Here is a 144179-nt window from a genome sequence, read left to right as displayed (position 1 = left end):
CATTCTAAGTGAAAGAGTAGGAGGCAATGAGGGTGGGCCACGTGGCTCCTGGATGAAAGTTGTTTTCCATCTGGGCCTCTAGAAGGGAGAACTTAGAGATGGTGAAATCCTAGGTTAAGAAGGAACTTTTAGAAACAGCTTAAATCACCCCAGACAGACGCCACAACATCCTAATTTAAAACATTTCTTGAGAAACTGCCTTAATTATTGTTTGTAAATGCTCCCTTTTGCCTGACTTTTAGTCAGTGTGCTGCTACTAGCTCTTACTTTTTGGTTTGCAAGTGATGCTGGTCGCAATGAGTGGGCAGTCTTAAGTGAGGCACTATGGGGTATACAAGGGAGGAAAAAATAGATCTCACTTCCAAGATCTGGTGGCCCTCTCTAATAATGCTTTATAGAGAACCTGAATGCCATTTGTTTAGCTCAGAACTCCTGAGGGCATGACATAACATAGGTGGCTGTCCTAGACAGGTCAGGCTAAGAAATGTTAGCAAGGAAGCTCCATGAGTTATGTGACACTTGCCCAAAAAATGTCCAGAACCATATTTGCCCTCATTGTTTCTGAGCAATCTCACAGAAATCCTTGTCAGAGCCCTTTCTAATTTCCTGGGTGCTTTAGAGATTCATGGCACAACTAAAGCAAAACCGAACCAGGAACCAGCTTCTCTCTCCAGCTTACCTGCAGGGAAGTTATTTCCAGTTCTTGGCATCTACCTTGGGGCTCATTCTCTACCAATGCTCTGAATCTTTGAGAAAAAATTCATTCCTGTTTGATTGATAGGTCATGTGTTTCCACTTAGCATGTGACAGTTAACCTATTATATATATACTATATTATTGGCGGTGGGAGCTGTGTGGATTGGGATGTGTTAGTGACATTTTAGAGAAGAAGTGACAGAGGGATTTGATTGTCTAGTAGCATCCAAGCTAGGACACAGTGTGAAAAAATAGAGTGCAAATATATAGACACACACAGACATGCTTCCATAAGTTTCTTGGCTCTTCTAACCTCCCCTCCTGAGTCCACCTCCCCCGCTACATAAACAACTACAGCAGTAAAACTTGGACTCCTAGATGTACCCAAACAAGAACTATAAGGCGGGGCCAGGCACAATGGCTTACCCCTGTAATCCCAGCACTTTGGGATGCCGAGGCAGGTGGATCACTTGAGGTCAGGAGTTCGATACCTGGCCTGGCCCACATGGTGAAACCCCATCTCTACTAAAAATACAAAAACATTTAGCTGGGCATGGTGGTGTGCACCTGTAATCCCAGCCACTCAGGAGGCTGAGGCAGGATAATTGCTTGAACCCAGGAGGCAGAGGTTGCAGTGAGCCGAGATCACACCACTGCACTCCAGCCTGGGTGACAGAGTCAGACTCCATCTCAGAAAAAAACAAAAAAAAAAAAGAAAAGAAAAAAAATAACTATAAGGCTCAAATCTGGCATTAGCAAACATCAGGATGGAAGAAGTTAGATTCTTCTTAACTCCTCCTTCTCCAACAGATATTCCTCCAGCAAGTTAACCAACCCTCGATAAAAATGGGGAGGGAAGTTACATTCCTCCTCTTAATGTCTTTCTGCCTGCCCTTTATCCAACTTGCTTGGCCTCACTGCCTAACCCTTCTAAAGCACTCACCTATCCTCCACTGCCTTATCTCTGGTGGATTCTTCAGGGGCTGGCCTTTCCTATAGTTCACATGTCCAGCATAACTGTGCAGATCAGAGTGGCAACCTGGATGGAAAAGGTCAGCAAAAGATGAGAGGACCATTTGTGCTACTGTGCCTTGTCCAAACTCTTCTCTGTGGTCAGTCACCTGCAAGGCCTTAATTGAGTCAGGCACTATAAAATATGCAAAAACGAAGAGATAGATTCTGATCTCAAGAGTCTTGCAATATAGCTGAGAAGGAAGAAGGTAACACACCCACTGAAGACTGAAGAATTGGATATAATAGTGGAAAGATGTACTCAATGGTGAGTAATCAATTCTTTTGTTGTTGTTGTTGTTGTTGTTGTTGTTGAGACGGAGTCTCGCTCTGTCGCCCAGGCTGGAGTGCAGTGGTACGATCTCTGCTCACTGCGAGCTCCGCCTCCCGGGTTCACGCCATTCTCCTGCCTCAGCCTCCTGAGTAGCTGGGACTACAGGCGCCCGCTGCCATGCCCGGCTAATTTTTTGTATTTTTAGTACAGACGGGGTTTCACCATGTTAGCCAGGATGGTCTCGATCTCCTGACCTTGTGATCCTCCTGCCTCGGCCTCCCAAAGTGCTGGGATTACAGGTGTGAGCCACCACACCCGGCAAGTAATCATATTCTTGTTGAAAGAGCTGAGAGGCCATGAGGGTTTCCTGTGAGCCAGAGTAGTCTGGAAACTTTATATAGGAGGTAGGAGTTGATCTAGTGTCCAGTGGGTCTCACTATAGAACCTCATACTGGGATGGGCTTGCAATCAGCTCTGCCTGAGTTTGTTGAGGCTTGGAAATGGGACAGAGGTGAAGCCTGGGGAAGCTACAACCTAATACTCTTTTAACTACAGTCCTCCTATGGTTCCATTCCCCAGTTTGGCCTTCTGTACCTCTACCTACCCCTCCACGCGTCATCTTGAGTTTTGAATTTTCACCAAGCAGCAGCTGGAAGCCAGGCATTGGCTGCTGGAACAATATTGACTGCATTTCAAGTTACTTTCAGACCTTCACAAGGGGAAATTTGCTTTTCTCTTGCACATTCTAATTAAGACCATGTGCTCTGGGACCCATGGAAACATAGTTCTCTAATAGTTCATCTTGGGGATTCAATAACACACACAAACTCGAGTTGCTGTGAAAGGCATGCTGGCTGCTTGAACTCAAAAGCAATGATCCTGAGTTCCCAAGGGGATTGCTTGTCCTCAAAAGAGAGAAGCTGTTGGGCCTCTGGAAATGGAATAGAATTCTGACATTTTTCTCATTCCTTCCTCCACTGAGAAACATAAGAGCTTCTTGTATCAAGAGGAAACTAGCACGGGAAGTGTGACTCACTTTACAAAGCCTTTGAAGCAGGCATTTCTGCAAACTACTGCTGGCCTGGAGAAAAAAAAAAAACCCACTGTGGTGGGAAGCCAGGGACCTGCGTTCTAGCTCCAGTAGGGCCATTAACTTCTTTTGTGATCTGGGAGCAGGCTATTACTCTTCCTGCTTCTCCCTTGCACTCATCCTAGCTTTCAATTTTTAAAATGACAGTATGGGGTCTCCTTGAGGGCTTTGGCAACTCTGAAATTCTGTGGTTCAAAGTCTAGCTATTAAAATGGAAGCCAACACTTGAGAGAAAAAAGCCTGTGGTAGAACTCACCCTAGGGATAATGTCATGCACAGGAGTGGCAGATATTGCCTCTCTTGGGTGACTTGAGGTATTCTGGCCTTGCCTTAAAATATCTCCTCCCTGATGTGGCAAGCTCTTCTGCTTGTCTGGTTTCCTTTTTTTTTTTTTTCTCTTTTTTTTGGATTCATCACAGCCCTGATGCCCTCTTCTAAAATGTATATGGTCTTTGTAACCTCTTAACATGAATGCACTAACTGGACACTCTTCTCCTTAACTGGGGAATAGGGAGATAAAGGGAAGGTGGTGATAGCAATTGAGGAGGCAGATATGAAAAAGTGGTTGCCAAAGACACATGTTTCCATGCCTTCACAAGTTTGCTCAGGCACAGCCCTGACTCTCCTACAATATTATTGTTTCCAGGGTGGGTAGAGAAGCAGAGAGTTCTTGTTTCATCCTTATAATCTATTTGGAAAGTCAGTTTTCAGAGGTGTTGGCCTATCCCCAGTTGGATTTGTCTGGAAAGAAGTACCAAGTCACAGGACATTTCTACTGACATCAAGCAATGATATAATTGTGTCCTCTGTGCGGGATATAGCAAAACCTTTAGAGATGAATAACCCATAGTCCTCTGCTCATGTATTTCCATTATTTAGGTTCCTTTGTCATCATAAAGCTTCCCTGTTAGCTGAAGTTTTTAATGCTGTGATTTGCATAAGACATAGTGTTTAATCTTAGTTCACCCCTTACATAGTCTTGTGACCTTGTATAGTAGTCATTTAATGCTTACACTAGGTTATTAACCACACAAGAAAACTGGTCTTCATGGCTCACAGTCATACTTGGAAGGGAGAAGAAGAGAGGGGAAGAAAGGGGAAAGTAGGGTGGGGAAAGGAATGAAGAAGAGAGGAAGTGGTTTTGTTTTCTTTTAAAAAAATTAAAGACTCTATTACTGAGCTGGATCACCCACCTTATTCTATAGACTTGGCTCCGAATGACTTTTGGCTGTTTGCTAAAATCAAATCCATCCTCAAAGGACAAAGACTTATCACCACTGTGGTTATTCAAAAGGATGTGCCCCAGGCTCTGAACTCAATTACTAAAGAGGAGTTCCAAAAAATATTTTGAGCAATGGCAACATCATTGCAATAAATGTACAGGGATTTAGCCTCCCAAGGTACTAGTCTGAAGGGGACACCACTCTTTAGGATGTGCACATCCTAATATGATTGCAAAAAAGCAGCAGTCACATTACATTATAGTCACTCTTCATATTACTGCCCATTTCCTCTCCTTTCATTCTCACTTGGGATTGGCAACAGCTGGTTGCCAAGTTTTGTAGGGAGCAGCTGAAAGCCATGTGGAATTTTACCCTGGCTTGTTCTGTACCTATGGCTGTTAGTTTTCCTTCACTGTACATGCAATAAAACAGTATCATAGGAAACAGGCACTTGCATAATGCTTTATGTTTTTCCAGGCAGTTTCACAGATGGTAAGATTTCAAGACAGAATATACAGATGGTAATCTCCTGGAGGGAAGGAACCTCTTATTTGTTTTTGAATACCCACACCCCAGAATAATGTCTTGCCCATAACACATAAATGTTCATGGAATGAGATAGCCATCCTCTCATTTTGTCCTGGAAACATTCTCATAAAGAAGGCAGGCTAGGTATTTTCAAATAATTATTCCTATTGTACAAGGACCCAGAACAGAAAGAGTACAAAGTGTACGAGTGGAAGCAGTCCACTGTAATGCTTAGGATGGTGGGCTTTGGAAACAATTCTGGATTCTAATTTGGACTTTGCCACTGATTAGCCATTTACTTTGAGTCAATGACTAAACTTTAGTTTTCTCAACTAGAAAACAGTATCCTCCTCAAGTGAGGATAATAGTAGTCCCTACCTCCCAGGGTTGTGAGGATGAAATGTGAACATCTATGTAAGGCACTGAGCATTGGGCTGACACAGTAGTCAGTGGTGGCTACTTTTACTTAGTAAATTGTTTAGTTTAAACAACTAGCTGATGGCAGAGCCCAAGCTGGATTCCAGAGCTGTCTAACTTAGTGTCAAGTTCTTTGCATAAGACAGGGTATAAAAATGAGTTTGAGATAAAGTGATGTAGACCCTATAGGCTTGGATAACAGATGAAGAATGGAAGCTCCTGGATGTCCTTTGTGCTTCTTACACAAGGGATTTTCTGAAAAGGATGTTCAAGAACATATGATCTAATCCCTGTATCTTTCAGAAATATTATCCCAGGCTTGAAGGGAGTCCTTTTGTGACACAGTCATCCTATCCATGGAAGTCAGACCCTCTGTCAGCCCCTAACCTCCCTGAGAAGTGAGGTAGCATATATATATATATATATGTGAATATATATACATATATATGTATACACTGTACACACACACACACACACACACACACACACACACACTCATTTAAGTAGCTGAAACAAAAGCCAAAAAGAACAGAGTGGCCACTGACTACAAGATAAAAACTGACGCAGCATCTCCTTGCATTCCAACTTCCAGTCCCGTAGAATGGAGCTAAACAGAGGCTTACATTGGCCTGTTTCCTGATTTCAGGAACATAAATCCAATCAACTGAAATGCCTTGTGTTTATACTGGCTACCCAAGGCCCCTCACGACTTTACACAGGAAATCATTAAAATTCCTTATATTCTCCCCAGGCAAAGGCATACACAGTCAAGCATCTCCTTCTTTCTATCCAGAGGAGGTCTAGGTATCTAGAAGCTTGAAATCCAGGAAAGACACCGTCTTTTTGTTTGGAAACCTACAGATTATTCCATCTGGGAGTTTTGAGTGACAGTTTTAGTGAAATGCCCAAGGATTCTTGGTAGACTCAGAAGTGGTCACCTATTTCTGCCATTGTACCTGAGAAATCCCATATTCTTCCCTCCCAGGGCCTACTTAACCTGATTACTCTTTTCTTCCCTCCTGTAATCACACCTGAAAAAACAGCATGCCTACTCAGGGTGAGAAATACAGCCCTAGAGAGTCACAAACCCTTCAATCTTCAGTGATTAGGAGACCAAAGGACCAGATCTCTACTTCCATTTGGCCCTTTGAAAGTAAAAGCTTGAAACATCCTGTTTTGCCACATTTGTTTCTTTACCATACAGCTGGAGCTGCTCCAGTGGGCAGAAGGATGAGTTCAAAAATACCCATCTTAAACTTTACATGTGGCTTGTCATCAACTTACAAGGAGAACTGAAGCTAAAGCTTAGCATTCTTGTCATTCCTTCTTTTCTAATTAACAACATATGATCTCCACTTTCTTTCCTCAGTTTCTTCTCAAGAGCTCCCTGCTTTTCACAGTGCTAAAAGCCCAAAGATACTTGAAATTCAAGCCAGCACAAGCCCATGGCTTACCCAGGTCTTATCTTCTTCCCTCAGTGGAATCCCAATCACTTATTTCTATGTGCCAAGCTGCTTCCTGCTCAACAACTATCCAGTTTCATCCTAAAGAGACGAGGCACTTGTGGTTCTGTGCCTTCTTGGGTCTGACAGATGCTCCCTTATGCTGAGTACAGAAAGCAAGCAAGGAAGGAAGCAAGCTCTGAGCCAGCCCTTCCCAGAGTTGGAAGTTTTGACCTCATCAGCCCAAACTTAACATTTTCTGGCTCTCTCCCAAATCTTCCAGTGCTTCCACTTACTCCCTCCTTGTTCTAGCTGTATGTTTTTAAAGAGCATTTCCCCCAATACCCTAAAAGAGAGGAAGTAATGACTTAATCCAAAATAATGGATCCTGATGGTATAATTCAATGGTGAGCTCTTTGGGAATTTAAGGCTCTTCCTCATGACCCACAGAACACATGGCCAGGGTGACTAACTCCAAATTTTCTATATGAGACCAACATTTCCTCAGGCTCCCATTTTATACTCACAGAGTCTCCTAAACTCCAACTTGGTTAATAGTTTCTGTGCTTGGCTTAAGACCTCCCACAGAGCCAATGCCTGGCAAGGGGCTTAGTAACAGTTATTCTTAGGTCATACTAAGATCTGTTCTTAATGGATGCACAAATAAAAACATGGGCAGAAATATGACCTGAAGGGTCCCTGACTTTGAGACCACCCTTGGAGCTCACAGGAAGCCCCCTGCTTCTATATACACACATTTATGACAAAGAGCCTCCCCTATCACATAGAAGGCCCATATGGGAAATATCCTTCCTCCTCCTAAATGGGCCAACTGCCTCTATTAAGTAGGGTAGTGTAACTAGGTTTTGTACCTTGTGACATATATCATGGTGTCCTAGGTTAAAAAGTGACACTCACAATGGTGTCACAGCTGCAGGGTGCTAGTGGCTAAAGAGACATGTACAACCAGTTTTAACCCCATCAGTAGAGCAGTAGAGAAAAAAAATACAGCACAGAATGACACAGAAAAGGAAAGGAGAAAGTGTTTCAATGTATTCCATAGGGCCTAAACAGTCATGCCTAGAAACCATGAGTGGAGGCCCATTTCTACACCATGTCTAAATGGTGTCTGCACTGAAGCCTTTATTTGCAATGCCTCATACTCTAACTGGCAATGGACTGCTAAAATTTTTGCTCATGGAAAACCATATTATTTTTTTTTCCTGGTGGCTATAGTCAACTATATTGATGGCACTTTTCTTCTACGGGGATTGAGATGGGAATCATGTTGAGAACAGCAATTCTCATTGTGTTGATGGGTAGATTTGAGACAGAACTCCCCAGAGCTGAAGGCCTCTGTCTTCCTCTTGTGCTGTCATTGGGAACACTGGTCTGGGGCCCTTACTCCCTAGTGGTCACATGAACCATGAAGTCTGCAATTTGGTTCCTATAGCCAAACTCATTGTCCTACCAGTAAATGAACTTAACAATATGGTCATGGAGATCAATGCTAGCCCAAGCATCAAAGATGGAGGAATGGGTGTCACTGTTAAAGTCACAGGAGATAACTTGGTCTTTAGCGTAGGCCAGGGTGTCCTCTAAGGGGCCTTCCAATGCCTGACTCAACACTTTATTGATGTCACTATACTTGTATACTTTCTCCAGGATGCAGGTCAGGTCCATGACAGACATGTTGGAGATACAGAAAACCATACCAATGAGCTTCCCATTCAGCACAGGAATGACCTTCCCCACAGCCTTGGTGGTGTCAGTGTTTGCAGCAATGATAATCTGGACAGCACCAACTGTGGTATGACTAACATACCACAGTTTCCTATTAAGAAACCATCTGGATTTTTCATGATGGAAGTGATGGTGTGAACTGTGATAATGAGTATCTCCATGATCCAAAGTTGTCATGGATGGATAACCTTGATTAGGGGGCCAGAGAGTTTGCAGTACAAGAGGAGAAGTGGTCATACTTCTCATGGTTAACTTCCATCACAAACGTTGGGCCATCTGCAGAATAGGAAGAGATAATGTGCCTCCATCTCTAACATGAACTCTAGCCTTCTCCAAGAGAAGAAAGAGACTAGTGGGCTACATAACATATTAGATGCTAGCATTATCTTACTTGATATTGGCAATATGTCACTCCTAGAAAGTGGAAATGGGTTTCCTAATATAGACAAGTTTCCATTTCTTAGCCTCGACAATAATGTTGAACTTTTCATGGGAGGAATCATATATGTAGATGACATAGTTGAGGTAGTCTTCAGCAGTGAAACACAATTGACTCATACCATTTTTTTAAGATGGGATATGGCTCTGTGGCCCAGGCTGGAGTGCAGTGGTGCGATCATAGCTCACTGTAGCCTCAAACTCCTGGGCTCAAGTGATCCTCCCACCTCAGCTTCCCAAGTAGCTTGGATTACAGGCATGTGCCACCAGGTCTAGCTAATTTAAATTTTAATTGTTTTAGAGAGGGTCTCACTATGTTGCCCAGGCTGGTCTTGAACTCCTGGGCTTAAGCAATCCTCTTGCCTCAGCATCCCAAATTGCTGGGATTACAGGCACAAGCCCACCATGCCCGCCTAACTCATACCATTTTTAATGGCCAGATAGGTTGAGCTATGAGACTTCATTACTCCCCAGCAGTCTTCAAATTGTATTCATTAAACAAAGTTGTATTTCAAGCTATCATATCTCTACTTCTGTGTCCAAGCTGCTTGGCCTAGAAAAAAGATAATCATACAACCACACTGGAGTTCTTACAAAAGCTTAGTTTTCAGCAAGCAGAACCACAACACTACCCAGAAATACCTCTGTATTGCCTCAGTCAGTAACATTCCCCATTCTTTTAATGCCTATTCCAAAATTTATAACCTGTCTTTTCAGACTCCTTCTCCACCTCATCTACTCCTTACTCTTACAGCAAGTTGCCTTAATTTTTCTATCATCAAGTAAATAGAGGCCATATGGGAGGGGGGCACCTCAAAATTTCTACCTTGACCTGGTGAAAAATATACTTACGCCTATACCTACCATTGTCTTCTTCCCTTCTACTTGTTCTCTAGAACTCCCCACTTCATATATACTTTGAGAGATCTTTCTTCACTAATTTTCCTTTTGCTCAACTCTGACTTTAATCTTTTCCAATATTCTAGTTGGGTTCCCTCTCAGAATTTAAAAATCATCAAGTGTTATTCCAATAATAACAAATAAACAAACAAACAAAAAAACTCCTCAAGAAACAACTCCTTCAACTATCATTCTATCCATTTCACTGTCTCACTGCAGTGAGAACTCACTCCTGTAACCTATTACAACCTGTTGCAATCTGGCTGAACATACTTTAAGATTACCTCTTAATAATTGTGAAATTGAATGTACATATCTCAATTATTACCTAATTTTATTTTCTGTGTCATTTGCTACTATTGGTCACTGCCTTCTACTTAAAATTTTTTACTTTTTTGACTTCCATGGCAGTATTCTTTCCTGTTTCCCCCACCCCCATCTTTCAGATTGCACTTTTTCAATCTTCTCTGCAGGCTCCTTATCCTCTATCAAACCATTGAATGTCATTGTTTCCCTGGGTTCTATTCTTAGCACTTTTCTTTTTTTTTTTAATTTTTAATTCTTGTGGGTACATAGTAGTTGTATATATTTACGGGGTACATGAGATATTTTGATACAGGAACACAATGCATAATCACATCAGGATAAATGAGACATCCATTACCTAAAGCATTTATTATTTCTTTGTGTTGCAAACAATCCAATTATACTCTTTTAGTTATATTTAAATGTACAATTAAATTGTTATTGACAATAGCCACCCTGTTGTGCTATCAAATACCAGATCTTATTCACTCTATTTTTTGCACCCAGTAACCATCTCCACTTCCCTTCCCAACTCCCAACCCTGCCATTACCCTTCTCAGCCTCTTATAATCATCCTATTCTCTATCTGTATGCCATCAACTATTTTAATTTTTAGCTCCTACAAACTAGTGAGAACATGCAAAATTCGTCATTCTGTGCCTGGATTATTTAACTTAACATAACGATCTCCAGTTCCATCACCACTAATGTGAATGACAGAATCTCATTACTTTTGATGGCTGAATAGTACTCCATTGTGTGCATGTACCTCATTTTCTTTATCCATTCATCTGTTGATGGACACTTAGGTTACTTCCAAATCTTAGCTATTATAAACAGTGCTGCAACAAACATTGGACTGCAGATATCTCTTCAATATATTGATTTATTTTATTTTGAGAGTATGCCCAGCAGTGGGATTTCTGGATCATATGGTAGCTCAAGTTTTAGGTTTTTTTGAGGAAGTTCCAAACTGTTCTCCATAGTGGTTGTACTAATTTACATTCCCATCAATAGTGTATGAGGGTTCCCTTTTCTCCACGTGTTCTCCAGCATTTGTCATTGCCTGTCATTTGCATAAAAGCCATTTTCACTGGAGTGAGATAATCTCTTATTGTAGTTTTGATTTGCATTTCTCTGATGATCAATGAGCACTTTTTCAGCACCTCCCAGGGGGAGGGGCAGGCTGCCGTTTTTGCTGTGTTGAAGCCTTAGCTGTTATTGCCTTCAGACTTTACAGAGTCTGTGGCAAATGGGGGCTGGAGTGCACCCCCAGAATAGCACAGCTGTTCTACAAAAAAGTGGCCCAACTGCTTTTTTTTGCAGTTCTCTGATCCTGTTCTTCCTCATTGAGCAGGGCCTCCCAACCTGGGTCTCCAGCCTCCTCCTGCTGGTGTGTTCAGGCTGGCAACATGTACTGGAAATTCTGAGGTGACTGGGGTCTAGAGCAGGTGCCCAGCATACTGCAGCTTATAGAAAAGTGTTCAGACTCTTTGTTAAATGGGTACCTGATCCTGTATCTCCTCAATGGATGAGTCATCCTTGCTTGGGTCTCCAGCAATACCCCACCAGCCACAAGCCAGGGATATCAAGCTAGTAGCAGTTCTGTAACTGTCTGCAATAGAGCTTACAGTTGGAGAAGTGTGTTGCTATCTTTTCTGTCTTGCAGCCCTCACGCTTGATGTCTCCAGGCCCTGGAGAGTCCACAGGGACCAGGGGCTCGTCCAGACACCCCAAATAGAACATCTACCTCATGGAAAAGTGGCCATGTTGTTCTCCACACAGGTCCCAGTTCTCACTTCTTCTCACTGGGCAGGGTTGCCTGACCTGGGACTCCAGCACAACCCCCCTGCCCTTGCTTGACCACTTCAATCAGAGGTAGCCCAGCAGTTCTCCATGGATGAAATCCCAGAGTCAACCTGTAATCCCTCTGTGATGGCAGTTGCAATGGTACCACCATAACAGTCCTCACACTGGGGAGGGAACAAAGTGCCCCATCACTGTGGTGGCACTTCCAGCACACTGTAGCCACCAAACAGAGAGGAGTCCAGCCCTTCTTCTCTGAGAATTCCCACCCTCACTCCTCACCAGGCTGGGACACTGGCTTATGATCATAGAACAATCTCCTCCACCCACAGCTAAGCATACCCACTGGTAGTGGCCTGGAGTCTCACTGGGGAGAGGCTCACAGAGATATGTAACAGCCCCTCTGCCACTGCCACAGCAGTGATTCTATTTCTGCTGTCCCTCGTTGGGGGAAGAAACAAAGAACCTGTGAGCTACACTCAAGATTACAGCATGCCATAGTCGCCATATGGAAAGGAGACCAATCCCTCCTCCCAGTGAGCCCTTCACTCCCTGCTTCCCAACAAGTGGAACCCCCAGTTCACACCAGCAGTGCAGCCACCCTATCCTACTGATTGAACACTCCCAGTAACATCAGCTCTGTGTTTCTTGGAGGTGGATGCCCCCAGGGGCAACAGAAAGCCCCTCTGCCACTGTCTCTGCAGTGGTACTATCTCTGCTACCTTTGGGTTAACAAAGGAGCAAACCCCCTAAGTGCTTTATCCACACCTCCAACAACTTGCAGTTGACTCAAGGAGAGGAGGCCAGTTTGTCTCCCATTGGTCCCACCCACCCCTCCATCACCAGGCAGGGAGCCCCCCAGCTTGGGCCCACAGCACAGTTCCCCCATCCCAGGTTGATTGCACTGAGTGGTTACTGACTGCTTCCCTCTGGGGTAGACCCTCCAGGAAACAAGTAAAAGACCCTGGTCCACAACCACTGTGAAGGTCCCTTCTTCTGCTGCCTCCAAGTTGAGGAGGGAATATAAACTTTGAGATTACCCCAGAGCAGCAGTCAGGAGCCTGGTACTTCCAAGCTGTAATATAGAGGCAGCACTCAGGAGCCTGGTACTTCCAAGCTGTAATATAGAGGCAGCACTCAAATAGGAGAGGAGCCCACACTTTCAGAGTATTAAGAGGGAGCACAGCTGCAAACATGAGGAAATATTTGGGAGTCACATAACTGAGCAAGAGCTTACTTACTGAACACTATACCTAGTGCTACCTACCGCATCACACCCCAAAGCTTCAACAGCAAAAATATATTCTCCTGTGAAACCAAAGACAAGAAGTGAGCCACAAATAACGACCCTGTACAAAGCCTTGACTCTGTGAAAACGTGCAAAGAAGAAGTCTTTTGATTGTACTCAATCTACACTGCAGTTAAAGGAGCACCCACACAGAGAGATGAGAAAGAACCAATGCAATAACTCCAGCAACTCAAATGGCCAGAGAGACTTATGTCTTCCAAATGATCAAACTAGTTCTCCAACAAGGTTTCTTAACCTAACTGAGTTGGCTGAAATGACACAGAATTCAGAATATGGATAGAAATGAAAATCATCAAGATTCAGGAGAATGGCAAAACCCAATCCAAGGAAACTAAGAATCACAATAAAATGATACAAGAGCTGAAGGACAAAATAGAGAAAAAAAAAAAAAAGAACCTAATGGATCTGACAGAGCTGAAAAACACCCTAAGATAATTTCACAATGCAATTTCAAGTATTAACAGCAGAATAGACCAAGCTGAGGAAAGAATCTCAGAACTTGAAGACTAGCTCTCTCAAATAAGACAGTCAGACAAAAATAAAGTAAAAAGAATAAAAATGAATGAAGAAAATCTGAGAAATATGAAATTATGTAAAGAGGCCAAATCTACCAATCATTGGCATCACTGAAAGAGAAGGGGAGAAAAGAAACAACTTGGTAAACATATTTCAGTATATTGTCCATGAAAATATTTCCAACCTCACTAGAGAGGCCAACAGTCAAATTTAGGAAATACAGAGAACCCCTGAAAGATTCTACACAAGAAGATTATCCCGAAGATACATAACCATCAGATTCTCCAAGGTTGAAGTAAAAGAAAATATATTAAAGGCATCCAAAGTAAAAGGCCAGGCCAACTGTGAAGGGAAGCCTATCAGAGTAACAGTGGATCTTTCAGCAGAAACCCTACAAGCCAGAAGAGATTGGTGGCCTATATTCAACATTCTTAAAGAAAAGAAATTTCAAATAAGAATTTCATATCCAGCCAAACTAAGCTTCATAAGCAAAGGAGAAATAAGATCCTTGTCAGACCAGCAAATGCTGAGGGAATTCATTACCACCAGACCTACCTTACCAAAAGTTTTTGAAGGAAGCATTAAATATGGAAAGGGAGGACCATTATCAGCCAACTCAAAAACACCCTAAAGTACATAGACTAGTGACACTATAAAGCAACCACAGAAACAAGTCTGTGTAACAGCTAGCTAATGTCATGATGGCAGGATAAAATAGACTTATATCAATACTAATTTCAAACGTAAACAGGCTAAATGCCCCAATTAAAAGGCACAGAGTGGCAAGGTGGATAAAGAACCAAGACCCATTGGTATGCTGTCATCAAGAGACCCATCTCACATGCAATGACACCAATGGCTCAAAACAATGAGAGGAAGAAAAATCCACCAAGCAAATGGAAAACAGAAAAAAGCAGAGGTTGTAATCCTAATTTCAGATAAAACATACTTTAAACCAACAAAGGTACAAAAAGACAATGAAGGGCATTACACAAAGGGCTCAGCTCAACAAAAAGAACTAACAATGCTAAATATATAGGCACTCAAAACAGGAGAACCCAGATTTATTAAACAAGTTTTTAGAGACCACCAAAAAGACTTAGACAGAAAAAACAAGGCTTGCAATCCTAATTTCAGTCAAAACAGACTTTAGAGGGAGGTTCCAAGATGGCCGAATAGGAACAGCTCCAGTCTACAGCTCCCAGTATGAGTGATGGAGAAGATGGGTGATTTCTGCATTTCCAACTGAGGTACCAGGTTCATCTCACTGGGGCTTGTCAGACAGTGGGTGCAGGACAGTGGGTGCAGCCCACCGAGTGACAGCCGAAGCACAGCGAGGCATCGCCTCACCCGGGGAGCACAAGGGGTCAGGGAATTCCCTTTCCTAGGCAAGGGAAGCAGTGACAGATGGCACCTGGAAAACTGGGTCACTCCCGCCCTAATACTGGGCTTTTCCAATGGTCTTAGCAAACGGCACAGCAGGAGATTATATCCCGTACATGGCTCGGAGGGTCCCACATCCACGGAGCCTCACTCATTGCTAGCACAGCAGTCTAAGATCAAACAGCAAGGTGGCAGTGAGGCTGGGGGAGGAGTGCCTGCCATTGCTGAGGCTTGAGTAGGCAAACAAAGCGGCCAGGAAGCTCAAACTGGGTGGAGCCCACTGCAGCTCAAGGAGGCCTGCCTGCCTCCATAGGACTCCACCTCTGGGGGCAGGGCATAGCTGAACAAAAGGCAGCAGAAACCTCTGCAGACTTAAATGTCCCTGTCTGACAGCTTTGAAGAGAGTAGTAGTTCTCCCAGCATTGAGTTTGAGATCTGAGAACGGACAGACTGCCTCCTCAAGTGGGTCCCTGAACCCTGAGTAGCCTAACTGGGAGGCAGCCCCTGTAGGGGCCGACTGACACCTCACACTGCTGGGTGCCCCCCTGAGATGAAGCTTCCAGAGGAACAATCAGGCAGCAACATTTGCTGTTCTGCAATAGTTGCTGTTCTGCAGCCTCTGCTGGTGATACCCAGGGAAACAGGGTCTGGAGTGGACCTCCAGCAAACTCCAACAGACCTACAGCTGAGGGTCCTGACCGTTAGAAGGAAAACTAACAAACAGAAAGGACAACCACACCAAAACCCCATCTGTACATCACCATCATCAAAAAACCAAAGGTAGATAAAACCACAAAGATGGGGAGAAACCAGAGCAGAAAAGCTGAAAATTCTAAAAATCAGAGAGCCTCTTCTCCTCCGAAGGAATGCAGCTCCTTGCCAGCAATGGAATAAAGCTGGATGGAGAATGACTTTGACGAGTTGACAGAAGAAGGCTTCAGACGATCAAACTTCTCTGAGCTAAAGGAGGATGTTCAAACCCATCACAAAGAAACTAAAAACCTTGAAAAAAGATGAGATGAATGGCTAACTAGAATAACAAGTGTAGAGAAGTCCTTAAATGACCTGATGGAGCTGAAAACCATGGCATGAGAACTACATGACACATGCACAAGCTTCAGTAGCTGATTTGATCAACTGGAAGAAAGGGTATCAGTGATTGAAGATCAAATGAATGAAATGAAGTGAGAAGAAAAGTTTAGAGAAAAAAGAGTAAAAAGAAATGAACAAAGCCTCCAAGAAACATGGGACCATGTGAAAAGACCAAATCTACATCTGATTGGTGCACCTGACAGTGAAGGGGAGAATGGAACCAAGTAGGAAAATACTTTTCAGGATATTATCCAAGAGAACTTCCCTAATCTACCAAGGCAGGCCAACATTCAAATTCAGGAAATACAGAGAATGCCACAAAGATACTCCTTGAGAAGAGCAACTGCAAGACACATAATTGTCAGATTCACCAAAGTTGAAATGAAGGAAAAAATATTAAGGGCAGCAAGACAGAAAGGTCGGGTTACCCACACAGGGAAGCCCATCAGACTAACAGCGGATCTCTTGGCAGAAACTCTACAAGCCAGAAGGCAGTGGGGGACAATATTCAACATTCTTAAAGAAAAGAATTTTCAACACAGAATTTCATATCCAGCCAAACTAAACTTAATAAATGAAGGAGAAATAAAATCCTTCACAGACAGGTAAATGCTGATAGATTTTGTCACCACCAGGCCTGCCCTAAAAGAGCTCCTGAAGGAAGCCTGAAACATGGAAAGGAGAAACCGGTACCAGCCACTGCAAAAATATGACAAATTGTAAAGACCATCAATGCTAGGAAGAAACTGCATCAACTAATGAGCAAAATAAACAGCTAACATCATAACGACAGGATCAAATTCACAAATAACAACATTAATCTTAAATGTAAATGGCTAAATGCTCCAATTAAAAGACACAGACTGGCAAATTGGATAAGCAGTCAAGACCCATCAGTATGCTGTATTCAGGAGACCCATCTCACATGCAGAGACACACATAGGCTCAAAATAAGGGGACAGATGAAGATCTACCAAGCAAATGGAAAACAAAAAAAGCAGGGGTTGCAATCCTAGTCTCTGATAAAACAGGCTTTAAACCAACAAAGATCAAAAGAGACAAAGAAGGCCATTACATAATGGTAAAGGGATCAATTCAACAAGAAGAGCTAACTATCCTAAATATATATGCACCCAACACAGGAGCACCCAGATTCATAAAGCAAGTCCTTAGAGACCTACAAAGAGACTTAGACTCCCACACAATAATAATGGGAGACTTTAACACCCCACTGTCAACATTAGACAGATCAACAAGACAGAAAGTTAAAAAGGATATCCAGGAATTGAACTCAGCTCTACACCATGCAGACCTAATAGACATCTACAAAACTCTCCAACCCATATCAACAGAATATACATTCTTCACAGCACCACATTGCACTTATTCCAAAATTGACCACATAGTTGGAAGTAAAGCACTCCTCAGCAAATGTAAAAGAACAGAAATTATAACAAACTGTCTTTCAGAATCACAGTGCAATCAAATTAGAACTCAGGATTAAGAAACTCACTCAAAACCACTCAACTACATGGAAACTGAACAACCTGTTCCTGAATGACTACTGGGTACATAATGAAATGAAGGCAGAAATAAAGATGTTCTTTGAAACCAATGAGAACAAAGACACAACATACCAGAATCTCTGGGACACATTTAAAGCAGTGTGTAGAGGGAAATTTATAGCACTAAATGCCCACAAGAGAAAGCAGGAAAGATCTAAAATTGACACCCTAATATCACAATTAAAAGAACTAGAGAAGCAAGAGCAAATGAATTCAAAAGCCAGCAGAAGGCAAGAAATAACTAAGATCAGAGCAGAACTGAAGGACATAGAGACACAAAAAAACCCTTCAAAAAATCAATGAATCCAGGAGCCGGATTTTTGAAAAGATAAAAAACAAACAACCCCATCAAAAAGTGGGCGAAGGACATGAACAGACACTTCTCAAAAGAAGACATTTATGTAGCCAAAAAACACATGAAAAAATGCTCATCATCACTGGCCATCAGAGAAATGCAAATCAAAACCACTATGAGATATCATCTCACACCAGTTAGAATGGCAATCATTAAAAAGTCAGGAAACAACAGGTGCTGGAGAGGATGTGGAGAAATAGGAACACTTTTACACTGTTGGTGGGACTGTAAACTAGTTCAACCATTGTGGAAGTCAGTGTGGCGATTCCTCAGGGATCTAGAGCTAGAAATACCATTTGACCCAGCCATCCCATTACTGGGTATATACCCAAATGACTATAAATCATGCTGCTATAAAGACACATGCACACGTATGTTTATTGCGGCATTATTCACAATAGCAAAGACTTGGAACCAACCCAAATGTCCAACAATGATAGACTGGATTAAGAAAATGTGGCACATATACACCATGGAATACTATGCAGCCATAAAAAATGATGACTTCATGTCCTTTGTAGGGACATGGATGAAACTGGAAACCATCATTCTCAGTAAACTATCGCAAGAACAAAAAACCAAACACCGCATATTCTCACTCATAGGTGGGAATTGAACAATGAGATCACATGGACACAGGAAGGGGAATATCACACTCTGGGGACTGTGGTGGGGAGGGGGGAGGGGGGAGGGATAGCAGTGGGAGGTATACCTAATGCTAGATGACGAGTTAGTGGGTGCAGCGCACCAGCATGGCACATGTATACATATGTAACTAACCTGCACAATGTGCACATGTACCCTAAAACTTAAAGTATAAAAAAAAAAAATTGATAGACTGCTAGCAAGACTAATAAAGAAGAAAAGAGAGAAGAATCAAGTAGACGCAACAAAAAATGGTAAAGGGGTTATCACCACCAATCACACAGAAATACAAACTACCATCAGACAGTAGTATAAACACCTCTACATGAATAAACTAGAAAATCTAGAAGAAATGGATAAATTCCTGGACACATACACCCTTCCAACACTAAACCAGGAAGAAGTTGAATCCCTGAATACACCAATAACAGGCTCTGAAATTGAGGCAACAATTCATAGCCTACCAACCAAAAAAAGTCCAGAACCAGACGGATTCACAGCTGAATTCTACCAGAGGTACAATGAGGAGCTGGTACCATTCCTTCTGAAACTATTCCAATCAATAGAAAAAGAGGGAATCCTCCCTAACTCATTTTATGAGGCCCCCATCATCCTGATACCAAAGCCTGGCAGAGACAAAACAACGAAAAAGAGAATTTTAGACCAATATCCCTGATGAACATCAATGCAAAAATCTTCAATACAATACTGGCAAACTGAATCCAGCAGCACATCAAAAAGCTTATCCACCATGATCAAGTGGGCTTCATCCCTGGGATGCAAGGCTGGTTCAACATATGCAAATCAATAAATGTAATCCAGCATATAAACAGAACCAAAGACAAAAACCACATGATTTTCTCAATAGATGCAGAAAAGACCTTTGACAAAATTCAACAACCCTTCATGCTAAAAACTCTCAAATTAGGTATTGATGGGATATATCTCAAAATAATAAGAGCTATTTATGAAAAACCCACAGCCAATATCATACTGAATGGGCAAAAACTGGAAGCATTGGCTTTGAAAACTGGCACAAGACAGGGATGCCCTCTCACCACTCCTATTCAACATAGTGTTGGAAGTTCTGCCCTGGGCAATCAGGCAGGAGAAAGAAGAAAGGATATTCAATTAGGAAAAGAGGAAGTCAAATTGTCCCTGTTTGCAGATGACATGATTGTATATTTAGAAAACCCCATCGTCTCAGCCCAAAATCTCCTTAAGCTGATAAGCAACTTCAGCAAAGTCTCAGGATACAAAATCAATGTGCAAAAATCACAAGCGTTCCTATACACCAATAACAAACAAATGGAGAGCCAAATCATGAGTGAACTTCCATTCACAATTGCTTCAAAGAGAATAAAATACCTAGGAATCCAACTTACAAGTGATGTGAAGGACCTCTTCAAGGAGAACTACAAACCACTGCTCAACAAAATAAAAGAGGACACAAACCAATGGAAGAACATTCCATGCTCATGGATAGGAAGAATCAATATCGTGAAAATGGCCATACTGCCGAAGGTAATTTATAGATTCAATGCCATCCCCATCAAGCTACCAATGACTTTCTTCACAGAATTGGAAAAAAACTACTTTGAAGTTCATATGGAACCAAAAAATAGCCTGCATTGCCAAGACAATCCTAAGCCAAAAGAACAAAGCTGGAGGCATCATACTACCTGAATTCAAACTATACTACAAGGCTACGGTAACCAAAACAGCATGGTACTGGTACCAAAAGAGAGATATAGATCAATGGAACACAACAGAGCCCTCAGAAATAATACCACACATCTACAACCATCTGATCTTTGACAAACCTGACCAAAACAAGAAATGGGAAAGTATTCTCTATTTAATAAGTGGTGCTGGGAAAACTGTCTAGCCATATGTAGAAAGCTGAAATTGGATCCCTTTCTTACATCTTATACAAAAATTAATTCAAGATGGATTAAAGACTTAAATGTTAGGCCTAAAACCATAAAAACCCTAGAAGAAAACCTAGGCCTTACCATTCAGGACATAGGCATGGGCAAGGACCTCATGTCTAAAACACCAAAAGCAATGGCAAAAAAAGCCAAAATTGACAAATGGGATCTAATTAAATTAAGGAGCTTCTGCACAGCAAAAGAAACTACCATCAGAGTGAACAGGCAGCCTACAGAATGGGAGAAAATTTTTGCAATCTACTCATCTGACAAAGGGCTAATATCCAGAATCTACAAAGACCTTAAACAAATTTCAAAGAAAAAAATCAAACGGCCCCATCAAAAAGTGGGCAAAGGTTATGAACAGACACTTCTCAAAAGAAGACATTTATGCAGCCAACAGACCCATGAAAAAATGCTCAACATCACTGGCCAACAGAGAAATGCAAATAAAAACCACAATAAGATACCATCTGACACCAGTTAGAATGGTGATCATTAAAAAGTCAGGAAACAACAGGTGCTGGAGAGGATGTGGAGAAATAGGAATACTTTTACATGTTGGTGGGACTGTAAACTAGTTCAACCATTGTGGAAGACAGTGTGGCAATTCCTCAAGGATTTAGAACTAGAAATACCATTTGACCCAGCCATCTCATTACTGGGTATATACCCAAAGGATTATAAATCATGCTGCTATAAAGACAGATGTACACATATGTTTATTGCAGCACTATACACAATAGCAAAGACTTGGACCCAACCCAAATGCCCATCAATGATAGAGTGGATTAAGAAAATGTGGCACATATACACCATGGAATACTATGCAGCCATAAAAAATGATGAGTTCATGTCCTTCGTAGGGACATGGATGAAGCTGGAAACCATCATTCTCAGCAAACTATCACAAGGACAGAAAACCAAACACCACATGTTTTCACCCATAGGTGGGAATTGAACAATGCGAACACTTGGACACAGGAAGGGAACATCACACACGGGTACCTGTCATGGGGTTGGGGAAGGGGAGAGGGATAGCATTAGGAGATATACCTAATGTAAATGATGAGGTAACAGGTGCAGCACACCAGTGTGGCACATGTATACATATGTAAGTAACTTGCACGTTGTGCACATACACCCTAGAACTTAAAGTATAATAATAAAAGAAGAAAGAAAAAGAACAAGAACAAGAAAAAAACAGACTTTAAACTAACAAATACTTAAAAAGACAAAGAAGGGCATTACATAATGTTAAATGGTTCAACTAAACAAGACCTACCTATTCTAAATAAATGAGCCCAACACAGGAGTGCCAAGATTTATAAAGTTCTTAGAGACTTCAAAGAGACTTAGATTCTCACACAATAATAGTGGGAGACTTCAACACCACACTGACAGTATCAGACAGATCATCAAGACAAAACATTAACAAAGATACTCAGGACCTCAACTCAGCACTGGATCAAATGGACCTGATATCTACAGAGCTCTTCACCCCAAAACAATAGAATAGACATTTTTTCTCATCACAATATGGCACATACTTCAAAATTGACCACATAATTGGACATAAAACAATCTTCAGCAAATACAAAAGAACCAAAATAATACCAACCACTGTCTTGGACCACAGCACAATAAATAGAGAAATCCAGACCAAGAATATGACTCAAAACTCTGCAATCTCATGAAAATTAAATAACCTACTCCTGAATGACTTTTGGGTAAATAATGAAATTAAGGTAGAAATGAAGAAGTTCTTTGAAACTAATGAGAACAAAGATAAAACATACCATAATTTCTGGGTCACAGCTAAGGTAGTGTTAAGAGGGAAATTTATAATACAAAATGCCTACATCAAAAAGTATGAAAGATCTCCATTTAAAAACCTAACATCACAACTTAAAAAACTAAGGAACCAAAAGCAATTATCTCAACTAAAAGAACTAGAGCATGAAGAGAAAACCAACCCCAAAGCTAGTAGAAGACCAGAAATAACCAAAATCAAAATCAGAGCTGAACTGAAGGACATTTGAGCTCAAGCATTCAAAAGAAAAACCATTCAAAAAATTAATAACTGAAGGAGTTGTATTTTTTGAAAAAAAATTAATAAAATATAGACCACTAGCTAGAAAAATAAAGAAGAAAAGAGAGAAGATTCAAACAATCCAAATTAGCCGTGACAAAGGAGATGTTACTACCAACCCTATAGAAATATAAATAACCATCAGAGAATATACATATACATTTTTTGAGACAGAGTCTTGCTCTGTTGCCCAGGCTGGAGTGCAGTGGTGCAATCTTGGCTCACTGCAAGCTCCATCTCTTGGGTTCATGCCATTCTCCTGCCTCAGTCTCCTGAGTAGCTGGGACTACAGGCACCTGCCACCATGCCAGGCTAATTTTTTTGTATTTTTAGTAGAGACAGGGTTTCACTGTGTTAGCCAGGATGGTCTGGATCTCCCGACCTCATGATCCACCCGCCTCAACCTCCCAAAGTGCTGGGATTACAGGTGTGAGCCACCATCAGAGAATATTAAAACACTGCTTTGCACACAAACTAGGAAACCTAAAAAAAAATGGATAAATTCCTGTACACATATACTGAACCAGAGATAATTTCAATACCTGAACAGACTAATAATAATCTCCAAAATTGAATGTGTAAAAATAGCCTACCAAACCAAACCAAACAAAACAAAAAAGCCCAGGATCGGATTCACGGTCTAATGCTATCAGATGTACAAAGAAGAGCTAGTCCCATTCCTACTGAAATTATTCCAAAAAAAATTGACTAGGAAGGACTCCTCCCTAACTCATTATATGAGACCAGCATCATCCTGATTCCAAAACCTGGCAGAGGCACAACAGAAAAAGAAACTTCAGGCCGGTATCCTTGATGCACATTTATGCAAAAATCCCCAACAAAACACTGGCAAACCAAACCCAGCAGCAAATAAAAAAGCTTATCCACCACAAACAAGTAGGCTTCATCTCTGGAATGCAAAGTTGTTTCAACATATGCAAATCAATAAATATGACTTATTACATAAAAAGAGCTAAAGACAAAACCACATGATTATCTCAATAAATGTAGAAAATGCCTTCAATAAAATACAACAGCCTTTCATTTTAAATTTAAAATTCTCAATAATCTAGGTATTGAAGGAACATACCTCAAAATAATAAGAGCCGTCTATGAAAAATCCACAACCCACATCACACTGAATGGGAAAAAGCTGGAAGCATTCCCTTTGAAAACCAACACAAGAAAAGTATGTGCTCTCTACCACTCCTATTCAGCATAGTATTAGAAGTCCTGGCCAGAGTAATCGGGCAAAAGAAAGAAATAAAGGGCATTCAAATAGGAAGAGAGGAAGTCAGACTATTGCTGCCTACAGATAACATGATTATATAGCTGAAAAATCCCATGGTCTTAGCTCAAATGATCCTTAAGCTGATAAACATCTTCAATGAAATCTCAGAATACAAAATCAATGTACCAAAATCACTAGCATTCCTATACACCAACAGTCAAGCTGACAGCCAAATCAGGAATGCAATTCCGTCCACAATTGCCACAAAAAGGGTAAAATACATAGAAATATAGCTAACTAGGAAGGTGAAATATCTCTGCAATGAGAGCTACAATACATTGTTCAAAGAAATCAGAGATGACAAAAACAAATAGAAAAACATTCCATGCTCATGGATAGAAAGACTCAATCTGCTTACAATGGCCATACTTCCCAAAGCAATTTATAGGTTCAATGCTATTCCTATGAAATTACCAATGACATTCTTCACACAAGTAGAAAAAATATTTAAAAACTCATACATAACCCCCATCAGTATTTTGTTGCCGTCTATCTCAATTCTTAGGTCTAGTAGCAATTGTTTTATAAATTTGGAAGCTCCAGTGTGAGGTGCATATGTATTTAGAATTGTGATATTTTCCTGTTGGACTAGTCCTTTTATCATTGTGTAATATCCCACTTTGTATTTTTAAACTGCTGTTGCTTTAAAGTTTTTTTTTTGTCTGATATAAGAATAGCTACTCCTGCTTGCTTTTGGTGTCCATTTGCATGGAATATCTTTTTCCATCCTTTAGCCTTAAGTTTATGTGAGTCCTTATGTGTTAGGTGAGTCTCCTGAAGGCCAAAGAAACTTGATTGGTGAATTCTTCTCCTTTTTGCCATTCTGTATCTTTTTTTTTTTTTTTTTGAGATGGAGTCTTGCACTTTTGCCCAGGCTAGAGTGCAGTGGTGTGATCTCAGCTCACTGCAAGCTCCGCCTTCTGGGTTCACACCATTCTCCTCCCGAGTAGCTGGGACTGCAGGCGTCCACCACCACACCTGGCTAATTTTTTGTATTTTTAGTAGAGACAGGGTTTCACCATGTTAGCCAGGATGGTCTTGATCTCCTGACCTCGTGATCTGCCTGCCTCCACCTCCTAAAGTGCTGGGATTACAGCCATTCTGTATCTTTTAAGTGGTGCATTTAGGCCATTTACATTCAATGTTAGTATTGAGATGTGAGTTGCTATACTATTTTTCAAGCTATTTGTTGCCCGAATACTTTGGGTATTTTTCATTGTGTTATTGTCATATAGGTTCTGTGAGATTTATGTTTTAAGAAGCTTCTATTTTGGTGCATGTTGAGAATTTGTTTCAAGATTTAGAGGTCCATTTTAGCAGTTCTTGTAGTGCTGGCTTGGTAGTGGCAAATTCTCTTAACATTTGTTCATCTGGAAGAGACTGTATTTTTTTTGCTGGATACAAAATTCTTTGCTGATAATTGTTTTGTTTAAGGAGGCCAAAAATAGGACCCCAAATTCTTCTAGCTTGTAAGGATTCTGCTGAGAACTCTTCTGTTAATCTGATACATTTTCCTTTATAGGTTACCTGATACTTTGCCTCACAGCTCTTTAGATTCTTTCCTTCATCTTGACTTTAGATAACCTGATGACAGGGTGCCTAGGCAATGATCTTTTTGCAACGAATTTCCCAGGTGTTCTTTGAGCTTCTTGTATTTGGATGTCTTAATCTCTAGCAAGGCCAGGGAAGTTTTCCTCAATTATTCCCTCAAAAATGTTTTCCAAATGTTTTGATTTCTCTTCTTTCTTGGGAATACCAATTATTATTAGATTTGGATGTTTAACATAGTCCCAAACTTCTTAGGGGCTTTGTTTATTTATTTTTTTTTACTCTTTTTTCTTTGTCCTTGACAAGTTGGGCTAATTTGAAAGCCTTGTCTTTGGGCCCTGATGTTCTTTCTTCTGCTTGTTTGATTCTGTTGCTGAGACTTTCCAGTGCATTTTGCATTTCTCTAAGTGTGTCCTTGATTTTCAGAAGTTGTGATTGCTTTTTATTTATATTATCTATTTCACCGAACAATTTTCCTTTCATATCCTGTATCATATTTTTTATTTCCTTAAGTTGAACTTCCCCTTTTTCTGGTGACTTATTGATTAGCTTAATAATTGACCCTCTGAATTCCTTTTCTGGCAATTCAGAGATTTTGTCTTTGTTTGGATCCATTGCTGATGAGCTGGTATGATCTTTTGGGGATGTTAAAGTGGTGCTAAAAGGAAAGTTCATGGCATTAAATGCCTATATTAAAAAGTCTGAAAGAGCACAAATAGAAAATCTAAGGTCACACCCCATGGAACTGAAGAAACAATAACAAACCAAACCCAAACCCAGAAGAATAAAAGAAATAATGAAAATCAGAGCAAAACTAAGTGAAATTGAAACAACAATAACAACAACAAAAATACAAAAGATTAATGAAACAAAAAGGTGGTTCTTTGAAAAGATAAATAAAATTGATAGACCATTGGCAAGATTAACCAAGAAAAAAGAGAATATCCAAATAAGCTCAATCAGAAATAAACAGGAGATATTACAACTCATACCACAGAAATACAAAGGATTATTCAAGGCTATTATGAGCAAGTTTATGCACATAAACTAGAAAACCTAGAGGAGATGGATAAATTCCTGGAAAGATACAACCCTCTTAGATTAAACCAGGAAGATATGGAATCTCTTAACAGACCAATAATAAGCAGTGAGATTGAAATGGTAATAAAAAATTGCCAACAAAAAAAAGTCCAGGACCAGGCAGATTCACAGCTGAATTCTGTCAGATGTTCAAAGAAGAATTAGTACCAATCCTATTGACACTATTCCACAGGATTGAGAAAGAGGGAATTCTCCCTAAATTCATTCTATGAAGCCAGTATCACCCTAATACCAAAACCAGGGAAGGACATAAGAAAAAAAGAAAACTACAGGCCAATATCCCTGATGAACACAGATGCAAAAATCCTCAACAAAATACTAGGTAATTGAATTCAACAGCATATCAAAAAGATAATTCACCATGATCAAGTGGGTTTCATACCAGAGATGTGGGGATGGTTTAAAATACGTAAGTCAATAAATGTGATACATCACATAAACAGAATTAAAAACAAAAATTTCATGATCATTTCAATAGACACAGAAAAAGCATTTGACAAAATTCAGCATCCTGTTATGTTTAAAACCCTCAGCAAAATCAGCATAGAAGGGACATAACTTGAGGTAATAAAAACCATCTATGACTAACACACAGCTAACATTATACTGAATAGGGAAAGGTTAAAAGCATTCCCCCTGAGAACTGGAACAAGAGAAGGATGCCCACTTTCACCACTTCTATTTAAAATAGTACTGAAATTCCTAGCCAGAGTAATCAGACAAGAAAAAGAAATCAAGGGCATCCAAATTGGTAAAGAGGAAGTCAAACTGTCACCATTTGCTGATGATATAATCGTATACATAGCATAACCTAAAGACTCATCCAAAAAGCTCATAGAACTGGTAAATGAATTCGGCAAGTTTCAGGATAGAAAATTAACACACACAAATCAGTAGCTGTGCTATACACCGACAATGACCTAGCTGAGAATCAAATCAAGAACTCTACTCCTTTTACAATTGAACAATGAGAACACATGGACACAGGAAGGGGAACATCACACTCCGGGGACTGTTGTGGGGTGGGGGGAGGGGGGAGGGATAGCATTAGGAGATATACCTAATGCTAAATGACGAGTTAATGGGTGCAGCACATCATCATGGCACATGTATACATATGTAACAAACCTGCACATTGTGCACATGTACCCTAAAACTTAAAGTATAATAAAACACACACACACACACACACACACACACACACACACACACAATAAAAACAAAAACAAAAACAAAACAAAAAAAGTTAGGAACCTACCTAATTAAGGAGGTGAAAAACTTCTACAAGGACAACTACAAAACACTGCTGAAGGAAATCTTAGACAACACAAACAGATGGAAACACATCCCATACTCATGGATGGGTAGAATCAATATTGTGAAAATGGCCATACTGCCAAAAGCAATCTACAAATTCAACACAATTCCCATCAAAATACCACCATCATTATTCACAGAATTAGAAAAAAAAATTCTAAAATTAATATGGAACCAAAAAAGTGTCCACATAGTCAAAGCAAGACTAAGCAAAAAGAAAAAATCTGGAGGCATCACATTACCCACTTCAAATTACACTATAAAGCCATAGTCACCAAAACAGCATGGTACTGGTATAAAAATAGACACATAGACCAATGGAACATAATAGAGACCCAGGAATAAAGCCAAACACTTACAGCCAACTGATCCTCAACAGAGTGACAAAAACATAAAGTGGGGAAAGAACACCTTGTTCAACAAATGGTGCTGAGATAATTGGCAAGCCACATGTAGAATAATAAAACTGGATCCTCATCTCTCACCTTATACAAAAAATCAACTCAAGATGAACCAAAGACTTAAATGTAAGACCTGAAACCATAACGATTCTAGAAGATAACATCAAAAAAAACCCTTCTAGACATAGGCTGAGGAAAAAACTTCATGACCAAGAACCCAAAAGCAAATGCAACAAAAACAAAGATAAATAGATGGGACTTAATTAAACTGAAAAGCTTCTGCACAGCAAAAGAATTAATCAGTAGAGTTAACAGACAATCCACAGAGTGGGAGAAAATCTTCACAATCTACATCTCCAACAAAGGATATCCAGAATATACAAAGAACTGAAACAAATCAGTAAGAAAAAAACAACCCCATAAAAAGGACATGAATAGACAATTCTCAAAAAAAGATACACAAATGGCCAACAGGCATATGGAAAAATGCTCAACATCACTAAGTATCTGAGAAATGCAAATCAAAACCACAATGTGATACCACCTCACTTTTTCAAGAATGACCATAATCAAATAATCAAAAAATAATAGATGTTGGTGTGGATGTGGTGAAAGGGGAACACTTTTACACTGTTGGCAGGAATGTAAACTATGAAAAACAGTGTGTAGATTCCTTAAAGAACAAAAAGTAGTCTACCATTTGATTCAGCAATCCCACTACTATGTATCTACCCAGAGGAAAATAAGTCATTGTATGAAAAAGATACTTGTACACACATGTTTATAGCAGTACAATTTGCAATTGCTAAAATATGAAACAAGCCCAAAAGCCCATCAATCAATGAGTGGACAATATATATACCATGGAATACTACTCTGCCATAAAAAGGAACAACATAATGACATTCACAGCAACCTGGATGGAATTGGAGACTATTATTCTAAGTGAAGTAACCCAGGAGTAAAAAACAAACATTGTATGTTCTCACTCATATGTGGGAGATAAGCTATGAGGATGCAAAGGCATAAGAATGATGCACTGGACTTTGGAAACTTGGGAGAAATGATTGGGGGTGAAGGATAAAAGACTACACACTGGGTACAATGTACATTGCTCGGGTAATGGGTACATCAATAATTTCAGAGATCACCATTAAAGAACTTACTAATGTAACTAAACACCACCTGTTTCTCCAAAAGCCTATTAAAATAAAAAAATTAAAAATTAAAAAAAATTAATACGAAACCAAAACAGAGCCCCAAATAGCCAAGGCAATCCTAAGCAAAAAGACCAAAGCTGGAGGCATCACACTACCTGACTTCAAACTATACTACAGGGATCAGTAAAAAAAACAGCATGGTACTGGTACAAAAGCAGGCACATAGACCAATGGGACAAAATACATAGCCCAGAAATAAGGCCACACACCAACAACCATCTGATATTCAACAAAGGTGGCAAAAACAAACAATGTAGAAAGGACTCCCTATTCATTAAATGGTGCTGGGATAACTGGCTAGCCATATGCAGAAGATTGAAACCAGACCCCATATACACCATATACAAAGATCAGCTCAAGATGGATTAAAGACTTAATTGTAAAACCCAAACCATGAAAATCCTGGAAGACAACTAGATAATATCATTCTTGACATAGGAATGGGCAAAGATTTCATGATAAAGAAGATAAAAGCAATTGCAACAAAAGGAAAAATTGACAAATGGGTTCTAATTAAACTAAAGAGCTTCTGTGCAGCAAAATAAGCTATCAACAGAGTAAACAGATAACCTACTGGATGGGAGAAAATTTTTGCAAACTCTTCGTCCAGCAAAGGTCTAATATCCAGCATCTATAAGGAACTTGAACAAATTTACAGGAAAAAAGTAACCCCATTGGAAAGTGGGCAAAGACATGAACAGACACGTTTCAAAAGAAGACATACGTGCAGCCAACAATCATATGATAAAAAAAGTTCAACATCACTAATCATTAAAAAAATGCAAATCTAAAACACAATGAGATACCATCTCACATCAATCAGAATGGCTACTACAAAAAAGTCAAAAATAACAGATGCTGGTGAGGTTGCAGAGAAAAGGAAATGCTTATACACTGGTAGTGGTAGCATAAATTAGTTCAGTGATTGTGGAAAGCAGTGTGGTGTTTCCTCAAAAACCTAAAAATAGAACTACCATTTGACCAAGGAGCCCCATCACTAGGTATATACTTAAAGGAATATAAATCATTCTATCATGAAAACACATGCATGTGTATCTTCATTGCATCACTGTTCATAATAGCAAAGACATGAAATCAACCTAAATGGCATCGATGGCTAGACTGGATAAAGAAAATATGGTATATATACACCATGGGATACTATGCAGTCATAGAAAAGAACGACATCATATCCTTTGTAGAAACATGGATGGAGCTGGAGGCCACTATCCTTCACCAACTAATACAGGAACAGAAAAGCATATTCTGCATGTTGTCTCTTAGAAGTGGGAGCTATATAACAAAAACACATGAAAACAAAGAGGAGAACAATAGACACTGGGGCCTCTCTGAGGGTGGGGATAGGACAGAGAGGATTACAAAAATAACTACTGGGGACTAGGCTTAACACCTGGGTGACAAAATATTCTATACAACAAACCCCTGTGACATGAGTTTACCTATATGACAAACCTGCACATGTACCACTGAACTTAAAATTATTTTAAAACCCAATTTCTTGTTTTACAGATCCTTTGTATTGTTTTCTTCATTTCAATTTCATTTATTTTTACTCTGGTCTTTATAATTTCTTTTTTTCTACTGATTTTGGTTTTAGTTTTTTTTTTTGATGGAGTCTGACTCTGTCACCTAGGCTGGAGTGCAGTGGCGCGATCTCAGCTCACTGCAAGCTCCGCCTCCCGAGTTCACGCCATTCTCCTGCCTCAGCCTCCTGAGTAGCTGGGACTACAGGTGCCCGCCACCAAGCCTGGCTAATTTTTTGTATTTTTAGTAGAGACACGGTTTCACTGTGGTCTCGATCTCCTGACCTCGTGATCCGCTCGCCTTGGCCTCCCACAGTGCTGGGATTACAGGCATGAGCCACCACGCCTGGCCCACAATTTTTCTTAAAGGTCATGGAATTTCATATCTCCAAACCTTGAAAGACATTGTTCCCTCTGCCTAGAATATTGTGTCCCATGTTTCACACAACTTTTACTTAGTTTTCCCTGAGATCAAACCTCTACTTCCCCTGGGCAGAACTACTTATCCTCTAGCACAATGATGCACACATAGTAGACACTCTGTAGATGTTACATGTTTGTTGAATATGTAAATAAAGTAATTGCCAGTTAGTAGCATCTACTAATTAATTCACGTATAAGCTGATTCCAAAGTGAGAATTAGCTGGACTCTGCCCTCATTTGGAATCACTGCATTAAGAGAAAGAGAGAAAGTAAACAGTTGAAACTAAAAGTTTTCACAAGAAAAGAGCCATAAGTGGGAGTGCATTTAGAAGTGCCGAATCAAGAACTTTGTGAAGCATACACAAGTATCAATAGCTGAATTGATCAAGTGGAAGAAAGGATATCACATATTGAAGATCAACTTAATGAAATAAAGCATGAAGACAAGATTAGAGAAAAAAGAATGAAAAGGAATGAACGAAGACTCCAAGAAATATGGAACTATGTGAATAGACCAAACGTACACTGGATTGGTGTACCTGAAAGTGACAGGGAGAATGGAAACAAGTTGGAAAACACTCTGCAGGATATTATCCAGGAGAACTTCCCCACCTAGCAAGACAGGCCAACATTCAAATTCAGGAAATACAGAGAACACCACAAAGATAATCCTCAAGAAGACCAACCCCAAGACACATAATCGTCAGATTCACTAAGGTTGAAATGAAGGAAAAAATGTTATGGGCAGCAAGAGAGAAAGGTCGGGTTACCCACAAAGGGAAACCCATCAGACTAACAGCGGATCTCTTGGCAGAAACCCTACAAGCCAGAAGAGAGTGAGGGCGGATATTCAACATTCTTAAAAGAATTTTCAACTCAGAATTTCATATCCAGCCAAAGTGAGCTTCACAAGTGAAGGAGAAATAAAATCCTTCACAGACAAGCAAATGCTGAGAGATTTTGTCACCACTAGGCCTGCCTTACAAGAGCTCCTGAAGGAAGCACGAAACATGGAAAGAAACAAATGGTACCAGCCACTGTAAAAACATACCAAATTGTAAAGACCATCAAAACTATGAAGAAACTGAATCAACTAATGGGCAAATTAACCAGCTAGCATCATAATGACAGGATAAAATTCACACATAACAATATTAACCTTAAATGTAAACGGGCTACATGAACCAATTAAAAGACACAGACTGGCAAATTGGATAAAGAGTCAAGACCCATCAGTATGCTGTATTCAGGAAAGCCACCTCACATGCACAGACACACATAGGCTCAAAATAAAGGGATGGAGGAATATTTACTAAGCAAATGGAAAGCAAAAACAAAACAAACAAACAAACAAAAAAGCAGGGGTTGCAAGCCTAGTCTCTGATAAAACAGACTTTAAACCAACAAAGATCAAATGAGACAAAGAAGTGCATTACATATTGGTAAAGGGATCAATGCAACAAGAAGAACTAACTATCCTAAATATATATATGCACCTAATAAAGGAGCACCCAGATTCATTAAGCAAGTTCTTAGAGACCTACAAAAGAGACTTAGACTCCCATACAATAATAGTGGGAGACTTTAACACCCCACTGTAAATATTAGACAGATCAATGAGACAGAAAATTAACAAGGATATTCAGGACTTGATCTCAGCTCTGGACCAAGCAGACCTAATAGACACCTACAGAACTCTCTACCACAAATCAACAGAATATACATTTTTCTCAGCACCACATCGCACTTATTCTAAAACTGACCATACAATTGGAAGTGAAACACTCCTCAGCAAATGCAAAAGAACAAAATCATAAGAAACAGTCTCTCAGACCATACTGTAATCAAATTAGAACTTAGGATTAGGAAACTCACTCAAAACTGCACAACTACTTGGAAACTGAACAACCTGCTCCCGAATGATGACTGGGTAAATAACGAAATTAAGGCAGAAATAAATAAGTTCTTTGAAATCTGTGAGAACAGACACAACATACCAGAATCTCTGGGACACAGCTAAAGTAGTGTTTAGGGGGAAATTTATAGCACTAAATGCCCACAAGAGAAAGCAGGAAAGATCTAAAATCGACACCCTAATATCACAATTAAAAGAACTAGAGAAGCTAGGAGAAGACAAGAAATAACTAAGATCAGAGCAGAACTGAAGGAGATAGAGACACGAAAATCCCTTAAAAAAAAACCAATGAATCCAGGAGCTTATTTTTCAAAAATATCAACAAAATAGATAGATTACTAGCCAGACTAATAGAGAAGAAAATAGAGAAGAATCAAATAGATGCAATAAAAAATGATAAAGAAGATATCACCACTGATCCCACAGAAATACAAACTACCATCAGAGAATACTATAAACACCTCTATGCAAATAAACTAGAAAATCTAGAAGAAATAAACACATTCCTAGACACATACACCCTTCCAATTCTAAACCAGAAAGAAGTCGATTCCCTGAATAGACCAGTAACAAGTTCTGGAATTGAGGCAGTAATTAATAGCCTATGAACAAAAAAAAGTCCAGGACCAGACGGATTCACAGCCAAATTCTATCAGAGGTACAAAGAGGAGCTGGTACCATTCCTTCTGAAACTATTCCAAACAATAGAAAAAGAGGGAATCCTCCCTAACTTATTTTATGAGACCAGCATCATCTTGATATCAAAACCTGGCAGAGACACAACAACAACAAAAAAAGAAAATTTCAGGCCAATATCCCTGATGAGCATCGATGCAAAAACCCTCAATAAGATACTCAAAAATCCTCAATAAAATACTGGAAAACCAAATCCAGCAGTACATCAAAAAGTTTATCCACCACCATCAAGTTGGGTTCATCCCTGGGATGCAAAGCTGGTTCAACATATGCAAATCAATAAATGTAATCCATCACATAAACAGAACCAATGACAAAGACCACATGATTATCTCAATAGATGCAGAAATGGCCTTTGACAAAATTCAACACCCCTTCATGCTAAAAGTACTCAATAAACTAGGTATTGATGGAATGTATCTCAAAATAATAAGAATTATTTATTACAAACCCACAGCCAATATCATACTGAATGGGCAAAAACTTGAAGCATTTCCTTTGAAAACCAGCACAAGACAAGGATGCCCTCTCTCACTACTCCTATTCAACATGGTATTGGAAGTTCTGACCAGGGTAATCAGGCAAGAGAAAGAAGTAAAGCATATTCAAATAGGAAGAGAGGAAGTCAAATTGTCTCTGTTTGAAGTTGACATGATTGTATCTTTAGAAAGCTCCATCATCTCAGCCACAAATCTCCTTAAGCTGATAAGCAACTTCAGCAAAGTCTCAGGATACAAAATGAATGTGCAAAGATCACAAGCATTCCTATACAGCAATAATAGACAAACAGAGAGCCAAATAATGAGTGAACTCCCATTCACAATTACTACAAACAGAATAAAATACCTAGGAATACAAGTTACAAGGGATGTGAAGGAACTCTTCAAGGAGAATTACAAACCACTGCTCAACAAAATGAAAGAGGACACAAACAAATGGAAGAACATTCCATGCTCATGGATAGGAAGAATTAATATCGTGAAAAAAGCCATACTGCCCAAGGTAATTTATAGATTCAATGCTATCCCCATCAAGCGACCATTAACTTTCTTCACAGAATTGGAAAAAACAACTTTAAATTTCATACGGAACCAAAAAAGAGCCCACATTGCCAAGACAATCCTAAGCAAAAAGAACAAAGCTGGAGGCATCATGCTACCTGACTTCAAACTATACTACAAGGCTACAGTAACCAAAACAGCATAGTAATGGTACCAAAACAGATATATAGATCAATGGAACAGAACAGAGGCCTCAGAAATAACCCCACACATCTACAACCATCTGGTCTTTGACAAACCTGACAAAAACAAGCAATGGGGGAAAGGATTCCCTATTTAAAAAATAGCGTTGGGAAAAATGGCTAGCCATATGCAGAAAACTGAAACTGAATCTGTTCCTTACACCTTATACAAAAATTAACTGAAGATGGATTAAAGACTTAAATGTAAGACCTAAAACTATACAAAGCCTAGAAGAAAACTTAGGCAATATCATTCAGTACATAGGCTTTGGCAAAGACTTCATGACTGAAACATCAAAAGTAATGGCAACAAAAGCCAAAATTGACAAACGGGATCTCTTTAAACTAAAGAGCTTCTGCACAGTGAAAGAAACTATCATTAGAGTGAACAGGCAACCTACAGAATGGGAAAAAAATTTTTGCAATCTATCCTTCTGGCAAATGGCTAATATGCAGGGTCTACAAAGAACTTCAACAAATTTACAAGAAAAAAACAAACAACCCCATCAAAAAGTGGGTGAAGGATATGAACAGACACTTCTCAAAACAAGACATTTATGTGGCCAACAAACATATGAAAAAAAACTCATCATCACTAGTCATTAGAGAAATACAAATCCAACCACAATGAGATACCATCTCACGCCAGTTAGAATGGCAATCATTAAAATTCAGGAAACAACAGATGCTGGAGAGGAAGTGGAGAAATAGGAATGCTTTTACACTGCTGGTGGGAGTGTAAATTAGTTCAACCATTGTGGAAGACAGTGTGGTGATTCCTCAAGGATCTAGAATCAGAAACACCATTTGACCCAGCAATCCCATTATTGGGTATATACCCAAAGGATTATAAATCATTCTACTTTAAAGACACATGCATATGTATGTTTATTGCAGCACTGTTCACAATAGCAAAGACTTGGAACCAACCCAAATGCCCATCAATAATAGGCTGGATAAAGAAAGTGTGGCACATATACACCATGGAATACTATGCAGGCATTAAAAAGGATGAGTTCTTGTCCTTTGCAGGGACATGGATGAAGCTGGAAACCATCATTCTCAGAAAACCAACACAAGAACAGAAAACCAAACATCGCATGTTCTCACTCATAAATGAGAGTTGAACAATGAGAATACATGGACACAGCGAGGGCAACATCACACACCCGGGCCTGTCAGGGGATGTGGGGCTAGGGGAGGGATAGCATTAGGAGAAATACCTAATGTAAATGATGAAATGATGGGTGCAGCAACCAACCATTGGCATGTGTATACCTATGTAACAAACCTGCACATTCTGTACATGTATCCCAGAACTTAAACTATAATAAAATAAACATTTAAAAAAAGAAGTGCTGAATCATAAGACATGAGGGGCAATGGGTACTCAACAGAAAGAAGAGATTAGAAATAGGAGATAAGAAAAGCTAAAGGGGAAAGTGTGCTATCCTTATAACCTGTCCATAGCTAGTAGTTTTGGATGGATTTTTCTCCTACATCCCTTTCCCTTACAACCATTCCAGTGGGCCTGAATTAGAGGGACTTCTACATTACCTTCTATTTTATTATTAACTAGTTTTTAAAATTAAAAAAGCAATAAAATACAAGTTATGATTTTAAAAATCAACTAAAAATGAGACCGTAAAAAGAATAAAAGGTCAAAGAACTTCCCAATCCATACACCAAATCTCAGGCCCTCTCTCCCAGAGGTGACTACTATTAATATTTCCTTCTGTCTATGTATGTATTTGCCTCTTGGTCTATAAAAATAAAATCATACCTTACATATTGTGATAGTTAATTTTCTGTGTCAACTTGAATGGCCACTAGATGCCCAGATATTTGGTCAAACATTATTCTGGGTTTATCCGTAAGGGTGTTTTGGATGAGATTAACCTTTGAATTGGTAGGCTGAGTAAAGTGGATTGCTCTCCCTAATGTGATAGTCCTCATCCAGTCAGTTGAAGGCCCAGAAACAACAAGAAGATTGACCTTTTTCTGTGGTTTGAATGTTTGTGTCCCCTTCAAAATTTATGTTGAAACTTAATTAATTCCCAATTCAATAAAGGTGGAGCATTAAGAGGTGGAGACTTCAGGAGGTGATTAGTCCATGAGGTCTCTGCCCTTGTAAATGGATTAACATCTTATAAAAGAACTTGAAGTGGCAAATTTACCCCTTCCACTTTTTCTGCCATGTGAGGACAGAGCATTCAAACCCTCCAGAAGATGCAGCAATAAGGTGCCCTCTTGAAAGCAGAGAGTGGCTCTCACCAGACACCAAACCTGCTGGCACCTTGATCTTGGGCTTCAGAGCCTCCAGAACTGTGAGAAATAAATTTCTGCTTCATCCATGTCCCTACAAAGGACATGAACTCATCATGAAGCTGGAAACCATCATTCTCAGCAAATTATCGCAAGGACAAAAAACCAAACACCGCACGTTCTCACTCATAGGTGGGAACTGAACAATAACACATGGACACAGGAAGGGGAACATCACACACCGGGGCCTGTTGTGGGGTGGGGGTAGAGGGGAGGGATAGCATTAGGAGATATACCTAATGTTAAATGACGAGTTAATGGGTGCAGCACACCAACATGGCACATGTATACATATGTAACTAACCTGCACGTTGTGCACATGTACCCTAAAACTTAAAGTATAATAAAAAAAATGAAAAAAAACAAATAAAGGATGGTAGGGAAGTCATTAAATGCACCTCTATCAGAGGCTAACACTGGAGAAGGTGGTAGTAACTTGAAAAGATATGCATGCTCTACTGGCCTTTTTGCTTTAGGTCTGACAAAGGTGGCAGTCCTTAAAGTAAAGGAAAAATTATTTTGCCAGGCCCAATATTAGAAACGTTAACAACTGCCTTACACCTACAGCCTATCAGTTACCTAATCTGTTCTTTCAAAGCATCTTTTGCATCTGTCCCTTCAACTCCATAGCCTCTTCTATCAGCTTTGTCTAAGCACAAGTTTTACATTATTCATAATTAATAGTTCTATTTGAGATTCCCAAGTAATCTCAGACATTCTGCCCTGAATGGGCAGGTATACACTGCATTCTGTTTTAAAAATAAGATGTTGGAATGCTCATTTTATTTTTCTCACAGACATGTGGCTCTACTTTCCCCAGAAAAAGAGAAAGTCAACTGTCTCTGAAGTGATCCATGCATGTAACAGATCACTTGGTTTCCTGTGGTGCAGATCGAGGCAGAGAGATTACGACATGGTGATTCAGTGTATGACCAGGAAGCCACCCTTGTTGATAGGGTCAGTCATCCCCCTTATTCCTAGGACTCCAGCTATCAGAGAGCACATCCCTAACTGAATTAGTCAACAAAGGACTTGGAAACAGTTTCTGCAGCATCGTGTCTTCTGTCCAGGCTTAGCTATATTACAGTGCCTAAATTTAGTTAAACAACATGCAAATATTTATAGAGTACCTAGGGACAAAGCAGTATGCTAGGTACAATAGAGAGGTACACACACTGCATAAGACATAGTTTCCATCCTGAATCAGCTAATAGTCTATTGAAGAGGCAGAACTTATATGAGGCTGGTTTAGCAGATTTCATAGAATTGTGAGGATTTGGCATAAAAAGGAGTCGGATAGGTGAAGGCAAAGGCATTTTGGTCAGTTCAAAATTTTATTGCTTTTCATCTGAGGCCTTCATAAGACTTAAAGAACAAAGTAGATATAATATGCTCTTAAAAATAAACTATGATGATCGAAACAGAAATTAGAAGACTTTTTTAAGTTTAGAAAAAATTTTCCAATTGTTTTAATAAAAGAAATTGTCAGACTAATAATATGGTTGGATTAATAATAGTGTCTAAATAGCTTTTGATCTGATTTTTTACTGATTGGCAGAAATAGTCTAGAGGTTATGAACCTGTCTGAGTCAAAACTAAGCCATTTTACATCTTCTAGCGTTGTTCGGCAGTCACCACTAGTTAAAAATGATCACCCAACTCCCATCAAAATTACTAGTGTGCTTGCAGGCAACTATAAGCTGTATGCTCAAAGAAGTGATGAAAAATTGTTTAGCTCAGAAGCAGGTGCACTAGACTAAAGGAGCAGAATGAAATTTTTCATCTTTCATGGCAATGGGTATAATTTGGGAGTAGGATGTTACAAAGGTGCGCTGATGTCCATGAAAGGCAAGATTGACCAGGATAATGAGTTTATACTCTCCCTCCTGATATCTACCTGGCCCTCTCCCTCACTCCACTAAGGTCTCAGTTTAGATGCCACCTCTTTAGAGAGGCTATCCTTAACTCTCTCTGTAGAAAGTCACACTCTCTATCACTATTCTCCCATCCTGCTTTATAACTATTTAAATATATGCTTAGTATTGATAGAGGCAGAAGGCAGGAAAATTCTAGGCAGACAGGGGTGGGTCCCCAGCAAAACTTCACCTTTGAGCCTAAAAACCTGAAACCCACAGCCGAAAGTGAGAACATCTATCCCTGTTTGCCTGATATCTCCCGATTGGTTCTTTCTGAATAATGTCTTTTTACCAATTGAATATTGCCTTTTCCAAAACTACCTATGGACTACCCCATCCCCCATCCTGTTCCTATAAAGACCACAGACTCAGTAAAAAGAGGGTGAGAAAAAGCTTGACTGGAGAGAGGTAACTTGACTTCAGAGGGATGGCTGGACTTTGGAGGAGAGATGTCTTAACTTCGAAGAAGAGATGCCCGGAGATGGCTGAACTTCAGGGAAGATTATCTGCCTGTCCCAACCCTTCTCTGGCTCCCCTCTCCACTGAGAGCCATTTCAATTGCTAAATAAAATTCTCCACCTCCACCATCCATCAAATGTCTGTGTGACCTCATTCTTCTTGGACACCAGACAAGAGCTTGGGACCCACCAAGGGTGGGTACCCTAAAAAGTCTGTCACACTGGCCCTTTGCCCTCACTGGTGGAGGGCAGCCATCCCATGTGACCAGGTAAGGGGCTCATTGAGCTGATAACACACCACTCTTCATGAATGTCAGAGCTAAGAGAACATTGTAACACATCATCTGAGGCTTCAGGGATCACTGGCACCTCTGCCTGGGCACTGCCATGTGGCCCACAAGGAGCCAGCTTCTGCTGGCACCCGAAGCAGCCAGCCATATCCCTCACTCATTTGAATATGCCTAGTCTGGCCACAGGGCCTGCATGGAGCCTACTCCTGCAGGTGCTAAAAGCGGCCAGTTGGCTTGATCCTACACACACTTATTCAAGTGCTCCCTCCCACAAGAGGTTGAGGATGGCAGGCTGAGTAAACAGGGAACCCCCATTGCAAGTCCGATGAACGAGTCAAGAAAACTCCTGCATTATCTGGGGACTCATCTGGGATTCGTCAGAAGGGTCAGTAAATGTGGATCTGTCTCTTCACTTTTTTTCCCAAGACTTCTTGTCCTCAGACTTTCCTCCGAAGGCAGATGATGCACCAAACCTGAGTGTCCAGTTAAAGGCAAATAGCAGTGCTACAGAGGACAGAATGTGACTCTGCCACTTCTCTTTCTTTTGAGTGAAAGGAATGTTAGCTTTGTTTCCCTTCACGGAGGTCTAGCCATTGGGTGGGACTGGGATAATGTCCTGGGGCAACAGAAGGTATCTCACTGAGACCACTCCTCAGTGTTTCTGGAAGGCCCCTAAACTGGTTCCATCCATGACTGCCTGTAATTGTGTTGGCCAAGACCCCCAGACTTTTCTATGGTGTCTTTTCTTCCTTCTTTCATGGTTTGAAATGGCTCTTATCTCTAATTTTATCATGTTAAGGGTGTTGCTGCAAACTGCAGAAATGTTACTAGGTAAAATAAGCATTTGGCCCAGCCATCAGATATGCAATTCAGAACAATGCAATTTCTGTCTATTCTTAGTGGTCCCACCCCCACCTCAACAGCTCCAGGTGTGTGCAAGGGATGGACACGCATACGACGGCTCCCCCTACCCCCGGCTGGGGCACATGGCCATGTCCACTGCATGTGCAAGCTGCACCCAGCAATCATGCAGGGCACGGATGAGCTGTGGCTGCCACCCAGGTCCCAGGATGGTCTTGGGGGACAGGTCTTTCCCCTGTTAAAGGAACCCATTTGCATAGAACAAGAGTTTTCTCTCCAGGCACCTCTTTCTCTCCTGCACTTAAGCTGCTTTTTTCCTTTTCTCCACCGTGTCAGGAGGTCATAGCCCTGCAAATACAGTGACCTTTTCTATATGACTGGGTTTCTTTCTTCCTACCTTAACACTCTGCTTATGATAGGGAAGCAATGAGTGGCCTCACTGGTGGCTGGCTGCAAATTTGATGAAGGCCATCTGGGACTTAATCTCAATGAATCCATGCATCCCTCTGAGACAACTTTTGTCCCAAACTCAATTCCAAGCTTTGGGTTGAAGCCCTAGAAATAAAAACTAGATCTGAGGGATCCAAAAGCATGCAAAAATGGAAAGTAGGGGCACAGTGTAGGTGGGCCAATTAAGCCCCTGTTTCATGGATAGAGGTCATGCTAGTATCCATGGCATAAATTAAGCCCAGGGAACTCAAAGATTACCGACAGTGGGGGTGATAGACTGTGTAGGTAAATGTGAATAACTCTTGCCTTTTAGGCCCCACTGCTTCATGGGTGCAGGTTGCACTGGCACACATGGATGGTGTCCGACCTAGGCCACTGGGACTCAGGGATGAAAAGATGGAAGAAAAAAGTAGACACCCTTTTCTCCCTCACACACCGAGTTTCCACTGAAAGAGAGAAAAGAATTAAGGGACACCATTTCTCTCTCTTTTTCAAATGGCTAACCAATCATCTTCAGTCTACACTCCTCTGGAGTGTATCCTGAACTACTAGGACTGCTTTGACCCTCAGACTCTGGAGAAAAAATGCCTCATAGTCTTTTGCACAAAGGTTTGGCCAAATTATGATTTGCAGGAAGGACTGGATGGCCTCAAGAAGGAACCATTCATTTCTATACCATCCTGCAGCTGGATCTTTTCTGTAAACATGAGGGCAGATGGTCTGAGACTCCATATGTGCAGGCTTTCTTTACCTTGCAGGTAATCCAGACCTTTGCTGACAGTGTAAGATTGATCCAGCCCTCCTCTTTGCCATCTCATGAGATGCTACAAGGGGGAAATCTCAGGCAACTAGAGAAACAAACCCAAGAGGCACCTCCTGCAGGGGAGCCAGCTCCCTCTGGCCCTGCTTCTCCAGGTCCACCCCATCCTCCCCATCCAATTTATCTCTCTCACTTGCCCCCTCCTAGAAATCCTCACTCCAAACAGATCCCAGTCCCACCACTGCCCCTATAGCAGATGCCTAGTGAATATGGCCCCAGTAAGGTCCAGGTCCCCCTTCTCTCTACAGGACTTAAGGCAAATTAAGGGGGAGCTTAGCAAGTTTTCAGATGAACCTGACAGGTATATAGAGGCTTTCCAGAACTTATCCCAAGTATTTGAACTCTCTTGGAAAGATGTTATGTTACTTTTGAATCAAACTCTGACTAACATTGAGAAGCAGGCTGCTCTGCATGTGGCAGAGAGATTTGGGGATAAGCTTTGTATTTCATATAGTATCAGGGAAGAGGATGAGCCTTATTCAATTGGAAGAGAAGCAGTACCATTGGATGACCCTAAATGGGATCCCAGTGATGAACTTGGAGAATAGAAGAGAAAACACTTTCAGGTGTGCATGCTGGAGGGCTTACGTAGGACTAGAACTAAGCCTCTCAACTATTCCAAACTACCCTTGATAGAACAGGGATTTGAAGAGAATCCTGCTGCCTTCTTGGAAAGGCTTATAGGGACCTTGGTAAGCACACCTCTCTTTCTCCTGATTCAGTCGAGGGACAACTTATCCTAAAGGATAAATTTTTTACTCAGGCAGCTCCTGATACAAGGAGGAAGCTGCAGAAACAGGCCATGGGACCAGACAGTAGAGAGGACCTCCTGAAAGTGGCCATCTTGGTCTTTTACAATAGGGATAGGGAGGAGGCCTGGGACAGAGGAAAGAGACACAAGAAAAAGACAGAGGCTTTAATGGACACCTCTTAGGCCCAAAAACTCCAGAATCCCTGGGATACATCTGCTAACTGCTACAAATGTGGCAAGTCAGGGCATTTTAATAAGGATTTTCCCGACAGCATGAGGAAGCCACCATGACCCTGTCCAATCTGCAATGGGGACCACTGGAGGGCAGATTGTCCCCAGAGATGCAGGTCACCAGGTCCAGAGCCAATCTCCAAAATGGTCCATCAAGACTGATGATTCCTGGGGGCTCCTCTTTCCGGTTCCAGTGGTCCAAACCACCATTACCACACAGGAGCCCCAGGTATTTCTGGAAATTGAAGGGAGGAAAGTGGAACTCCTTCTGGACACTGGGGTGGGTCTCTTAGTTATCCTCTCCAATCTGGCCGCTCCCTCCTCTCTTACCACAATCATGAGGGGCATCTCAGGAAGGTCTTTAACTCAATATTTTTCCCAACCCTTTAGTTGTAGTTGGGGAGACCTCTTCTTCACCTATGCCTTTCTAATTATGCCTGAAAACACAATTCCTCTGTTGGGTAGGGATATTCTGACAGAGACCACCATCTTGATGGCACCAGGACAAACTCTTTGTCTACCCCTAGTGGAGACCAATATTAACCAAGAAATTTGGGCAATTCAAGGGAAAATTGGCTGAGCCATAATCGCTATACCAGTTTGGATCCACCTTAAGGATCTCACCTCCTTTCCTAACCAGAGACAATATCCCCAGAAGCCAGAATTTAGGAAAGGACTAGAAGCCATCACTGATCATTTGAAGATGCAGGGGCTCTTCAAACCCTGCAATAGCCCTTTTAATACTCCAATATTGGGGGTACAAAACCCAACAGGGAATGGAGACTAGTTCATGACCTCCACCTCATTAATGAAACTGTGGTTCCAATACACCCAGTGGTTTCCAATCTCTATACCCTGCTAGCTCCAGTACCTGAGGAAACTAAGTGGTTCACAGTCCTGGACCTAAAGGATGCCTTTTTCTGCATACCATTACACCCCAACTCCCAGTATTTGTTTGCATTTGAGGATCCCTCTAACCAAGCCACACAGCTAACTCGGATGGTGTTACCTCAGGGATTCTGGGACAGAATCCTGTTTGGGCAGGCATTGTCCAAAGACCTCTTTGAACTCCTTTATCCTAAGGTTTAAGTTTTACAACATGTAGATGACATTCTCCTCTGCACCCCAACTGAGGAAATCTCTCGGAAGGGCAGTAAGGCTCTTAATTTTCTAGCTAACAGAGGACATAAGGTTTCAAAATCTAAAGCTCAGCTCTGTCAGACTTCAGTTAAGTACCTAGATTTGGTCTTGTCATAGGGGGCCAGGGCATTGGGCAAAGAAATGATTAAGCTCATCTCCTTCTTTCCCCTCACCAAAACCCTCAAGCAACTGAGGGAACACTTGGGCATTACAGGATCCTGCACTCTATTCAATACAGGTGACCTAGTGCTGGTAAAGTACTTCCTTCCCTTTCTCCCTCTACAAGCATGGATTGGGAGGGACCTTGCACTGTACTTATTTCTACTCCTACAGCAGTAAAGGTCACTGGAATAGATTCCTGAATTCATTATAATTCATTATACTCGAGTATAGGCCTGGGAAGCTGATGGAGTTACCTCTGTCCACCCAGTGGAGCACTCAAAGTACAAGTGTGAAGAAATCAGGGACCTCAAGCTAAAAATTACAAAAGATAATTGTTAATAATTGACTTTCCATGGATATCCTCTGTATAGTATTGCCTATGCTTGCTGTTCTTACCTTTGTTCTGTTCTATACCATAGGGCACATTTACCAAAGACCCCTTAATCCTGAATGCCCATGGAAATATCTACTCCCCTAAACAGTTATCCTCTCTTAAACTGTAACTACTCCCATACAAGGTTTAATTTCTTTCACCAGGGTGAAACAGCTCAGGGCACAATATTGTTTTCAGAATGATTAGTATATTTCACTTCTTATTTCTGTAATCTTTGGCACTAGATTCATTTCTTTTAACTTCTCTTTGTATAATATGCATATTTGACCCATGCATACTTAACCTGGTAAAACTTGTTTCTCCTCACCTAGAGGCTATCAAACTCCAAGTGATCATGCAACTGGAGCCTCAGATGATGGCTCCCTTTTACTGGGAACTCTTAGGTAGACCTCTGAGGGAAATCTGACTGCCATTTTCCCCAAAACAACGTCCCCTGTCAGTACAAAGTTACTAAGATCGGACATCATTTGTATTCTAACAGCAGTTAGATGTGCCTCTTCAGAGGGGGAAATGATAAAGGCAGGAGGCAGAGAAATTCTAGGCAGATAGCGGCAGGTCCCTGGCAACACCCCATATTCAAGCTGAAAAGCCTGAAGCCATGGCCCAAAGTAAGAACAAGCATCCCTGTTTGCCTGCTCTCCCGATTGGTTCTTTCTGAATAATGTCTTTTTACCAATTGAATATTGCCTTATCCAAAACTACCTATGGCCCACCCCACCCCGCATCCTGTCCCTATAAATATCCCAGACTCAGTTGGTAGAAGGGGAGAAGTGGTTTGACTGGAGAGAGGTGACTTGACTTCAGAGAGATGGCTGGACTTCAGAGGCGAGACAGTTTAACTTCGAAAAACAGACAGCTGAACTTCAGGGAAGATTATCTGCCTGTTCCTACACCTCTTCAGGTCCCTTCTCCCCTGAGAGCCATTTCCATTGCTAAGTGAAATTCTCCCCCTCCACCATCCTTCAAGTGTCTGTGTGACCTCATTCTTCCTAGATGCCAGACAAGAGCTTGGGACCCACTGAGTGCAGGTACCCCAAAAAGGCCATCACACTGGCCCTTTGCCCTCACTGGTGGAGGACAGCTGTCCACGTGATGAGGCAAGGGGCCCACTGAGCTAATAACACACTGCTGTCTACAGACAGCAGAGCTAAGAGAGTACTGTCACACACCCTCTGGGGCTTCAGGAGTCACAGGCACCCCCACCTGGGCATCACCATAAGGCCCACAGAGAGCTTGCATAAAAATCACCTATTGCTGTTGTTAAACTGTGTCTCCCTTACAAATCAGTAGGTGTGGGTTGGGGCTTGAGAATCTGCTCTTCGATGAAGTTCCAAGGTGATGGCCATGTTGAACTTTGAGTAGCAAGGGGCTAGATCAGTTATTCTTAACTGGAGTCAATTTTGCCTTGCAGCTAGGGTTCACACATAAAATATACCTGCTAAATCTGTCAATACTATCCCAGGGGACATTGGCAATGTCTGGAGAAAACTGGTGTAGGTGCAACTGGCATCTAGTGAGCAAAAAAGCCACAGATACTGCCAAACATCATACAATGCACAGAACAGCCCCCCAACAACAAGGAATAATCTGGCCCAAAATATCAATAGTGCCAAGTTTGAGAAGCTCTGTACCAGATGATCTAATTTAAAGTCTCTTCAACCTGTTACACTGCTTTATATTATTCTGGAATATAATTATAATAAAATCATATATTTTGAGCAATGATCAATAGTCACTAAATTAGAATTTTCTTTCACAGCCAAAATTATTTGACAAAATAGGAACTTTTCTAACAAACCTTTCAAGATTTTATTAAATTCTATTTCTCCATAAATAACAATTGAGCACTGAGTATAAAAGAAATATTGAATGTCAGAGCCCAAAGGGCCTCCCGTAATCAATTTAATCCAACTCTTTCAACCCACAGATAGAGAAATTGAGGCCTACAAAGGGGCAGTTTCCAGCCCAAGCTGTGTTGTTTCGAGGAAATTTTCCACATATGTGAGGCTTTTAGGGTAATTCGTTCTTTATAAAATGTCAATAGTACTATCTGCTTCTAATTGGCATTCATTCTCAAAATAAACTGGATATGGAGAATCATTCTTCCCTCATTTGAAGATCACCCCAGCTGGACTCTATTTCGATCCACATATTCAGGGTAATTTTCCAAAAATCTAAAGTTATCTCATTCACTGAATACACTCATTCTGATAGGACAGGCTTTAGAAGAATTTACTTTGGCTTATAGTAATGATAACTAGTATTTATTAAGGCTTTACAATGTGCCAGACGTGGGCTAATTAATCCTCTCAACCCTATTTCAAAGATGAGGAGCAGAAAGGTTAAGTCATCTGTCTAAGGTCACACAGCTAGTAAGTGGTGGAATCAGGACATTAGCCCAGAGGTTTTATTCTAGGACCCAGTCTATTAGCCACCAATCCAGACTGCCTCTAGGAGCTTGCTTGTAGTTATGCTAAGAACTGGGAACTCTTCAAGGGTAGGGGAAGGGACTATGCCATTTGCCTTTGTAGCCCCAGAGCCTAGCACACTAACTGGCGCATAGTTGGAATCATTATTTGTAGGCTGCATGAGTGAACTAATGAATGCTAGGATTTGGTACTCTTGGCAAAGACAATGACAGACAGACAGGTAAAATGTTTTCCTGCCTACTTCCCTTTCCACAAGCATTAAAATTAGTTTGCACAAGCCCTGACTGTCCACTCTGTAGTGTGAATAATTAGAATGTTTTTTCTTTCTGAGGCAAATGGTGTTCATGCTGGAGAGGTATACTGAGAACAGCCACGTCTCTGAGGAAATATTCATGTGACTTGTGTAAAGAGTCAGCATATGGGAATTCTCCAAAGCAAGGCCTTGAGTTCAGCCTGAATTCTGCACCTGGAAGGCTGCTGCCTCTGACTCCCACTGCCTTTGTTTCTCTTTCTAGGCTGGCAAACTTGCTTTTGGCAGCTGCCAAGCTCAGATTGAGCAGATGAGCTTATGAACATGGCTAAGGAGAGGCCCTTCTTCAAGGAGGGGATGTAAGAAGAGGCTAGTCAGAACTCAGCTCAGGTGTCCCTCCCTCCCTTTATGGAGGCAGGCTGGTCTTGTAGAAAGAGTATGAATTTTGAAATAGAATTACAAATCCAACAGACCCGATGTCTCATTCTAGTTGTGCTGCTTCCTACCTGAATAACTTAATTTCTGTGAGGCTCAATTTCCCTGTAGTGCATGCAATTTTTGGGAAGACTCAAAGTTAACTTTCCTATCACATAAAAGGCCTTTAAGAAATGTTACTTAAAGTATAATAAAAAAAAAGAAATTTCCAAAACAAAAAATGTTATTTCTCTCTCATCCAGCAGATTTAGATCTCCCGTTTGCCCTGAGCCTTGTAGAAACACAATGATACCCCAGGTTGCAGGCCATCTATAGCTTGTCAGCTCATAGCAGTCTATTATCCTTTATTCCCTTTCCTCTTCCCTCCCAGCAGCAGAACTACAAAGTGATATCATAAGTTGACCCTGTGATGTTGAAACCAGGAAAGTCCTCAAGATTCAAGGAAGCCCAAGGAAGGCATGGTCAGTTACCTGCTGAATCATATCATATTGAGTTTGTATAAAAAATTGTGTGAGGGAAAGGGTTACAGTAAAAGGGTTACAGTGAGCCTAAATACCCCTAGAAGAACTTTCTGCAGACAGGCTGGTATTCTGTACAAAGGGATTTGCTGTCTCTAGGTGACTACATAGCACGGCAACTGGAAAATGGTTGAAGAGTGAAGAGAAAGTCTTCAGTAATAGAGTTCTGCAACTCAGAGATAAAATCTATTCAATGTACTCAGTCATTTTCGAGCCCATATTGTTTCAGAGGTCAGAATAAGTCCCACCAGGAGGTAAAAGCTTGTTGATTATGGATACAGTAAAGGCACCCCAGCCATGATTTACTCCCTACACATCATAGAATTTGCCTGGTTCACAGATGCTCTTGGGTCAAGTATTTGCTATCAATAATTCTTAAAAGCCAAGATTTCTAGACTGTTTGTGAATTAAATTTGTAAATACTTCTGTGATCTGGATGAACAGTTGTAGATTTTGGGCTGCAGTGTGAAAGTTAGGACGAGTAACTAGAAGATCAGGTCTTCTCGACTTCACAAGGACATACCCCATCTCTACATGGATATTTACAAGAGAAACTCTTAAGGAATATTTGACTTGTGCTTCACAGTAATGTATCGGTCCTGAGCTTTTGGGCCACATCTGCCATTAATCAGCTTTGAGACTTCAGAGCATTCACTTCTCTGGGTCTCAGTTTCCAAAGTTGTTAACGAAGGGGACTGAACTAGAAGATAATCTTCTAGTGCTCAGATTTGGCAATTCTATGATAGTACCACAGAGAGAACTGTATCCTGACCTTATTCTAGGAGGGCAAGCTGGGGCCTTGCCTTCTATTTTGGAATCTAACATAGGCAAAATACCAACAGATACCTTTCTCTTGTTACAGTACTATCAAGATGTGATTAACCACCTTTAAAGGAAGCACTGTGGAAGAGAGAGAGGCAAAGAGCAAAGCCTGCGCTCTGAGACCACACCATGTGTTTTGTATTTGTCTAGATTTACATGTGGCCTAAAGCCTGTTTGTTCTATGCCTGTATTGTTTCAACTTCCATCCCTTTCACTGGTTCTATAAGTTGGCTTTAACCCAATCCTCTCTGTTTAGTCATTAAAGTTCAAATTGGTTCCTGGCTTTGTGTACAATCCCCTTCTTTCTTTGATAATGGAAGAAATCTCACTCCCTGAAATGATGATCAAAAACTTGAAAGCAGGCTAGTTCTGCTCCTTTCATTGAATTCAGTTTCTTCCAATTTTAGCTTGTTTTGGATTTGCTCTTTAGAGCAACGTCTAGCATCTTGGGCCTCAAATTCTTCTTTGATGGGGTGAGACCTCTTAGGTGTGGAAAGGCTGGGTAATCTAGTGCCCTTTGCAGATATGTTGTTAGCACTGCCACAGCCAACAACCCTGAAGCGAAAAATGGAACCAAAACTGTCCAGTCCTAATTCAGTGAACTCTTCAGCTAGTTAAAAGCTCTCAATGTTTGCCAAGGGCCAAAAGGTTCTCACCTCACCTAACCATATGAAGGAGCTGTATCTGACACAATGGCAGTTTATTCTGCCCAGGGATGTGCTGGTAAATGTTCAATGACTAGCCCTGTGATGTGGGGAGGGAAGCCTTGATTTGAAACATTTGCCAATTTCCATAGTGAAAATATCTCCACCATAATTAACTTCAAGCTAGTAGCATGTCACTAAATATGGAGTTGGAAAGAGATGAACACAATCAGCCCTTAGGAGCTGATGCAAGTGAACACCAACACAGCACCCACTTCATCTATACAGCAGATCACATAGCTCAAAGCTTTGAGACCCAAGGCCTCTTGGGCTGGAAAGGACTGGGGAGGAGAGAAAGAGTAATGCTTATATACTGTCCTGCCTCTCTAACCTGCTCCTTGGGAAGGAGGTATCAGACAGTAGTATAAAAGAGATAGCAGGGGCCACTGCAGAGAGTTTTAAGTGTCCTACCTCAATTGCATCCCTGTAGTCTTGTCAGATGTTCATCTGGCGATTTGGAACAACAGCAGAGTTCATATCCTGCCTGAATGACAGAGAAAGCTGTTTTAGGGCCTGCATGGCTCTCTTCATATGGAAGGAAGAAAGGAACATTAAATCCGTGTTTGTTCTTCAGCCAACTGTTCTTTGCCTACAAAATGTACAAGGTACAATCCTCCTCCACTTTGGGCACAATTTCCTGGACAATTCACCTTGTAAACACTGTTTCTGGCTGCCCTTTCTTTTGCCTTGGACAATACAGAGAAAGGCATTTATGGCAGGTAGAGGCCATTGATTGGAGAATGCAGATATTTGGCATTACTGTTGGCATCTAAATGGCAAATTCAAGAAACTAATGTTAAGGGTGCAGGAACTTTTGATTGAAACAATAGATTATGGTTGTAGCATTAGAGTTGAGTGTAAAATGCCACATACTTATTAATCCCCAGGAGGAAAACTAAACCATGTTATGTTCTTCTCAGCATGTTTTAATTTTTTTCCTGTACAATTTAGCTTAGGATAAGTTTCATTCTTGAGTCATCAAAAACCCTTTAAGGAGGCCCTCCTCCTGTTTAATTATTTAGAAAGAAACTTGCAACATACTCTGATAAATATTAATACTCATTTCTTGGTATCTAAAGAGCTCAGAAACCTGTGCTTTAACAGAACTGCTGAAAATGTAATTTTATCACAGGGACTAACTACCAAATTTATGGTTACACAATTAACGTGACTCCCTTATTTGGTTACCCCAAACATGAGTTGATCATTAGTGGATATTTTGAGATTTATTCAGCTGAGTGTCTACCCAACTGATTGCTTAGTGAAGGACCCACAATTGGTGTTACATTACAACCCACAATTGTTGTAACAGCTAACATTTATTGAATGTTTGCTATGTGCCAAGATTTGCTCTAAGAGTTCTATATGTAGTATCACATATAATCTTTCCAGAAACAATCTGAAAGAAGTACTATTACTATTTATTACTATTCTGCTTTATTAATGAAGAAACTGAGGCACAGAGAAGTGAAGGTTGTTACCTAAAGTCATGCAGCTGGTAAGTGGTATAGCCAGGACTCAAACTTTAACAGTCAAGTTCAAGAGTCCTTGCATTTAGCCACTATGCTAAAGGAATCTTACCATAGGCACAAAGTTCAATTAAAAACAAAACAAAACAAAAACCCTCCTAGGCTTGAAATCAAGAAAGCTTAGTCTGATTCTGGCTCTGCCATTGTCTTGCAAAACTTAGGGAAATTCCCTCTATTTCTTCATGACTATATTATAGAAATGTCAAGAGAATATAATTTTAAATTGTGAAAGAGCAATGGGCTTTTCAAAAGAAAGGTATTATAGGGATCTGAGGTGTTATCGTTTCTCATTGTCTTTCAAAGATCCCACAGAAAAGATTGGCTTTTGCTGGCTGCGTGTTTTGCAGTTTAACCCCCATTGTTCTTCTTTCAGTCTCTTCAGGAGAAAAATCCTTAGAAGTTAGACTTGAAAAATGTCCAGCAGAGCAGTCAACCTCTTGCTTGCTCAGGCAGGATTGCTCCCCATGACACACCCCATGTGTTTTTGTTTAGTGTTTCCAATCTTCAGAGTATGTGCCTTCCTCTGAATGTTTTGTTGGAAATGTTCTGCAAACATTTTCTTTCTTCTGTAAGGTCTATATGTTACATTGAGTTGTAATCTTCTAATTCCTAGCCAGATAAAATTGTGAAACACTAAGGAATTGTTTTTTGAATCCCATGTCTGTTCTGTAGCCTCATCACCATTATTACAAGGTGCTAAAATTTGTATGTACCACAAAGAAGAAAAAAGTCTTAGTTCCCAGGAAACACTATAATTTTGGTTGTGCCAGAGGAAGGTGGAAAGCCCCTAGTAACTGGAACTGTATGTGGTTATGATTGTACAAACTAGGGGGCCATGGCAGGAAATCCATACTCTGGCAAAAATATCAATGCTAATAGGAGTCTTGGCCCAGGAAGAAAGTCACCATTATCCATTTCCTCATTTCTCTTCCCCACCTTGTCTCCTTCTCTGCTGGTAAGCTTCAAGACTCCGCAAATGATCTGATGTAGGGTGACCAGGTAAGTTATCACCCAAATTAGGACACTCTTTAAGGTACTCTTAACAACTAAATCAAGACAATAGGAGTAAGCTGGACTGTCTCAGGCAAACTGAGGGAGCTGGACTGTCTCAGGCAAACTGAGGGGGCTGGGTTCCCTATTCTAGAGATAGCTTCAGCTCTCCAATACTTGAGAGTGTAAATTCACATTAGAGGACTCTACTCTAGGCCTACATTTGACATCACAGGAGTGCCCCACAGTTGCCCAGGATAGCACAGTGAAATGACAGCTTTCTGAGCACTGCAATTCACCAGGGTATCAGCTGTGGTTTTTGTGTGAATATCTGTGCAGCATCTTTTTGAACGATTGCAAAAAAAGAAGAACAATTAGCACATTTATTAATTAGAGCCTAGTTTTAAATTCTGGTGTGAAGGGTAATCTTTTGTTAACTTGAATGAGATCCTAAGCCTACCCTAAGCTTTAATTATAGTGTTATTATTTAAAAATATTGGCTGGCCCTGCTCCAAGATACAAGAGTATCTTGGATTTAAATACTGTAGAGATAATTTAAACACATTTTAATTTACCAATGGGTACTAATCACTCAATGGAATTTTAGACTGTTTAGTTCAAACAAATGATTAAGATGACAACAGACCCTCAATTATGTTAATCACATTTTAAAATTCTCATGGTTAAGGAGCATGAGTACCTATAAATGGGTATGCATCTGTTTATGGATGTTTCTAAAGTGTCATGTCTTTGAACTGTCATGACAGTCTATAACATATGGCTACTGGAGAGTTGCAACTTTTCAGGGAGACTGGCCTGGTTTTGGACTTCTGCTCTGCTATGAGCCATACTAATTTCATGTCTCTTGGCAAGTTAGAATCTTCTCTAAGTTTTAGTTTCCCATTTTTAAAATGAGATTAATGATATCTCCCGCAGAGCAGAATTTTTGAGAATTAATGAGCCAGGATATGTGAAGTGCTGGACACACAGTAGACCCCTGATAAATAGTAGCTACTATCATTTACATAGCCATCTTGTTTATAACTGTGTTTTCTTGTGTGTACCACCATGTTTATATTTTCCAGGCATCCATATTTGACTTTGTATATATGTACCTATATGGGTATATACATATGTGTTTTGGTATTTGGCAATGTGTACCTGTGTGTGTGTCTGTGTGAGTGCAGAAGCCATGGTATGCAACTACATCCATGCATATATTGAGTGAGGGTGCATACGGGGAAGAGGTATGTTACATCTGCATGAATGCATTTCACTGCACTTTCTGCACTTCATGATCTCAAACTGTGCTGTGAAGACCACCTTAAGCATGACTCCTCCATTTCTAACAATACCTTAAACTTTTTGGCCTTGATTTCATCCTTAGGAGGCCTAGGTAGTAGGGATGGTTTCTTTCTTTTATGAATTTGTGTGTATGTATGTTTTGGAACCAACAGGTCACAATTAGCTACTTCCTTTCTCCTCCTTCCTTTTTTCCCCTTGCCCTCAAGTAACTTCTCCTCCCTACCCTTCCCTTCATTGTCTACAACCTTACTGACTTTTCACCCTAGTAACAGTGAGGGGAAGAACATCTGAAAGAGTTGGACAGCAATCCTTGGCTCTGAAACAAATTGTAAGCCCATTCAATGTGAACTCAAATTTGTGTCCCTGTGTGTTAGACAAGCGGATTTGCATGTAAGAGGAAGAACATACAGGTTAGAAAATCACCATAGCCAAATGTAGAGGTAGATCCTCACCTTTGTGGTATGATTTTAGAATAACCAGAAAGGCTTCTTCAACTGAGGTTTGTTCTCATGCGGGCCTGCTGTAGCACCTGAATGTCCACCATTAGGTCCTTTGTATGGCAGAGACTATTCCCTGTGATGCAGACACAGCTGCGATGGCCAGCTTCAGGGTACCCTTGTTACATTAAAGAGTGCCAAGGCTCTGATCCATTAATTAAACCAACATTCTCAACTATTGAAGAGTCATGGGAACCTCTAGGAATATTCTGCTGAGGCTTGAGTTTTCACTTAAGAGAGGGAAGCACTAGGGACAAATAATTTGGTTGGGACAAACCCCACTGGTTCCTTAATTTCCCCTTTCTGCTTTTCCCTGATCTATGAAGCATGAACCACATGAAGGTCCTAGGTTGCTGATGGGGTTCAGGCACAAAAATGCCCTCCCTTTCCTCCTTACTCCTCTCCAGCTTGTTACACGAGGCCCTCCTCATTCCTGCTAGGAATAAACCAGATCAGATAGACCAATGTGAAACTATTTTGGATAACCTTTCCCAGGAATGTTGGCACTTTAAAAGAAGGGCTGGGGACAGCTTTGTGCAATCCTCCCCATGCTTAAGCAGTGTTTCCACACTCTCAAATTAACCTTATCTCTGTCCCTTACTCAAAACAGTCTCTAATTTCTTCCACAGTGAAACCCATCTATTTGTTAGAGAGGAAGAATTCTGATTAAACTAACTTGACTTAAGGTGTGGATGGCAACTGGCTTAATATATTTATTTTCCAAATTTTGAAGGGAAACTTGTTAAAAATAATAATAATTAAAAAAAAACCCTCGTGGGAGGAGGCACAGCATGATGGCAGAATAGAAGACTCCACCAATCATTGCCACTTCAAGGATACCAATTTAACACTATCTAAACAGAAAAAGCACCTTCATAAGAGCAAAAAATCATGTGAGCACTCCTAGTACCTGGCTTTGACATATCACTGAAAGAGGTACTGAAGAGATAGAAAATACAGTATTAAATTGCTGGTGCTACCCTCCCCTACCCCTGGCAGTGGCCTTGTGGTATGGAGAGCACCTCTCTGGAGGGAGAGCAATACAATTGTGAAGCAGTTAACTCAGTGCTCTCCTGTTAGAGCAGAAAGGAAAACTGGACTAAACTCAGCTAATGCCCACCCACGGAGGGATCATTTAAACCAGACCAAGTGAGGGGGGAATCGCTGATCCCAGAGTCAGAAACTGAGTTCCTGCAAACCTCACCACTGTGGGCTAAAGTGCTCTGTGCTCTAAATAAACTTGGAAGGTATACTAGGTCATAAAGACTGCAACTCATAGGTGAGTACTAGTGCTGAACTGGGCCCAGAGGCAGTGGACTGCAGGACATGAGATACTGAGAAAAACGCTGGAGCAGTCAAGGGAGTACTGGCATCACTCCTCCCCTAACCCCAGGCTGCACAGCTAATGGTGCCAAAAGAGACCCCTGTTTTCCACTTGAAGAGAGGAGAGGGAAGAGTAGGGAGGACTTTTTCGTGCATCTTGAATACCAGCTCAGCCACAGCAGAATAGGGCAATGGTCAAAGTCATGAAACTCCCTGTTCAAGCCCTAGCTCATGAACAACATTTCTAGACACACCCTGGGCTAGAAGGAAACCTGCTGCCTTGAAGGGAAGGACCAAGTCCTGGTAGCATTGATGACCTGTTAACTGAAGAGCCCTTGGGCCCTGAATAATTAGCAGCAATACCCAGGTACTACATCAGGAGACTTGGGTGAGCCTCTTAAACTTGCTGGCTTCAGGTGAAACTCAGCACATTACGAGCTGTGGTGACTATGGGGTGCACCTCCTTCTGCTTGAGAAAAGCAAAGGGAAAAGTAAAAGGAACTTTCTCTTGCACCTCAGGTAGCAAAACAGCCTCAGGAGGGTAGAACACCTAGCGGGCTCTTGGGGCACCTGATTCCAGGACTTGACTCTTGGATGGGAACTCTGGACCTGCTCTGGGCCAGAAGGAAGCCCACTGTCATGAAGAGTGAACCCCAGGCCAGGCAGCATTCACCGAAACTTAAATAAGAGCACTTGGGCCTTCAGGGAACATCAGTAGTAGTCTGGAAGTACTCCTTGTAGCCTTTGGTGGTGGTGGCTACAGGGTGAAGCCCTTCTGCCTTTGGAGAGGGGAAGGAAGAGTGGCAAGGATTGTGTCTTGTGGTTTGAGTGCCAGCTCAGCCACGCTACAGTAGAACACCAGGTAGACTTCTAAGGTTTTTGACTCTAGTCCTTGACTCCTACATGGCACCTCTGGATGCATCCAGGGCATAAGAGACCTCACTGACCTGAAGGGAAGGACACAGGTCTGGCAGGCTTCAACATCTGGTGATTGTAAAGCCCCAGGGCTTTGAATGAGCATAGGCAGTAGTCAGGGAGTGGTTACAGCAGGCCTTGGGTGAGACCCAGTGCTATGTTGGCTTCAGATCTGCCCCTGCTTGGTCATAGCAGTGGGGGCAACAGGGGAGCTTGTGTCACCCCACTCCAGCTTTAGGGGGTTCAGAACAGAGAGAGATACCCCGTATGTTTGGGAGAAAATAAAGAAAGAGAACAAGAGTCTCTGCTTGGTAATCCGGAGGATTCTCCTGGATCTTATCCAAGATCATCAACGTGGTTTATGAGTCTGCAAAAACCACAGCGTTACTGGGCTTAGGGTTCCTCCCAAAGCAGATACAGCTTAGATCCCAACACCCAAGACCTTTTAAATATCTGGAAAGCCCTCCCTAGAAGAACAGGTACAAACATGCCCAGACAGTGAAGAATATAATAAATATCTAACTCTTCAATGACCAGACACTGAAGAACCCCTAATAGCATCAACACCATCCAGGAGAGCATGACCTCACCAAATGAACTAAATAAGGCACCAGGGGCTAATCCTGGAGAAACTGAGATATGTGACATTTTAGACAGAGAATTCAGCAAAGCTGTGTTGAGGAAACTCAAATTCAAAATAACACAGAGAAGGAAATTAGATTTCTATCCAATAAATTTAACACAGAGATTGAAATACTTAAAAAGAACCTAGTAGAAATTCTGGGGCAGAAAAATTAACTGGCATACTGAAGAATGCATCAGAGTCCTTTAATAACATAATTGATCAAGCAAAATAAATTATGTTTTTCATATTTTTTAAATTATATTTTAAGTTCTAGGGTACATGTGCACAACGTGCAGGTTTGTTACACATGTATACATGTGCCATGCTGGTGTGCTGCACCCATTAACTCGTCATTTACATTAGGTATATCTCCTAAAGCTATCCCCCCCTCCCCCAACCCCACAACAGGCCCCGGTGTGTGATGTTCCCCTTCCTGTGTCCAAGTGTTCTCATTGTTCAATTCCCACCTATGAGTGAGAACATGCGGTGTTTGGTTTTTTGTCCTTGCGATAGTTTGCTGAGAATGATGGTTTCCAGCTTCATCCATGTCCCTACAAAGGACATGAACTCATCCTTTTTTATGGCTGCATAGTATTCCATGGTGTATATGTGCCACATTTTCTTAATCCAGTCTATCATTGTTGGGCATTTGGGTTGGTTCCAAGTCTTTGCTATTGTGAGTAGTGCCGCAATAAACATACATGTGTATGTGTCTTTATAGCAGCATGATTTATAGTCCTTTGGGTATATACTCAGTAATGGGATGGCTTTAAGTGAGCTTGACCATGGGCTATTGTGGTCTTATGACCACAATACACAGTCATAAGAGATAACAGAAAAAATAATTTTAAAAATAGAAATAATCAAAAAAAGAATAAAAAACAATGAAGCATACTTACAGGATATAAAAATAGCCTCAAAAGAGAAATTATAAGAGTTATTGACCTTAAAGAGGAGACAGAAAAAGAAATATGGGTAGAAAGTTTATTCAAATGGATAACAGGGAACTTCCCAAACCTGGAGTAAGATATCAATATCCAAGTGCAAGAAGGTTATAGAAACAAGCAGATTTACACACAGAACATTGCCTCAAGACATTTAATAATGAAACTCACAAAGGTCAAGAATAAACAAAGGATCCTAAAAGCAGCAAGAAAATAGAAAAAAAAACATACAATGGAGCTCCAATATGTCTGGCAGCAGAGTTTTCAGTGAAAACTTTACAGGCCAGGAGAGAGTAGCATGACGTATTTAAAATGCTGTAGGAAATAAATTATTTTACCCTAGAATAGTAAATCGGCAAAATATCCTTCAAACATAAAGAAGACATAAAGATTTTCCCACAAAAACAAAAGCTGAAACATTCCATCAACACCAGACCTGTCCTACAAGAAATGCTAAAGGGTGTACTTCATTCAGAAAGAAAAGGAAATTCATGAGCAATAAGTAATCACCTGAAGATGCAAAACTCACTGGTAATAATAATTACACAGAAAAACACAGAATAAGATAACACTGTAACTGTGGTGTGTAAACTATTCTTATCCTAAGTAGAAAGAATAAATGATGAACCAATCAAAAATAACAACAACAACAACAACTTTTCAAGACATAGAGAGTACAATAAGATGTAAATAGAAACAACAAAAAGTTAACAAAAAGGGGGGATGAAGGTAAGGTGTAGAGTCTTTATTAGTTGTCTCTGTTTGTTTGCTTATGAAAACAGTGTTGCTATAAGTGTAAAATAATGAGTTATAAGGTATAACTGCAAGCCTCATGGTCACCTCAAACAAAAAACACAGAACGGATACACAAAATATAAAAATCAAGCATCTAAATTATGACACCACAGAAAATAACCTTCATTGAAGGAAGACAGGAAGGAAAGAAAGGAGGAGAAGACCACAAAACAACAAAAAACCAATAACAAAATGGCATGAGTAAGTCCTTACTTATCATCAAGAATAATATTGAATGTAAATGGACTAAACTCTCTAATCAAAAGCCGGAGAGTGGCTGAACGGATTGAAAAAACAAGACCCAATGAGTTGTTGTCTACAAGAAATACACTTAACATATAAACACAAACACAGACTGAATATTAAAGGATGGAAAAAGATATTCCATGCCAATGGAAACAAAAAAGAGCAGGAGTAGCTATACTTGTATCAGACAAAATAGATTTTGAGGCAAAAACTTTAAGAGGAGACAAAGAAGGTCACTATATATAAAGGGATTGATCCAGAAAGAGAATATAACAATTTAAAGTATACTTAAAGATATATAAAGCAAATATTATTAGAGCTAAAGAGAGAGATAGGCCCCAATACAATAATAGATGGAGACATCAACACTCCACCTTCAGCATTGGACAGATCATCCAGACAGAAAATCAACAAAGAAACACTGGACTTAATCTGCACTATAGAACAAAGGAATCTAATAGATATTTACAGAACATTTCATCCAAAAGCTAGAAAACACACATTCTTTTCCTCAGCACATGCATCATTCTCAAGGATAGACCATATGTTAGCTAACAAAGCAAGTCTTAAAACATTCAAAAAATTGAAATAATATCCAGCATCTTCTCTGACCACAAGGGAATAAAACTAGAAATTAATAAGAAGAGGAATTTTGTAAACTATACAAACACATAGAAATTAAACAATATGTTCCTGAATGACCAGTGGGTCAGTGAAGAAATTAAGAAGGAAATTGAAAAATTGAAACTAATGATAATGGAAACACAACATACCAAAACCTAGTACAGCAAAAGCAATGCTAAGAGCAAAGTTTATAGCTGTAAGTACCTACATCAAAAAAAAAAAAAAAAGAAAAAAACTTCAAGTAAATCATCTAATGATGGACCTTGAAGAACTAGAAAAGCAAGAGCAAGTCAAGCCCAAAATTAGTAGAAGAAAAGAAACAATAAAAATCAGAGCAGCAATAAATGAAGTTGAAATGAAGAAAATAATACAAAAGATCAATGAAACAAAAGTTTTTTTTTAAGTTAAACAAAATTGAAAAACCTTTAGCTAGACTAAGAAGAGAGAAGATACAAATACATAAAATCAGAAATGAAAAAGGAGACATTACGACTGACCACAGAATTTAAAGGGATTATTAGAGATCACTATGAGCAACTACATATCAATAAATTGGAAAACCTAGAAGAAATGGACAAATTCCTAGACACATACAAGTTACGAAGATTGAACCACGAAGAAATCCAAAACCTGAGCAGACCAATACCAAGTAATAAGAATGGAACTGTAATAAAAGTTGTCCTGCAAAGACTAGCCCAGGACCCTATGGCTTCACTGCTGAATTCTATCAAACATTTTAAAAAGAATTAATACCAATTATACTCAAACTCCTTCAAAAAATAGAGGTGGAGAGAATACCTCCAAAGCCATTCTATGAGGCCAGTATTAACCTGATAACAAAACCAGACAAAGACACATTAAAAAAAGAAAATTACAAGCCAATATCTCTGAACAACATTGATGCCAAAAATTTCAACAAAATCCTAACAAATCAAATTTAACAGCACATTATAAAGATCATTTGCCATGAGCAAATGGGATTTACCCTGGGATTCAAGGATGGTTCAACATATGCAAATCAATCAATGTGATATGTCTTCTCAACAGAATTAAAGATAAAACCATATGATCATTTCAATTGATGCTGAAAAAGCATTTGATAAAATTTAACATCCCTTTATGATAAAAACATTCAAAATTCTGAATATACAAGGAACATTCCTAAATATAATAAAAACATATATGACGGACCCACAGTTGCTATCATACTGAATGCAGAAATACTGAAACCTTTCCTCTAAGATAAGAAACATAACAAGGATGCCACTTTCACTGCTGTTATTAAACATAATACTGGAAGTCCTAGGGAGAGCAATCAGACAAGAGAAAGAATAAAGGACATTCAAATTAAAATGGAAGAAGGCAAATTATCCCTGTTTGCACATGAAATGATCTTATATTTTGAAAAACCTAAAGACTCCACTAAAATAATATTAGAACTGATAAATTATGTATAGTTTCAGAATACAAAATCAGTATACAAAAATCAGGAGCTAACAGTGAACAATCTGAAAAAAAATTTTTAAAAGTAATCCAATTTATATTAGCAACACATAGAATTAAATATCTAGGAATTAATTTAACCAAAGAAAGGAAAGATCTCTATAATGAAAACTATAAAACATTGAAGAAAGAAATTGAAGAGGACATCAATAAATGAAAAGGGATTCCATGTTCATGGATTGGAAGAACCAATATTGTTAAAATGTTTGTACTACCCAAAGCAACCTACATGTTCGATGAAATCTCTAGCAAAACACCAATGATATTCTTCACAGAAATAGAAAAAAATTCTAAAATTTTTATAGAACAACAAAAGATCCAGAATAGCCAAAGCTACCCTAAGCAAAAATAACAAAACTGCAGAAATCATATTATCTGACTTCAGGTTACACTACAGAGCTATAGTAACCAAAACAGCATGGTGCTGGCATAAAAACAGACCCATACTTTAATGGAACAGAATAGAGAACCTAGAAAAAAATTCACACACTTACAGTGAACTCGTTTTTGACAAAGGTGCTGAGAACATACACTGGGTAGGGAAGAGTCTTTTCAGTAAATCATGGTGGGAAAACTGGATATCCATATGCAGAAGAATGAACCTATAGCCCTATCTCTCACCATATACAAAAATTAAATAAAAAATGGATTAAAGACTTAAATCTAAGGCCACAAACTAGAAAACTGCTACAAGAAAACATTGGGGCAAATCTCTAGGACATTGGTCTGGGCAAAAATTTCTTGAGTAATGCCCCACAAGTGCAGGTGACCAAAGCAAAAATAGACAAATGGGATCATATCAAGTTAAAAAGCCCCTGCATAGTGAAAGAAACAATCAACAAAGTGAAGAGACAATCCATAGCGTGGTAGAAAATATTTGCAAACTACCCATCTGGCAAAGGATTAGTAATCAGATTGTATAAGGAGGTCAAACATCTCCATAGGAAAAAAATTAATCAAATTTTAAACTGGGCAAAAGATATGAATAGACATTTCTCAAAAGAAGATGTGAAAATGGCTAACAAGCATATGAAAATGTGTTCGACATCATTGATCATCAGAGAAATACAAATCAAAACTACAATGAGATATTATCTCACCCCAGTAAAATTGCTTATATCCAGAAGACAGGCAATAACAAAGGCTGGTGAGGATGTGGAGAAAAGGGAACGCTCATATACTGTGGGTGGGAATGTAAATTATTACAGCCACTATGGAGAACAGTTTTGACTTTCCTCAAAAAAACTGAAAACAGAGCTACCATATGATCCAGCAATCCCTCTGCTGGGTATATACCCAAAAGAAGGGAAATCAGTTTATCAAAGAGATATCTACACTCTTACTTTTGTTGCAGTGGTGTTCCCAATAGTTAAGCTTTTGAAACAACCTAAGTGTCCATCAGCATAAATGGGTAAAGAAAATGTGATATATATATACAACGGAGTACTATGCAGCCATAAAAAGAATGAGATCCTGTCATTTGCAAGAACATGGAAGGAACTGGAGATTGTTTTGCTAAATGAAATATGCCAGGCAGAGAAAGAAAAACATCCCATATTCTCACTTATTTGTGGGTTCTAAAAATCAAAACAATTGAACCCATGGACATACAGAGTAGAAACATGGTTACCAGAGGCTGGGAAAGGTAGCCAAGTGATGTCCAGGATGTGGAGATGGTTAATGGGTAAAAAAACACTAGTCAGAAAGAATGAGTAAGACCTGCTATTTAATAGCACAACAGGGTGACTATAGTCAATAATAACTTATTTGCACATTTTAAAATAACTAAAAGAGTGTAATTGGATTGTTTGTAACACAAAGGATAAATGCTTGAGGGGATGGATACCCCATTCTCCATGATATGATAATTTCACATTGCATGCCTGATCAAAATATTTCATATACCCCATAAATATATATATAATATATATATATGTATTATATATATGTACCTACTATGTACCCACAAAAATTAAAAATAACATTTTAAAAATAAATAACCCCCAAATGATAAAATTTTAGCAGAAACTTGAGGCCCATAGGACTTTTTAGGCCTCTCAAGGTACAGCATACAGGTAAGTGACGTTTTCTTCTAAATGATCATAAATGCTAAAATACACCAAATTCTTCTGGTGCACGCTTTGTTTTTCAGCAAGCCTCACTGCCGTAGTTAATGGTGCAGGACGACATAGGCTGTCCCTGAACAGAAAGGTCTTCTAAGTTCCATAGAAGTGTATGGATCATGCTGGAGGCATGCTTGAATGGGATTGCAGGAAATCACCCCTATTCTATCCATAGCAACCAAGCTGAACTCTGAAACTGCCATAGCAGAATTCTAACTTAAGCCCCACAGACCCCCATGTGATCGTTGAAGCCATTTCCACAAATGATAAGAACTTCTGCCCCTTCTCTTTCTTCCTCTTTTCCTCCTACTTCTACTTCAGAAAGGTGCTAAGGAACTATTTCCACATGGTGATCTACATTGGAAGCCATATCACCACAGGATATGGCTTCTGAGAGATGACTCTAAGGTGGAAAACTCTGAGGAGCATGTATTCATATGAGTGAATTATGTACCTGGGTGAATACACTGAAACAAAATGTGAGAGGTTATTCTTAGTACATCATAGTATACAATACTAATAGTAGTTAGCATTTACTGAGCACTTGCTATGTTCTTGGAACTGTATTATGTGCTTTGCAGGCACTATACCTTCCACTCTTTGGAAGTATTGCTGGATTATGATTAAAAAATAGAGAGCCTAGATTCACATTCTAGTGCTACCACTTACAAGCTGTTTGACTTTGGGTAAGTTACTCAACATCTTTTTGCTTAGGGAGTCCTATAAGCTGAATATAATAACAGTACCTGTCTCATAGGTTGGTGGAGACAATTATACAAGCTAATCCATTTAAAGGGCTAAAACAATGCCTGATTCCAACTAATTAGTTAATAAATGTTATCTGTTGTTCACGATTCTGTCACTACTCTGTGAGGTAGATACTGTTACTACCTTCATTTTGAAGATTATGAAACTGAGTCTCAGAGGAGTTAATTGATTTGACCAAGATCAAACAGATAGTAAGTGGTAGAACTAATGCTCAAACTCAGGTCCATGTGACTCCAGTACTCTCATTGAACTAATTTGCTACTCTCTAATGTATATGACAGAGAAAAGAAACAGTAATCAATACGTGAACCCTAGCCACACTAATTACTGTTAGGTGTAACGCCACTTGTTATTGTCTGGTGTAATGTCTTAGTAATTTTTACCACACTATTCTACCTTCATTGAGGTCATTTGTAAATATCAGTAAATGTTACCACACTCTAATTTATACATATGCACTTAATTTAGCATTTGTATTCATAATAGAGGTCTAGGGTTTGCCAACTTTTATACCCTAATACCTGTAACTGAAACCTAGGATTTTTCTTATGCTACTAAATTAATACATCATACAATAACATTATGTGTAGAATTCTGAGTCTTGGGTTTACAAACTATTCCTTTAGCAGCAGACATTATGCTCTGTTTAATTTGTGATGGAAACAAATTATATCTGCCAATGTAAAGAAAGGGTAAATGTACTTTAGTAGGGGTTAGGTAGTGAGGACTAAATACATGATCAGGAAGCGAAGAATAGCTGTGGGTGTTCCATGTCCAGGCTGAGCCAAAAATAATGTGTCAGTTGGCCAATCAATCTTAGAATACTGGAGGATTGATAGAATTCCAGAAGCTGTTTAAATGATGGGAAAGACCATTTGGCTGCCTGAAGAAAAAGCATTCCAGGCAGAATATACTGTTTTGGAAAAATTTCAGAAGTCGAAGTGTGATGTGCCTGCAGGGAATCTAAAGCAGGTGTGTCTTCACACATGAGGTGTAAACATAAAGTGATTAATATGACTTGTTTTCATATAAACATATCAGAACTTTATTTCCCAATAAGTGTTCTCTTAGAAGCAGACTTAGGTTCCTAATATTCTCCTTTGAAACATAGCTTTGAACATTCTCTCTGGCCTGGCCTTCAGACACAAATGTGCAAACTATGTGCATTAATTTAAGACAGAAAGTGGAACGAACTAGCGGGGATGTAGCAAAGGCCTGAAGCCTGGAATAAGACTCACAGCTTCTTTGCTGTCACCTCTGAGGATTGCCTGGGAAGCTACAGAGGTTCTCTCTATACCAATAAGGTAAATGAAGCCATCTTACTTGATTAAAGGTGGTGAGACTTACATGGCCCTGGGATCTCCCAGGTCTAACTCCCTCTTTTCCATGTTTAACTTGAGTTGTTGGTGAACCATCCTGCCAGAGTTAGTTTGCATATGGAGAAATAAATGGAGTTAGATAAAAAGCATTTACACTTTCTACCATTAATGAAATAGACTCCATATGACCAGATGAATTCAATCTAGGTCTTAATGGATACACAGAAAAAGCAAGAGACCTGTCAGAGGGGGTGTGATACAAAACTGAATAGATAGATGTTCTTGGGTGGTCCAACATGTCTGAGGCAAACTGGGTCAGAACTGTTATCTTGGAAGCCCATTCAAATAGCTTGGTAAGGTATATGGGGTCTGTTCTATCAGAAGCTTCAGAGAGATTAACAGGTATAAAAATACACAACTGTAATTCAGATTTAACAATAAAAAAGTGTATGGGAAAATTACACATAGTCTGGGATGGAGCATTGGTAAGGGATCGGGGGTACTCAAATGATGTAGGACAGGATCCAGGATGCTGGGGCTTGTGAATTTATACTTTGTGAGTATAAACAATGTTGCTACAGGAACTTAAAAGGATAAAAAAAGATGAGTTAAGGGTGCCAATGAATCAGTTGTTAATGTTAGTTAAAAATTAAGGAGGAAGAATGACATATATTTATTAAGGACTCAATAAATATGCTAAGTTCTTCAAATATATTGCTTCAAAACAAGTCTATGAGTTAAAGGTTATTGTATCCATTTTAATGATGTAGAAACCAAAGATCAGAGAGGTAAAGTAAATTGCCCAAAGATACAGAGTGGTAATTGGCAAATCCAGGTTTGAAGATAGAGCTCATTGACTCCAAAGTTCACGCTCTTTTTTAGTATATTTAGTGACTCTTTAAGGATGAGTGCATTTGGGTGTGCACACAGAGAAGAAAGAGCTAGAAGAAAATGGTGTTGAAAAAGGCTAACAGTCTGAATAATTAAGACTTAAGAATGTGAGCAGCAATGAGATCCCAGGTTGGTGCTGCTAATAACAGGGAACATGGGGGGAATAATTAAGTAATATTTTGAACAGTGATTGCAAACTGGTGGCTGGTTGGTCAGATCCAGCTGGCACACATTTTGGTTGGCCTGTATAGTATTTTTTAAAATATCAAGTTAATTGCCAGTATTTTAAAAGATAATTTTTCACATAAAAAAGTCTGGTTTCAGCTTCTCCCCCTACCAAAATACAATATGGCAACATGGGACCTGCAATCTTGTATGGCAAAATCAGCTGAAGCCAAGTTGCTCCATACACTGGGTATTTGCTTTCCAGTTTCCCAGAGTCTCCAGTACATCCTACACTTGGGCAGCTTCACTCATCAGGCTACCTGACTAGCCCCTATAAACATTGTCGTTTGTGACTGATAGTTTAGATGATTACAGTGAATGGCTCTTTGTTTTCTTTGAAGAAGATGCCACCTTCTTGGGGAGACGGCAGAGAAAGTAGGGAAAGACATTTTTTATAAGGCAACTCAAAGTGCTGAAATGTCTATGTGGCTCATTTGACTGATATTTGAAAGGAGTTGCAACCATTGTGATGTCAGCCATGAGCCTAGCTGAAGGTTGGCATGTTCTTTGATTGTTGAGTCATTTGGGTACTGGAGTGGGGGGTACTGTATTTTTTTCTTGTTTGTTTGTAATTTAGGGTTAAATTGTAACCAGCTTTTAGTTACTAAGTAGAGAAGACAGTGAAGACATCCAGTGTCTTAGATAAGGTAAACCTCAAGGTACCAACAGTAGGGCCTGTCACCCATTGCAAAGAATCTGTTGTAGTTAGAGGTGTTACTGTGTCCTCAAAGGGAGTAAGTAGCCTAGCGGTAATAAAAGTATTAGAAGGAAGGTTGCCAAACTATGTTAGGTGTTGGGAGGTAACGTGGAAAATAAAGCAGTGATCCAGCAGGAAGCTTGTTAATTTTTTTTAAAAAAGTGAATTTACTGAGGAACTTGTATCTAGAACTATTACAACTCAATAATAAAAAGAAAAATAACCCAATTTACAAATGGGTAAATAATTTGAATAGACATTTCTCCAAAAAAGATACACAAATGGCTAATAAACACATAGAAAGACACTCAACATTGTTAGTCATCAGGGAAATGGTAATCAAAATCAGAATGAGATACAACACACTCAAGGCTATAGGATGGCTATAAGAAAAAAGAGAATATCCAGTGTTGCTGAGGACATGGAGAAATTGGAATTTTCATTCATTGCTGATGGGAATGTATAATGATGTTGCAGCTTGGAGAACAGTCTGCCTGTTCCTCAAAAAATTCAACATACAACTACTCTATGACCCAGCAATTCCATTCCTAGGTATACTTAAGAAAAATGAAAACACATGTCTATATAAAAATGCATACATGAATATTTATAGTAGCAGTATTCATACTAGCCAAACAGTGAAAACAATGCCAATGCCCATCAACAGACAAAAGGATAAACAAAATGTGGTATATCCATACAATATAATATCATTCAGCCATAAGAAGGAATGAAATACTGATACAGGCTACAACACGGATGATCCTTGAAAATTTTATTCTAGGTAAAAGAAGCCAGAGAAAAACATGCCATATGATTTTATGTATATGAAATGTCCAGAATAGGCAAATCTGTAGAGACAGAAAGTACATTAGTGGTTGCCCAAGGATTAGGGGAAGGGTTTGGAGGGAATTGAACCATTGCGATGTCAGCCATCAGCCTAGCTGAAAGTTGGCATGTTCTTTGATTGTTCAGTCATTTGGGTATTGGAGTGGGGGTTACTGTATTTTTTTCTTATTTGTTTGTAATTTAGGGTTAAATTGTAAACAGCTTTTAGTTACTGGGAATGGGGAGTGACTATTAATAGATATGGGATTTCATTTGGACGTGATTAGAATGTTCTAAATTTAAATAGGTTGATGATTGCACATCTCTGTGAATATATGAAAAGCCACTGAAATCTACATGTTAAATGAGTGAATTGCATAGTATGTAAATTATATCTCCAAAAAGCTATTAAAATAAATTTATAAAAGATATAACTGCCTGCATTGCATTGTTGGCCAAACTTGTAAAAAAGAGAGAAAAATTCAAGAGATTTCTGTTTTTTGTTGGGTTTTTCACTCTTTCTTAACTCCCATAAAGGCCCTTAGGTCACTGTCCCATAGAAATTTAGCTTAAGTCTTTAAGTTAATGAAGAAGGCTGAAGATAATTCCTCAGCATGAAGATTCTATTGAAATTGTGGGTGTTTGAAAATTTCTCTGGCTTTGGTGTTCCTTTGCATATTTATATATTTACCCCTACTATAGTTCACTCTCCTCAATGTGTCTGGTCTCTTTCTGAGTGTGGTTGAAGAATAATATCATTGAATATGAAAATAAATATGCAAGCTAATTAACTGACTAACTGAAAAACCCAAAACACCACGTAGAATTCTAAAACTCTAGCATTGGAAAAAACCTTCTAATGGAGGGATATATTCTACACAGATTCAGACAGGTAGTATCTAGAATGAAAGCAATTTCATAATTTCTTCTGATATGTTGTCCAGGCAGTCTCCTTTCACCATCTGGCAGTTTCTTCTATTATGAAACCTAAATACAGTACTGGGAAAACTCAGAGAGTATCTGAAAGAAGAACTCTGGGCCTTTAGGACAAGACTTGATGAATTGAAAAAGGAAGTGGTGTAGAGAAAAGAATGGCTATCTTTTGGGAGTGGGAGGGATTAATCATTACTGTAGACCTTATAAACAGCTCTAAACAGGCAAACAGCATTTCGGCTCTAAGACCACAAATAAATTACCCTTGCTATGATAAAAAGTTGTTCTATTGATGTGGAAAAAGTTACTTTAAAGTGGAAACTCCCAGGCAATTCTTATTTTTATCTAAGACTTCCCTTTCTCAATTTAAGACTCAATGATTTCCTTCTGTGGTTTTATCAATGGGCTAGAGGTCTGATAAGATTGTTTCCTTCCTGCACTTGGAACTCTGCCATCTCACTTGGAAGAAGTAATAGACTTGCCTTTCTAGCCTGGCTCAGAGCTCAGTGGAACAAAAGGCACATGAGATGTGAGAACACAGAATGCAGAGGCAGGCCAATGTAACTAGCCCAGGGTGTGCTGCAGTCGACTTTGACTGGAGTCCTTTATCTCTATGTGAATGTTTATTATCTTGCAAATCACGTTGCTTTGCCCAGTTAGACTGCAAGTTGAAGAAGGAGCATAATTTGAGTCTTAGTATATTTGCGCTTCTATAGTAAAATACTGTAGACTGGGTAATTTATAAAGAACAGAAATTTATTTCTCACACTTTTGGAGGCGGGGAGTCCAAGCTCAATGTGGCAGATTTGGTGCCTATTGAGAGTCTGGGCTCCGCTTCCAAGATGAAACATTGCTGTTAGATTATCTGAAGAGTAGTAATGTGTTGTCATACAGTGGAAAGCATGGATGGGAATAATAGGGGCAAACTCCCCTTGTCAAGCTCTCTTTTAAGGGCATCCACTCCCATTCATGAAGGTGGACCCCTCATGACTCAATCAGCTCCTAAAGACCACACCTCTTAATACTGCCACTATGGGGATTACATTTCAACATATGAACTTTGGAGGACATTCAAATTATAGCTTTCTGCACCTGGCCCCCAGATGCAGAATTAGGAAAATTCTTCAGAGAGGACAGAAAATGGAGCAGGCCAATCACCCAGTAGGGCTTGTTATCAGTGTAGTTTACAAGGACACTTAAAAAAGATTGTCCAACGAGAAACAAGCCGCCCCCCATCCATGTCCGCTATGCCGAGGCAGTCACTGGAAGGCACACTGCCCCAGAGGACAAAGTTTCTCTGGGCCAGAAGCCCCCAACCAGATGATCCAACAACAGGACTGAGGGTGCCTGGGGCAAGTGCTGGCTCATGTCATCACCCTCACTGAGCCCCGGGTACGTATAACCATTAAGGGCCAGGAAAATTGACTTCCTTCTGGACACTGGTGTGGCTTTCTCAGTGTTAATCTCCTGTCCTGGACAGCTATCCTCAAGGTCTGTTACCATCCAGGGAATCCTGGGACAGCATGAGGAGGTGGTATTTCTCCCACCTCCTCAGTTGTAATTGGGAGACTTTGCTCTTTTCACATGCCTTTCTTGTTATGCCTGAAAATCCCACACCCTTATTAGGGAGGGATATATTAGCCAAAGCTGGAGCTATTATCTACATGAATATGGGGAACAAGTTACCCATTTGTTGTCCCCTACTTGAGGAGGGGATCAACCCTTAAGTTTGGGCATTGGAAGGAACAAACTCAAGCTCCAGCCTTAAGCCTTCCCACGGGACAAAATTTCTCTTTATACATCACAGAGAGAGCAGGGATAGCTCTTGGAGTCCTTGCTCAGACTCGTGGGACAACCCCACAACCAGTGACATACCTAAGTAAGGAAATTGATGTAGTAGCAAAAGGCTGGCCTCACCACTTACAGGTAGTTGTGGCGGTGACTGTCTTAGTGTCAGAGGTTATCAAAATACAAGGAAAGGATCTCACTGTCTGGACTACTCATGATGTAAATGGCATACTAGGTGCCAAAGGAAGTTTATGGCTATCAGACAATGGCCTACTTAGATACCAGGCACTACTCCTTGAGGGAGTCAAATATGACATGCATAGCCCTCAACCCTGCCACTTTTCTCCCAGAGGATGGGGAACCAATTAAACATGACTGTCAGCAAATTATAGTCCAGACTTATGCCACCCGAGTTGGTCTCTTAGAAGTCCCCTTAGCTAATCCTGACCTTAACCTATATACTGATGGAAGTTCATTTGTGGAGAACGGGATACAAAGGGCAGGTTATGTCATAGTTAGTGATGTAACCATACTTGAAGGTAAGCCTCTTCCCCCAGGGACCAGTGCCCAGTTAGCAGAACTAGTGGCACTTATCCGAGCCTTAGAACTGGGAAAGGGAAAAAGAATAAATGTGTATACAGATAGCAAGTATGCTTATATAATCCTACATGCCCATGCTGCAATATGGAAGGAAAGGGAGTTCCTAACCTCTGGGGGAACCCCCATTAAATATCACAAGGAAACCATGGAATTATTGCATGTAGGGCAAAAACCCAAGGAGGTTGCAACGCAGCATAAGCGGCTGGCAGAGACAGAAATTTGGAGAGAGAGAGGAAGAGACAGAGACAAAGAAGGAGTCAAAGAGAGAGGAAGAGAGAAAAAGAGACATCAAGTCAAAGAGAAACAGAGAGAGGGAGGAAAAGACAGAGAGACAGAAAGAGAGAGGAAAGACAGAAAGAGACAAAGAAGAACAGAAAGAAAGAGAGATAGAAGTAATTAAAAAAAAAGTGTACCCTATTCCTTTAAAAGCCAGGGTAAATTTAAAACCTATAATTGAAGGTCTTCTCTGTGACTCTATAACACTCCAATACCACCTTGTTGTCAGTGTAAACAAGGGTGTAGCCCAAAAGCACTGAGGCCACTGACAACCCTATCAAAATCCTATCAAAAATCCTTCCTATCAAAAATCCTTAACCCAGCAGGTTTCCTAACAGGGGATTTAATCCTAATTAATTACCATACAAAGGTCTGATGAGACCTAGGAGGAACTCCCTTCAGGACAGGATGATAGATGGTTCCTCCCAGGTGATTAAGGGAAAAAGACACAATGGGTATTCAGCAAGTGATAAGGAAACTCTTGTAGAAGCAGAGTTAGGAAAATTGCCTAATAATTGTTCTGCTCAAAAGTGCGAGTTGTTTGCACTCAGCCAAACATTGAAGTACTTACAGTATTAGGAAGGAGCCATCTATACCAATTCTAAGTTAATACAGACTGAACGAGGTCTTATTAATAGCAAAGAATAATTGAAATCCCAAACTTACAAGGTTTTCAACAAAAGTTTGTTAAAAGTTAACATTGTAACATGTCACTCACTCTCAAGGGATTTCTCAGACAGTTTGTAAGAAATAACAAAATCTATCCTTACTCTACAATCCCAAATAGACTCTTTGGCAGCAGTGACTCTCCAGAACCGCCAAGGCCTAGACCTCCTCACTGCTGAGAAAGGAGGACTCTGCACCTTCTTAGGGGAAGAGTGTTGTTTTTACACTAACCAATCAGGGATAGTACAAGATGCTGCCCAGTGTTTACAGGAAAAGGCTTCTGAAATCAGACAACGCCTTTCAAGCTCTTATACCAACCTCTGGAGTAGGGCAACATGGCTTCTTCCTTTTCTAGGTCCTGTGGCAGCCATCTTGCTATTACTTGCCTTTGGGCCCTGTATTTTTAACCTCCTTGTCAAATTTGTTTCCTCTAGTATGGAGGCCATCAAGCTACAGATGGTCTTACAAATGGAACCCCAAATGAGCTCAACTAAAAGCTTTTACCAAGGACCCCCTGGACCAAACCACTGGCCCTTTCACTAGCCTAAAGAGTTCCCCTTTGGAAGACAGTACAACTGCAGGACCCCTTCTTCACCCCTATCCAGCAGGAAGTAGCTAGAGCGGTCATTGCCCAATTCCCAACAGCAGTTGGGATGTCCTGTTTAGAGGGGGGATTGAGAGGTGAAGCCAGCTGAGCTTCTGTGTCGGTTGGGGACTTGGAGAACTTTTGTGTCTAGCTAAATGATTGTAAATGCACCAATCAGCACTCCATAAAATGGACCAATCAGCACTCTGTAAAATGGACCAATCAGCACTCTGTAAAATAGACCAATCAGCAGTCTGTAAAATGGACCAATCAGCAGGATGTGGGCAAAGCCAAATAAGGGAATAAAAGCTGGCCACTTGAGCCAGCAGCAGCAACCGGCTCGGGTCCCCTTCCATGCTGTGGAACCTTTGTTCTTTTGCTCTTCACAATAAATCTTGCTGCTGCTTACTCTTTGGGTCCACACTACCTTTATGAGCTGTAACACTCACTGCAAGGGTCTGTGGCTTCATTCCTGAAGTCAGCGAGACCATGAACCCACCAGGAGGAACAAACAACTCCAGATGTGCCACCTATAAGAGCTGCAACTCTCACTGTGAAGGTCTGTGGCTTCACTCCTGAAGTCAGCAAGACCACGAACCCACCAGAAGGAAGAAACTCTGGACACATCTGAACATCTGAAGGAATAAACTCCAGACACACCATCTTTAAGAGCTGTAACACTCACCATGTGGGTCTGTGGCTTTATTCTTGAAGTCAGAGAGACCAAGAACCCACAGGAAGGAATAAATTCCAGACACACTATGCTTATCCCAAAGATTAGCCTTCACTGGAAGCAGAATAGGCTGGTCTACTGTCCCAAAATTTATTTTATTTACAGCCATGTTTGTTTTTCTATCATCTGAGGACTATTCCTTTGGGTTAACCTCTATGAAAATGCAACAATGGTAGAGTAAAAAAGTGGCACGTTGTATTAGTCAGGGTTCTCTAGAGGAACAGAACTAATAGGTTATATGCATATATGAAAGGGAGTTTATTAAGGATAATTGACTCACAGGATCACAAGGTGAAGTCCCATAATAGGCCGTCTGCAAGTTGAGGAGCAAGGAAGCCAGTAGTGGCTCAATCCGAGTCCCAAAACCTCAAAAGTAGGGAAGCCAACAGTGCAGCCTTTGGTTTGTGGCCAAAGGCCTGAGAGTCCCTGGCAAACCACTGGTGTAAGTCAAAGCATCCAAGGGGCAAAGAACCTGGAGTCTGATGTTCAAGGGCAGGAAGCATCCAGCATGGGAGATAGATGAAGGCTGGAAGACTCAGCTAGTCAGCTTCTTCCACCTTCTTCTGCCTGCTTTTTCTAGCCATGCTGGCAGTTGATTGGATAGTGCCCACCCACATTGCAGGTGGGTCTTCCTCTCTCAATCCACTGACTCAAATGTTAATCTCTTTTGGCAACACCCAGAAACACCAAGATACACCCAGAAACAATACTTTTGCAACCTTCAATCCAATCAAGATGACACTTAATTTGTTAACCACCACACACATTAAGCTACCAACTATATTTAATACCTTTGGGAGAGTTTATTTGCTGTATAGCAGAAGGAAAAGCAGATCCCTGAGGAACTAGGATAATGGAACATGGTAGAGAAATCTTGGGCAGGAGGCTTGCCAGATGGAATTAAGATCGTGGAAGATGATGGTGCTAAAAGGACAGGTAGAAAGATGCCAAAGACAATCATCTCTGCTGTAGTAGTACTTGAGCTCAAAGGAGAATCTTTAAAAAGGAACAGTTCTTCCCTCTTAGTTCACTCAATAAAGTTGAGTGACATTTACTACAAAGAACAGCATGGCAGCAAGAGAAAAACTTGCAACAAGGCATCTTTGTCATCCACTATACAATAGGTGACAGTTTTTAAGCACAGAGAGATTTGACATGTTTTGCTGTTTGTGGATGTGTGGGTTTGATTATTGTGACATTGGGTATGGGGAAAGACTAGGGTTGAGGGAACAAGAATAAAGATGCACTGAGTGTGAGTGGGGAGTCAGGGTTGGAGGGAATGGCAAGCTCCATGACATATAAGGCCTTTGTTTTGAGCCCTCTGAGAAATGCTTTCCTTGTTTCCTCTCCTCCTTTGGTCTTTCCTTCTTTCCTCTGCCCCATCTTTCCCTCTTTTCTTGTTCCCATTATCCTAGGACTTCCTGCCTTTTACTGACTTATTCTCTGCCTGGGTTTTGAGGATGCCAGTGGTACTCTTTAATCTGGCTTTGCCTCTAGCCCCATCCTAGTCCCAGCTGGTGTTCCTTAGGACCCAAGAGACTGTTGGCAGATATTGTTTTTACAAATCAAGTCACATATCATGTCCAAAGTCTATGTACACAGTGTTATCAGCTCATCAATTAATGGTAAGCAGCTATATGCTTTGTGTGTGTTTCCAGAGCTGCACAGGGAGCCCTGGTAGCTGATCAGTGGCTTGGGCTCTGGTGCCAGTGGAGTTGGAAGGAACAATTTGTATGGCTCTGAATTATCTGTTAGAATTTCCATGTTTCTCCTTGGTGTCCAGACTATTTTCTGTAATCCCCTCTGGTAGTTTATAAAGACTTCTCCATCATAGGATGCAGCTTTGATAGGAACCCCACGAAAAAGAATGGAAGCACACAAAAAATCTCATTTTACCCAGCAGTCCCTTCCAACTCCTTAGCATTAACCTTTTCCTCCCATTCTCAATAATACTAGATCAAGAGAATGTAAGCACCCAAGACCTGTCTTAGGGAATTCAGACCTCAGGCCCTTATGTGGAGTGAACTGAAATAAGAAGTCATACTAGGGCCTCAACATTCTCAATCTACTTTTTTATTGTATATGTACGAGAAGGGTAGGAGTGGCTGTGAGTTGAGGGAGAGAGGAGAGCGAACAGATTTTGTCCCAATTGCATGTGCTAGCTGGTGTGCAGTAATGATGGAGTGGTGTTTTTGCATCAGAAGTCACCTCTTTGTGAATTATAGGTGATTAGGGGAGCCATGTTGTCCTTTGTACCTGAAGGGCCCCTGGAAAAGTGATGTGGAGAGCAGGACTCTCTGTCTCTAGTCTCTTCTTTTCCCTCCTAGAGTTTGGAGTAACAGGCAGAAAACACTTTTCTGTAGATTTTTAAGTCAGACATTTCCCTGACACTCAAATATACTCTGGGTCTTCTAGTCTCTGTTGGCTTCTTTCACAAAAGAATTCTGCTGCTGCTGCTGAAACTCACATCTGGCATGACCAGCAGGAAAGGGCCAATGAGTCTGTCGGACCTTGTGAACAAAGCAGAGTCCTAATGGTTGGAGGAGAGAGAAAGGTGGTAAAAGTCAGTGCATGAAATTAAAGAGTAAGAGACCCTTGTGCAAGTTCTTCAGAAAGTTCCATGGTTTCCAAATTCTACATGTGCTACTTTAGTTTCCTGCAAGACAGCACATAGAGAAAGTGCTCAAGATATGCTTAATGAATTAAAAGGGAGAAGGAAGTTACAGTCTCTGAGAACCATTGTCTAGTTTCCACTCACCCCATACAGATTTCTTAGAGAGGAGGCTAGAAAAATAGTTCTGTATTGATTTTCAGAATTTCCAAACCAACATTGTATCTGGGCTACGGCCTTGATATACGTAGAGAGAAAATTCCATTTCAACAAAAGCAAGCACCATCTGTAATATCCATTAAACCCTAAATGACCAATGGTGTGTTTGAGATCCAGAGAGGTGGAGTGAGTTTTTGAGCTTCTATAGTAGGAAGAGGAAGGTGAGAACATAATTCAAGTATTCTGACTCCTGTTTCTCCATGAGAATAATTTTTATTCTTCTGACAAGAACGATGAGGATGGAAATTCCACTTGTTTGACAGCTTTGGATATTACTAATCTAAAGGTGGTCAGTTCACAGTAAGCAGGAATAAGGAAAAGTAGCATTAACCTTGCTCATCACATGCAAACTTCTCCCCTGTGCCCACCAATGAGGAATTTCATATAGAATTGTAACAATGTTAATTATAATAATACTCTGTATAGGTTTATGATTAAGATCCTGCAGCATCTCATCCCTCATATGTTTCCAAGGCACATTTCTTTTTTAATACAAGTATCTTTTTCACCTTATGAATGTTAAGTACTACAATGGTTTCTTTTGCACATTTCTTTTCTTGAAAATAATTTTTTAAAAGCTTGTATTCATTAATTTATAGAAGCATGCTTTACTTTTAATGACATTGTATCCAAGATGTTGCTAGCCAAGCCTTAACTGTGTTCCTTGTTTCTGTCCCTCCTCCCACTTTTTTTATGTCTTGTAATTATAAATAGTGAAATGTTAAACTAGACTGGCTTGCATTTAGAACTTTCCCCAAAGGCCCCAGCAAAGGACCTGGGGATGAGCCAGTATTTCACAAATTTGGTTTGGACATGTACACTAGAGGTTTCCCAAGTCTCCATTCTGCCAAGTTGGCCTAGCAATCTCCCAAGAATCACTTGTCCTGCTGTGTTCTGCCCCATGGACTTCCAGGGGATCTATTCAATTGGGCCCTTGTGTTCTAAGAGGTCCGGATATTCTGATATCTGAGGCGTAACTAAACAAACCCAGCAGGGGATGGGGAGCTGCCTGGGTTACCACCATAAGAAGAGCTGTTCCCCTCATCCATCTCTCATCACAGTTCCAAGAAAACATTAAGCACCTGGTTGCAGAGGAGAAGACACATTGCCTGGACTCTTATGCCTTCTGTTCTGTAAGAGCCAGGGGCACACTCAACTAACAGACACACTGACACCAACAAATGACTGGAAAATACAAAAATGGACAGCATTAAATGGTGGTGGTGATGGTGGTAGTGTGTGTGTGTGTGTGTGTGTGTGTGTGTGTATGTGTATGTGTGTGTGTTTTAAAGCTATATAAATTGAGATTTTCTTTCTAGGCCTTCTAGTTTTTTCTAGAAGAATTAGGGCAGGGATGGACGTAACTTCAAATTGACTCTCAGCCAGTACCCTTCTAGGCCCATGTCTTTATGCTTCCTCCTCCCTTATCTCTCTTTTAAAAAGGAAAAGAAAGTCCTGTGGGAAAGCCATGTGCTGCTTTATTTTTACAATTTTATTTAGTAGAGGCAAAGATGTAAGCATTTTACATGTGCTGTCCCTTCTCTCCTGCCACTCTTCTATTTCTTCCTCCTCCTGGTGTCCTTTTCAGCCCCTTTATTCCTAATTTATCTCTGTTTCAACCTATTCTCTATATTTGTTTCCTAACCCCTAAAAACATCTCTTTCTGGAGATGATAGCTGGGTGGTGGGATGTGAGAGGAAGACAGAGGGAGAAAGAAAGAGAGAGAGAGAAATGGGACAAAGATGGGTGGAGACTATGGAAAGGCAGGCATTCCTCTCTGTCCTAGCATGCATCTTCTCTGACTTCCCTTCATCTTCAGAGAAACTAATACTAATAGGTACCATACAATGAATACTTAATATGTGCAAGTGGTTTCAATACATCATCTCATTTAATTTTTGTAATGACTCTGCAAGCTGGTAACATTACTCCCATTTTACAGATGAGAAAACTACAAAGGTTCAGCAAGGTGAATCAAGTGGAGTTGGACCACTAAGATTTGAATCCTGGCTCTGCTATCTACTAGCTAAATGAGCTTGGGCATGTTGCATTTCTCTGTGTCCCAGTTATCACAATTACTCTACTCTAGAAAGGTACATAGCATGTGTCATCCTTGCTAGAAACTCACATTGTTCATCTGCTAAACTCCTATGCACCAACTTGCTGATAGAAGGGAACCATCCCAGATGCACTTCAGGATACTTCTTCTCTTCCCACGTGGTTTGTGCATATGGACAAAGATGTTTGGAAGACTTGGTTGGTGGGAATTTCAGGCCATTCATTCATTGCACAATTAAACCAAAAAACAACTACTTGTTGTGGATCATGCAAAGCACTGAGAAGACAGTAGTGAACGACAATACATGGCCCTTGTTCTTATGGAATCACACAAATAAATGCAAAATTTTCATTGCAGCAAGTGCTACAATGGATCCAATGGGCAGGAACATAGTAATATAACTGAGGGAAACTTGGAAAACTTCCTTTAAAAAGTGATGATGGAGGTAACTTCTGGAGAAAGAGAGGTAGTTGATTCTTAAGGAGTGAGAAAGAGCTTTCCAGAAAAGGAAATAGCTTGCACCTTGTAGTAGGAGGGAGTGTAGCAGATATAAACTGAAGACAGATGAGTATGTCCAGAGTGCAAGGAATGCGCAGTATGTGGTAGGGTACTGTCAATATGTCAGGCTAGCAGGTACCTCTTTGAGGACTCAGGTATGTGTGGCACTCTTCCATCATACTATATAAGCATGGAGATGGCACACCAAAGATTTTCTAGGGCAGTCATGAATTCAAATTCCATAGTGTTGTTGCCATAAGCACATTCATAGTGTCAGTTTATGTGTTCTAATTTAAAGCTGAGAAAAGAGGGTAGCTGTATGCCTTCTCAGCTCCCCGGGCATGTCTATTTTGTGGAACAAATGGGTGGGCCTCAAGAAGTTTCAAAATACAGAAGGGGTACTAAGACTCAGTATACCAGGGAAGAGGCAGTTACACTAGGTGGTGGCACTGGCTAGGCATCTTTCTCATTGGTTCCTCATCACTTTCTGACTCCCTTCTTTATTCTCTATTACCCCAAAGCCCCACCCCCTTGAAGACTGGAGTGCTGGTCAGGTGGGCCAGCATCAGGGTAGGATTTCCATTTGTGGCAGCTTAAATTAGTCAAGGTAAAGAGTTAGAATTTTAAAGAGCAAGAAGAGCCAGGGGATGATGACAAGTCTGTTCTTAGAAAGCACTAAGGGTCAAAAGCTGAGTGTGGCAAGCCTAAGGGGTGAAAGCAGGGTCACAAACAAACAGGAGACAGTTCCAAGAAGGACTGGAGTCAGGTGTGCAAAGGAACAGAGAAAGAAGTGAAGAGCAAGAGTAGGAGTGAAGTGAGACGGTTCAAGGCAATTACCTCAAATGAGGCCCTGAAAGCTGGGACTCATTTTCTTTGGCTGTCTGCCATGTAGTGTGTGGGTGAGTTGGTCCAGTATAATGGCATGGGTCTGGGACTTCCCCGGTTTGCTCAGGGAGAAGTTATGACTTGCCTGGGAGCATTCTTGAGGTAGAGGGCTGGTTCTCACCAGTACTTTGCTAATCCACAACCTTTCTCTTACACCAGCTCCTGAAACTGGCCAATGTGGAACTGAAAGTTTCAGCACCTGCTCTTCCCCCAGCCTCTGGTTGGCATGGGGCCATGGGGGAGGATATGAGTAGGCTGGGCTTAACCAAAATACTGGAAGCCACCTACCTCCTGTGTGGGCAGGATTAATAGGAAAGAGAAGGCAAAGAGTTTCACAATTTCGTGAACTGTAAAGAGGCTCAGCAAAGTCTTCATGTACTTAGTAGGGTGGATGTAAGTTGAGAGGCAAAAGTATTCAGTGATTAAAGATATTAATCTTAAAAGCATACAATCTGAATTCAGATCCCAGCTCTGCCACATGATGGCTGTGTAATCTTAGGTGAGTCACTCAACCTTTCTGTGTCTCATTTTTTCTACAGTAGGAAAATGAGGATAATGATATTTGTCACCTAAGATTGTTGGACAGTTTAAGTGAAGGAATGCATGTAAACTGCTTAGCACTGTGTCTGGCATATAGTAAATGTTTAATAAGTAGTAATGGTTATTTTTACTGGAAGAAAGCTGGATAGAATCTCCTATCTGAATGATCTCTCCAAGTGCTTGAAATCTACAGGGGTTGGGATGGTGTTTAGTAATGCAGAAAAATGGCAAGGATGGAAATCATTATTCCAATTGTTGGGTTAAAGGTGCATTCTAGATGTACGAAACTCCTAAATGGGAACTCAGCATAGATAAACCAGGGAAAGAAGTCATATTGTTGCATAACATGTACTAGCAGAGGTTTAGTCTGATGGCCCTTGGCAGTAGCCCAGGGTTGACTCATTGATAGGTAGGTCTGGGACTTGGCTGGGCAGGGGATAGCTGGAACAGCCAAGAACAGGCAGAACCAGAGGAAGAATGCAAACCTTTGCATGAGAAGCACTGAAGAAACAAATGAGAAGACTTGAGATGATCATGTCTGGGATAGCAGTGTGAGGACGGACACAGGATGCATAGCCAAGTTCAGAAGGCATGTACCTACAGGGACCAGTCCAGAGGGAATGAGGAGCTAGAGCAGCAGCAATTTGAGTAGGTTCACTGTGACTGCCATGAAAGGGTCCCTGAAGGCAGGTATTTGGCTTTATTGGCTGCCAACTCAGTAGTGTGTGGGTGGGGTGGCTTGGGCTGGTTGGTATGGACTGTGGCAGAGAGTAATAACAATATTACTGCCAGGTGGATATAATTTCTGTTTTTCAGTGGAGAAAACTTAGAATTAAAGGCATCAAACAATTTGTCTTACATAGCACAATTAATCATTAGCAAAGATGGGAATATGGGAATAATCCCTAAGAGAACATCTGAGGTAAAATGAACAGTAAAGCAAAGTTTCCTCATGGTGGCAGGGGTGGCATGGGGGCAGAAACCATAAGTACAAGAGAATGTAGGCAGTTGTTACTCTCCCTGAGACTGTGTATATTAGAATTGCTGCATTATAAAGAATGTAGTATCATTTAGTAGTTAAGGAGTGCTTTCTGGAGCCATATTGCTTAGACTCAAAATCTGGCTCCTCCACTTACCAGTTGTATGACCAACTGTATGAGCAAGTGACTTAATCTCTCAGAGCCACAGCTTTCTCATCTGTAATGTGAACAAATGGTAGTACCTACTTCTTATGATTTTTATGTGATTTAATTAGTAAAGCACTTAGAAAAGTACCTGGCTCATAATGGGCACTATCTAAATTTTACCAATTAATAAAATAATAATAATTACAGCAATAACAAGGACTAGTTTAGATAATGCATATAAAATACTTACCACAATGCCTGCACATGGTAAATGCTCAACAGAAGAATTATTATTATTACTATAAATACTCTACAGCAATAACAATTAGGTAAGCATTGGTCTCAGGAGGAGTTAACTAGCCTCACAAACCCGTGGTAAACAACCTTTATTCTAGAAATCTGAGAAAGACCCATTCTTCTCCTACAAATACAGCTCCTTCTTTCTATATTTCTAAAACTGCCAAATAAATGAACTGTCCTAGGAGGTATAGTGCTCCCATCATAGCAGGCACTAAAGCACAAGCTAGCTAATTGCTAGGCAGGGTTGCTGTATAGGATACTGACAGACAATAATAACAATGATAGCTAACAGTAACATAGGTACTCCTAGTATCCCCATTTTATGGATGAGGAAACTGAGGCAAAGAGCACTCAAGTCCTTTGCCTGAGATCACATAGCCAGTAAGTAGCAAAGGTCCCTTTCTACCCCCTGACATCCTCTTGTGAAACATAGTAGATTCAGTCCCCAAGACTGTAATATGAATAATATTATTGGCTTCCCTTTTCTTCTTGTCAGGATGAAAGGAAGTGATGGTGAGTACTGGATTAGAGGTATAAGATTTAAAAGAGGAAAAATATAAAAGAAGACAGTAGGGCCAGTGGCACTTCAACAGACAAACTTTATCAACTCACATCTTTAGGGAGGTAGCCTCAGTATATTGAACCTAATCTCATGAGATCTGAACTGCCTGAGCTCTCTCTCCCAGGAGTCCTCAGGGGATTTCGAGATTAGAGCTGGCCCAGAATTACCAATTGGAGACACAAGTGCCCACACAAAGTTGTTCTGCCTGTTCCAGGTCTGTAGGGAGCTGACTCACATTTTGCTTACTACAGTGGGCTCTATTTCATTATCAGTTTGATCTCTTGCCAGAGCTGTGTTCAAGGAGGAGAGGTAAGAGAAGAGAGGGGATTCCTGGCCTGTGGGATGGTTCAGAAATGGGAATAAGGAAGTCATATTTTCTCACTCAGGAAATAAAGTGGCTGGAACAAAAAGTTCAGGTCAGACAGTAGCAAAAGCTGAGGGAAGACACTAGCAGGAACTGAAGGAAGTTCAGTAAGGAGGGGTTAGCTAGAGAGGACTTTGACACATAAGTTTGGATCTTCTATTCCTGCACCTATTCTCTGACATCAACTGGGTGTCCTATGATTCAGTTCAATTTGAACACTAACTACCTTGAGTATCTGAACAGTGGAATGACATCCAAATACTCCAGGAAGATTCTGGCTGACCTATGCACACTGCACTACAGTGATCTGAGACAGCAGTTCAAGGAGATTTGAAGATAGAAAGGTCTCTGAGAGGCTATGCGATAGCCCAATCTAAACGGAACTAGATGGTAAGGGGATGGAAGCCACAGGAAAAGAACTGGAAAGAATGGATAAGAAAATAAGTGGTTGACACCATGGAAAACTGCTTATTCAGTTACATCTTTATTCAAGATAAGTCCTCTGTCTAGAACCCACTTCTTACATTCCTTCACTTGACTAACACTCATCCTTCTAAACTTACTCCATTTTCTGTTAAAGTTTCCCTGGTCTCCCAGATTGTATGAAAGTGACTTGTTCATGTATCTATTTTGTCTACATATTTAGAGTTTCTTAAGGGTAATTTCTCTTTCTTTCTTTCTTTCTTTCTTTCTTTCTTTCTTTCTTTCTTTCTTTCCTTCTCTTCTTTCTTTCTTTCTTTTCACCAAATATTTCTTGAATACTTACTACAGTGCAGGGAAATAAAGAAAGAACTTGGGACAGACATTCCACCTGATTCTGGTGACACTGGGTTTGGAAATTGATTGGATGTCTTATGTGAAGCTATCTTAGTGACTTCCAGAGAAAATAAAATCTTTTGGTGTCACTAGCATAGAGGGTGTGGTAAAATAAAAAATGTATTTGGGAATGGAATTTCCCAAGTGATAGGACTGTCTTTGTTACAATAATGAGGTGACTCATAGGGAGTAGAACTGGATAGCTTCAGGATGATGGTTGGTTGCCAAAAAATCAGCTTTATTATTAGAAAATTGGGACTGAACGAAGGAGGTTACAGATTGAGTTCAATCATGTGGTCAATGATTTAATGAATCATGTCTACTAATGAAACCTCATATAAAAATCCTGGAACCATGAGGCTTAGAGAACTTCAAGGTTGGTGAATACATCAATGTGCTAAAGAGGAAGACATGCCTAGATTCCATAAGGAAAGGGCATGAAAGCTCTGCACCACTCCCCTCCCCAATGTCTTGCCCTATGTATTTCTTCATTTTGCTATACATCTGTATTATTTATAATAAAATGGTAGTCATAAGTGTAGCACTTTCTAGCAAATTATTTAGCCCAGAAAGAGATCATGGGAACCCATGTACTTGTAGCTGGCCAGGCAGTAGAGTGAGTTGTTTGGGGAAAATGACATTTGTGGCTGGTATCTGAAGTGGGGACAGTCTTTTGGGACTGAGCCCTTAACTTGTGAGGGTCTACACTAACTCCAGATTGTTGATGTCAGAATTGAAAGACTTTGCCCTTAATCTGTGGAATCTGTACTAGTCACAGGTGGTTATTGCCAGAATTGAATCGAATTTTGGGATACCCAGTAGGTGTTAGAGAGTTGGTGCAGGAATACTGAGCAGTTGAAATCATGTGTTATTGAGTAACCTCACAAGAGTGTAGTGGTAAAGGGTCCAGAATGGAGCCTTAACTGGGTAGTGATGGTACAGTGATAAAGAGAAATATCCACTATTCATGAAGGACCTTGATGTCACTCTTTAGTGTATTAGTCCTTATCCAAGAGCAGCTTCAGTTGGACTTTATGGTAGGCAAAATAATGGCCTCCTGAGATGCTTTTCATCCTAATCCTCAGAACCTGTGAATATGTTACTTTATATGGAAAAGGAGAATTATGATAATATATGGAATTAAGGTTAACCTTAAAGTGGGGATATTATCATGAAATATCTAGATGGGTCCAGTGTAATTTCAAGGGTCCTTAAATGTGGAGGAGGGAGGCAGGCAAAATGAGTCAGAATGATGTGTTATAAGAATGACTCAACTGGCCACTGCTGCCATTAAAGATAAGACAAAGGAGTCCATGAGCCAAGAAATGTAGGTGGCACTTAGAAGCTAGAAAAGGAACACAGCCCTGATGACACCTTGATGTTAGTTCAGTGAGCCCCATTTCAGAATTCTGATCTCCAGAATTGTAAGTAACAAATTTGTATTATTTTAAGCCACTATGTTCGTTGTATGATCATGCACAATATTAATGACATTTCAGTCACTGAAGGACTACATAGGTGACAGTGCTCTCATAAGATTGTGATGCAGCAAAAAAATTTCTATCACCTAGTGATATTGCAGCAATCATGCTGTTGTAAGCATTGTGAGATCATAGCCATCATAATATCATAGAACAACACATTATTCATATGTTTGTAGTGATGCTAGTGTGAACAAACCTACTGTGTTGCCAGTCATATAAAAGTATAGCACATACAGTTATGCATATTAAATAATACTTCATAATGATAATAAATGACTATGTTGCTAGTTGATGTATTTATTATACTATACCATGTTTTTATTGTTATTTTAGACTGTACTCCTTCTACTATAAAAATAACTGAAGAAATCTCAGGAAGGTCTTTCAGGAGGTATTCCAGAAGAAGGTATTGTTATTATGGGAAATGACAGCTCTATGCATGTTATTGCCCCTGAAGACCTTCTAGTAGAACAAGATATGGAGGTGGAAAACAGTGATATTGATGATGCTGGCCCTGTGTAGGCCTAGGCAAATATGTGTGTTTATGTCTTCCTTTTAAACACAAAAGTTTAAAAGTTAAAAAAATTAGAAAAACTTGGGTTGGAGCAAGATGAGCAAGATGGTGGAATCATCCCCCTACAAAGACACCAATTTAACAACTATCTACACATAAAAAAGCACCTTCACGAGAACCAAAAATCAGGCAAGCCCTCAACATACCTGGTTTTAACTTCATACCACTTAAAGAGGCAATGAAGAGATAGAGATAGGAAAAACAGTCTTGAATCACCAATACCACTCTGCCCCCAACCTCCAGCAGGGGTGGTGTGTAGAGAGTGTTTCTGTGTTCTAGGGAGTGTGAGGGCACAGCAGTTGTGAAGGACTGAACTCAGTGCTGACCTCTTATAATAGAAAACAAAACTGAAACAAACTCAGCTGACGCCCAACCATGGGGGGGAGTATTTAAACCAGCCCTAGCCAGAAGGGCAATTGCCCATCCCAGCAGTCAAAACTTGAGTTCTGACAAGACTCACCACCATGGACTAAAGTGTTCTGGGGCTCTGAATAAACTTGAAATGCAGTCTAGGCCACAAAGACTGCAACTCCTAGTCAAGTTCTGGTACTGACTGGGCTCAAAGACAGTGGACTGGTGGGGCACAAGACCTACTGAGAAATCAGTGGGAATTGTTAAAGGAATACTGACATCACCCCTCCCCTAACCCCAGGTTACACGGCTCATGGTTCCAAAAGAGACCCCTTCTTTCTGCATGAAAAGAGAACAGGGAAGAGTCTGGATAACTTTTCCTGCATCTTGGATACCAGCTCAGCCACAGTAGGATAAGGCACCAGCCAGAGTCATGAGGCCCCCTTTCCAGGCCTTAGTTCTTGGTTGATATTTCTAGACACACCCAGTGCCAGAAGGGAACACACTGCCTCGAAGGGAAGAACCCAGTCCTGGCAGGATTCAGCACCAGCTAACTGAAGAGCTGGATATTACCAGCAGTAATATCCAGGAACTACATAGAGGGCCCTGTGTGAGCCTCTTGAGACTTGCTGACTTAAGGTGAGACTCAAAACATAATCCACTGTTGTGGCTATGGGGTAAAATTCCTTCTGCTTGAGAAAACTGGAGGGAAAAGTAAAGGACATTTTGTCTTGCCAGTCAGGTATCAGCTTGGCCACAGGGGAGTAGAATACCAAGCATGCTCTTGTGGTCCCCAATTCCAGGACTAGGCCCTTGAACAGTATTTTTGGACTTGCTCTGGGCCAAAATGGAGCCTACTACCGTGAAATGTGAGTCCCAGGCTATGCATCATTTACCAAAACCTGACTGAAGAGCCCTGGGACATTAACAGAACATCAGTGGTAGTCTGGCAGTACTCTCCATGGGCCTGAGGTGGTGGCAGCCATGGGGTAAGGCTGCTCTGCCTTTGAAAAAAGGAGGGAAAAGTGAGAAGGACTGTGTTTTTTGGTTAGAGTGCCAGCTCAGCCACAGTGCAATAAAACACCAGGTAGACAGCTATGGTTTTTGACTCTGGTCCCTTACTCCTAGACGGCACCCTTGGACCAACCCAGGGCCTGGGGAACTCACTGTCCTGAAGGGAATGACACTGGTCTAACTGGATTTGCCATCTGCTGATATTAGAGAGCCAGGGCCTTGAGATAACATGGGCAATAGTCAGGGAATGGTTACAGCACATCTTGGGGAAGACCCCATGCTGCACTGGCTTAAGGTCTGACTCAGCACAGCACTAGTGGTGGTGGCCACAGTGTTCCTGGTGTCACTCCACCTTCAGTTCCAGGTGGCTCCAAACAGAGAGAGAAACTACATTTGTTTGAGTGAAAGTAAGGGAAGAGCACACGTGTCTCTGCCTGGTTATACAGAGAATTATCCTGGGTCTTGTCCAAGACCATCAAGGTGGTACCTCTATGAGTCTGTAAGAACCACAGCATTATTGGGTTTGGGGTGTCCCCTAAAGTAGATAAAGCTTAAATCATAATATCCAAGTCATTTTGAATACCTGGAAAGTGTTCCCAAGAAGAATGACTACAAATAAACCCAGACTGAGTGGAAGACAATAAATATCTAACTCTCCAGTCCCTAGATACAGACAAACATTTACAAGTATCAGAATCATCCAGGAAAATATGGCCTCCCAAATGAACTAAATAAGCCACCAGGGACCAATTCTGGAGAAACAGAGATATGTGACCTTTCAGACAGAATTCACAATAGCTGTTTTGAAGAAACTCAAAGAAATTCAATATAACACAGAAGGAATTCAGAATTCTAACAGACAAATTTAATAAAGAGATCAAAATAACTAAAAATAATCAATCAGAAATTCTGGAGCTGAAAAATGCAACTGGCATACTGAAGAATGCATCAGAGACTGTAAATAGAAGAATGGATCAGGAAGAAAAAAAGAATTAATGAGCTTGAAGACAGGCTATTTGACAGTCAGAGGAGACAACAGAAAAAAAAGAACAAAAAACAATGAAGCATGCCTATAGGATCTAGAAAATAGCCTGAAAAGGGCCAATCTAAGAGTTATTGGCCTTAAAGAGGAGATAGAGAAAGAGATAGTGGAAGAAAGATTATTCAACAGGATATAACTAAGAACATCCCAAATCTAGACAAAGATATCAATATTCAAGTACAACAAGGTTCTAAAATGCCAAGCCCATTTAACCTAAAGAAGATTACTTCATGGCATTTAATAATCAAACTCCCAAATATCAAGGATAAAGAAAAAACCCTAAAAGCAGTAAGAGAAAAGAAACAAATTACATACAAAGGAGCTGCAATACATCTAGCAGGAGACTTTTCAATGATAACCCTCCAGGCCAGGAGAAAGTGGCATGACATATTTAAAGTGCTGAAGAAAAAAATCTTTTACCCTAGAATAGCATATTCCAAAAAAATACCCTTCATGCATGTAGGAGAAATAAAGACTTTCCCCAACAAAGAAAAGCTGAAACATTTAATCAACAGTACACCTGTTGTACAAGAAATGCCAAAGAGAGTACTTCAATCAGGATGAAAAGGACATTGATGAACAATAAGAAATCATCTCAAGGTACAAAATTCACTGGTAATACTAAGTACACAGGAAACACAGGACATTACTAAAATGTAGCTGTGGTGTGTAAGTTCACTTTATCTTAAATAGAAAGACTAAATGTGAATGAGTCAAAAATAATATAAGAACTACAAAAACTTTTCAAGACCTACACAGTACAATAAGACAAAAATAGAAACAACCAAATATTGAAAAGTGGGGAGATGAACACAAGGCTTAGAGGCGTTATAACTTTTGTTCTGTTTGTTTGCTTATTTATGCAAACAGTGTTAAGTTGTTATTGGTGTAAAGTAATGGGTTATAAGATAATATTTGCATGCCTCATGGTCACCTAAAACCAAAAACACATACAATGGATACACAAAATATAAAAATCAAGAAACTAAATCATAACACCACAGAAAATCACCTTCATTGAAGGAAGACAGGAAGGAAAGAAAAACCACAAAACAACCAGAAAACCAATAACAAAATGGCAGAAGTCCTTACTTATCAACAATAATATTAAATGTAAATAGACTAAACTAATCAAAAGCCAGAGAGTGGCTGAATGGATTAAAAAAACAAGACCCAACGAGCTGTTGCCTACAAGAAATACACTTAACGTATAAAGACACACACACAGACTGAAAATTAAGGGATAGAAAAAGATATTCCATGCCAATGGAAACCAAAAAAGAGCAGTATACTTATATCAGACAAAATAGATTTTGAGAAAAAACTTTAAGAAGAGACAAAGAAGATCACTATATAATGATAAAGGGGTCTATTTAGAAAGAGAATATAACAACTTTAAGTATATTTGCACCAACTGTGAAGCACGCAGACATATAAAGCAAATATCATTAGAGCTAAAAAGACAGACTCCAATACAATAACAAATGGAGATTTCAACACTCCACTTTCAGCACTGGACAGATCATCCACACAGAAAATCAACAAAGAAACGTTGGACTTAGTCTGTCTGCACTATAGAACAAAGGGATCTAATAGACATTAACAGAACATTTCATCCAAGAGCTAAAGAGACTAAACATTCTTTTCCTCAACACATGGATAGGTAACAAAGCAAGTCTTAAAACATTCAAAAAATTGAAATAATATCAAGCATTTTTTCTGACCACAAGGGAATAAAACTAGAAATTAATATAAGAAGAATGTTGTAAACTATACAAATACATGGAAATTAAACAATATGCTTCTGAATGACCAGTGGGTCAGTGCAGATATTAAGAAGAAAATTGAAAAATTTCTTGAAAGAAATGATAATGGAAACACAACATACCAAAACCTAGTACAGCAAAAGAAGTACTAAGAGGGAATTTTATAGCTGTAAGTGTCTACATCAAAAAAAGAGAAAAAAAAACTTCAAATAAACATTCTAATGATGGATCTTGAAGAATTAGAAAAGCAAGAGCAAATCAAACCCAAAATTAGTAGAAGAAAAGAATTAATAAAGATCAGAACAGAAATAAATAAAATTGAAATGAAGAAGACAATACAAAAGATCAATGAAACAAAAGTTACCTTTTTGAAAAGTTAAACAAAATTGACATGCTTTTAGCCAGACTAAGAAAAAATGAGAGAATATACAAATAAATAAAATTCAAAATGAAAAAGGAGACATTCCAGCTACTACTAAAAAAATTCAAAGGATCATTAGTGGCTACTATGAGCAACTATATACTAGTAAATTGGAAAATCTAGAAGAAATTAACAAATTCCTAGACACGTGGAACATACCAGCATTGAATTATGAAGAAATCAAATATCTGAACAGTGCAATAACAAGTAAGGAAATCGAAGCTGTACTAAAACTTGTCACAGTAAAGAAAAGCCTGGTACCTAATGGCTTCACTGCTGAATTCTACTAAACATTTAAGAAAGAACTAATGCCAATCCTTCAACTATTCTGAAAAGTATGTGAGAATTGAAAACCTCCAAACTCATTTTACAAGACCAGTATTACCTTGACAGCTAAACCAGACAAATACACATCAAAAAAAAGAAAATTACAGGTCAATATCCCTGATGAATATTGATGCAAAGATCCTCAAAAATACTAGCAAACCAATGCAATAATACATTAAAATGATCATTCATCATAACCATGTGGGATTTATCCCTGGGATGCAAGGATGCACCAACATAGGCAAATCAATGAATTTGATACATAATGTCAATTGAATGAAGGTCAAAAACCATATAATCATTTCAGTTGATGCTGAAAAAGCATTTGATAAAACTTAACATCCCTCATGATAAAAACTTTGACAACACTGAGAATAGAAAGAACATACCTCAACATAATAAAAATCATATATGACAGACCCACAGCTAGTATTATACTGAATGAGAGAAAACTGAAAACATTTTTTCTAACATCTGGAACATGACAAGGATGCCCAGTTTCTCCACTGTTATTCCACATATTACTGAAAATCCTAGCTAGAGCAATCAGATAATATAGGGGAATAAAGGACATCCAAATCAGAATGTAAGAAATCAAATTATCCTTGTTTGCACATGATATCATCTTATATTTGCAGAAACATAAAGACTTACAATAGAACTATTAGAACTGATAAACAAATTCAGTAAAACTGCAGGATACAAAATCAACATACAAAAGTCGGTAGCATTTAAATATGTCAACAGTGAACAACCTGAAAAAGAAATAATAAAAGTAATCCCATTTACAATAGCCATAAGTAAAATTAAATAATTAGGATTTAACTTAACCCAGGAAGTGAAAGATCTCCTTAATGAAAACTGTAAAACAATTTGAAAAGAATTTAAGAGGACACCAAAAATGGAAAAATATTCCATGTTCACAGATTGGAAGGATCAATATTTTTATAATGCCTGCACTACGCAAAGCAATCTACAGATTCAATGCAACCCCTATCAAAATACAAATGATGTTCTTCACAGCAACAGAAAAAACAATCCTAAAATGTATGTGGAGCCACAAAAAATCCAGAGTAGTCAAAGCTATTCTAAGCAAAGAGAACAAAACTGGAAGAATCACATTACCTGACTTCAAATTATACTACAGAACTTTAGTAATCAATACTGCATGTTACTGGCATGAAAACAGACATGTACACCAATGAAACAGAATAGAGAACCCAGAAAAAAATCCACACACTGACAGTGAACTCATTTCTAACAATGATGCCAAGAACATATACTGGGAAAAGACAATATCTTAAATAAATGGTGCTAGGAAAAATAGGATATTCATATGTAGAAGAATGAACTGGACCCCTGTGTCTTGCCATATACAAAAATCAAATCAATATGGCTTAAAGACTTAAGACCTCAAGCTATGAAACTACTAAAAGAAAACATTGGGAAATCTCTCAAGGACATTTGTCTGGGCAAACCTTTTTCGAGTAATACCCCACAAGCACAGATAACCAAACCAAAAATGGACAGATGCGATCATATCATGTTAAAAAGCTTCTGCGTAGCAAAGGAAACAATAAACAAATTGAAGAGATAACTCACAGAATGGGAGAAAATATTTGCAAGCTACCTATCTAACAAGAGATGAATAACCAGAATATATAAGGAGCTCAAACAACTCTATAGGAAAAATCTAATAATCCAATCAAAAGATGAGCAAAATATTTGAAAAGGCATTACTCAAAAGAAGACATATACAAATGTCAAACAGGCACATGAAAAGGTGGGCAACATTAGTGATCATCAGAGAAATACAAATCAAAACTACAATGAGCTATCATCTCACCTCAGTTAAAATGGCTTATATCCAAAAGACAGGCAACAACAAATGCTGGTGAGGATGTGGAGATAAGGGAACCCTTTTATGCTGTTTACGGAGAACAGTTTGGAGGTTCTTCAAAAAAACTAAAAGTAGAGCTACCATATGATCCGGCAATTCTACTACTGGTTATATACCTAAAAGAAAAGAAATCAGTGTAAGGAAGACATATCTTCATTCCCATGATTGTTAAAGCCAAAATTCACAACAGCCAAAATTTGGAAGTAACTTAAGTGTCTATCAATAGATGAATGGATAAAGAAAATGTACTTATTCACAAAGGAGTACTAGTCAGCTACAAGAAAGAATGGGACCCTGTCATTTGCAACAACATGGATGGAACTGGAGGTCATTATGTTAAGTGAAATAAGCCAGGAACAGTAAGACAAACTTCACATATTCTCATTTATTTGTGGGGCCTAAAAATCAAAATAATTTTATTTGTAGACATAAAGAGCAGAAGGATGGCTATCAGAGGATGGTAAAGGGAGTGGGAGGGCATGGGGGAAGTGGGGATGATTAATAGGTAAGAAAACATTAGAAAGAAAAAATAAGACTTACTATTTGACAGCACAAGAGGGTGACTATAATCAATACTAATTTAATTGTATATTTTAAAATAACTAAATATAATTTGATTATTTGTATCACAAAAGATAAATAGTTGAGGGGATGTATACACCATTCTTTATGATGGGATTATTACACATTGCATGCCTGTATGAATATATCTCGTGTATACCATGAATGTATACACTTATTTACCCACAAAAATTAAGAATTAAAAAAGTTTAAAAAAGAATAATCAGGGAAACATGACACCAGCAATATTACACTGCCAAAAGAATAAAATAAAGCACCAGAAACCATCCCCAAGAAATAAAGATTTATGAACTCCTTGACAAAGTATTCAAAATAATTGTTTTAAGGAAGCACAGTGAACTTCAATAAAAGGCAGATAAACAACTTAATTAAATCAGTAAAATAATAAATTACTACAATGAGAGATTAACAGAGAGATTTATTTTTTTGTAATGGACTACAAATGTTGACAGGGCTGTGGAGGAACTGGAACTCATATATTCCTGGTGGGAATATAAAATACTCCATCCACTTTGGAAAACAATTTGTCAATTTCTTAAAAACTGAAGTCTACACATACCTTATGATGCAGTCATTCTCTTCCTCAGCATTTACCCATGAGAAATGAAAGCCTATGTCCATGCAAAGACTTATATATGAATATGTTTACAGCAGCATCATTGGTAATAGCCAAAAACCCAGAAATATTTCAAGTGTTATGAGCAGGTGAATGAAAAAAGAAAATCTGGTATATCTATACAATGGAATACCACATAACAATAAAAATGAATAAACTATTGACACCTGATATAACATGTTTGAGTCTCAAAATAATTATGGTGCATTAAAGAAGCCAGACCCAAAAGCATGCATACTATATGTACAAATCCATTTTATGTTGCCATAAAAGAATATGCTCTGTGTAAATTATAAGGAAAAAATTTATTTCTTAGAGTTCTGGAGGTTAGGAAGTTCAAGGTCAAGGGGCACACATCTGGTGATGGCCTTATTGCTTGTCATCTCATGGCAGAATGTAGAAGGGTAAGAGAGTGAGAATGAGCAAGATAAGGAAAGAGAGAAGGGGATAAGCTCATCCTTTAATCATGAATCTTCTTCTGAGATAACAAACCCACTCCTAAGATAACAACGTTAATGCACTCATGAGGGCAGAGCCCTCATGTTCTAATCACCTTTTAACAGTCCCACTTCTTAACGCTGTCACAATGGCAATTAAATTTTCAACATGGGTTTTTGAAAAGGCCTTCAAACCATAGCACTGTGTGATTCAATTTATATAAAACTCTAGAAAACTACAACTAATATGTAGTGACTGAAACAAGATCAATGGCTCTCTGTGGGGGAGGAGCAAGAATAAGTAATTACAAAGGGGCAAGAAGAACATCTGGGGATGAATGATAGATATGTTTACTATCCTCACTGTTGTAATTCTTTTATGAATATTATACATATATGTGTTTATATATTTCCACACTTTCAATATGTGTACTTTGTTTTATATCAGTTATATCTGAAAAAACTATTAAAAAGATAAAACAGAAATTTAAAGTAACATAAAAAGAAAGTAGTTAAATTGCTGATATATAGTTGGAATCTGCACAATGTCCATAGTCTGATTGAAGCACTTACCCATACAGTTTGAGCATTAGTTAGCAAGCAATCTTTTAAAAGTCTTAAACCACTGCTTCTCTTTCCCTCTGGGAATACATAACAAGTAAAGTTTATGACTCAGTCATTTTCCATGGCTGGACACAACCACAAACACTTCCCCCATCGCTACTCCCCTGCCCAGTTCTATACAACCTTAGCTTTTATTTGTATGGAAATATTTACTGAGCATCTATAATATATCAGGCACTGTATTAGGCAGTGGTGAAGGCCAAGGTGTCAGATGCAAAAGTGAATAAGACATGGTCCCAGCCCTTAAAAAGCTACAGTGGTAAATAGGACAAAACATCATCCAAGTGCAAAGAGCAGTTTGTTTTCCATACTCCAGTGTCTTTCTGCTCTCTACCTTATTCCTCCTATTAGAAAAAAGGTTGATCAGATTCAGGTTTGCAATTCATTAATGTCAATAAATCTCTGGAAGGACTATAGCAGTGCCTGCCTACATGATCCCTGGAGCTGCTGGGAGCCAAAATGTCTGGGAAAGTGGAGCCTTTCCTGTCCCTCTGGCTCTTGCCTGAATTCACAACCTTTATCAGAGCTCTGGCTCTCAATCTGCCTGAAAACATGAATGAAGTTCCTGAGAATCCAGAGTCCATTAAAAACTCCACCTGGGTTTTTACCTCCCCAGCTATCCAGCTCCTCTTATCTCCATTTATGTACCACACATCCCCAACCCTCAACCAATCTAACTGAACCATATGGCCTGCAATTTGTGCTTCTAGGAGTCCTTTGGATACCCAGGGTATCCAAATGAACTCCAGAGTGTCATCAGATTGGGAAGCCCAGGGTTATGATATAACATGAAAAATAGGTTGGAAGCACCAGATGATTCAGCCTAGAGTCTTTGGACAAAAATAAAAAATAAGCATTTCATCTAGCTATATGTCAAAGATTGAGAAATTAGTCATTTACATTGACTTCCCAATGTATGCCACCCATTAACCAAAAAGCACAGTTATTTCTATGCAAATTATCCAATGTGTATCAGAAAAATTTAGTTGTTAGCTGCATTTGATCACAACATCAAATTCTCATAAATACTCAAGCTCCAAAGTGGTTTCTTCTCTTCAACCACTTTAGAACATGTTTCTTCATGACACAAGGACGTGATGTCACACCCTGTTGATGCTGAAGCAAGAAACTCCTGTTGGTTTCCTATACTGTGATGTGCCAAGTTGTAACATTTTCTAGAATTATCCAAGACCAATGAGTTCCATCCCTGGTTAATTCATGCCTCGTATATTTAAAGTTGTTCAGAGAATGAGCATCACATTCTACTTTAGGAGACTGATCCTTTTCTGTACCTAACTTCACTGCAATATAGTGTTAAGATGAACATTGACTTAGAGTTAAACTCCCCAAGCCTCATTTTCCTAATCTGTAAATCAATAAGGCAGAACTACATCTCTAAAACCACAATCTCTAAAGTTCCTTTTATTTCTGGCATTCAGTGATTTTTTCAATTCATTTTCATATTCAATCAGTAGTCAAATATTCCCTAGCATGTGCTATGTGCCAGACACTGCACTACGTAGGGAAGTGGTGGGGGCATCAGATACAAGACTGAGTAAGACATGGTCCCAGCCCTTAAAAAATCTCATAGATGGGAATTGAACAATGAGAACACATGGACACAGGAAGGGGAACATCACACTCTGGGGACTGTTGTGGGGTGGGGGGAGGGGGGAGGGATAGCATTAGGAGATATACCTAATGCTAAATGATGAGTTAATGGGTGCAGCACACCAGCATGGCACATGTATACATATGTAACTAACTTGCACATTATGCACATGTACCCTAAAACTTAAAGTATAATAATAAAAAAAAAATCTCTAGTGGGCTTTATTTCCATGGCATCTTAAAGGTCTTAAACATTTTCATCAGGGGATGAGTGCCATTGTTGTGAGTATTTGTATTTTGAAGGAGGAATAAAATCTTACCTACATTTAGAAAGCCAGATCAATTCAGTGGAAATGACTGAAGAGGCTGTTGCAGTGGTGCCCGGCAGAAATGAGAAGTGCTTGAGCTAAAGAGACGAGATGAAGGGGCCCATTAGCAGTTATTCAACAATGTTAAATCAGTAAAATTTCAGGGCCTCTTAAGTGCTTTGCAGTACCACTTGGAGCATGCAAAATAGTATGAGGGCCTGCCTATGCCTTCATAGTTAAGAAGACAGTACATCCTCTCTTGAAAAAGTCAAGAAAAACAAACATTTTTGCTGTGGAACAATGAGCCTGGAAAAACTAATTTGTAATATGGAAAGTTGTTTCAAGCTAGTTGTGACAATTAATTCTCATTCCATAGTAGATACTAAATACCATGGGGGTTAAAAGGAGGAAAGAAATGTGCACCAACTGGAGCACTAAAGTAAAACTTCATAGAGAAAGGGTTTGGGATATCTCTGGTAAAAGGAGAAATATGCAAAGACAACAAGGCATAGGTTGGGAGTGCCATGTGGTTTGTTGGTGGAATAGAATGTGGTGGGTGAGAGTAGTGTGGGATAGATGATTAAGCTATATTGAAGATAAAGTTGAATTAGACAGGTTGAAGTAAAATCTAAGAATGTGCCTAAAGCTGTGCTAGATATTTATGACTCCCAGTAAGATGGCAGAATAGGAGTTTTCTACCATTGTCCCCCAATTGTGCATCAAATTTGATAACCAGCCATGGACTGGAGTACCTTTGTGTAAGTCCAGAGGTCCAGTGGAGAAGTTCCAGCATACCATTGGAGCAAAAAAAAAAAAAAAAAAAAGAGGATAGACACTTTAAAAAGGTAAAAAGAACATTTTCACTTTACCCATGTAACCCTGCCTCCAAGGCAGTATAACTCAGTGCTAAGAGAAACCCCCATCAACCCATAATTCATACAGTGGGGAAAAGTGAGTGTATTGTAAGTGAGCACCAAGAACTTCCAGTTGTGTAGAATGCTGCCTATGAGTCACATTTTTTCTTGCCCTACACATAATACTAAGGGGATCAGCACAGTTGAGTGACTGGGAGATGCCTAAAAGTAGGGGAGAGGGGAAAGGTGTAGTGTTTTCTAATGTGATTAAGATTAAATTGCTTTCAGCTTGAAATAGGCTGTTAAAACTATAAAATGTTTTGTTTAAGGATCATAGCAACTACAAAGCAAAATCTATAGCAGATACACAAAAGAGAGACAGGAATCAAATCATACCACTACAGAAAATTATCAAATCACAAAGGGAGACAGGATGAGATGAAGAAATGAACAAATGAACTATAAAACAGAAAATAATAAACTAACAGCCATAAATCTTTATCTATCAATAATTACTTCAAATGGAAGTGAACTAAAATTTTTAATCAAGAATGGCTGAATGCTTTTCTTTTTTAACGACCCACCTGTATGCTGCTTACAAGAGACTCACTTTAGCATTAAGGACATATAGAATGAAAGTAAGAGGATGCAGAAACATGTTACACAAATGAAAATCAAAAGAGAGCTTGGGAGCTATATTTATATCAGACAAAATAGACTGAACATCAAATACTGTGGCGAGAGACCAAGAGGTTGACTGATTAAAATAATATAACAATTGTAAATATATATGCACCTGACATTGGAGCACTTAAATACATAAAACAAATATTAACAGATCTAAAGGCAGAAATTGACAGCAATACAATAATATTAGGGGACTTCAATACTCCACTTTCAACAATGGCTAGATCATTCAGATATGAAATCATCAAGGAAACAGCACATTTCAACTATACCTTAGACAAAATGAATCTAACAGACATAGACAACATTCCATTCAACAGCAGGATAAATACATATTCCATTCAAGTACACATGGGATATTCTTGAGTATAAATCATATATTATGTCAGAATCAAGTCTTAACAAATTTAAGAATATTGAGATCATATTAAATATCTCTACCATTGACAACAGTATAAAACTAGAAATCAACAACAGGAGAAAAACTAGAAATTTACAAATATGTGGAAATTAAATAGCATACAACTGAGCAGACAATGGGTAAAAGAAGAAATCAAAGAGAAAATTTTAAAAATACCACGAGACAGGTGAAAATGAAAACAAGACATACCAAAACTTATGCAGCAAAAGCAGTTTCAAAAAAAGACTATTACAACAATAAAATACCCACATAAAGAAAAAAGAAAGGTGTCAAATAACTTTAGTTTACACTTAAGGAAATATAAAAAGAAGAACAAACTAAGGACAAACAGCATAAATAAATAAAATATTAAGGAAAAATAGAAAAGATGAATGAAACTAAGAGTTGGATGTCTAAAAAGAAGAATAAAATTGCCAAGACTTTAGCTAGACTAAAATGAAAAAGACTCAAATACATTGAATCAAAAATGAAAGTAAAGACATTATAAATAATACCACATAAATAATAAGGATCAGAAAAAAATACTATGAACAATTATATGCCAACAAATTAGGTAACCTAAAAGAAATCAATAGACTTCTAGAAACTTAGAACCTACCAAAACTGAATCATGAGAATGGAAAAATTGAATTGTTGGATAAAATGTAAGGAAACTGACTCAGTAATCAAAAATATTCCAACACAGAAAAGCCCACGGCCTGATGGCTTCACTGTTAATTCTACCAAATATTTAATGAATAATTAATGCAATCATTCTCAAACTCTTCTGAAAAAATTGAAGAGGAAGGAACACTTCTATATTCATCTTATGAGGCTAGCATTACCCTTACCCCAAAGCCAAATAGGGATACTACAAGGAATAAAAAATACAGGGAAATATCCTTGACAACCATAGATACAAAAATCCTCAACAAAATACTATCAAACCAAGTTCAACAGCACATTAAAAGTATATTTCATCACAATCAAGTGGGATTTGTCCTGGGGATGCCAAGATGGTCCAACATATGCAAATCAACAAATGCAATACATCATATTAACAGAACAAAAACCAATAACCATACGATCATCTCATTAGACGCAAAAAAAGTATTTGATGAAATTTAACATCCTTTCATGATAAAATCTCTCAACAAGTTAGGTATAAAAGAAATGTACCTCAATGCAATAAAGGTCATAAACTAGCCCACATCAAACCTTATACTCAATGATAAAAAATTGAAAGCTTTTCCTTTAAGATCAGGAATAAGAAAAGAAAGCCCATTTTGCCACCTCTAGTCAACATAGTATTGGAAGTCCTAGCTAGAGCAATTAGATAAGAAAAAGAGATAAAAGACATCCAAATTAGAAAAGAAGCAAACCTGTCTCTGTTTGCAGATACATGATCATATATATGCATAACTCCACATATGCCAATAAAAATTGTTAGAATTAATAAACAAATATGCTGAAGTTTTGGGATACAAAATCAACACATAAATATTAATGGCCTTTCTATTTACTAATAATTAACTGCCCACAAAAGCAATTAAGAACAGAAATCCCATTTATAATACAACAAAAAGAATAAAATACTTAGTAATAAATTTATACCAGGAGGTAAAAAATCTGTAAATGGAAAGCTACAAAATATTAATGAGAGAAATTTATGAACACACAAATCAATGAAAATACATTCCATGATTGTTGATCCAAACAACCAATAGTATCAAAATGTCCATGCTACCCAAAACAATCTATAGATTTAATGCAATCTGTATAAAAATTCCATGGCATCTTTCACAGAAATTTCTGAAAATCCTAAAATTTGCATAGAAACATAAAACAGCCTGAATAGCTAAAGCAATCTTGATCAAGAAGAAAGCTGAAGACATCATCCTTCTTCATTTCAAATTTTATTACAAAGCTATAATATTTAAAACAGTATGGTACTGGCATAAAAATAGACACACTGACCAATAGAACAGAATAGAGAGACCAGAAATAAATCCATGCACTTATGGTCAATTGATTTCAAACAAATGTGCCAAGAACACATAATGGGAAAAGAAGAGTTTGTTCAATAATTAGTGTTGGAAAAACTGGATATCCACATGCAGAAGAATTAAAATGGACACTCATGTCACACAATATACAAGAATCAACTCAAAATGGATTAAAGGCTTGAACATAAGACCTGAAGTCCATAAAACTACAGAAGAAAACATAGAGGGAAAACTACATAACATTGGTCTGGGCAATGATTCTTTGGATTTGGCTCCAAATGTCCAGGCACCAAAAGTAAAAATAGGCAAATGGAAACACATCAAACTAAAAAGCTTCTGCACAGAAAAGAAAACAATTAACAGAGTGAAGAGAGAACCTATGAACTGGGAGAAAATATTTGCAAGTCATAGATCTGGTATCCAAAATTATAAGGAGCTCATACAACTCAATACCAAGAAAACAAATAACCCAATTAAAAAATGGGCAATGGACCTCAATAGACATTTATCAAAAGAAGACATATAAATAGCCAATAGATATATGAAAAAATTCTCAACATCATTAAATATTGGGAAAATGCAGATTAAAATCATAGTATTACCTCACAACTCTCAGAGTGGTTATTATCACAAGAAGGATGACAGGTATTGGCAAAGCTATGGGCACACTTGCACACCGTTGGTAGAAATGTAAGTACAACCATTATGAAAAACAGTACAGAGATTCTTCAAAAAACTAAGAATAAAACTACTATATGGTTTAGCAATCTCACTTCTAGGTGTGCATCTGAAGAGAATAATATCACTATTTTGAAAAGATATCAATGCTCCCATGTTCACTGCAGCATTATTTAAAATAGCCAAGATTTGGAATCAACTTGTGTCTGTCAACTGATGAATGAAAATGAATTTAACAGTAGTGTGGAAGCTTGATTGAAGTAAGGAGGAATTGGGAAGGCCAATTAGAAGGCTATTGGAGTATATTATATATACATTCTGCCCTGTTGATTTCCCTTTTTACACACACACACACACACACACACACACGGACACACACCACTTACTTCTCTATTACCTGGGTAACTAGTGAAGAAAGGTCCTTATCCCTCTGGGCCCTAGGTCCTATTTCAACAGCCTAAGGTTTAAATCACCACTGAATAGGAATTTCAGATAACTTTTCCCTTGGTGCTAGTTTTAGGCACCCAGCCTTTCCCCAAGTTTCATTGAGTTGAGCTTCCCATTGTGATTGGCACAGAGCTCTGAGTCAATCACACATTTGCCTGGCATGAAATTCTTAACTACAAGAGGGGCTTTCCAAGGTGGCTGAATAGGAACAGCTCCAGTGTGCAGCTCCCAGCATGATCGATGCAGAAGATGGGTGATTTCTGCATTTCCAACTGAGATACTTGGTTCATGTCATTGGGACTGGTTGGACAGTGGGTGCAGGCCACAGAGGGGGAGCTGAAGCAGGGTGGGGCATTGCCTCACCCAGGAAGTGCAATACATCAGGGGATTTCCCTTTCCTAGCCAAGGGAAGCTGGAACAGACTACCTGGAAAAACGGGACACTCCCACCCAAATACTGTGCTTTTCCCAAGGTCTCAGCAACTGACAGACAAGGTGATTCTCTCCCGTACCTGGCTCAGTGATTCCCACACCCATGAAGCCTTGCACACTGCTAGCTCAGCAGTCTGAGATCAATCTGAGAGGTGGCAGCCTGGCGGGCAGAGGGGTGTCTGCCATTGCTGAGGCTTGAGTAGGTAAAGAAACCTGCCTGGAAGCTCAAACTGGGCAGACCCCACCACAGCTCAACAAGGCCTACTGCCTCTAGACTTCACCTCTGTGGGCAGGGCATAGCTGAACAAAAGCCGGCAGACAATTTCTGAAGACTTAAACATCCCCATCTGACAGCTCTGAAGAGAGCAGTGGTTCTCCCAGCATGGCATTTGAGCTCTGAGAATGGACAGACTGGCTCCTCAAGTGGGTCCCTGACCTCCATGTAGCCTAACTGGGAGACACCTCCCAATAGAGGCTGACAGATGCCCCATATAGGCAGCTGCCCCTCTAGGAAGAAGCTTCCAGAAGAAGGATCAGGTAGCAATATTTGCTGTTCTGCAATATTTACTGTTCTGCAGCCTCTGCTGGTGATACCAAGGCAAACAGGGTCTGGAGTGAAACTCCAGCAAACTCCAACAGACCTGCAGCTGAGGGACCTGATTGTTAGAAGGAAAACTAACAAACAGAAAGGAATAGTATCAATATCAACAAAAAGGTCACTTATAGCAAAACCCCATCTGTGAGTCACCAACATCAAAGACCAAAGGTATATAAAAACACAAAGATGGAGGGAAACCAGAGCAGAAAAGCTGAAAATTCTAAAAATCCAAGCACCTCTTCTCCTCCACAGGATCACAGCTCCTCACCAGCAACAGAACAAAGTGGGATGGAGAATGACTTTGATGAGTTGACAGAAGTAGGCTTCAGAAGGTCAGTAATAATAACAAACTTCTCCAAGCTAAAGGAGGATGTTTGAACCCATCACAAGGAAGCTAAAAACCTTAAAAAAAAAAAGATTAGGTGAGTGGCTAAATAGAATAAACAGTGTACAGAAGACCTTACATGACCTGATGGAGCTGAAAACCATGGCACAAGAAGGTCGTGATGCATGCACAAGCTTCAATAGCCAATTCGATCAAGTGGAAGAAAGGGTATCAGTGATTGAAGACCAAATTAATAAAATAAAGTGAGAAGACAAGGTTAGAGAAAAAAGAGTAAAAAGAAATGAACAAAGACTCCAAGTAATATGGGACTATGTGAAAAGACCAAATGTGCATTTAATTGGTGTACCTGAAAGTGATGGGGAGAATGGAACCAAGTTGGAAAACACTCTGCAGGATATTTTCCAGGAGAACTTCCCCAACATAGCAATGCAGGCCAAAATTCAAATTCAGGAAATATGGAGAACACCACAAAGATACTCCTCAGGAAGAGCAACTCCAAGACACATAATTGTCAGATTCACAAAGGTTGAAATGAAGGAAAAAGTGTTAAGGGCAGCCAGAGAGAAAGGTCGAGTTACCCACAAAGGGAAGCCCATCAGACTAACAGCGAATCTCTCAGCAGAAACCCAACAAGACAGAAGAGAGTAGGGGGCCAATATTCAACATTCTTAAAGAAAACAATTTTCAACCCAAAATTTCATATCCAGCCAAACTAAGCTTCATAAGTGAAGGAGAAATAAAATCTTTTACAGGCAAGCAAATGCTGAGAGATTTTGTCACCACCAGGCCTGCTCTAAAAGAGCTCCTGAAGGAAGCACTGAACATGGAAAGAAACAACGGGTACCAGCCACTGTAAAAACAGGCCAAATTGTAAAGACCATTGAGGCTATGAAGAAACTGCATGAATTTACAGGCAAAATAACCAGCTAACATCATAATGACAGGATCAAATTCACACATAACAATATTAACTTTAATGTAAATGGGCTAAATGCTCCAATTAAAAGATACAGACTTGCAAATTGGATAAAGAGTCAGGACCCATCAGTGTGCTGTATCAGGAGACCCATCTCACGGGGAAAAATGCACATAAGCTCAAAATAAAAGGATGGAGGAAGATCTACCAAGCAAATGGAAAGCAAGAAAAAAGCAGAGGTTGCAATCCTAGTCTCTGATAAAACAGACTTTAAACCAACAAAGATCAAAAAGACAAATAAGGCTATTACATAATGATAAAGAGATCAATTCAACAAGAAGAGCTAACTATCCTAAATATATATGCACCCAGTACAGGAGCACCAAGATTCAAAAAGCAAGTCCTTAGAAACCTACAAAGAGACTTAGACTCCCACACAATAATAATGGGAGACTTTAACACCCCACTGTCAATTTTAGATAGATCAATGAGACAGAAGGTTAACAAGGATATCCAGAAACTGAACTCAGCTCTGCAACAAGCAGACCTAATAGACATCTACAGAACTCTCCAACCCAAATCAACAGATTATACATTCTTCTCAGCACCACATCACACTTATTCTAAAATTGACCACATAATTGGAAGTAAAGCACTCCTCAGCAAATGAAAAGAACAAAAATGACAACAAACTGTCTCTCAGACCACAGTGCAGTCAAATTAGAACTCAGGATTAAGAAACTCACTCAAAACCACACAACTACATGGAAACTGAACAACGTGCTCCTGAATGACTACTGGGTAAATAATGAAATGAAAGCAGAGAGAAAGATGTTCTTTTAAATCAGTGAGGATAAAGACGCAACATACCAGAATCTCTGGGACACATTTAAAGCAGTGTGTAGAGGGAAATTTATAGCACTAAATGTCCACAAGAGAAAGCAGGAAAGATTGAAAATTGACACCCTAACGTCACAATGAAAAGATCTAGAGAAGCAGGAGCAAACAAATTCAAAAGCTAGCAGAAGGAAGAAATAACTAAGATCAGAGCAGAACTGTAAGAGATGGAGACATTAAAAAAACCTTCAAAAAATCAATGAATCCAGGAACTGTTTTTTTTGAAAACATCAACAAATTGATAGACTGCTAGCAAGACTAATAAAAAAGAAAAGAGAGAAGAATCAAATAGATGCAATAAAAAATGATAATGGGGACATCACCACCAATCTCACAGAAATACAAACTACCACCAGAGAATACTATAATCACCACTATGCAAATAAACTAGAAAATCTAGAGGAAATGGATAAATTCCTAGACACATACACCCTCCCAAGACTAAACCAGGAAGAAGTTGAATCTCTGAATAGACCAATAAGAGGCTCTGAAATTGAGGAAATAATTACTAGCCTACCAACCAAAAAAAGTCCAGGACCAGATGGATTCACAGACTAATTCTACCAGAGGCACAAAGAGGAGGTGGTACCATTCCTTCTGAAATTATTCCAATTGATAGAAAAAGAGGGAATCCTCCCTAACTCATTTAATGAAGTCAAAATCATCCTGATACCAAAGCTGGACAGAGACACAACAAAAAAAGAGAATTTCAGACCAATATCCCTGATGAACATCGATGTGAAAATCCTCAAGAAAATACTGGCAAGCTGAATCCAGCAGCACATCAAAAAGTTTATCCACCACAATCAAGTCAGCTTCATTCCTGGGATGCAAGGCTGGTTCAACATACACAATTCAAACGTAATCCATCACATAAACAGAACCAATGACAAAAACCACATGATTATCTCAATAGATGCAGAAAAGACCTTTGACAAAATTCAACAGCCCTTCATGCTAAAAACTCTCAATAAACTAGGTATTGATGGAACGTTTCTCAAAATAATAAGAGCTATTTATGACAAAGCCACAGCCAATATCATCCTGAATGGGCAAAACCCGGAAGCATTCCCTTTGAAAACTGGCACAAGACAGGGATGTCATTTCTCACCACTCCTATTCAACATAGTGTTGGAAGTTCTGGCCAGGGCTATCAGGCAAGAGAAAGAGATAAAGGGTATTCAGTTAGGAAATTAGGAAGTCAAATTGTCCCTATTTGCAGATGACATGATTGTATATTTAGACAACCCCATCATCTCAGCCCCAAATCTCAAGCTGATTAACAACTTCAGCAAAGTCTCAGGATACAAAATCAATGTGCAAAAATCACAAGCATTCCTACACACCATTAACAGACAAACAGAGAGCAAATCATGAGTGAACTCCCATTCACAATTGCTACAAAGGGAATAAAATACCTGGGAATCCAACTTACAAGGGATGTGAAGGATCTCTTCAAGTAGAACTACAAATCACAGGTCAAGGAAATAAAAGAGGACACAAACAAATGGAAGAATATTCCATGATCATGGATAAGAAGAATCAATATCAGGATAATGGCCATACTGCCCAAAGAAATTTATAGATTCAATGCCATCCCCATCAAGCTACCAATGACTTTCTTCAGAGAACTGGAAAAAACTACTTTAAAGTTCATATGGAATCAAAAAAGAGCCCACATTGCCAAGACAATCCTAAGCCAAAAGAACAAAGCTGGAGGCATCATACTACCTGACTTCAAACTATACTACAAGGCTACAGTAACCAAAACAGCATGGTACTGGTACCAAAACAGAGATATAGACTAATGGAACACAACAGAGCCCTCAGAAATAATGCCACATATCTACAGCTATCTGATCTTTGATAAATCTGACAAAAACAAGAAATGGGGAAAGGATTCCCTACTAAATAAATGGTGCTGGGAAAACTGGCTAGCCATATGTAGAAAGCTGAAACTGGATCCCTTCCTTACACCTTATACAAAAATTAATTCAAGATGGATTAAAGACTTAAATGTTAGACATAAAACCATAAAAACCCTAGAAGAAAACCTAGGAAATACCATTCAGGGCATAGGCATGGGAAAGGACTTCATGTCTAAAACACCAAAAGCAATGGCAACAAAAGCCAAAATAGACAAATGAGATTTAATTAAGCTAAAGAGCTTCTGCAGGGCAAAAGAAACTACCATCAGAATGGACAGGTGACCTACAGAATGGGAGAAAATTTTTGCAATCTACCCATCTGACAAAGGGCTAATATCCAGGATCTACAAAGAACTCAAACAAATTTCCAAGAATAGATCAAACAACCCCATCAAAAAGTGGGCATAGGATATGAACAGACACTTCTCTGAAGAAGACATCTATGCAGCCAATAGACATGTGAAAAAATGCTCATCATCACTGGTCATCAGAGAAATGCAAATCAAAACCATAATGCGATACCGTCTCCCTCCAGTTAGAATGGCGATCATTAAAAAGTCAGGAAAGAACATGCTGGAGAGGATGTGGAGAAATAGGAATGCTTTTACACTGTTGGTGGGAGTGTAAATTAGTTCCACCATTGTGGAAGACAGTGTGGTCATTCCTCAAGGATCTAGAACTGGAATTACCATTTGACCCAGTAATCCCATTACTGGGTATATACCCAAAGGATTATAAATCATACTACTATAAAGACACATGCACAGGTATGTTTGTTGCGGCACTATTCACAATAGCAAAGACTTGGAACCAACCCAAATGTCCATCAATGATACACTGGATTAAGAAAATGTGGCACATATACACCATGGAATACTATGCAACCATAAAAAAAGATGAGTTCATGTCCTTTGTAGGGACATGGATGAAGCTGGAAACCATCATTCTCAGCAAACTATCACAAGGACAGAAAACCAAACACCACATGTTCTCACTCATAGGTGGGAATTGAACAATGAGGTCACTTGGACACAGGGCAGGGAACATCACACATCAGGTCTGTTGGGGGGTGAGGGGCTGGGGGAGGGCTAGCATTAGGAGAAATACCTAACGTAAATGATGAGTTGATGAGTGCAGCAAACAAACATGGCATATGCATACCTATGTATCAAACCTGCACGTTGTGCACATGTATCCTGGAACTTAAAGTAAAAAAACAAAAAAAAAGGAATTCTTAACTAACTCCACTGCATTTCCTGGGATGTCCAAGTTTTCTTTCCCCTAACATTTATACAAAATAAGAGATCTGCAACTTCAGTTTCACTGTTTCTAGCAAACAGAACAGGCCCTGAAACTACAGTGGCTTCTGGAGAGGAACTAGTTATCACAGGCATATAAGAACTAGAATGGCATTTACACAGCCATTCCAATTAGCTCAGGGTAGGAAAAATTCTCTTCCCTAGGGCAGCTTGTCTTTGATTTCCTAGAATGTCAGAGCTAATGGGTTCCTTAGAGATTATCCTCTGTCAGATGAAGTGCCTGAGACCCAGAGAGAACAAGTAGATTTTCCTAGATTACTCTCCTAATTAGTGATAGAAATGGGACTAGATGCAGTTTACTAAGCCCTGGGTCTGCCCCTTCTTTTCATTATGTTTAGCTTTCAAGGGAATACTGTTCTGATCCCTGTTACTGCACCCTACATAAAATGTTGCTCTTATCTGGCTATTTTTCAGGAAATTGAAGATGTATAGATAAAAAAGATTTAGAGACTTATAAGGGTGATTAATCAAATAAGAGGTGACACCCTGAATATCAGAGTGATCAATAACATAACAACAATGAGAATTTTAAAAATTAGGTGTGCTTGCCACTGTTACATCTGTAAGGGTGCACCCTTCTATATAGAAGTAACTTGCCTTGCTGAGAATTAAAAAGTAAATTTTATATTCAAGTGCTATTTCTTTTGCGGCACCAAAACTTTATATATAACAATTTGAGGTCTCACCCAGGATTACATTCCCCTCCAGGGATGGTCTCTGGTTCTCTCTCATGAGGAGGTGCACCCCACCCTATTGTGGTGGCCTCAGGGGTGAGAAATCAAGACCCACCCAGTGCGAGGAATAAACCGAGCTCTTAGCAACGCAAAAAGAAAAAAAAAAAACAAAAAACCAGCCAACCAACCAAACAAACAAAAAACTGGCCAGCAACCTAGCTTAAAGGATTCTCACATACTGCGGCGACAATTCTGTGCACAGACCAAGCAAGGAGAAGCCTCAGGAGCTGGTAAAGTATTTCCTTGGTGGTCAAATTCTGGAGGGCTAAATGTGTGTGTGCATGAATGACTACAAACGACCCTGCTTGCGGTGTTGTTCATGTGGATGGTGACAAGTCCTACTCCTGGACGGAGTGAGTGGGTCCTCTCTGCGGTTCCATAGCTATCTCATATGGCTTAGGGCGGATCCTGCCATAGGATTTATACTGGCATGCCAACACTAAGAAGGGCCTGATTCTACCTTGGGGGAGTGGCCAGAGAGGACAGCACCAGTAGGAAGTGTGCAGAGGACCTTCAGAGGGAGAAAGGGGAGAAATAGCTCAACCCTCCAGGACAGGCAAGACACTCCCTGGTTTGAGGGGTTGAGCCTTCCAGAGCAAGCAACGCAAGATGCCCCCTGGTTTGAGGGGGTTGAGCCTTTCAGGACAGTCAAGGTGAGACATCCCTAGTGTTGAGGGTTTGGGCCTTCTGCGACAGGCAAGGTGAGACATCCCTGGTGTTGAGGGGTTGGGCCTTCTGAGACAGGCAAGGCGAGACATCCCTGGTGTTGAGGGGTTAAGCCTTCTGCTAATTTCAAGGGTTGAACCTGACACAATCCTCCCCTTTCCTTTTTTTCTTGGGGAAAGAGAGAGTAGCTCCACTCCCCCAGGTCCCTACCCTAGAGGAGAGAGAGAGGCAGGAGAGGAGAGAGAGAGAGGGAGAGTGGCAGAGAGAGAGTGGGAGAGAGGCAGAGAGAGAGGGAGAGAGGCAGAGAGGGAAAAGAAGAGAGAGAAAGAGGGAGTCAAAGAGAGAGAGAGAGAAAGGCAGAGAGGGAGAGAGGCAGAGAGAGAGGGAGAGAGGCAGAGAGGGAAAAGAAGAGACAGAGAAAGAGGGAGTCAAAGAGAGAGAGAGAAAGGCAGAGAGAGAGAGAAAGGCAGAGGGAGAGAGAAGAGAGGCAGAGAGAGAGAGGAAGAGAAACAGAGAGAGAAAGGAAGAGAGAGAGTGAGAGAAGAGAGGCAGAGAGAGGAAGAGAGGCAAAGAGAGAGAGGAAGAGAGGCAGAGAGAGAGATAGGAAGAGACAGACAAAAAGGGAGTCAAAGAGAGAGAGAAAGTCAAAGAGAAAAAAAGATATACAAGCAGTTGAGGAAAAAAAAGTGTACCCTATTCCTTTAAAAGCCAAGGTAAATTTAGAACCTATAATTGATAATTAAAAGTCTTCTCCGTGACCCTATTAACACTCCAATACCACTTTGTTGTCAGTGTAAACAAGGGCCTAGCCCAAAAGCACTGAGGCCACGGACTACCCGTAGCCTTCCTATCAAAAATCCTTCACCCAGTAACCCGCGGATGGCCCAGATACATTCAATCTGTAGTGGCAACTGCTCTGCTAACAGAAGAAAGTAAAAAAATAACTTTTAGAGGAAGCCTCATTGTGAGCACACCTCACCAGTTGAGAACTATCCTAAGTTGAAAAGCAAAAAGGTAGCTTACTAACTCAAAAATCTTAAAGTATAGGGCTATTCTGTTAGAAAAAGATGATTGATCATTAACCACTGAAAATTCCCTTAACACAGCAGGTTTCCTAACAGGGGATTTAAATCTTAATTACCATACAAAGGTCCATCCAGACCTAGGAGGAACCCCCTTCAGGACAGGACCATAGATGATTCCTCCTGGGTGATTGAGGGCGGGGAGAAAAAGTGGCAATGGGTATTCAATAATTGATAGGGAAACTCTTGTAGAAGCAGAGTTAGGAAAATTGCCTAATAACTGGTCTGCTCAAACGTGGGAGCTGTTTGCACTCAGCCACGCCTTAAAGTACTTACAGAACCAGGAAGGAACCATCTACACAAATTCTAAGTTAATTTGAACTAAACAAGGTCTATTAATAGCAAAAATAATTGAAATCCCAAACATAGAAGGTTTTCAACGAAAGTAAAATTTCCTAAAAGTTAACAGTGTAACACGTATTATCCTAACGTCTAATCCTACGGCCTTAGGCAGTCTAGTCCACAGACATGAAGGAATTTCACTTTAGAAAAGAATGGCTAACATCTTTAGGAAAATAAAGTTTAAAAAAAGGTGGGGGGAAAATTTATGTAAAAAGAATGTTATATGGCAAGTTCTTGTCCTAAAATAACTGGTTGTTTAAAAAAAAAAAAAGGATGTGTGCGACAAGTCAGAAAGTTGAGGCATGTCGAAGAATTATCTGTGAAAGTCATGGAGAAAAAAGAAAAAAGGTTATAAAAGGAAATTTATGCAAGAAATGTTGCATAATTTAAAAGTAATTAGACCTCCTAAATGTAAAACTATTGAAGAAACAGTTTATGTGCAAGGTGTGTAAGAAAAGTAAAATACACCTTTGGCAAAAGGATTGTAAGGAGCCATAAGAATGTGAATTTTTACCTACGTTAAAAAGTTAAAAATATGTATATTTTGTTTTAAAGGTTTAATCAAGTTTTAAAATGTTAATTGTAAAGTAAATTATGTGTGTAAACATATTGGCTAAAGTTAAAGGGGTATTTTCTAGTTTTTCTGTGAACTGGACATTAAAATAAAAGCACAACAGGTTTTTCTTAAAGCACTAACCTGCTCTTTAACAAAAATTATAAAAGGTTAAAAAGAGTCTATAAAAATCTTACCTTATGGTCAGACATTAAAAATGGAATAAATATGTCTACAAAGTTTTATTAAAATTAAATTTAACATTAATAACACATGATATACAGGTGAAATTTAGCTTATCTGGCAAAAATCATACAGGAAGCATTGTTAAATATAAAATGGTGTTTTGCTTTCTTTGGTCTAAAAACTAATAAAAATAGGTGCTAAAGAAAATTTATCAGTAAGAAGGCACCGAAGACTATGAAGACCACTGTTGATGTCCCCACATTTAAAACAAAAGGTCAATTTCTTTGAAATTATATACTTGGTTTATCTTCTGCTTTCCTTTCCCTCAAAACTAAAAGTCTTTTAGCACAGGTACCACCGCTAGAATTTCCGGTAAACCAGCACCAGCCTGAAGATCACCTTCTCATCAAAGGGTGGAAAAAAGAAAAACTTGAGCCAGCCTGGGAAGGACCCTACCTTGTGCTGCTAACCACCGAGACTGCCATTCGTATAGTGAAAAAGGGATGGAGTCAGCACACCCGAGCCAAGAAAGTGCCACTTCCTCCAGAGTCCTGGGCCATAGTCCCAGGGGAAAACCCTACCAAATTAATGCTAAGAAAAATTTAACTCTCTTTCATCTATTCTATTACTCTTTCTTCTTTTCTCGCTCTATTGCTGACCATCTAGTTATTAACATAACCAAGTCAATTTTGCCTCAAATCATTACATTTTTTTGAGATGGAGTCTCACTCTGCCACCCAGGCTGGAGTGCGGTGGTGTGATCTCAGCTCACTAAAAGCTCCACCTCCCAGGTTCATGCCATTCTCCTGCCTCAGCCTCCCAAGTAGCTGGGACTACAGGTGCCCACCACCACGCCCAGCTAATTTTTTGTATTTTTAGTAGAGACAGGGTTTCACCGTGTTAGCGGGGATAGTCTCGATCTCCTGACCTTGTGATTCACCCATCTCAGCCTCCCAAAGTGCTGGGATCACAGGCATGAGCCACTTGCCAAGTCAAAGACAGCTCTATACTACAGAAAAGTACCTCTGTCCCTCCTGACTCTCCTCAGACTGGGCATTAGTAAATTGAGACCATGTAATCTGGGGAGATTTCAATAAAGACCCCAGTGTCAACCAGGAGTCTTGGCTCCCGATGTAGAGCTTTTATGCAATAGTTGGTCCAACATTCTGTGGACCACTAAAGAGCAAGGATGGACTGCCCCAACCAGTTTTTGTAATTTCTTAAGACCATACATTCATTTTACTAAAGGGACAGCCCCGCAGCAACTGTCAGCTAAACCAGGGCAACCCTATACAGGCTATTATTTCAAGCCCCCAAAGTTCTTCTCCTTTTCTAAGGCCGTTCCCTTCTTTAAGCCAGTTTTATAGTATTGGGGCTGAGGTTTCAGGGACAGACCCTATTGGATTCTTTGAAATGCATTTCTTTGATCCCCTGCTGCCTGCACCTGTCTCTAAACCTTTTTCTAAAACCTCTCATAATGGAACCATTGTTCCTCCTCCATCTAAGGACAAGGCCAAGATAGCAATGGTAGATAAAGACTTAAACTTTGGCAATTGAGACAGGATACCAAGATGTAAATGCCTGGTTAAAATGGATCAAATATTCCATCTGCACGTTAAACAAAAGCAATTGCTATGCTTGTGTCCACAGCAGGTCAGAGGCCCAGATTGTCCCCTTTCCACTAAGGTGGTCCTCCAGTCGACCAGGCGTGGGCTGCATGGCATCTCTTTTCCAGGATTCTACAGCCTGGAGTAGTAAGTCGTGCCAAGCTCTCTCTCTGCTATATCCCCAAATCCAGCATCCTGCAAGTCAGCCCCCGAGGGCCAACCAACTTCTGTCTCCTAACACTAAGTTCACTTCATGTCTCTCAGGACAGGGAGGAAACTTAGCATTCCTTGGAGACCTGAAGGGATGCAGTGAGCTTAAGAACTTTCAAGAGCTTACCAGTCAGCCCTTGTTCATCCCCAAGCGGATGCGTGGTGGTATTGTGGTGGACCTTTACTGGACACTCTGCCAAATAACTGGAGTGGCATTTGTACTTTAGTCCAATTGGTGAAAGGATACCTTTCACCCTGGCATTTCATCAACCAGAGGAAGGAAAAATAAGGCATCGTAAAGCGAGAGAAGCCCCTGATAAGTCTTTTAACTCTCACATCTATTTAAACGCAATTGGAGTCCCATGGGGAATATTAGATCAGTTTAAAGCCTAAGATCAAACAGCTGCAGAATTTAAGTCACTATTTTGGTGAGTAACAATTAATAAAAATGTAGATTGGATAAACTACATCTACTACAACCAACAGTAATTTATTAACTACACTAGAGATACTGTTAAAGGAATAGCTAAACAATTAGGGGCTACTAGCCAGATGGCTTAAGAAAATAGGATAGCCTTAGACATGATATTAGCAGAAAGAAGAGGAGTTTGCGTCATGATTAAAACTCAATGTTATACCTTCATCACAAACAACACCGCCCCTAATAGAAGTATAACAAAGACATTGCAAGGTCTGACTGCTCTATCCAATGGGTTAGCCAGCAACTCAGAGATAAAAGACCCCTTTACAGGATGGCTAAAGAAGTTTGGTAAATAGAAAGAAATAATAGCCTCAATTCTTATTTCCCTTGCAGCCTTAATAGGTGTACTTATTCTTGTCAAGTGCTATGTCATACCATTCACCCTAAGTAGATACAGAGGCTCATAAAAACGGCACTTACTAAAACCTCCCTTAACTATCCTCTACCTTATCCAGAGAAGCTGCTTCTTTAGAAAACCAAGCAAAACAACTAAGCCAAGACATGTTAAAAAAAGTTTGAAAAGAAAGCTGTAAGGAAATACAAGGGGAGGGATTGTTAGATGTGAGTTCTAAATTTCTTTTCAAAGAATTAATATGTCAGTATGTTCAATTCTTTGCCTTCTACTTTTAAACTTCTTCATAAAGCAACCTTTTTCAATTACCTACTCCACCTGAGTCATTCTGATCACCTGCTCCACCCTACATTCCAATCACCTGCTCCACCCTAACTCATTCCAATTACCTGCTACCTGCCCTGCCCTGACTCCTGCCAAAACACTCACCCAGTCATTCTCTTTAAATTAGCCAATTGGAATTAGTTTAGCCTGTGCGATCTAACCCTAGCCAATAGGGGAACGACACAGTAGCAGGGGCTACACGTGTCAGGGATAAGAACCCCTTCTCCTCCCTTGTCCAAGTGTGTGCTCACCATTGTTCCATCTGTAAGGGCACCCCCTTCTATATAGACGTAACTTGCCTTGCTGAGAATTAAAAAGAAAATTTTAAAAATAAAAAAATTTAAATATTTTATGTACTTATGGAATACATATTGATGTTTCTAATACTTGTCTTTTGTTTGCTTTTAATGCTCATTTAACAATTAGAATATTTCTTTTTAGATTAAACTTTTTAGATAAACTTTTATTATACTAAATAAGTATAGATTGTCATGCAGCTATAAGACATAATACAGTAAGACCCAAGGTACACTTCATTGAGTATTCTTTAATGATAACATCTTGCAAAACTATTACACAATATCACAGGATATTGACATTGGTATAGAGAAGATTCAGAACATTTCTATCACTATAAGAATCCCTAATATTGCCCTTTTATTGCCACACCCACTTTTATTGCTACCTCTTACCCTACCCCTTTTATAACCCCTAGCAACCATTAATCTCCATTTGTATAATTTTGTCATTTTAAGAATATGTAAATGTAATCTTATAATATGTAACCTTTTAGGATTGACTCTTTTCACTAAGCATAATTCTCTGGAGGTTCGTTCAAGTTGTTGCTTGTGTTCATAGTTTGCTTGTTCCTGATTATTGCTAAGTACTAGTTGATGGTATGGATGTACCACAGTTTGTTTAACCATTCACATTGTTGAAGGACCTTTGGGTTGTTTCCAGTTTTTGGTAATTATGAATAAAGCTGCTGTGAACATTTATATGTTATTTATATAGAAGGCATTTATATGTGTTCCTTTCAGAAACGTCTACTGAGGTCTTTTGCCCATTTTTAATTGGATTATTTATGTACAGGATTTGTGTGAACACAAGTTTTCATTTCCCTGGGCTAAAAGCTGAGTATTGTTATTGCTGCGTGGCATAGTAGTTGCATTTTTTTTTTTAAAGAAGCTGTAAAACTGTTTTCCAGAATGGCTATTGATATAGGTTGGATATTTGTCCCCACTCAAATCTCATGTTGAATTGTAATCCCCAGTGCTGAAAGTGGGGTCTGGTGGGAGGTGTTTGGGTCATGGCCTGGTGCTGTCTTTGCAATGGTGAGTGAGTTCTCATAAGACCTGGTGGTTTAAAAGTGTGTAATGCCTCTCCCCCCATTATCTCTCTCTTGCTCCTCCTTTTGCCATGTGAAGTGCCTCCTCCCGCTTTGCCTTTCACCATGAGTAAAAGCTCCCTGGGGCTACCTGAGAAGCAGATGATGCTATGCTTCCTGTACAACCTTCAGAATATGATCCAATTAAACCTCTTCTTATAAATTACCTGGTCTCAGGTATTTCTTTATAGCAATGCAAGAATGGCCTAACACAGTGGTACCACTTTATATTCACATGAGCAATGTGTAAGTGATCCAGCTTGTTGTCTTGTAACCTTGCTAAATTTACTTATTAGTTACAGGAATTTTTTTTTTGTAGATTTGTCAGGCATTTCTATGTAGCCAATCATGCCATCTTCAAAAAGAGAAAGTTTTATTTCTTCCCATCCATATGCTTTCTGCATAATTTCCTTGCTTTACTTCACTGGATAGAACTCCCAGAAATAACGTTAAAAAGAATGGTGAGAAACAAGAACCTCCTGGCCTTGATCTTAGGATGAGAGCAGCCATTCTCTATCATTCAGTGTTATTTGCTCCAGTATTTTGTAGATGCTCTTCATGTTGAGGAAGTTCTTTTATATTCCTATTTTCCTGAGAGACATCATAAATGGATGTTGAATTTAGTCAAATTCTTTTACTGCATAAATTAATATGATCTAGTGAATTCTCTTATTTAGGCTGTTAATATGGTAGATTACACTGATTGATTTTCAAATGTGAATCAGACTTGCACCCCTGGAATAAACTACATTGGGTTATGGTGTATAATTTTCATTATGTATTGCTGAATTCTGTTCTTAATATTTGGTTAAGAATTTGTGCGTCTGTTTTCCTTTTTCTTTTTTTTATACTTTAAGTCCTAGGGTACATGTGCACAATGTGCAGGTTTGATACATAGGTATACATGTGCCATGTTGGTTTGCTGCACCCATCAACCCATCATTTACATTAGGTATTTCTCCTAATGCTATCCCTCCCCCAGCTCCCCACCCCCCGACAGGCCCCAGTGTGTGATGTTCCCTGCCCTTTGTCCAAGTGACCTCATTGTTCAATTCCCACCTATGAGTGAGAACATGTGGTGTTTGGTTTTCTGTCCTTGTGATAGTTTGCTGAGAATGATGGTTTCCAGCTTCATCCATGTCCCTACAAAGGACATGAACTCATCTTTTTTTATGGTTGCATAGTATTCCATGGTGTATATGTGCCACATTTTCTTAATCCAGTGTATCATTGATGGACATTTGGGTTGGTTCCAAGTCTTTGCTATTGTGAATAGTGCTGCAACAAACATACCTGTGCATGTGTCTTTATAGTAGTATGATTTATAATCCTTTGGGTATATACCCAGTAATGGGATTACTGGGTCAAATGGTAATTCCAGTTCTAGATCCTTGAGGAATTGCCACACTGTCTTCTACAATGGTGGAACTAATTTACACTCCCACCAACAGTGTAAAAGCATTCCTATTTCTCCACATCCTCTCCAGCATCTGTTTCCTGACTTTTTAGTGATTGCCATTCTAACTGGAGTGAGACGGTATCTCATTATGGTTTTGATTTGCATTTCTCTGATGACCAGTGATGATGAGCATTTTTTCACATGTCTATTGGCTGCATAGATGTCTTCTTTCGAGAAGTGTCTGTTCATATCCTATGCCCACTTTTTGATGGGGTTGTTTGATTTATTCTTCTAAATTTGTTTGAGTTCTTTTTAGATTCTAGACATTAGCCCTTTGTCAGATGGGCAGATTGCAAAAATTTTCTCCCATTCTGTAGGTTGCCTGTTCACTCTGATGGTAGTTTCTTTTGCTGTGTGGAAGCTCTTTAGTTTAATTAGATCCCATTTGTGTATTTTGGCTTTTGGTGCCATAGCTTTTGGTGTTTTAGTCATGAAGTCCTTTCCCATGCCTATGTCCTGAATGGTATTTCCTAGGTTTTCTTCTAGGGTTTTTATGGTTTTATGTCTAACATTTAAGTCTTTAATCCATCTTGAATTAATTTTTGTATAAGGTGTAAGGAAGGGATCCAGTTTCAGCTTTCTACATATGGCTAGCCAGTTTTCCCAGCACCATTTATTAAGTAGGGAATCCTTTCCCCATTTCTTTTTTTTGTCAGGTTTGTCAAAGATCAGATGGTTGTAGATGTGTGGTGTTATTTCTGAGGGCTCTGTTCTGTTCCACTGGTCTATATATCCGTTTTGGTACCAGTACCATGCTGTTTTGATTACTGTATCCTTGTAGTGTAGTTTGAAGTCAGGTAGTATGATGCCTCCAGCTTTGTTCTTTTGGCTTAGCATTGTCTTGGCAATGCAGGCTCTTTTTTGGTTCCATATGAACTTTAAAGTAGTTTTCCCCAATTCTGTGAAGAAAGTCATTGGTAGCTTGATGGGGATGGCATGGCATCTATAAATTTCTTTGGGCAGTATGGCCATTATCCTGATATTGATTCTTCTTATCCATGATCATGGAATATTCTTCCATTTGTTTGTGTCCTCTTTTATTTCCTTGAGCAGTGGTTTGTAGTTCTCCTTGAAGAGGTCCTTCACATCCCTTGTAAGTTGGATTCCCAGGTATTTTATTCTCTTTGTAGCAATTGTGAATGGGAGTTCACTCATGATTTGGCTCTCTGTTTGTTAATGGTATATAGGAATGCTTGTGATTTTTGCACATTGATTTTGTATCCTGAGACTTTGCTGAAGTTGCTAATCAGCTTAAGGAGATTTTTGGCTGAGACGATGGGGTTTTCTAGATATAAAATCATGTCATCTGCAAATAGGGACAATTTGACTTCCTAATTTCCTAATTGAATACCCTTTATTTCTTTCTCTTGCCTGATTGCCCCGGCCAGAATTTCCAACACTATGTTGAATAGGAGTGGTGAGAGAGGGCATCCTTGCCTTGTGCCAGTTTTCAAAGGGAATGCTTCCGGGTTTTGCCCATTCAGTATGATATTGGCTGTGGCTTTTTCATAAATAGCTCTTATTATTTTGAGAAACGTTCCATCAATACCTAGTTTATTGAGAGTTTTTAGCATGAAGAGCTGTTGAATTTCATCAAAGGCCTTTTCTGCACATTTTGAGATAATCATGTGGTTTTTGTCATTGGTTCTGTTTATGTGATGGAATATGTTTATTGATTTGCATTTGCTGAACCAGCCTTGCATCCCATGGATGAAGCTGACTTGATTGTGGTGGATAAGCTTTTTGATGTGCTGCTGGATTCAGTTTGCCAGTATTTTATTGAGGATTTTTGCATCGATGTTCATCAGGGATATTGGTCAGGAATTCTCTTTTTTGTGTGTGTCTCTGCCAGGCTTTGGTATCAGGATGATATTGGCCTCATAAAATGAGTTAGGAAGAATTCTCTCTTTTTCTATTGATTGGAATAGTTTCAGAATGAATGGTACCAGCTCCTGTTTGTACCTCTGGTAGAATTCGTCTGTGAATCCATCTGGTCCTGGACTTTTTTTGGGTGGTAGGCTATTAATTACTGCCTCAATTTCAGAGCCTGTTATTGGTCTATTCAGAGGTTCAGCTTCTTCCTGGTTTATTCTTGGGAGGGTGTATGTTTCCAGCAATTTATGCAATTCTTCTAGATTTTCTAGTTTATTTGTGTAGAAGTGTTTATAATATTCTCTGATGGTAGTTTGTATTTCTGTGGGATTGGTGGTGATATCCCCTTTATCATTTTTTATTGCATTTATTTGATTCTTCTCCCTTTTCTTCTTTATTAATCTTGCTAGTGGTCTATCAATTTTGTTCATCTTTTCAAGAAACCAGTTCCTACATTCATTGATTTTTGAATGGTGATTTATGTCTCCATCTCTTTCAGTTCTGCTCTGATCTTAGTTATTTCTTGCCTTCTGCTAGCTTTTGAATTTGTTTGCTCTTGCTTCTCTAGTTCCTTTAATTGTGATGTTAGGTTGTCGATTTTTGATCTTTCCTGCATTCTCTTGTGGGCTTTTAGTGCTATAAATTTCTCTCAACACACTGCTTTAAATGTGTCCCAGAGATCCTGGTAGGTTGTGTCTTTGTTCTCATTAGTTTCAAAGAACATCTTTATTTCTGCCTTCATTTTGTTATTTACCCAGTAGTCATTCAGGAGCAAGTTGTTCAGTTTCCATGTAGTTGAATGGTTTTGAGTGAGTTTCTTAATCCTGAGGTCTAATTTGATTGCACTGTTGTCTGCGAGACAGTTTGTTGTCATTTCTATTCTTTTACATTTGCTGAGGAGTGCTTTACTTCCAATTATGTGGTCAATTTTAGAATAAGTGTGATGTGGTGCTGGGAATAATGTATATTCTGTTGATTTGGGGTGGAGAGTTCTGTAGATGTCTATTAGGTCTGCTTGTTGCAGAGCTGAGTTCAGTTTCTGGATATCCTTGTTAACCTTCTGTCTCATTGATCTGTCTAATATTGACAGTGGGGTGTTAATGTCTCCTATTATTATTGTATGGGAGTCTAAGTTTCTATGTAGGTCTGTAAGGACTTGCTTTTTGAATCTGGGTGCTCCTGTATTGGATGCATATATATTTAGGATAGTTAGCTCTTCTTGTTGAATTGATCCCTTTACCATTATGTAATGGCCTTCTTTGTCTCTGTTGACCTTTGTTGGTTTAAAGTCTGTTTTATCAGAGACTAGGATTGCAACCCCTGAATTTTTTTGCTTTCCATTTGCTTGGTAGATCTTCCTCCATCCCTTTATTTTGAGCCTATATTTGTCTTTGCACATGAGATGGGTCTCCTGAATACAGCACAGTGATGGGTCTTGATTCTTTATCCAATTTGCCAGTCTGTGTCTTTTAATTGGGGCATTTAGCCCATTTATATTTAAGGTTAATATTGTTATGTGTGAATTTGATCCTGTCATTATGATTTTAGCTGGTTATTTTGCCTGTAAATTGATGCAGTTTCTTCATAGCATCAATGGTCTTTACAATTTGGCCTGTTTTTGCAATGGCTGGTACCTGTTGTTTCTTTCCATGTTTAGTGCTTCCTTCAGGAGCTCTTGTAAGTCAGGCCTGGTGGTGACAAAATCTCTCAGCATTTGCTTGCCTGTAAAGGATTTTATTTCTCCTTCACTTATGAAGCTTTTTTTGGCTGGATATGAAATTCTGGGTTGAAAATTGTTTTCTTTAAGAATGTTTAATATTGGCCCCCACTCTCTTCTGGCTTGTAGGGTTTCTGATGAGAGATTCGCTGTTAGTGTGATGGGCTTCCCTTTGTGGGTAACTCGACCTTTCTCTCTGGCTGCCCTTAACACTTTTTCCTTCATTTCAACCTTGGTGAATCTGACAATTATGTGTCTTGGGGTTGCTCTTTTTGAGGAGTATCTTTGTGGTGTTCTCTGTATTTCCTGAATCTGAATGTTGGCCTGCATTGCTATGTTGGGGAAGTTCTCCTGGATAATATCCTGAAGAGTGTTTTCCAACTTGTTTCCATTCTCCCTATCACTTTCAGGTACAGCAATCAAATGTAGATTTGGTCTTTTCACATAGTCCCATATTTCTTGGAGTCTTTGTTCATTTATTTTTACTCTTTTTTCTCTAATCTTGTTTTCTTGCTTTATTTCATTAGTTTGATGTTCAATCACTGATACCCTTTCTTCCACTTGATCGAATTGGCTATTGAAGCTTGTGCATGCATCATGAAGTTCTCCTGCCACGGTTTTCAGCTCCATCAGGTCATTTAAGGTCTTCTCTACACTGTTTATTCTAGTTAGCCATTTGTCTAATCTTTTTTCAAGGTTTTTAGCTTCCCTGCAATGGGTTAGAACATGCTCATTTAGCTCAGAGAAGTTTATTATTACTGACCTTCTGAAGCCTACTTCTGTCAAGTCATCAAAGTCATTCTCTGTCAAGCTTTGTTCCATTGCTGGTGAGGAGCTGCCATCCTTTGAAGGAGAAGAGGTGCTTTGATTTCTAGAATTTTCAGGTTTTGTGGTATGGTTTCTCCTCATCTTTGTAGTTTTATCTACCTTTGGTCTTTGATGTTGGTGACTCACAGATGGGGTTTTGCTATAAGTGACCTTTTTGTTGATGTTGATGCTATTCCTTTCTGTTTGTTAGTTTTCCTTCTAACAGTCAGGTCCCTCAGCTGCAGGTCTGTTGGAGTTTGCTGGAGTTTCACTCCAGACCCTGTTTGCCTTGGTATCACCAGTGGAGGCTGCAGAACAGCAAATATTGCAGAACAGCAAATATTGCTGCCCGATCCTTCTTCTGGAAGCTTCTTCCCAGAGGGGCAGCTACCTATATGAGGTGTCTGTCAGCCCCTACTGGGAGGTGACTCCCAGTTAGGCTACACGGGTTCAGGGACCTACTTGAGGAGGCAGTCTGTCCATTCTCAGAGCTCAAACACCATGCTGGGAGAACCACTGCTCTCTTCAGTGCTGTCAGACAGGGACATTTAAGTCTTCAGAAGTTGTCTGCTGGCTTTTGTTCAGCTATGCCCTGCCCACAGAGGTGGAGTCTAGAGTCTGTAGGCCTTGTTGAGCAGAGGTGGGCTCTGCCCAGTTCGAGCTTCCTGGCTGCTTTGTTTACCTACTGAAGCCTTAGGAATTGTGGACACCCCTCCCCCAGACAGGCTGCTGTCTCACAGATGGATCTCAGACTGCTGTGCTAGCAGTAGTAAGACTCTGTTGGCCTGGGAGCTGCCGAGTTAGGCAAGGGAGAGAATCACCTTGTGTGCCAGTTGCTAAGACCTTGGGAACAGCACCGTATTTGAGTGGGAGTGTCCCATTTTTCCAGGTAGTCTGTCATGGCTTCCCTTGGCTAGGAAAGGGAAATCCCCCAGCACTTGCACTCCCTGGGTGAGGTGATACCTCGTGCTGCTTTGGCTTGCCCTCCATGGGCTGCACCCAGTGTCCAACCAGTCCCAATGAGATGAACCTGGTACCTCAGTTGGAAATGCAGAAATTACCCATTCTCTACATTGATCCCGTTGGGAACTGCGGCCTGGAACTGTTCCTATTTGGCCATCTTGGAATACCCTCCACCTCTGTTTTCATAAGGGATATTTTCTGTAGTTTTTATTTTTTACTGCCTTTGTCTGGTTTGGGTATCAGGGTAATAGTAGCTTCAGAATACTAGCCTCTATTTTCTGCAAGATATTGTAAAAAACATGTTAATTCTTCAAGTGCTTGGTAGAATTCTGCAGTAAAACCATTTTGGTCTGGATATTTCTTTATGGACACTTTAAAACTAAGAATTCAATTTATTTGAGAGTTTATAGGGTTATTCAAATTCTCTATTCCATATTGAAGGAGTTGTGGTATTTTAATTTTTTGAGGAATTGGTCCATTTCATCTAAGTATGTAAGTCTGTTCATAGCATTCTCTTATTATACCTTTGATGCCTGCAGTCTACAGTGATATTCCCTATTTCATTCCTGATATTTGTAAGTTTTGTCTTCTCTCTCTTTATTTTTTCAGTCTTGCTAGAGGTTTGTCAATTTTATTGATCTTTCAAAGAACCAGGCCTTCGTTTCACAGATTTTTTCTATTGTTTATCTGTTTTCAGTTTTATTTATTTATGCTTTTATGTTTATTTCCATCTGCTTACCTTGTGTTTATTTTGCTCTTCTTTTCCTAGGTTCTTGAGGTAGGACTTATATTATTGGTTAGAGGCTGCCTTTTTGCAAACGTAAGTACTTGTTGCTATACATTCATCTGTCAGTATTTCATTAGCCATATCTCACAGATATAAATATATTGTGTTTTCCTTTTCATTCAGTTCAATGTATTTTTAGATTTCCTTCAAGCATCCTCTTTAATAGATTATTTTGAAGTGTCTTGTTTTGATTCCAAGGGTTTGAAAAAGTTCTTGTTCGTTTTCTAGTTTGATGCCATTTGTCATTGGAGAGCACACTCTGTATGATTTCAGTTCTTTCAGATTTGTCGAGGTTTGCTTTATGGCCCTAGATATGGTTTAATTTAATGAATGTTCCATGGGACCTTAAAAATAATACGTATTTGGAATATATATTCCGCTGTTGCTGGGTGGTGTGTTCTATATATATCCATTAGATACTGTTGATTGATTGTGTTGTAAAATTCTAAATTCTTGCTGACTTTCAGTCTAGTTGTTGTAACAATTGTTGAAGGATGAGTGTTGAAATGTACAAGTATAATTGTGGATTGGTCTATTTCTCATTTTAGTTTTGAAAGATTTTGCTTTACATATTTTGCAGCTCTGTTGTTTAATGCATGTACATTTAAGATCCATGTCTTCTTGGTGGATGGACCCTTCTATTATTACATAGTGTCCCTGTATGTTTTTGGTAATTGTATTTACTCTGAAGTCTAATTTGTCTGATATTAATATAGCCATTCATACTTTCCTTAGATTAATTTTACTATGATGTATGTTTTTCCAATCTTCCATTTTAAGCTTGACTATAGTGTTTTAATTTACATGAGTTGTTTTTGTAGATAGCTTATGGTTAAGTAGTGTTTATTAATCCAGCCTTTCACTATCTGTCTTTTAATTGGTGTACTTAGATTATTTATAATTAATGTAATTATTATTATGTCAGGGCTATGTATGCTTATTTACTTTTCATTTTGTTTGTTCTCTGTTTTTTCTTCTATTTCTTTTCCCCACCTTACTATAAATTACTACAGTGTACATTTAGAACCACATCAAACAATGCCATAGTTCTTACTTCAAATATAAAACATAATCAGAAAAATAAAAATGAGAAGGAAAGCCTATTGTATTTATCCATATTTTTTCTCCATTTTTTTCTTCTTCCTGAAGTTCGATATTTCTTCTTTTATTGTTTCCTTGCTGTATAGAGAGCTTCCTTTAGTCATTCTTTTAGGCTAGGTCTGCTGGCAACAAATTCTCTTAGTTTTCCTTCATGTGAAAATCTCAATTTTCCCTTGATTTCTGAAGTGTATTTTCACTGAATACAGGAATCTTGATTGACAGTTCATTTCTTTTAGCACTTGAAAAATACTGTCACTTCCTTCTGGTCTCCATAATTTATTATGAAAAATATGTGTCATTCAAATTGTTTGTCCCTGCAAGTAAGATGTCATTTATCTCATTATTACCAATATGCTTTCATTGTCTTTATTTTTCAGAAGTGTGATTATGATGTGTCTTGCTGGGGATTATTTTTGTTTTTTTATTTGGAGTTCAGTTGGTTTCTTGAATCTGTAGTTTTATGTCTTTTGCCAAATCTGGCAAGTTTTCAGCCATTATTTATAGTTTTTTTTTCTGTTCTGCCCTCTTTATTCTTTCCTCTGACACTCAGTAACATGTATGTTGGATCGGAGACTATTCACTTTTCTTTTTCTAGACTATGTTCTCTCTGTTGTTTAGATTTGGTATTTTCTACATCTTCTTTTTTTCATAGATAAATCTGATTTATTTTATGGCCCTCATTCATATCTGTGGACTTGATCAGAATGCTGTTAACTAGAGTGGATTTCTTTCTTTTAATTATACTTTAAGTTCCAGGATACAGGCGCAGAATGTGTGGGTTTGTTACATAGGTATACATGTGCCGTGGTGGTTTGGTGCACCTATCAACCTGTCATCTAGGTTTTAAGCCCTGCATGCATTAGCTATTTCTCCTAATGCTCTCCCTCCGCTCATCCCCCAGCCCCCAACTGGTGCCAGTGTGTGTTGTTCCCCTCCCTGTGTCTATGTGTTCTCATTGTTCAACTCCCACTTATTAGTAAGAACATGCAGTGTTTGGTTTTCTGTTCCTGTGTTAGTTTGTTGAGGATGATGGCTTCCAGCTTCATTCATATCCCTGCAAAGGACACAATCTCATTCATTTTTATGGCTGCCTAGTATTCCAGGGTGTATATGTGCCACATTTTCTTTATTAAGTCTATCATTGATGGGCATTTGGATTGATTCCAGGTTTTGCTATTGTAAATAGTGCTGCAATAAACATACGTGTGCATGTGTCTTTAGAGCAGAATGATTTGTATTCTTTTGGGTATACACCCAGTAATGGGATTACTAGGTCAAATGGTATTTCTGGTTCTAGATCCTTGAGGAATTGCCACACGTCTTCCATAATGATTCAACTAACTCACATTCCCACCAACAGTGTTAAAACATTCCTGTTTCTCCACAGCCTTGTCAGGATCTATTGTTTCTTGACTTTTTAATAATTGCCATGCTTACTGGTGTGAGATGGTATTTAATTGTGGTTTTGATTTACATTTCTCTAATAATCAGTGATGATGAGCTTTTTTTCATATGTTTGTGTAAATGTCCTCTTTGGAGAAGTGTCTGTTTATATCCCTTGCCCACTTATTGATGGGGTTGTGTTGTTTTTGCCCTGTAAATTTGTTAAAGTTACTTGTAGATTCTGGATATTAGACCTTTGTCAGATGGGTAGATTGCAAAAATGTTCTCCCATTCTGTAGGTTGCTTATTCATTCTGATGATGGTTTCTTTTGCTGTGCAGAAGTGCTTTAGTTTAATTAGATCCCTTTTGTCAATTTTGGCTTTTGTTGCCATTGCCTTTGGCGTTTTTGTCATAAACTATGCCTATGCCCTGAATGGTATTGCCTAGGTTTTCTTCTAGGGTTTTTATGGCTTTGGGTTTTACATTTAAGTCTTTAACCCATCTTGAATTAATTTTTGTATAAGGTGTAAGGAAGGGGTCCAGTTTCAGTTTTCTGCATATGGCTAGCCAGTTTTTCCAGCAACATTTATTAAATAGGGAATCCTTTACCCATTGCTTGTTTTTGTTCATTTTCTCAAAGATCAGATGGTTGTTGATAAGTGGTGTTGTTTCTGAGGTCTCTGTTCTTTCCCATGGGTCTGTATGTCTGTTTTGATACCAGTACCATGCTGTTTTTGTTACTGTAGCCTTGTAGTAGAGTTTGAAGTCAGGTAGCGTGATGCCTCCAGGTTTGTTCTTTTTGATTAGGATTGTCTTGGCTATATGGTCTCTTTTTTGGTTTCACATAAAATTTAAGGTAGTTTTTTTTCCAATTCTGTGAAGAATGTCTATGGTAGTTTGATGGGAATAGCATTGAATCTATAAATTACTTTGGGCAATGTGACCATTTTCACAATATTGATTCTTCCTACTCATGAGGATAGAATGTTTTTCCATTGGTTTGTGTCCTCTCTTATTTCCTTGAGCAGTGGTTTGTAGTTCTCCTTAAAGCTTTCCTTTACTTCCCTCGTTAGCTGTATTCCTAGATATTTTATTCTCTTTGTAGCAGTTGTGAATGGGAGTTCATTCATGATTTGGCCCTCCACTTGTCTATTGTTGGTGTATAGGAATGCTTGTGATTTTTGCACATTGATTTTGTATCCTGAGACTTTGCTAAAGTTGCTTATCAGCTTAAGGAGTTTTACAGCTGAGATGATGGAGTTTTCTAAATATAGAATTATGTCATCTGCAAACAGAGAATTTGACTTCCTCTCTTCCTATTTTAATACCCTTTATTTCTTTATCTTGCCTCATTGCCCTGGCTAGAACTTCCAATACTATGTTGAATAGGAGTGGTGGAAGAGGGCATCCTTGTCATGTGCTGGTTTTCAAAGGGAATGTTTTCAGCTTTTTCCCATTTAGTATGATATTGGCTGTGGTGTTGTCATAAATAGCTCTTACTATTTTTGAGATATGTTTCTTCAATACCTAGTTTATTGAGAGTTTTTAACATGAAAGGATGTTGAATTTTATCAAAGGCAATTTTTCTCTCTTCAGGTTCACTAATTCTTTCCCCTGCCCCCTCCATTCTGCTCTTGAGGTCACCTGTAGTTTCTTTTACATTATCACATTTTTCAGTTTTCAAATTTCCATTTGGTTCTACTTTATGTCTTCTATGTCTTGCTGAGGCTTTCTATTTCTTTGCTAACACTCTCTAAGCTTTCATTTGTTTTGAACATATAAATAATTTTGTGTGATGCACATCTTTATGGCACTGCTTTAAAATATTTGTCAGATAATTCTAGTATCTCTGTCATCTTGGTGTTGGCACCTTTCTCTTTTTTTCATTCAATCTAATAACTTCTTGTTTCTTAATATAATGAGTAGTTTTTTATTGGAACCCGGGCATATTGGGTATTATTATTTGAGACTCTGGATCTTATTTACACTTTCTGAATTAGCTTGTTTCTTCTGACACTTCTCTGGCAAAGTACCTTGTTACTGCCAGGTTGGGAGTAGAAGTTCAGTTTCCCCACTCAGCTTCCTTTGACACACAAGTGGCATGGACTTTTCCTTTGTGTTAGACAGAGTGGAATTTCCAGTTCCCTACTAAGCTTCCAGTGATACTTCCCTGGCTGAAAGAGGTAAGCAGGTCTCATTACTGTTCTCCATATTGCATCTAATGACACCATGGAGTGTAGGTGGCCTTATTACCGCTGGTCAATGGAGAAAACTCTTACTTCTCCACTAGACTTCCTCTGACACCACTGCAGCAGAGAAGAGTAGAAACACCTCATTACTGCTTGGTGCCAGTGGAAGTCCACGTTTCCCCTGTAGTCTTCACTGATGACGTGGGTGTTGGGAAGATAACCTTGTTAGCAGTTGGCAGTGACAAAAGTCTCAGTTCATTACTTTGCCTTCTTTGACACCAACCTGTTGAGGGTGTTATACTGCCTAGTTACATCCCTGAGAGGGTGATAGACCCTCCACTTGTCCCTTACTTGCATGGGTGGGGATGGGTCCACAGATAGTTCTGTGATGATTGACTGGAGTAGAGCCATTATTATCTAAAAGTTTTCTGGCCTGCTAGGCTGTCTCTTTCCTGATACTTTGGCTAGAGAGAATAGGCTTTTGTTAGGAACATTTTTGTTTCCACCTGTTGGTGTTTGCTTTTTAGTCTTTTTCAGTTCCTTATATAGGACACTCAAGGCAAAAAGAAAACCCAGGGAATGCAACATCATATCATTCCTTGGGTCCCAAGGTCACTAGCCAGGCTGACTTCTTCTTACTACCTTTCATAACCTTTTCTTATTTGATTCATAGACAGATGGTTCCTAACTTATGATGGTTCCGTTTGGGAATTTTCCACTTTAAGATGGAGTGAGAGTGACACACATTGTGTAGAAACTGTATTTCTCTCATGATGCTGGGCAGTGGTAGTGAGTCACAGTTGCCAGTCAGCCATGCATTTTTGACTTACAATATTTTCAACTTATGATAGGATTATCAGAACATAACCCCATTGTAAGTAGAGAAACATCTGTATAATGTTCAGGGTTTTTACTTGTACTTAAGTGGAAGGAATAATGGAAAGTAATCCTACTCCATTTTGCCAGGATCAGAAGTAATCAAATATCACTTTTAAGAAAATTTAATTTGTGTGTGTGTGTGTGTGCACCATTTCTCCTTTTGGTGAATTTTCCTGGGCCTCTGGCCATCCATGGAGTATTCTGGGGTCCAGTGGTTTTATACTGAACAGTTTCTTTGTCTCTAAATTATTACCACAAACAATTATAAAGAAAAGCTTGATTTTTTTTTTTTTTGTCCCAAGGAGACACATTATATTGGCGTAAGACAGTATTGTGGATTGCTCTAGAGCACAAATTCTGGAGCCAGACACCTTGAAACTGAGTCCTAGTTCTGCTGAAGTATTATCTTGGGCAAGTTACCTAACCTCTTCATGCTCTAGTTTTCTTATTTATAGAATGGGAGTAATGATATCATCTATCTCATAGAGTAGGAATAAGAACTAAAACAGCTAATAGCTGAAAAAAAAAACTCAAAACAGTATCTAGTTTATTATTGCCCAAAATAATACATAACAAGTGTTGTGCTTGCATTTTACACCATTAAGAAGAATGTCTCCTTTATGCCTTCCCCTTCAGGCTCTGAGTCTTGCCCACCTTTCCAGCCTCACTTAACACCACTCTCCTCCAGTTCTGTATACTCCAGTTGCCCTGAATTTTGTTCAGTTTTTAAAACACATCATGTATTTTTTTTTCAGCTCTCAGCCTCCACACTATATCTTACTTACCTTTCACATCTCATGGAGGCCTTTTCCTGTATCACACAATCATTTCAGAACTCCCTGCTTTGTGTTCCCACAACACTCTGCACTTTCCTCTACCATTTGTGTTTCTGGCCAAGCAGCTTCAGGCTCAGCAGAGAGTGGGCTCTGGTCCCCTTTGGCCCTATCTAAGGCTTCTTGGGCTGTAGTCAGCAGGTGGTAATAATAGTTCTGGACCTAGTAAGAGTGGGGCTGGGATACAAATAGTCTGAGATAGATACCTCCGTAGCTTTGAGTATAGGAATATACACAGAAACTTGGGGTAACGGAAAAAGGTCAAAACAGAAAAAGATATAAGTGACACTCATTAAATCTGGTTTATAATTATATTGTAAATGCAGCTTCTTAATCTTGAAACTTTCAAAAAATAATTTTATATGCAATGAGATTTTAGATGTACAGAAAATTTCTAAGTGGAAGTATATATTATTGGCATATAAATCCTGAAATTAAGAGTGAATAAATACTGACTTGGCAAGACAAATCTGAAAGGTTTCTAACCACTGGCTTAGATGCCAGAAGACCCCGTGTGTGGCCTTCAGCTGCTGCTAATCACCACTGCCTTTTGTCTCCCAACTTATAGGCCATGTGTGCCTGGAGTCCATTGGTCCTTTTCTGCAGACTCTTTCTTTATTTCTTTCCTTCACCTTTAATCTTTCTGGCTACCCTTGTTAGCTCTTCTAGGCATATATCATCTATCTCCCTTTTGTCTCCCATCCCATTCCAAGGCCATTCTGGTCCTTCTGTGAATTTGCTGGAGGCAATTAAAATATGCAGCAACTGTTTGTTATAAAAGCTTGCTGAATTTTCTCACTTAGTGTCTCCTGCATGTGACAGTGGATTCCTACTGTGACCACCATTAGCTCATACCTCTTAATTGTTTTCTCACCTCCAGTATCTACCCCATTCAATGCAATCTGAATGCCATTGACAAAATAATTTTCCTACAATGCACTTTTATCATGTCATTTTATTCTTTTGTTTCCAGGATAAAGGCCAACAGATTTAATCTGGTGTCAATTCTTACCACAATATAGTAGCAGTTCACATTTCCAGCCATATTCCACACTATTTCCCAACCCAGAATGGGGGATCTGGACACAGGATAGCATTTTCTTAAATTCCCCATAGAAATTTCTAGATTATATTTCTTTAACCCTTACTCAAAATTGTTTTATCTTTTAAAACCATTCTTGATATACCACCTCCCCATCCTTTTGGTTGCCTCTTCTTCCTTCCAAGATGGGCCACACACATATTCATCCAGAACTTTGACACTTGACTCACAATGCTCCTCACTACCCCAAGTCCCGCTGGAATGTGGCAAAGACAGTTAACACTCACCAAATAGTTCACTGATTGCCTTATATTTCCTAGCTGTCCTTGCAATTAGAATGGGACCATTTAAATTGTACTTGCCAGTGAACTGTGAACTGAAATATCATATGCTACTTCCAAGCTGAAGCAGTTAAAGGTCAGTATATTTATTCCATGTCTCCTCTTCCCCTGCTGCAGTGACCTTAGAAACTATGTGTTGAAGTACCAGAATTTCAGTACGAGAGAAGCCTGGATCCTACGTTACTGGATGGATGACAACTCCTACCAAGTTGAGCCTGATTCTGCACGAGCATAGAAACAAACCTTTGTGTATTAATCAGCTGAGTTTATTTGTTGCTATAGCTAGCCTTAATTACCTTGACTAATTCACCAGATAACTTCAGCAACATAGGCTTACAATTTCTTGAGCTCATTCACCTCCAATAAATATCACCTCTACTCTATGTTAGCAACCAAATAACGGCATCCTACATCTTGTCCTCTTATAGTATTTTACCTCCAGAAACTTTGATTCCAATATTCCACTCTCTGATCAAAACATCTTAATATTCCTCCTCTCAAATTTCCTTACTCCCACTAAATTGGTTCTTTAACATCACTGAAAATTCCTAATCCTTGACACTTCTCTATTTTCAAAGTCCCTCTTCTCTCAGTCCCTGCTGGCTTCATGTTGATCAATGTGAATCTGGGGCATAATTACCACTAGTTTATTGCGCCCTCACCTATTATTTCCTCATCTGCTTATCTTTCCACCACCCATGCTTTGCAATTTTCCTATACCAGATGAACATAAAGATCCATTTATTTACTTTTAATTCTGGGTTGCAGAGTGCTACTGCAGAAAATCGTATAAGCACACTGATAACCGTCATTTCCAAGGTTAAGATTTTCAACTTCACGTGTACTCTCAAAATTGCTAACCAAACTTTTGCTTTTTTCCAATTCGTTCCTTTTCTTCATCTGTCACTAATATTTGCCACAGCAATTACTTCCACTCTTCTCAAAGTTCCTAAATATACACTTCTCAGTAGATCATCATGCTTCCTTTACAGAGAAATTAAAAGCCATCTTGAAGTGCCTTGAACTAACCTTCCTGTACTTATTTCTTTTCTCTTGACTTAGAGAAGCAGATGTCCTTACCTTTTCCAAGACAAATCATTCCACTAGTGATTTTCTTTCATAGAGTCACTACTCCATCAATTATCCCTCCTCACCGAGTTATATGTCTTTAACACCTCTTTTTCCACTAGCTTTTCCTCATTTGCCTATAAACGTGATCAAATCCTCTGCATCTTAAAAAAATCACCTACCCTCAAGAGTTCCTCTCCCACAAGCTATAACCTATAACCATATTTCCTTAATTTTCTCCACAGCTAAACTTCTTGAAAGAGCACTTTGCCCTCAGTGGCTCTATTTCTTTGTCTCTGACTTGTTATTCATTCACTGCAATATAATGTCTGCTTTTACCTTTACTGAAACCATTCTCTCTAGAGGCACTAATGAATAATTAAACCTGATCAATTGACCTCTCTTCCTCAAGTGGGATAAATGACTTGACCTTCGGCAATATTTAACACTCTTTATCACTCTCATCTGGAAACTCTCATTCTTGGTTTCCACAATATTAATCTCTCTTAGTTCTTTGACCTCTCTGACTAGTTTTTTTTCTTCGTCTGTCCATTACATGTTGATGTTACCAATATTTTCTGCTTTGATTGTCTTCTCATATAAATCTAGATATTTTCCACCTCCTCATCATCTTCTTCAATGATTCAACCACTGTATCACCATATGTTCGTGGATGATGCCTAATTCCATCTTATCTCCAGGGCTTTCCTCTGCCTGGATGTTCCACAGAAACTGCAAACTTAGCATGTCCAAAACTGTATCCCCAAACTGGTGTTCATTCAGCATTCCATCTCAGAGAAGAGTATCAGTATTCCCCTGTTTGCTCAAAGCAGAAACCTGAAAACCCTTCTCCTCTGCTTCCACTTCCTCATTCTTTTTTCTGTACTCCTCAAAATTTTGGCACCAAATTGTATCAGTTCTATTTGAAAGCTTTATGAATTTGCCTTCGTTTTGTCCATTGCCCAAGTTTGGCTCTTGTCTTATTTCACCCTGACTTCTCCAAAAGCCTAACAGATTATCTCCCTGACTTTGATATCTCCTGTCTATAATCAATCCAAATTTAACTTTTTGAAATCACAACTGATTATGTCAAGCACTTGCTCCAAAAGTTAGGTCGTTTTTCCATTGTCCATAGTATAAGTTTCAAAATCCTTAGCATAGCATGCAAGGTTTTTCTGGTACACCCTAAGCTAATTTTACAACCTCATCATCCACCACTTTTTTTCACTCTATGTTCTAATCACATTGAACTTTTTCTCATAATCAAAGCCACTCTACCCTTTGTTTACACATCTCCTTCAAACTAATCGGCTATGAACTTCCCTTGATTCATTCTATTGCAGTCTTTTTTTGCTCCATGCTTCATTTAAAAAAGTTTTTATTGCTATGTCTTTGGGTTTGTTATTTTTCTTTTGTGGTACCTAATCTGCTATTACCCATCTATTTAACTTTTCAGATATTGCATATTTCAGCAATAGAGTTTCCATTTGTTTCCTATTTAATAATTCCATTTACTTTTTCATTATGTTGACATGTTTCTCTAAACCACAGAGCATATTTATAATAGCTGTTTTATATTTATTCTCTTCTAATTCCATCATATCTGTCATTTCTAGGTCTGTTTTTATGGACTGATTATTCTCATAGTTATGCCTATATTTTCCAGCTACTTTGCATGTCTAATATTTTTGTTGGAGGCTGGAATTGTGATGTTACACTGTTGAGCACTGGATTTGCTTGTCTTCATTTAAAGATTGCTGGATAGATTTCTGGAAGACAATCGGACTACTTGCGTATCAGCTCAATCCATTCAGGACTCCAAATTTGTGAGATGAGTCTAGAATAGTTTTATTTTTTCCTGCACACAATTTTATTCAGATGTGATTGACAAATTAAAAGTGTATATGTTTAAGCTGTGTAATGTGATGTTTATATATATATGTATATATATATACATTGTGAAATGATTGCCACAATCAAGCTAATTAACATATCCATCATCTCACATAATTACCTTTTTGCGGTGAGAATATTTCAGATCTACTCTGTTAGCAAATTTTGAGCATATAATACATTAACTATATATACCATGCTGTACATTAGGTTTCTAGTACTTATTCATCTTAACACAGGAAAGTTTGTACACTTTAACCAACCTCTCCCTATACCTGCAGCCCCTGGAAATCACCATTCTACTCTCTGCTTCTATGAGTTTGAATTTTTTTGATTCCATATAAAAGTGTATTTTTCTTTCTCTGTCTGGCTTATTTCATTTAACATAATGTTCTCCAGTTTTATATATGTTGTCACAAGTGGCAGGATTTCCTTTCTTAAAAACTTTTTTTGATTTTTGATTTTTAATTTTTGTGGATACACAGTAGGTGTATATATTTATGGGGTACATGAGATGTGTTGATACAGTCATGCCACGTGAAATAATCCTATCATGGAAAAAGGGGTGTAACATTCCCTCAAGTATTTATCCTTTCTGTTTATAAAAAATCAAATTCCTCCTTCTAGTTATTTAAAAATGTACAATTCAGTTATTATTGACTATAGTCACCCTGTTGTTCTATCAAATAGTAAGCCTTATTCATTATTTCTAACTACTTTTTATAGCCATTAACCTTCCCCACATCCACTCCAATGCTCCCTTCCCAGCCTCTGGTAGCCATCCTTCTATTCTATGTCCATAAGTTCAATTGTTTCGATTTTCAGATCCCATAAGTAAGTAAGAACATGTGATGTTTGTCTTTCTGTGTCTTGCTTATTTCACTTAACATAACAATCTTCAGTTCCATCCCTGTTGTTGCAAATGACAGGATGTCCTTTTTATGGCTGAATACTACTCCGTTGTGTATATGTACCACGTTTTCTTTATCTATTCATCTGTGATGGACACTTAGGTTGCTTTCAAATCTTAGTTACTGTGAAAAGTGCTGCAACAAACATGGGAGTATATTTATCTCTTCAATATGCTGATTTCCTTTTTGGGAGGTATATACCCAATATTGGGCTTGTTGGATCATATGATAGCTCTATTTTTAGGTTTTTTGAGGAATTTCTAGACTGTTTTCCATAGGGGTTGTACTAATTTACGTTCCCACCAACAGTGGACGAGGGATCCCTTTTCTCCACGTCCTCACCGCATTACTATTGCCTGTCTTTTGGGTATAAGTCATTTTAACTGGGAAGAGATAATAACTCATTGTGGTTTTGATTTGCATTTCTCTAATGATTAGTGATGTTAAGCACCTTTTCATATGCTTGCTAGCCATCTGTATGTCTTTTTTTGAGAAATGTCTATCTATTCAAAATTTTTGCCTATTTTTGATAGAATTATTAGATTTTTTCCTGTAGAGTTGTTTGAGCTCCTTATATATTCTGGTTGTTAATTCCTTGTCAGAAGGGGAGTTTGCAAATATTTGCTCCTATTCTGTGGGTTGTCTCTTCACTTTTTTGGTAGTTTTCTTTGCTGTGCAGAAGGTTTTTAACTTGATATGGTCTCATTTGTCCATTTTCCCTGTGGTTTACTCTACTTGTAGGGTATTGCTCAAGAAATTTTTGCCCGGACCAATGACCCAGAGATTTTTCCCAATGTTTTATGGTAGTAGTTTCATAGTCTGAGGTCTTAGATTTAAGTCTTTAATCCATTTTGATTGGATTTTTGTATATGGCAAGAGATAGGAATCTAGTTTCATTCTTCTACATATGAATATCCAGTTTTCCCAGCACTATTTATGGAGGAGACTGTTTTCCCCAGTGTATGTTCTTGGTATCTTTGTCAAAATGAGTTCATTGTAGGCGTGCGGATTTTTTTCAGAGTTCTCTATTCTGTTTCATTGGTCTATGTATCTGTTTCTATGCCAGTACTATGCTGTTTTGGTTACTATATCTGTGTTGTATGGTATAATTTGAAGTCAGGTACTGTGATTCCTTCAGTTTTGTTCTTTTTGCTTATGATAGCTTTGGCTATTCTGGGTCTTTGTTGTTCCATATAAATTTTAAGATTGTTTTTTCTATTTCTGTGTAGTATGTCATTGGTATTTTGATAGGGATTGCATTGAATCTGTAGATAGCTTTGGGCAGTATGGACATTTAAAAATTATTGATTATTCCAATCCATGAACATGGAACACTTTTTCATTTTTGGTGTCCTCTTTAATTTCTTTCATCAGTGTTTTATAGTTTTCCTTAAAGAGATCTTTTACTTCTTTGGTTAAATTAATTCCTAGATATTTAATTTTATTTGTGGCTATTGTATATGGGTTTACTTTTTTGATTTCTTTTTCAGACTGATCACTGTTGAAATACAGAAATGTTACTGATATTTTATATTGATTTTCTATCCTGCAGCTACACTGAATTTGTTTATCAGTTCTAATAAACAAATTGTTCTAATAAACAGGTCTTTAGTTTTTCAAAATATAAGACTACATCATCTGCAAACAAGGATAATTTGACTTCTTCTATTCCAATTTGGATGTTCTTTATTTTTTCTCTTGTCTAATTGCTAGGACTTCCAGTTCTATGTTGAATAACCATTAGGAAAGTGGGCATCCTTGTCTTGTTCCAGATCTTAGAGAAAAGGCTTTCAGTTTTTCCCAATTCTGAGTGATACTGGCTGTGGGTGTGTCATAAATGATTTTATTATGTTGAGTTATGTTCCTTCCATACGTAGTTTATTGAGGGATTTTTTTTTACCATGAAATGATGTTGAATTTTTATCAAATACTTTTCCAGCATCAGTTAAAAAATTTATATGGTTTTTATTTTTCATTGTGTTGACATGATGTATCACATTGATTGATTTGGGTATGTTGAACCATCCTTGCATCCCAGGGATAAATCCCACTTTGTCATGATAAATGCTTTTTTTAATGTAGTGCTGAATTTAGTTTGCTAGTATCATGTCACAAATTTTTGCATCAATATTCAGGAGAGATATAGGCCTGTAGGTTTTGTTTTTTTTTTCTGATGTGTCTTTGTCTGGTTTTGGTATTAGGGTAATACTGGCCTTGTAAAGTGGGTTTTGAATTATTTCCTCCTAGACCATTTTTTAAATTGTTTTAGTAGGATTGATATTAGCTCGTCCTTAAATTTTTGGTAGAATTTGGCAGTGAAGTCATGAGGTACCAGACTTTTCTTTACTGGGAGACTTTTTATTATGGTTTCAATCTTGTTACTTGTAATTGGTCTGCTCAGGTTTTAAATTTCTTCCTACTTCAATATTGGTAGATTGTACATATCTAGGAATTTGTCAATTTCTTCTAGATTTTCTAATTTATTGGCATATAGTTGCTCATGGTAGCCACTAATGATCCTTTGCATTTCTGCACTATCAGTTGTAATGTCTCCTTTTTCATTTCTGATTTTATTTATTTGGATTTTCTCTCTTTTTTGTTAGTTCATCTATGGTATGGTTTGGATCTGTGTCCCCACCCAAATCTCATGTGAATTTGTAGCCCCAGTGTTGGAGGTGGAGCCTGATTGAAGGTAATTGGATCATGGGTGTTGATTTCCTCCTTTGTTTCTGTTCTCATAATAGAGTTCTCCCAAGATCTGGTTTTTAAAAAGTGTGTGGCAACCCCAACCCTCCCACTCAAGCCAGGTGAGATTGGCCTTTCCCCCTTCACCTTCTGCCATGATTGTAAGTTTCCTGAGACCTCCCAAGAAGCCAAGCAGATGCCAGCATTATGCTTCCTGTACAGCCTGTGGAACCATGAGCCAATTAAACATATTTTCCTTATAAATTTGCCAGTTGCAGGCATTTCTTTATAGCAATGTGAGAATGGACAAATACAGTCTGGCTAAAAGTTTGTCAATTTTGACTAAATTCTCCAAAAACCAACTTTTTGTTTCATTTATCTTTGTATTCTTTCAATTTTGTTTATTTCTTCTCTGATCTTTATTATTTTTTCTCTTCTGCTAAATTTGAGTTAGCTTTTTTCCTGCTTTTCTAGTTCTTTAAGATGCATCAGTAGATTTTTTATTTGAAGTGTTTTCTCTTTTTTTGATTTAGGCACATATAGCTCTAAACATCTCTTAGTATTGCTTTTGCTGTATCCCATAGGTTTTGGTATGTTGTGTTTTCACTATTATTTATTTCAAGAAAGTTTCAATGTCTTTCTTAATTTCATTGACCCACTGGTCATTCGGGAGATATTGTTTAATTTCCATGTATTTGTATAGTCCATACATTCTCATCATTTAGCTCCCATGTATAAGCAAGAACATGTGGTATTTGACTTTCTGTTCCTGCATTAGTTTGCTAAGGATAATGGCCTTCAGTTCTATCCATGTTACTGCAAAGGACATAATTTCATTTTTAATGGATGCATAATATTTCATGGTGTATGTGTACCACATTTTCTTTATCCAGTCTATCATTGATGGGTATTTAGGTTGAATTCATATCTTTGCTATTGTGAATAGAGCTGTAATGCAAATACGTATGCATGTGTCTTTACAAAAAAATAATTTATATTCCTTTGGGTATGTATCCAGTAATGAGGTTGCTGGGTTGAATGGCAGTTCTGTTTTTAGGTCTTCATCAAGTTTTTCCACTGTGATTAAACTAATTTACACTGCAACCAACAGTGTATAAGTAATCATTTTCCCCCATAACCTTGCCAGCACCTGTTATTTTTTGACTTTTTAATGATAGCCATTTTGATTGGTGTGAGATGGTACCATGATGTGGTTTTGATTTGGATTTTTTCTAATAATCAGGAATGTTGAGGGTTTTTTTTTAAATTATACTTTAAGATCTAGGATACATGTGCAGAACATGTGGGTTTGTTACATAGGTATACATGTACCATGGTGGTTTGCTGTACCCATCAAGCCATAATCCGGGTTTTAAGCCCCACATGCATTGGGTATATGACTTAATGCTATCCCTCCCTTTGCCCCCCCACTGCCAGACAGGCCCTGGTGTGTGATGTTCCCCTTCCTGTGTCCATGTGTTCTCACTGTTCAACTCCCACTTATGAATGAAAACATGCAGTATTTAGTTTTCTGTTCCTGTGTTAGTTTGCTGAGAATTTTTGGTTTCCAGCTTCATCCATGTCCCTGCAAAGGACATGAACTTATTCTTATTTATGGCTGCATAGTATTCCATGGTGTATATGTGCCACATTTTCTTTACACAGTCTAACATTGATGGGCATTTGGGTTGGTTCTTTCTTTCTGGGTGCAATTGTTTTGGGACCCATTAACTGGAAAGTTTGCTCAACCTTAATTCTTCAGTCAGAATTGTCTCATCTGAACTTATTGAGCTATCTATGGTGTTGGCTACCGCTTCTACTGTTAATTGTCAGTCTTCTTCAATTAGGGCATAAGCAAGACATTTTCCTCAAAAATTGATGTTGGAGGATCTGCAAATGTGAGCTTCATTTTCAGCATCATGTGCTCCTTTCTTAAAACAAATCATCCATTTGTAAGCTGCTCATTTCTTAGGGGGACTGTCTCCATAAGCTCTTTATAAAACATAAGTTATTTCATCATTCTGCCACCCAACCTTCACCATAAATTTAATATTTCTTTTTGCTTCAATTTTGACAGAATTCGAGTTGCTTTGGTGGAGGTTTTTTTCAAACTGATATTTTATTCTTCTTAATATCTCAAGCTAGATCCTGTTCAGACATTTTATAACAAGTTAGAGTTTACTTTGGTGAAAATGAGTTTTGAAATCCATGCATAATTATTTCATTATATGCATTTTCAATAAACTTTTGAAGACCCCTCATATATGGCCTTTATCATATTGAGATACATTCCTTCTACACCTAATTTTGAGAGTTATTCTAATGAAAGAAATGTTGACTTTTGTTGAACGCTTTCTTTGCATCTATTGAGATGGTCATATCATTTTTATCCTTCATTCCATTAATGTGGTATATCACATTCATTAATTTGCACTTATTAAACTATTCTTCCATCCCAGGGATGAATCACACTTGATCATGGTGAATTATCCTTTTAATGTCTTGTTGAATTAGGGTTTCTAGCATTTTATTGAGAATTTTTGCCTATGTTCAGCAGAAATATTATTCTGTAGTTTACTTTTCCTATGGTATCCTCATCTGGCTTTGGTATCAGGCTAATGCTAGCCTCATAAAATGAGTGGGAAAATGTTTCATTTTCTTCAATTTTTTAAAAGAATTTGGGAAGAATTGCTATTTATTCATCCTTAAATATTTGGTAGAATTCAACACTAATTCAATCAGGTCTTGGGCTTTCCTTTGATGACACAAACAAAGGGAAACATATCCCATGCTCATGGATGGATAGAATCAGTAGTGTGAAAAATGATCATACTGCCAAAGGCAACCTACAAATTCAATGCAGTTCCCATAAAAATACCACTATTATTATTGACAGAACTAGAAAACACAATCTTAAAATTCATATTTAACCAAAGAAGACCCTACATAGCCAAAGCAAGAATAAGAAAAAAGAACAGACCTGGAGGTATCACATTACCCAACTACAAACTATACTATAAGGCCATAGTCACCAAAACAAGTGAAGTAACTCAGGAATAGAAAACCAAACGTCGTATGTTCTCACTCATAAGCTATGCACATGCAAAGGTATAAGAATGATACAATGAGGCCAGGCACAGTGGCTCACACCCGTAATCCCAGCACTTCAGGAGGCTGAGGCGGGTGGATCATGAGGTCAGGAGATTGAGATCATCCTGGCTAACACAGAGTGAAACCCCATCTCTACTAAAAGTACAAAAAAATTATCCTGGCTTGGTGGCAGGCGCCTGTAGTCCCAGCTACTCGAGAGGCTGAGGCAGGAGAATGGCATGAACCCAGGAGGCAGAGCTTGCAGTGAGCCAAGATAGGGCCACTGCACTCCAGCCTGGGAGACAGAGCTAGACTCCACTCCATCTCAAAAAAAAAAAAAAAAAAAGAAAGAAAGAAAGAAAGAAAGAAAGAAAGAAAGAAAGAAAGAAAGAAAGAAAAGAAAAGAAAAGAAAAGAAAAAGAATGATACAATGGACTTTGGGACTTGGGGTAAAGGGTGGGAGGGGGGTGAGGGATAAAAGACTGCACATTGGGTACAGTGTACACTGCTTAGGTGATGGGTGCACCAAAATCTCAGAAATCACCACTAAAGAACTTATCCATGTAAGCAAACACCCCCAAAACTTATTGAAATTTCTAAATAATAAAAAAAAATACAGAGTGGGGTGGTGGAAGGGTGGTATCAAAGGTTAATAGGTACAAAAAAATAAAAAGAATGAATAAGACTTAGCATTTGATAGCACAACAGAGTGACTATAGTCAAAATAATGTAATTGTGGGCTGGCTGGCAAGACAGCCAGATAGGAACAGTTCCAAGCTGCCTCTCCTAGGGAGACCAACACAAAAGATGGGTGATTTCTGCATTTCCAACTGAGGTACCCTGTTTGTCTCATTGGGACTGGTTAGGCAGTGGGTACAGCCCATGGAGGGTGAGCAGAAGCAGAGTGGGGTGTTGCCTCACACAGGAAGTGCAAGGAGTAGGGGAACCTGCCTTTCCAAGCCAAGGGAAGCCATGAGAGGCTGTGCTATCCAGCCCAGATATTATGCTTTTCCCATGGTTTTGGCAATTTGCAGACCAGGAGATCCCCTCATGTGCATATATCACCAGGGCCCTGTGTTTTGAGCCCAAAACTGGGTGGTTGTTTGGGCAGACAATGAGCTAGCTGCAGGAGATTTTTTTTTTTTTTTGATGGAGTCTGACTCTGTCACCTAGGCTGGAGTGCAGTGGCGTGATCTCGGCTCACTGCACGCTCCACCTCCCAGGTTCATGCCATTCTCCTGCCTCAGCCTCCCAAGTAGCTGGGACTACAGGTGCTTGCCACCACGCCTGGCTAATTTTTTGTATTTTTAGTAGAGATGGGGTTTCACCGTGTTAACCAGGATGGTCTCAATCTCCTGACCTCGTAGTCCACCTGCCTCAGCCTCCCAAAGTGCTAGGATTACAGGAATGAGCCACTGCACCTGGCCAGGAGATTTTTTTTTTTTTCATACCCTAGTGGTGCCTGGAACCCCAGTGAGACAGAACCGTTCACTCCCCTAGAAAGGTGATTGAAGCCAGGGAGCCAAGTGGTCTTGCTCAGTGGGTCCCACTCCCACAGAACCCAGCAAGCTAAGAACCACCAGCTTCAAATTCTCACTGCCAGTACAGCAGTCTGAAGTCGACCTGGGATAATCAAGCTTGGTGTGGGGAGGGGTGTCTGCTATTACTAAGGCTTGAATAGGTGGTTTTCCCCTCACAGTACTAAGGACTGGGCAGAACCGAACATAGTGTGGCAAAGTAGCTGTGGCCAGACTGACTCTCTAGATTCCTCTTCACTGGGCACGGCATCTCTGAAAGAAAGGCAGCAGGCCCAGTCAAAGGCTTATAGATAAAACTCCCATCTCACTGGGACAGAGCACCTGGGGAAAGGGGCTGTTGTGAGTGTATCTTCAGTGGACTTAAATGTTCCTGCCTGCCAGCTCTGAAGAGATCAGCAGATCCTGAAAAGGAGGGTTCAACCAGCACAGCACTAGAGCTCTGCTAAGGAACAGACTGCCTTCTCAAGTGGGTCCCTGACTCCTGTGCCTCCTGACTGGGAGAGACCTCCCAAAAGGGGTTGACAGACACCTCATGCAGGAGAGCTCTGGCTGGCATCAGGTTGGTGCCCCTCTAGGACAAAGCTTCCAGAGGAAGGAGCAGGTGGGAATCTTTGCTATTCTGCAGCCTCCACTGGTTGATATCCAGGCAAATAGGGTCTGGAGTGGACCTCCAGCAAACTACAGCAGACCTACAGAAGAAGGGCCATCAACAAAAAAGAACCCCCACTCATAAACCCCATCAAAAGGTCATCAACCTCAAAGAACAAAGGTAGATAAATCCATGAAGATGAGGAAAAACCAGCACAAAAATGCTGAAAATTCCAAAAACCTGAAAGCCACCTCTCCAAATGATCACAGCTGTTCTCCAGCAAGGGCACAAAATTGGACAGAGAATGAGTTTGATGAACTGACAGAAGTAGGCTTCTCAAGATGGGTAATAACAAAGTCCTCTGAGCTAAAGGAGCATGTTCTAACCCAAGGCAAGGAAACTAAGATCCTTGACAA

This window comes from Pan paniscus, chromosome X (assembly GCF_029289425.2).
Source record: "Pan paniscus chromosome X, NHGRI_mPanPan1-v2.0_pri, whole genome shotgun sequence".
Classification (NCBI taxonomy): domain Eukaryota; kingdom Metazoa; phylum Chordata; class Mammalia; order Primates; family Hominidae; genus Pan; species Pan paniscus.
The sequence above is the reverse complement of the archived record's forward strand: the minus strand, read 5'-3'. Positions refer to the sequence as shown.